The sequence below is a fragment of the Amphiura filiformis genome, chromosome 14, assembly GCF_039555335.1.
Source record: "Amphiura filiformis chromosome 14, Afil_fr2py, whole genome shotgun sequence".
Taxonomy (NCBI): Eukaryota; Metazoa; Echinodermata; class Ophiuroidea; order Amphilepidida; family Amphiuridae; genus Amphiura; species Amphiura filiformis.
Window position 1 is genome coordinate 34682088 of NC_092641.1, and position 128001 is coordinate 34810088.

The 128001-nt window shown below is 37.2% G+C and overlaps 5 protein-coding genes across 5 annotated transcripts; 3 read left to right on the top strand and 2 right to left on the bottom strand.

Moving 5' to 3' along the window:
* The first annotated feature begins 921 nt into the window (after positions 1-921).
* Positions 922-38678, top strand: LOC140170015 (uncharacterized). The gene is made up of 21 exons (XM_072193326.1): positions 922-1380; positions 4527-4655; positions 5040-5168; positions 8212-8328; positions 10606-10719; positions 11137-11403; positions 14166-14279; positions 16510-16638; positions 20523-20651; positions 25133-25249; positions 27055-27168; positions 27841-27957; positions 29357-29583; positions 29958-30162; positions 30854-31015; positions 32316-32506; positions 33357-33479; positions 33881-33992; positions 34413-34508; positions 34661-34760; positions 35480-38678. The coding sequence occupies exons 1-19, from the start codon at positions 1317-1319 to the stop codon at positions 34448-34450; spliced, it is 2598 nt and encodes an 865-aa protein (XP_072049427.1). The 5' UTR covers positions 922-1316; the 3' UTR covers positions 34451-34508; positions 34661-34760; positions 35480-38678.
* Positions 38679-41761: 3083 nt separating this feature from the next.
* Positions 41762-63656, top strand: LOC140170016 (uncharacterized). Its single transcript, XM_072193327.1, has 16 exons — positions 41762-42441; positions 44557-44673; positions 46038-46166; positions 46508-46801; positions 49979-50095; positions 51340-51447; positions 52223-52339; positions 53751-54082; positions 54330-54555; positions 54979-55140; positions 56908-57098; positions 60791-60913; positions 61491-61602; positions 62220-62316; positions 63085-63184; positions 63514-63656. The coding sequence occupies exons 1-16, from the start codon at positions 42384-42386 to the stop codon at positions 63607-63609; spliced, it is 2379 nt and encodes a 792-aa protein (XP_072049428.1). The 5' UTR covers positions 41762-42383; the 3' UTR covers positions 63610-63656.
* Positions 63657-67591: 3935 nt separating this feature from the next.
* On the bottom strand, positions 67592-75721 carry LOC140170011 (uncharacterized). Its single transcript, XM_072193321.1, has 3 exons — positions 75426-75721; positions 71929-72055; positions 67592-69838 (listed from the first exon to the last, which is right to left on the bottom strand). The coding sequence occupies exons 2-3, from the start codon at positions 72012-72014 to the stop codon at positions 68551-68553; spliced, it is 1374 nt and encodes a 457-aa protein (XP_072049422.1). The 5' UTR covers positions 72015-72055; positions 75426-75721; the 3' UTR covers positions 67592-68550.
* A 3521-nt stretch (positions 75722-79242) lies between these two features.
* On the bottom strand, positions 79243-90685 carry LOC140170019 (mitochondrial amidoxime-reducing component 1-like). Its single transcript, XM_072193329.1, has 7 exons — positions 90066-90685; positions 87761-87940; positions 87154-87322; positions 86419-86562; positions 85949-86013; positions 84198-84266; positions 79243-79675 (listed from the first exon to the last, which is right to left on the bottom strand). Exons 1-7 carry the CDS (start codon positions 90329-90331, stop codon positions 79543-79545), a joined length of 1026 nt encoding a protein of 341 aa, XP_072049430.1. The 5' UTR covers positions 90332-90685; the 3' UTR covers positions 79243-79542.
* A 3607-nt stretch (positions 90686-94292) lies between these two features.
* Positions 94293-120005, top strand: LOC140170017 (uncharacterized). Its single transcript, XM_072193328.1, has 16 exons — positions 94293-94505; positions 96914-97039; positions 98716-98826; positions 100162-100275; positions 100747-101013; positions 104016-104129; positions 105533-105787; positions 107377-107496; positions 108111-108298; positions 109276-109561; positions 110738-110937; positions 114579-114701; positions 115233-115344; positions 115583-115679; positions 116921-117020; positions 117371-120005. Exons 1-16 carry the CDS (start codon positions 94442-94444, stop codon positions 117464-117466), a joined length of 2373 nt encoding a protein of 790 aa, XP_072049429.1. The 5' UTR covers positions 94293-94441; the 3' UTR covers positions 117467-120005.
* Positions 120006-128001: the final 7996 nt, after the last annotated feature.

Sequence of the window (128001 nt, forward strand, 5' to 3'; positions counted from 1 at the left end):
GTCAACCATGACAACTTCCTGAAACTTGGGCCCCCGGCTTGGGCCCCGTGCATGGGCTTGAGGAACCGACCCTGGCATCCTTTCCATTGTAATTTTGAGTCTGCATTGGTATCAAGTCTGCACTGGTATCAATTGAACACTTGGCATGAACACCGCCGCTAAACACTGGGCAGTGATCCAGGACTAACTTGCCCCGTAACAATTATTTTGACTTTGATTTATATTGTCATATTTTGAGCGTGTATCACTGGCACAAACAATCCAAAACAATTTACTGTACATAGCTTATCATTGACGTCACAATATCAAACTTCAAACGAAAGTCACGGTTCTTTTCAAATTATTTGTTTTTGATGTTTGGTCAGTCGCACGGCAAACTTTTCACAAATTCGCGTGACCATGCACGAATATATACGACACACTGTTTGCGCGATTACATCATGGCTATTGGTGCTACAATAATAGCTGCTCTGAAATATTTACCAGAGTACCTTTCATTTTATATATTTGAAAAAGTACATTTATCAACTACTCTGTTTTTAAATAATTGTTTGTTTTACTAAGTGTTATCCTGAATATGATACAAAATAATAGTGACAATTACTAGCATAAATAACGGGGATAAATAATTAAAGAGTACAAACGACACAAGAGGCAGCTAGAGCTAGTTGCATATTCAGAACTCACCTTAGTTCTGCACTCATTTTCTCGATGCTATTTCAGAGTTCGATAGGCAAGGAATTATTTAAACCATGGCCTGGACAACTAGAAATGATATTAAGTAATAATTCTAGAAAATGCTTGAGTCAAAAGTCATTACAGTTGGAATTGGGTTATACGACAAATAATACACACACTCTTGCTCTTAAATTAAACTTAAGCGAATAAAATTGCATTGTATTTTCTTGTTTGCGTTGGTGGAATGTTTTATGCCTCATTGGAGTTGGGCTCTGACCGTTCGTCCTGAGATACCAGTGAATTTGATGATGTGTTTCCGACCGGCACTGCAGATTTAGATATTTAGTGCAGTTAATAGTGTTTTACATGTAGTAACATCATTGAATTGGCTTGGGCCAAGGTCGTGGACAATAATCAGATAGATATATCCAAAAGTATTCCACTAAGTGAAAGTGAACGCATTCAACGTATATTTGACATGGAAGGAGTTTGTAACATGAAGAAAAAAGCGAGAGTATTTTGTTAAATCCTGCCAATGGCATGTCAGACATGTTGGATATACACCTGGCTGCATGTGTACTTGTTTATAACTAGGATATTTTACGAGTTCAATTTTTCTTCGGGATTATTAATTAGCAATGGATAAATTTTGGATAAGTATTTGTTTCACACTTTGGACATTACTTCTTCTACATTATACAGGTAAATATATTGTGTATACGATATTTAATACTGAAATCACTTGATAATGAAATAAATTTGTATGTAACCATTTTAAGGGTGATAGGCTTCCTTAGACAATGAACGTAATTAATTCAAGTTTTATTTACGTTTTTTCAGCATTATAAAACTTTGTTTTACCTAGTACCTGCACGAGAACAAAATATTATGTTCACCTATCCTTTAATGCTTAAGCGTCTGAAGGCACAGTTTAATTTGCATTCATGGTGACTCACCGTACTTAACTTTACCACACAATGGTGCTTTCATGTACCACGCACGTATCGCCATGTATTAGGTGGTACATCACGGGTGCAATAATTTAGATGTGCGCCGGTGTCGAGAATTAGGGGGGGTTGGCACAGAAAGTTTGGGCACCATTTCGAAATCACGCCTTAAAAAGGTGTACAAAAACGTTTAGGTATGCAATAATTATCGAAGGCAGTGTGTGGAGGGCTTATGGGGGGGCACTTAACACAAATGACCATACGAGTATGTTCCCCCGGAAAGACCCCCCTTTTTGGATTTCGCAGCTCCGAAAGACCCTATTTGACCAAAATACAGCTCCGAAAGATCCTTGATTTTGATAATTTCAGCTCTAAAAGGCATTTTCAGGCGATTTTCAACCAAGAAAGACGGATTTTGACTGTTCGCAGCTCCAAAGTCCCCATTTTCTCAAGTTTGTTCGCAGCTCCAAAAGACCTCCTTTTACCGGTACGCCGTCAGCTCCTAAAGACCCACCACCTATACCTCAAAATTCCACCAAAATCTTTTGATGTGCCCCCAGGGCAATTGCGGGGGATGGGGATTTTGACCAGGCCAAGGGAGATTTGAAATAAAACGCTCTATAGTTCTTGCCCCCCCACACACACACACATTTTACCCTCCTCCCAGGCTCATAATAATATACACATTATACCGTATGCTAATTGGTTATATTAGAAAATATCAAAAACAACCACATTTAAATGATTCTTTTTGAGAAAAATTAAATATAACATATATTAAATATTTTATAATATTTATCATCACTCAAAGCCCGCAACCAATACCAAGGGTGGTTCGGGAGGAATTTGGGCTGGAGTCAGAAATTGTTTCATCAGTGAGCAGTGAGCACCCAACCCCCCTCCCTTTTCAAGATCCTAGATCGCCCCTGACCAGTACTTCGATCATTCCTTTCTCTGTCTGGCACACATATCTTATCTTCTCTCTTTATATCATTATAAATTCCCAGTAGAGTAGCCAGCGGGGGGGAGGAGAGTGCCCCTGACAAAAAATGACAGAAAAAAGTGCCCCTCTGAAAAAAATAATAAAAGAGAATATCAGGAGGGTAAAGAAAAGAAAAGGGGCAAGGAGCCTCTTTTCTACCAAAATTCAGCCCGATCATTGGCCAAAATAGTGTAAAATACACAATTTTTACGCGCTACTCGCGCACATTGTAAAAATAAAGCCATTTCCATCCTTATAATGGTCGAAAATAGTGTAAAATAGCACTTTTTTGCGCGCTACACGCGCACATCGTCCCAATAAAGCCTTTTGAAGCTCGAAGATCTATGTATTGTATGCAACTTTAAAAAAGCTGGCTACGACCCTGCACATTCGTATCCTACAACCCATATATGTAGGCATGTCACAGTGGCTGCACAATACTTCTACCACACTGTGCATGCAAGCATAACAGTAAATTGAAAAGCGCGCGCATGAAAGTTGTTCAATTTTGCCAAACATCCATGTCGAAAAATTAATTTCCTCATATGTGCTATTTATCACAATTGTTAGAATTTTTGATATATGGTGTGTGAAACCTTTCTGTGACTACCGTACCATCAAAAAAAAAAAAAATAAATATTGCTTCGTTTAAGAGCTACTACCTGTTTTTATGTAGAAGATGCCTCATAAATCAATAAATATAGGCCTTTTGAAAAATCAAGACCTACCACCATTTAGCTGAAATACTAATCTTTCTAAGCATGTAAATTATTTCCGTCGACAACGAATGGCACACTTGAGGAAAACGATTTGAAACAAAACATTTTTTAAATGAGTTTAAAGGGAGTAATATTCCAAACCACAATAGCTCTAAGCCATTGTGTGTGTCCAAGGCCACGCCATTTTTGTATACGCGGTATAGTAGAGTGGCTGTGCCTTTTACCGTTTGTCTTCCCATGTTAATCCAGATAACAAAATGTTAATTTAAAGTCTCATTGCAAATGAATTTTTATTTTTACTTTTCGGATTTGGCTTTGAGCAATGGTGACACATACCATATTTACAGAAAAAATGAAAATTCTATTCCAGACACCGTCAAAATGTGACTGACCAAACATCATAACAGGTTCATACTTGACAAATTTATAATGAATGAAAAGACTTTCATTAAATATTGGCAAAAAACCAAAATTACTCATGCGTAATTTACATAATAATATCATGAATACATAATTAGCTGTAATAAGCTAATTTGCATAATTGATTACTTTTTTGTGTATTTTTTTGTTATCAATTGAAAGAACTTTGTATACATATGTGTGCGAAAAAAACCGCACCCTGATATCGGTTTTTCTTTTGGCATCAATTTCGCATATTAATTAGCTGAACTTAGTCATTTTTTCAACTTTAATTTGTCTGCAGATTGGCCGCAATTGCTAAAATAGTATATTTGGTTAATTTATTATAATTATTCAATGATAGATTTTTTAATTTTGTTTTCTTTGACGAAGTTAGAAAAGATAGGCAATTAACCTGTGATACTTAAATTAACGTTGCTTTTTCAAGCAAGTGTCCAAATAAACCTTCAAAATCTCAATATGTGCCAATTTTGTCATTATAGCAGTTTGTGGCATATTTGCATTCCATTTATGAGCATCTTAAAATTGACACTGCATCACAATGCAATGCCCGATTTCAATTCGGTTTTTTGATTTTTGATGCTTTAATAAAGGTCATTCATGTAGAAACATTAAATAACGCGTTTCTGCTGCCCTTATTTTTGAGGTGATATAGCTAATATATGTCACACGTTTATCATCACTTGAATTGTAATAATCATTCGTTTGATTTCGAACCGTATTTCCTATCCAGTCTATCTACCATTTACTTTCCATCGTTCTTATCTTCTCATAATATAGCAGTAGCACAGGTTTGTAACGAACCGTGTCAAAACGGCGGCATTTGCCAGGATACCAATTCCTGCGGACAGAGCAGTCCACCTTGTTGTGATTGCACGGGTATAGCCTTTGTAGGCATGGTGTGTGAGCGTAAGCATCCAAATCCTCCGTGATTTTTACTTAAATTTTCTATGAAATTAAAAAAAAAGATATAGATATGCATTACATTTAAATATTACAAACTGTATAGTTCTTTTTCAATTATTAGCTTTCCAAACCAAGCAAAATCATGTTACAATGGAAATTACTAATGTAAGAATCTTGGATAATTATTTGTTACGCTACATAAACATGATATAAGTAGATATAAATGAATAAATAAATAATACAGTACGTTATGTCGAGAGAGCAATATTGTTCGTTCCATCGGCATTGCTTCACAGACTTCCACCATCTACTGACAGATTATAGGTGGAATAGGCCTACGTTGGAGTTTAAGTCGTAGTAAATCGGATTGTGATTTTTTTTGTATAGTTCCATTCTCCATGACATGCAACCCGAATCCGTGTTTAAACGGAGGCCAGTGTACCTTAGATCAGTCCGACCCCAAAGGGTATCGGTGTAACTGCGGTGGCACTGGATTTTCGGGACAAATTTGTGAACGTGAGTCTTAAAAGATGTTAATGATAACCACGCTGAAAAGGGCTATGCATTGCTACTAATCTAGCTTTACCGCTATCAAATCTAAAACGCAACTTAACGACCATCTGCGATCATTAATGACGCCTTACGTCACGCGTGTAAGCACGAAATCATCTCTCTCTTACCAATACATGCAGTACAGCGTAATATCAGACATTTCTCTTGAAATACTAATTAGGAACCTTTTTTTGGTTGGCATGCGTAGAGTTTAGCTGCATGCATGTTATGTGTCATTCAAGAGAATTATTTGGTCGCAAATAGGTCAGTAACGTCATAAATACGTCATGCGTACCAGGTCTGCGTAAGTGCGTATCACACACGCGAAAAACTAATGCTCGTACCTATTGTGTTTTAGATTTAAGATCGTGCTATTAATCTAAGTCAATTCTAATTTTTAGATTTTGATTGATGCTTCTGCTTCTGTTTTTTGTTTTTTTTTTTTTGTTTGTTTGTTTGTTTATTTTTTGATAAGCTAACCTAAAGTATTATATAGGAGTATCTATAATAATGTGGTTGGCTTCAACAAGATCGTTCCTGGTATCTTTTCTCTATTTTCCAATGCATATCAATTAGGAGAGAGGCCACAAAGTGATTTTGAGTTTTGTGTGCAACATTTTTGGATAATTATCTACGCACTCTGAATTCTTTTTAATTTAACATAACTTTGGAAGTAATTTCTAAAAGTATGAACTTCATTTTTGTATAATGCATGACATGTATATTTAAAATCTTGATGCAATATTTGTGGAAATGCATTAATTTTGGTGATTTTGTTCAATTTTTACAAAAAGAATTTATACGGTAAATCACAGTAAAATTTGAATATTTATGATATTTAAAATAAAAAGAACACCAACGCATAGATATGAATGTGTACAAAAACATTATCATGGCAACGTCCTGAAGCCAAATGTTTTTGACCTATTACTTAAAGTCGACAAATATGAACGTGTTTGGCATTTTTGCCTAAAAATATGCATTTTTCATCATTTTTATTGTTTTCTTGCTATATAAAAGCTTTTACAACCCACATACCTGAGCTCACGTCACTTTTTAGTAATGGCAACTGGGTAAAAAGATCAGAGTATGCAGATAAAAATTTAACACCATCAGAAGCTGTGTCTAAAAATGTTGCACGAATCGAATATCTGAACATGGTCGTACTGGAGCAGATAGACAGACGTGGCCTTTCAACTAAATATAATGGTTCCTGATTAGCAATTCTGGAACACTCCTAGCAAACACCAAAATTATTTGAAAACGTTTTAAACATGTTATATTTTGGGGTTTGGTTTAGATAAACCATTAACTGTCGGGTTATATTAAGGTCATGGAAACGTTTTCAAACGTTTTGCATGAAAATACATTTTAAAATGTTATTGTAAATGTTATTGTAAAATTTTTAGCAAACATTTTTTGCCAAATATTTTATCAACACTTAAATAACATTATGCTATATTTGCAGTAGCTTATCAACTAATGTTTTTCTAACCTTTTGCGAATGATGTCGAAAACGTTTCGTGTTTGCTGGACTCCTATTATATTCTGTGATTTTCTGCAGATTTTGTTCTTTGATTACCATTATAACCATTGCACTTTCTTTTTGCATCTAACAGCATTTTTTAATAATATTACGATTGGCATGATGGGTCTGAAAGTGTTTGCTACAGTATGATTTATCAGCGGAAAATGACACCATGGAAGTGTCTTTTACTTATGTCGTTTCAAGCTGGCATAGTGTACCATGTGTACGGGTGGGTTTGTTACCCGTATCATGCTTATGGTATTTCTTCTGATGACCGCAATTTTCTTCAGTGCGGACATGTTGCAAGTTTCATAAGATAATGCAATATACATGATATAGTCCGCTATCTACAGGAATTTAATGATGACCCACCACAGGACTCTATCAACCAACTTTTTTAGCTTCCTTTTATGGTCCAATATTAACACATTCAAGATGTTAACAAAAAATAATCCCCTGCAAGGTTAAAAGTCAACACATGGGTCAAATTTCAAAGTTGCTCGAATCTGGTCAACAAGCACACCAAATTATTCCTCTCGTTGCAAGTATTCAGAAAAAGTATAGTTTGACCTACCTGCAACATACCGTTCTTGAATTATAAGAAAAATTGCCATTTTTTTTTGCGGGGTGTGGTCAGGTGGTTTTTTTTGCCATACAGGAAATGGTCTCAAATTGCTCATCATGTAAAAACAAGTCAAATAAGGAACTGTTTGAAATGTCTAAAATGCTTCGTTATTGACAAAATGGGCCAATAAAGGTCAATCCCCATTACAGCCTATTTACCACAACCTATGTTGTGATAGGTAACGAAACATCCTACAACTATTCCGTTTTTGAATCGTTTTATATGACGAGCAATTTTGGCCCCTGTGTGGCCAAAAAAGTGACCACCCCCAAAAAATTTAAATATTTGCTTATAACTCGAGAACGTTATGTCGCAGGGAGGCAGTGGCGGCGCCACGGGGGCATGCGGGCAAATTCCCCCAGTCAGAACTCTTCCCCCCCCCCTGTTTTCCCCTAAAATTACGAAAATTTCCACTTTTTGCGGTAATTTTGCACAAAATTTGTTGAAGTTGCCCCCCCCCCCTGAAATTCACTTTTCCCCCCTAAAAAAAATGTCCTGGCGCCGCCACTGCAGGTAGCTCAAACTATACTTTTTCTGAATCCTTGTCACAAGAGGACTAATTATTTTGGCGTGCTTGTTATTAAACCAAAAATCATGCTCTCACCCAATGACCCCATATTTTTTACTTTTTGCTCTCACCGAATGCTTACTGCGAAAGTGCCAGATACAAAATGTTATAGGACTAGCGCACCTTGACCACCAGAGCATTTAGACCCGTCATTATAGTTTCCTTTAATGTGCTTCAATTTTGTTTAGCACTGCAGATACGGATATATTTAGTCCAAAGAAGTTTAGACATATTTTTGTATCAAAATGTACTTCGTCATGTGTCTTTTCTTCTTCCCAAAATCTAGGTGGAGGTAATGCACAGCAATGTACAACAACCAATGACTGTAATGGAGCTACGTGCACTATAAACGGCAATTGTGATTGTACAAGTATTGGAGACTACTTCGGTCCAACATGTCACGGTAAGCGCAGATAGTATGATTATTTGCGATGATTACTTACCCACTCCCGAAATATTACTTCAGCGGAACAAATGGGCAAGAATGTTCGTGCTAAATTGAACCAAAATTTTGATCTTAAATTAGGCCAAAAGGAAGATGCACATCGGAAATTTTGGTTTATTTTTGTCACGGTATTTCTTTCCATACAGTGAACAACGGTTTTGCTCCCTTTCCCATGCGTATGGCTGGCCGCAACCGTCACAACGTGGAGCTGCTACGCGTAGCTGACTTTTCGTTTCGCGGAGTAAATTGACCAATCATGTTAGATCTTTTCATTACGCGGAGCCAGTGAATGCATCCTCGTTCCAGAGAGAGAAAATTCTTGCCAAAATTAATGTTTACTAATACTATAGGAATTTTAAATGAATCGAATGTAAATAAACCACGATCAGTTGTGACAGGATCAACTTGATACCATTGTTTGATGAGTGTATAGTCAATTGTTTAGTACCTTGCATGCCTATGTCATGTGTGTGGCGTGTTTGTTTGTTTGTTTTAAATGATCTTCCCGTAGGAACTGGACAACAACCCACAATAGGAAAGTGTTACAGCTCGCACTACCCCCTTCCTCGGTCTACTGTGTCAGGCCAGGATCACTGACACCCACGGTACTGATAATGTCATACTATCACGGTGATCATATTGTTGAATGTTTCTGGCTTTAAAATAATATGGCCTACTACTAGTATATAAAGTAAATCCGAACTGGTTTGCAGAAGCTCATGATCGAATTCCCTGTATCAAGCATCCACAGATACATGATACCTGGTCATAACTTTCGTGACCGAGGATACTCTTGCAACTACGTGAAGCTCGTCTAGAAATGAATAAATTCGCTTCACGTAATGAATAAGTCGTATTTGATTGGTCAGTTTTACCTCCGCGTAATGAAAAACTCTAACATGATTGGTCAATTTGGCTCCGCGGAGCAAAAAGTAAGCTACGCGTAGCAGCTCCACGTTGTGACGGTTGCGGCCTACCATACATGAGGTAGGCTTCGAAGTAGGGTGTATTCAAACAGGGATTAAACAATATCTTGTGAGGGACTATTTTTGATCAGAAAGTGATTTTATTAGCCCGGGTTCAGGGTTCATCTTTCCTTTTAATACCTCTATGTGGATACGAACGGGCAAAGCAAACTGACGCATGTGCTTAGTCAAAGCTAGAAGAAACGGGTGTCCGATTTTCCTTCATGAACGACGACAACCGGCCATGCAGTATAGCAGGGACACTGGGATATTGAATGCGAACTACACGGTGATAGTACAGCAGTGGCGTAGCCAGTGCATCCCCCCTCAACATGAACCATCACGACGGTAGGGGGATTTGACATTTGGCCTAATACTATTTGGTCTAATATCCAGTTCGTCTACATCCATTTCGTCTAAACCCATTAGGTCTTTAAACCTCTACGTCCAATAATCATTTGGTCCTTTAACCATTTAATCTAATAACCATTCCTAACCACCGATAACCATTTACTCTAATAATTAATAAGTCTAAAACCATTTAGTCTAACAACCATTTAGTCTAATACCCATTTTGTCTGCAAACCATTTAGTCTTACAAGCATTTAGTTTATTAATAAATATACGAAATGGTATTAGACTAACTGGTTATTAGGCCATGCGAGTATTAGACCTAACGGTTATTAGACCAAACGGTTATTAGACCAAATGGTTATTAAAGAAAATATTAGACCAAATGGTTATTAGACTATATAGTTAGTAGACATACCGGTTATTAGACCAAACAATATTAGACTATAAAAATGGCCATTAGACTATATGATTATTAGACGAAGTGGCAATTAGCCTTTCTGGTAATAGACCAATAATTGAATATAGACTAAACGGGAATTAGACGAAATGGTATTAGACCAACTGGCAATAGACCGACGGTAGGCCCACATTGGGTTACATTGGGGTCAATAATAAACAATTTTGCTTACACTGCTTGTTCATGGTGAAGAAACAAAGAATACGTTGCCCCCAATCTGTGTTCATGGTGAAGGAACAAAGAATACGTTGCCCCCAATCTGTCTGTTTACGTTGCCACATAAATGAATAGTATAAACGTGTGTTGAAATGTTTTGGAAAATTTTGCCCTGCCCCCCCCCCCCCGCCTTTGTCTTTTCATTATAAAAATCGTTGTAATTGTGTATCAAATGGTGTCATAAATTTGTGTAAATTAATATCGCCTCAAAGTCACTGAAACCCACTTAAAATTGCGTTTCAGATAAGAAAGCCTTAGTTGGATTTGAAGAAACAGCGTATGCATTTCGTGAAAATGAAGGCATGGTATCCGCTTACATTACAAGAACTTTCAATACTGACATCACGACTACAGTTAGTAAGTATGCACTACTCGTACTCCTGTTCTTCTTTCGACATCGTCATAAATCATCATCATCATCATCGTCGTCGTTCGTCGTCATCATCATCATCATCATCATCATCATCATCATCATCATCGCCGTTGTCATCATGAACATCATAATCTTTATCTTTTCATTTATAACCTCTTTTCTTTATAGTCTTCACTTAAAAATGCGCCTGTTCTAAATGATGCTGCAACGGGCATTTTGCTGTATAATTAGCAGGTGAACGTTCATGTATCAAAGACAGAAATTAGGCTCAACATGTCTCAGCGTTCAAGAGATATTTGTCAAAATATCACAAGGAGCTGACAAATGGGCGTTACCTGGGGATTGCAGTAGAGAGAAAGTAATGAATTGGTTTCTTTTATATTTTCTCCCGCCTACTTCAGGAGTAACTGCAGTATCAGCAGTCGGAGTAGTGTCAGCTACGGGAAACGCCGACTACACGTTCGATCCAAACCCTATGATCGAGACATTCAATCCAACGGACGACCGTAGAAAAGTAGAGTTCCAAATCATTAATGAGAACGTGCAAGAGGCGGACGAGTATTTTGATTTGGAGTTGTCTATTGATATGGCATCTGGCGCACAAGCCAGAGTCCTCGATGAAGCACGCGTAGCGAGGATCAAGATCGAAGGAGGTGATGGATCAACAGGTTGGTAATTTATTTGTTCAATTAACATTGCGAACCGACATAATTATATTATCAATAAATTCAAATTATATTATGTGTCCCGGAATACTGGTTTCCGGGTTATAGGCTCTTTTCAAAAAAGGGATCATACGTGACTAAGATAATAAGTGTCTTCCTTTCTGTTCATTTCCCTCCTACATTTACTTTTAAGAAACACAAGGTTAACAGTTGATTCTGTGATAAAGCACCACCGTATCCTAACACAAATTCTGTCCACCTTAACACCCCAAAGATATTAAGAGAGAAGCTTTAAGGGTAGACTAGGTATTATTGGTATTATTATCTAAAACAAAATATTATTAAAAAATAACGCTTTGATGTTTTTACAAATCATACTTTGGAAACTTGTTGATTTATTGTTGTTAATGAGTAATGTACATTTTACAAAAGTGTTGTTGTTTCAGCCCTCTTTACAACATAACTCAAGAACCACAGGACCTACAAAAGTATATCTGTGACATTTGAATTCGCTATGAAATGATCAATGCAATTTTTGCCAAAGTTTACTACTACCATTCGTAAGATGCTGTGAACTACCAAACCTTAAAGGCAGACAATTGTATGCACGAGACTGCCTGCCAAAACAGGCCAAAATGACGATCTCAGCTTTATCATGACTTGTATATTGATCAAAGCTATCGCATGCGTACGCGGGGTCTAAAATTAACGGATTGAGTCGCCATAGTAACAAGCCCCATGCCACTTGATCGATAACGCAAAGTATCCTTTAAAAACCCAAGTTATTTTAGAATATTTCCTGAAATTTAGTGAAATATTTACTGATATTTTCTGTTATTTTAGAGAATGTTGTGAATTTTTGTGTTATTTTACAATATTCTTGTGTTTTTAGGATATTTCGTTAGTTTGCATTATTTTACCCGAACTCACACGAATGCACAACACAAATACACTGTTTGATTAAGCTAACAAAATCTTAAGTCTTTAATTGAAAGCACGTTATCATTGGTACAATATATGACAACAAATGCACATACACAATAATCAAATATAATCACTCTTTATCTATTTTGTATTTATCCAGCATTCTTCTTCTTGGCGATCATAAAGTTCTTGCAATGTTCTGGACGACTGATGTAATATATCCTTATTCACGTGTCCTGCGAAAATCAGCGAAGTCCAGTGAACACTTGAGTTTATGAATATCCTTGCGTATGAAATCCTCACACAAAAATGGCGTTGCTTTCTCCTTGCGTTGCTTTCTCCTCCAAACTTAACTCCTTGCGCTGCTTGCTCCAAACTCAACTCCTTGCGCTGCTTTCTCCAAACTTGGTGCTATTTCCACCTTTCAAACAATATCTTCAGGAAGCAGGACTGCGATGCAGTTGTCCCCACTTATTTTGACAGTTGCGTTGAATCAAAATACCAGACTTCAGTAAATTGACAGAAGAATATATTTCCTTTCTTGGAAGAAGTACGTTCTTTGACGCATTCTAGATCTTCTCCGACAACACTGGCGAATAGTAGTACTTTGACTACATAAAATATTTCTGGTTTGCAATTTCCTTTCTTTGAAGGAATTGGACTGTAAGCATTTTAGCTAGCTAGCCCAGATCAACACTATCAACTGTGAAGAAATATGTTTACCTTTTCTTATATGTCAGGCCCTGGGAAATCCCAAGTATTAATACACATGATGAGAACTTGGAAATTCCCAAGCCTTAATTATAACATTAACCTTTCTCATTACATCACTTCCTGAGGGGAAATCCCATTACATCACTTCCTGAGGGGAATCCCATATATGATGTCATCTTTACTTTACAATCTCTAGGGGATTCCCATATGATCCAAAATTAGAAATGATTCAATTTGTTTTTGATCAAGTTGATGCAAGAAAGGGGAATCCCTAAAATGTCTCATAAAATAGATTTTAATTGTAAACAAAGATAATCAAATTAAATTACTCAGGGCACATCACATTATCGATCAGGTGACATAGGGCATCGTCAATAAGCACAAATTAAAAATTGCCCAAATAAGGGGGAGGCATGTTGGGTGGTTTTTTCGGGGGGGGGAGGCAACAATTAATATGTTCGAAATTGGCCATATTTACCCCCCTCCCCTGTATTTCAAAGCACTGAAAATTAAGGAAAGTGACAATTTTAGGCTTCAACTTTTCACACAGGTCAATGGAGAATTAATAATTCACATGCGTTTTTCCGGGAAACTTTCCTTTGTGAAAAAAAAAAATCTTTAATGTTTCAATTTTTGGAACGAGGAACCATATTACTTTCGGATTTGGAGATAGGAAAAAAAAAACCGTTAAAATTCAAAGGGAAGTGAGTTCCTCAATGCAGTGTGTGTGGTCGGTCAATGTACATGTGTAGCTGAATACACAGCGAATAGCTCCCAGCCTGCCAGCCATCTCATTTTACATGAAAATTCACCCGGCATGTCTCAAGCAAGAAGTCCCATGCCACCTGATCGATAACGCAAAGTATCCTTTAAAAAAAAAAGTTATTTTAGAATATTTCCTAACATTCAGTGTTATCTTAGAACATCTACTGATATTTTCTGTTATTTTAGAGAATGTTGTGAATTTTGGTGTTATTTTAGGATGTTTCGTTATTTTGCGTTATCGATCAGGTGACATAGTGCCTAGTCGTAACAATTAAGTCGTCGACACAAAATTAGTGTCTCCAAAAGTCGTGTGTTAGACCTACATTATCATGATGCTGCTTTGTATTGTTCAATTATTTTAGGGTGCAATGCTCCGGGAAGTTCGCCGTCATTTTACGAGTGCATGAATGGTGGAACGTGTAATGTAGACGGAACATGCTCGTGTACCACAGGATATGATGGGCAGACGTGTAATAGTAAGTACTCAAGGTTAAAGATTCATGTCTGTGTTCATCTCTCTTTCGAAGCGTTCAAGGGCCAGAATCCTCGCCGGGACTCCTCTGTGTATAAATGTTGCTATGATGCGCTACTGTACCACAGAACGTAGTATCTTCCCAGCTTTAGCCAGTACTCATTTACATATGGGTTATTAAAGCGAAGCAAACGAGATTAAGTGCCTTGCCCAAGGACGCAACGCGGTGGCCACGAAGTGATTCGAACCCACAACGTTTTAATCACGAGTCTGATCACAAGGCCACCAGGCTCCCTTAGCCGCCACTTGAACCAGAACTTGAAGATACCGGCCTTCAATGACATATATTAGGCATAATTGAGATATCGTCAACACATAGCGCTCCTGAATACACCACAATAATTTTGCCATTCGTGTCACGGAACCTACAAGGTGGTTTGCCTTTTCTTTTACATCTGTACGTGCATTCGGCCCAGGCACTTGTGCTTTCCAAAATTGTTGGTTATGGCTCTCTAAATCTTTATCTTTTCATTTATAACCTCTTTTCTTTATAGTCTTCACTTTTAAACATAATGCGCCTGTTCTAACTAACGATGCTGCAACGGACATTTTGCTGTATAATTAGCAGGTGAAAGTTCGTTTTCAAAAATCACATTATCAGTGTTGAAGTATACTATTCATTCCTTTCTCTGTCTGTTTGTCACACTGTGATGTGCATATAGTGCTGTGCGCCCTTAATTCACATCTTTAATAAAAGTAACACCTGTTTATAATTTATGTAGAATTTATTCTAACATGCAAGACATTACCAAATATGGGAAATTATGTCATGGCGTATTTGTATATTAATAGTGCGGCACGCGCACGTTGACCAATCATATTGCGTTCTAAACGTAAGCTATGTAAAATATCTAAATATGTGGCTTCTTGTATAATATTGAATGTTTATGAGTACAATCGTAAGAATATTTCACCGAATGAAAATATTATTTCCATTGAACGAATCAAAACATTCAATGTTTGTTTTATATAAAATTATAACTCATATAACATTTTTTATCTTCCACTTAATTTTATAAATCACCAGGAAAACAAAATCAATTACAAAAATATTACAAACTGTGTTTATTTTAGAAACGACACCCACACCTATCATTGGCGAGTCGAGGTGGTCACCGTTCGCGTTATACGCCCGCGTCTGTCAGAGTTGCCATGCCCCGGGGCCATGCCCAGCTAACACACTACGTTTTCACGACGTTCCTGACGTTGTGACAACGTTACTTTCGACGTTGGTTTTTGGACGTTGATATAATGTCATTATGACGTGGTAATAACGTTGTTTCGACGTTGATGCAATGTGTTTGACCAGACCTGGTGACAGCGTTTGAATAATACGTTCAGAAAACGTTACACAAATACGTATCTGAAACGACATGGAATAGTTTAGATGTTGACACCATGGAATGTAAATTCTTCCATTCCCAGGAGATTCTGGGCCAGCTAAAATTTCTCCATCGTGTCGTCTGACGATCGCCTTTAGGCGTGAAACTCAGAGTAACGACTTCTATTCCTGAAGTTCTAAACTTTGAATTTTCATACGCTCTCCTTTTTTGGGATTGAACATCATTATTGCCGGATGTTAATATAATGTCATAATCAAGTTATCTCGACGTATAAAGCACGTTGTTAAAACGTGGTTTAAAAGTCATGAACTGACCCAATACAAAGTCCATTACGTTTATACGACTTAATATAACTTTTATACGACGTTGTAACAACACAAATTCGTTAGCTGGGTGGTAGCTGCGCGCCAGTAATGGAAAATGGACTTTTTGCACAGGCGCGAACTGCAATAGTCTATAACATAATAGCAAAAATATTCAATAGTAATTGACCAATCAAAATAATGATAAGAATCTTAGTAAGAGTTATAAAATAAATTGTTTACTATGGATCCAGTAATCATGTTTCTTCGTTTTTCGTCATTTATAGTGATTTTATGTATGTAAAAAGCCTGACCGCTCGTCCTTCGTTTCATCATAAACACACACACGCTGCCTTCTCTTCTAACCAAATAAATTCGTCTCCCATAATATATGTCACACGTTTATCAATATTGAATTGTAACAATTATTCTTTGATTGTGATTTGACTTCGAACCGTGTTTCCTATCTAGTCTATCTAGCCATCTACTATAGTATAGTGCTTGTATCGTTCTTGTCTCCTATATATAGCAGTAGCACAAGTTTGTAACCCACCGTGTCAAAACGGCGGCATTTGCCAGAATACCAATAACTGCGGACCGATGAATCCAACGTGTTGTGATTGCACGGGAATAGCCTTTGTAGGCATGGTGTGTGAGCGTAAGCATCCAATTCCTCTCTCACTCTTTTTAATGGGTGTAAATGGTGATTTTACCGAAATCTTCAATGAAATTTTGTTTTTACAACTATATTATGTTAATCATAATTACACAAAATAATATGGTTTATACACCTAGTGTCACAACACGGTGTTCCATGCACAGCAATCCTCAGGTGACTGAGGTGACTTCTTTTTTTACACTGCCTGATGGTCTGTTACCATGCTTACATTTGCGAATGAACTCACTTCTTCTATTTAACAGGTCCTTTCCTTTGGTACATTTTTCACACAATATAATAAACTTCTCCTCCAAACACAAATTACAAATACCTGATTACAAATCAACCTCATTATCCTTCAATTATTTGTAATTTGTGTTTGGAGGAGAAGTTTACAATATTGTGTGAAAAACGTACCAAAGGGAAGGATCTGTTAAATAGAAGAAGTGAACTCATTTAATAGCAAACGTAGGCATGACAACAGACCATCAAGCCGTGTAAAAAAGTAGTTTGTGCTTGGTAATCAGTCATTTGAGGATTGTTGTGCATGAAACACCGTCATGACCATGTTGTGACACTGGGCAGTAGACTTCGGTTGTATATATAAATGCGCTTTTATAAATGCGACCATTGAAGGAGTGGCTACAGTTGTGACCTTGTTTCGTGGCTAGCACTGGCACGGAACATTGGCTGGAGGTTCGATGCTATAAATTTGCAAGGATAAATCATAGATATCAAAGGATCATGATTATTGCACAGCACCCCCCATGTACAAACATAACTAATGTTTATTTATTTATTTTTATTTATTTATTTATTTATTTATTTATGCGACGAAAAACGAAAACCCTGTTCTATTTTGAACAAATTGGGAAACAAATTTTTCCTGTACAAATGAATGCCGACCTCAAATTTCGGAAATTTCAGGACAATTTTTTTTTGTATTTTCTCAAATTGAAATTTATTTACAGATTTTTGTGATTTTTGGGTTATTTAAATTTTTTTTTAAATACCAACCGACCGACCGACCCTACTTGCAAGGTCCGTTCGCCCGTAGAACAGGGTTTCTCTCTTTCTCGCCTTACTTATAATTTTATAAATATTATTTGCCCCCCCCCCCTTCCCCCAAAACCACCCCCCTTTTACACTCATAAATTATTGTTTTTTTGCTAACTTTCCCCTTCCGTGTAAAGTAAAACTTTATAAGCCGGTTGAATCAAACTGAAGAAAATTGACGTATACAATTACAATATAATACCATGACAATAATGTGTATGACGATTGACGAGATCTAACTTACTAGCTGAATAAACCTCAAACCATGCATCACATACATGATTGTACGTCAAATTATCATATAACGTATGAGCGTGATGTATAGTATACGTGTCTTCCTCAACATCTTCCAGCCGGGATGATTAGATCATGTACAGTCATCTACGCACTACAAATATTACTGTATCCAAATGCTTGTTAAATTACTCGCGCATGCTCCAGCCGCTTGACCAATCACAGTCGACTCAGCGAGTTTCTGCCGATGTTTGCCGAATGACCAGCCGAACTTTTAATCTTCGTGTGTTCGGCACGGGGATTTTAGAAAGGTCTTTGAGGGTGGAATAATGTTTTGAATCTGACAACTTTCTACTCCCATTTAGACAAAATGGCAATCTACACGAAGTTTTTTAAACCTTGAAAATCGGTGAAGAGATAAGGAAAATAATGACATTTTTCAGGGCACATGTTTTTGATCAACGGAATTTTTAGGCAAGTTGACAATTCTGAAACATTTTGATGTATAAATTTCATCGCAAGATTCACAATTTCTTGGATTTTTTCGATGAATACTTTGATTTTTTGCATCATCGGAAAACTACACAGTATAACACTGTGCTAGTTTTAACGTGTTACATTTTCGATTTTTGTGTTACATTTAGGCCAAAGTTGGACCAAATTTGAGTAATATTTCGGATTTTCCCGTTTCTACTGCACGGAAGATCATAAGGCCGAATAAAAATAAAACATGTTTCTCGTCCCCTTCCGCTTCCTTTTTTGAGGCCGCTTCAAATTTATTTTCAGTTTTTTTAATTCAGTCAAAACTTTTGAAGAAAGATGTCTGGGAAGTTGAGATGTTTTCTATAGCCTTGCTAATATGCAAGAAACAATTCTGGATGGTTCTGTGATCACTACCGGGGGCGTACCTACCAGAACAATAAAATAAAAAAAGGGCCTCAAGCCCTCTTCCTCCATTTTTAAACCCGGACGAGAAACATGTTTTTATTTTTACTCGGTTAAATCATCCTCAGACACGCTCCAGATAATATGCAAATGCATGGAGTACAATACCAATCACCTGTTTAACTGGTATTGATCAAAGTAATTCTTTGTACTCCATGCATTAGCATATCTTATGGAGCGTGTCTGGAGGATGATTTGATTCACGGCGGGAAGTGCAGGGCAGCATGAGTGAACACGGGTCACTGAATTAGCATAAAGGTCACACAAAACAGCTTCCGCGCAAGCGTGGTAACCTCACAGTGAAAAGTTTGACCTTACAAAGCTGTCGAGTATTTAGATACAGCAGTATAGTGTGTAAGTTCGTAGTGCTACGTGTTTATACTCTAAATTGTACGTCAAAGGGTGACAAAGGGTGTACAGATTACCGATTTAGCATGGGGGGACACAAAAAGGTGCTTAAAAACACATTTTGAATTTGTTTTTTGTCCATTTGCGAGCGAATGAGTAAGTTAGAGTTGAGGAGGTCGGGCGGGGACATCTAGCATATTAGTTTGAGAGGGTCATTATACCGAAAAGGGATAAAGTTATAGTTTCTTCAATTTACGTTATAATTAGAGTTAAAATTAGGGTCAGAGTTATGTTCATTGGCGGCACTACGGGGGGGAATACTTATCTTGACTCCCAAATAAATAAATCCATGACCCCTTCCTTCCGAAGAAAATGACAGCACCCTAAGTTCCCTACGTGCAAACATTATCAAATAACATCATCGGCAGCTACCCAGTTCTGACCTTAATGCCAGTAAAAATCACATTTCGTCATCAATATGGCCAATTGCCACGCCCATTTAGCACGGAAATAATGAAATATAACTTTTTAAATCAGCTATATCATTAATTTTTTTTCCCGTAATGGAAAATCCAAATAAAGAGTTTATGTTTCGGGTCAAATTATTTTGCCCTTTGCAATCAATGCCACTATTTTGCAAAACCAATTTTCCTTGTAACCTGTCATTTTCGCCTATACTTTTGCGTGTGGAATTTGTGCACATCCGGGTAAGTTACATCGTTGAACACGGTATGGCGACTTGTAGATGTCACGTGCGCATTTATAAAAGCGCATTTATATATATACCCGAAGTCCACTGCTGGGTGTAAAAGTAAAAACCATATTATTTTGTATTACAACTCTACCCATCTGGGTATCGAGCACTCTCAAACTGTTAGTGATACTTTTTACATATGTTTATATTAATCATATATTAAATATTAAAGATCCTTCTGACTACGTGTATATAAATGATGTTAAAGTAATGATTGTCACAATTTGGTTGAAGGTATGCATTACCTTATCGCATACTGGTTCTTTTTCAATTATTAGCTCTCCATATAAACTAAACAAAATCATGTTATTTGGAAATAACTCTACAGATGTAAGAATCTTGGATAATTATGTACACTTCCAATTATTACGCTACATAATATGTAAATTAGTAGTATAAATGGATAAATTAATATATCGAGAGAGAAACGTTGGTCCTTCGACAGTGGTTTTTACGCATTGCTTCACAGACTTCCACCATCTGCTGTATGATAACATAAACGGAGTTTGGGAGTAAATCTAATTATGTGATTGTATTTTTCATATAGTTCCGGTCTCCCTAACATGCGATCCGAATCCGTGTTTAAACGGAGGCTTGTGTACCTTAGATCAGTCCAACCAAAAAGGGTATAGATGTAACTGCGATGACACTGGATATACGGGCGGAATTTGTGAAAGTGAGTCTCGAGTCTTGATGTTAATGATAACAACGTTGAAAAGGGCTATACATTGACTGCTAATTCAGCTTTATTGCTATCAAATCTAAAACACAATTAATGGCCAATCATCTGCGATCATTAAATGACGTCAACATTACGTCATGAGTGTAAGCACGAAATCATCTCTTGCCAGTGCGTAATATCAGACATTTCTCTTGAAATACTAATTAGGAACATTAGATTTTTGTTGGCCTACGTAGAGTTTAGCTGCATGCATGTTTTGTGTCATTTAAGATCATTATTTGGTCGCAAATAGGTGAGTAACATCATAAATACGTCATGCGTACCAGCTCTGCGTAAGCGCGTGTCACACACGCGAGAAACTAATATGCGTACTTATTGTGTTTTAGATTTGTCTGCTTGGTGCCACTAACCATGCTAACTAAAGAACAAAAGATCCACAAAGGCCTTTACAAGTACATTATGCACATTTATAAACTCCGAGTTCGTGTTTCTTTGTAAACATGGTCATTGGTCAATGCAAAAACAAACGTTTTGTGCGAAACCCTTTAATTATTGTCTAATTTTTGAGCCTATTAATTTGTAGGTTATAATATCCCCAATATCGTTTTTGAACACCATAATGCAAATTGTGATCTCAAATAATATTATTTAGGTGTGGAGCTCCATCATTACCATGTTTACAACCCATGTTACTGTCACTCAATTTCCATGGAAAATAAAAATGTTCAAGTACTCATGGTAGTGGCTTTAGGATCTATCTTGTGAGAGCGTTTATACTTGTAGTCTCAGGTGTTCCTGTCGGATCGCATCGCATCCACGTGGGGTGGGGAAGATTTGTTTCTGTATAGTGATCATGAAGTCATCACTTCCAAGTATATATGTTCCTTTTTAAAGATACATTTGAATATAATGCATTAAATTCCCCAATTATTCTCTTGCGTGATAAAAACAAAACAAAAACAAAACAAACATGGCATAAAACATGGCATAATACACTACCGTGATAGTGAAGAATGTACCACATGCAAGTTGTCTTCAATAATTTACTTACAAACTTTTGTCGTCCGTCAGTCTACAAACTATCGACAAATGAAAGCTTTACAAGTAGCCATTAGCTATAAAAGCCGTTATTAATCAGCATGTGCTATTATTCCCTTTGTTTTTACCATTGCAAAAACAAATACAAGCATTTTTTGCATGCTAAGATGTGGTATTTAATTTTGAGCTTGCATTAATGTCTTGTGAATGTGCGTTTTATTGATATTTATACCCAACCCATGCGTAATTACACTCTAACGAGACGAGGCAAATACACATATTAAAATACCTTAAGGGGGTACTACACCCCTGCCCAATTTTGTGCATATTTTTGCATTTTTCTCAAAAATTATAGCGCATTGGTGACAAGTAAGATATGTATATTATAGGGGCAAGGACTACAACTACTGCACTGGAAATTTTATTTCAGCACAGACAACAGTTGTGGAGTTACAGTCAAAAATGAGGGAAACCCAATATTTGATCAATAAATCAATAACTACTTGCCTTGAGTTGCTGAATTTTCAGTGCAGTAGTTGTAGTCTTTGCCCCTATAACATACATATCTTACCTGTAACCAATGTGCTATAATTTTTGAGAAAAATGCAAAAATAGGCACAAAATTGGCCAGGGGTGTAGTACCCCCTTAAGCATGTTTAGCATTCAACCAATTCATCCACCTGACATTTTTGTTGTGTTAATGATGCATGTTTCCTCCAGACAAGAGAGGGCGAGAGAATTCTAGAGGAGGGAGACGGAGGCAAAAAAAAGACTATTTTTACACCTGATTTATGTTCGAAGGACATTTAATAATTCATTACACGCTTTTACCATGTTTACAATGATTACACATGTCATTGGTGAATTAGAACAGTGTCAAATAGTCATTACAGAAGTCATTCAGGACCCTTATTTGCAAAATATAACATACTAACTGTAAAAGATATGTACTCACTCGAACTGGGCGTATTTATGTATAGATATTCTATGAATGATTTGCCTGATTTATTTAATGGTTATTTTACAAAGCGCTCTGACATACACGGCTACCAGACAAGACATGTAAATGATCTCAACTTGACAAATAATAAAAAAGCATTCTCTGATCATTCCATCCGAGCTACTGGACCCACTTTTTGGAACAGTATAAATAAAAAAGCAAAGACTTGCAAATCCGTTAAACATTCGTAATCAGCTTAAACGAAATATGATTTCAGTTTACGAATAACTTTTTTTCTTTTATTTTTTTCTGGACACTGTCTGTCTTGTCTTATTGGCCTTGCATGTTAGGTCTCATGTGATTTTGTTCTTATTATTTTGCAACGAATTTTGTTTAGGGGTTGGTTTATTCAGGCCTCATTGGCCTTCCGGTCAACTCCTCTATATTGTCTTTTTTGTTTGCTGTTTGTTTTTGATGTACAATTTTTTAGATATGTATGATGTATATGGAAATAAATAAATTTGATTTTATTTGATTTGATTTGATAAATACTTTGGTGGGGGGGCTGGAAAATATATTTTTTAACCCCCCCTCTTCATGAACCCAAAACTTTTTGACCCCCCCTCTTAAAGGACCTAAAACTTTTTTGACCCCCCCTCATATTAGGTTCAAAACTTTTTTGTCCCCCCCCCCCCTCATTTTAATGTACCATTCTACATCAAAGGACAGAGGAAATATATTAATGATACTAAAATTTGTATTGATGTGCAATGAAATTGTACGTCCATATCATTTTGTAAAGTAGCTCAGAAGTATGTTTTATGCAACCCAGTATTATAAAAAAACATCCATTTATGATTGGAATCAGTGGCATAGCATTGGACTTGGGGGACGAGTATATTTTGCTCTGGTTTTACTGGAACTTGGGGAGGGGGCAAAATAAAATTTCGGGGGCACAGTTGACAAAAAATTGCAGTTGCAAATACATACCGGTTTTGTTTTTTAGAGAGACTGTATTTGAGCATTACATGTATTTGAGCTTCCAAAAAAGGCTTTTTGGGACGATGTGTGCGCGTAGCGCGCAAAATTTTTGTATTTTACATTATTTTCGCCCATGATGGGGATGAAAATGCCTTTATTGTGACAATGTGCACATACAGCGAGCAAACGTTTTGTAGTTTACACTATTTTGGCCCGGGATTTTGGCCCATGATCGGGGTGAATTTGGGTGGAAAAGGGGCTCCTTGTTGCCCCTTCTCCTCTGCCCTCCAGATTTTATCTTTCATTTTTTGTCAGGGGAACTTTTTCTTTCATCTTTGTCATGGGTGCACTTTCCCCCCTTGCCCCTGGCTACGCTACTGCCAAAATGGTGTGTTTTGCTATTTGATGGGCCAGTTTGTGTGATCGCGAAGCGCAAAATTTTACCCTATTTGGGCCCAAAACACTGTGCTTTTCGATGTGCTAAAAAAAGTTGCATAGGGCAATTATTGTTTTTTTTTTTCTCCTACTAGGATTTTTAGGGGGATGTCCCCCATGGAAAAATTAGGGGGTGGAAACTAGTACCCCGGTTCTCCAAGCTTCCTCTGCCTTTAAAGCAACATATGATTTAGTTGCATCAGTGATAATAAATTAATAATCTATACTGCATGAAACATTATTGTAAAAATTGTCAACACTAAAGAAGAACAAAGATATTGCACCATTTTAGTGATTTAAAGAGCAGCCAAGAAGGAACTGACACAAACCTCAAAATTAAGTTATAGCCAACAAGACAATTTTTAACACTTCATACTTATATATCTTTGACTATTGAATGACTTGTCAAAATACATAAAGGACCTGATCAAATACCCTTATCCGGAATGACACTTTTGTTCTGGTTAAAGTGGAACATTTGCGCGCGCGAAAAAATTTCAGGCTATTTCATATTTTTTGCTTCAGGACTAATGTTGCTAAAGTTTTTACACCCCCCTCTACGTGACCAAAAAATTTTACCCCCCCTGTTCATACACCCAAAACTTTTTTAACACCCCCTATCAGAACTCCTAAAATTTTATGGCCCCCCCTACATATTTTCCAGCCCCCCCTACCAAAGTATTTATGAACACTCCCTTATGCTGAAGGTATGGGTAAAGGATATAATTCTCGCTATTCACAATAAGGGCGCCGCCAACGGTATTAAACGCAAATCGATAGAGAAAAAATTAATTGTGCACATTTCAAATCACATTATTAAGTATTATTGAGTATCGATTCGCGTGTAACACCTTTATTTTGACAAACTAAAAAATATTGTCACGTGTTCCTATGTAATAGCATGGTAATATTCGTATTGCGCGGACTTGATGTCGACCTTTTCCCATGATACATCACGATTACATCGCAAAATCGCTGGCGGCGCCCTTATTGTGAATAGCGAGAATTGCAATGGTTTTAACCATAGATTATGTTGTAAGATGAGTCCCAAATAATTGATAATTTTGTTGTCCTGTTACAGATATTATTGCAGGTCCGTGTACTCCTAGCCCATGTTTAAATGGTGGTCAATGTTCTATAAATGGTAATCAGTTCACATGTAGCTGCGCAACGGGATATACAGGAACCGTGTGTGAAGGTATTTTGATCTTTATTTTTCCGTTTCAGGATCTATGGTTTGTCGTAAATCTGTACTGACACCGTTCATAGCAAATAACGGCCTTCGGCCTCGATATAAAGTTTTTAACCTCACCCGAGAGTCATTCTTGACGGATATGTTGGGCAATGGGGCATTGTGAAAAATCTTTACATTTTGCTTTGGACTTCGGAAGATGTTCCTCAGTTCCAAAGGCAAACTGTTTAGATTTTTCACAATGCCTCCAAATAACGGATGTGCTCTAATTCATAATGCTATAACGCCGTAATGGGCCAATAGCAGCCAATCTTTTGATGCGTTTCACAGTCGGAGATCCATCATGTGCGTTTTCCGATAAAGGTGAAATTATTAACGTACGCGACCTTTGCAGAAATGACCGTCGCACTCTTGGGTATGCTTAATATCTCTCCCGTGGTAAACGTGGATTCGAAATGTGTCGTATCATGTGTAGCCAATCATCATGAACAATTTATCAATAAAATACAATTGAAGTCCATACATTGGCCACTCTTGTCAATAGAATCCATGATTTCCACGTTTAACAAACCTTCACATTTGTTTTGATTTAATTCGCATATTTTCTGTCTTAACGGTTCATACATTCTCATTTTTACTCTTGAAACAGATTTATCAGGATCAATAAAGTAGAAAAGGTTCTTTTTCAGATCCAATTATTCTGGTACTTACTCAGAAATATTTCAATTCCTATCAGAATCTTGATCACTCTGTTGATCAAGTAGGGAGCATAACACCATGAACAAAGACGAGGGGCTTACAAACTAGACAAGATCTACGATCAACTCATCAATAAGTTTGGAAACGTCATCAAGACCAAACAGTACCAGAATAATTGGATCTGAAAAAGAACCTTTTCTGCATTATTCTAATATTTAGTCAGATAAGTAATTTCAACCTTTATCTATCGATTAGACGTTGTCCCAAATAGTGGCATTAAGATTCAAAGCTTTATTAATGGTTTTAAAATGGTGACCCAGAGTCGGCCCATCGACGTGACAACATCAACGAGTAAATACTCGCAACTTTGAGCGTAGTAAATACTCGCAACTTTGAGCGTGCCGTTCAACTGCATTCGGTGCAAAACGTGCAGTTTAACAATGGCTCGTACGAACCTTCTCACAGTTGTCGTCGCATGGCCTACTGTTTGCTGGTAGTTTTGTAAAAAACACTTTTCATCCCGGCAAGTTTTTGTCATAACCAAACAAAAATCTCGATTTTGTAATATGAGGATAACTTAACCAAGCCATGTTTCTAATCATATGCAAATTCCTGATTTATGGCATCGCACCAGTTTTAAAATAGTGTAGCATTTGTGCCTCTTTTAATCTCAATTCATGACAAAAATTAATGGCTATGTGCTCTATGTGTTTTATAGATACTTATACCCATACATACCTATACTCTAACGAGGCAAATACACCTTTAGCATTCCACCAATTCATCCATCTGACTTCTTTTGTTGATGGATGTTTTTATCTAAACAGAACAGGGGAGGAGGGCGAGAAAATTCTCTGGAAGAGGGAGACAGAAGCAAACTATATTTACACCTGATTTATATATAATTTTTACACCTGATTTATATTTAATTAATAATAATTCATTATATTACACGCTATTACAATGATTACACATGTTCAGTGTTTTGTCATGAGCCTTTGAATGATGCTGAGGTATGCTGGGTAAAGGACATAATTGCAATGGTTTTAACCACAGATTATGTTGTAAGTTAAGTTCCAAATAACCTTGATGTTATTGTTGTCCTGTTTTAGATCTTGAAGGTCCGTGTAGTCCTAGCCCATGTTTAAACGGCGGCCAATGTTCTATAAATGGTAATCAGTTCACATGTAGCTGCGCAACGGGATATACAGGAAGCGTATGTGAAGGTATTATGGTCTTTATTTGTCCATTTTAGGGTCTATGGTTTGTCGTAAATATGAACTGACATCATTCCATCATTCCTAACAACTAACGGCCTTCGCCTCGCTATATAGGTTTCAACCTCCGCCGAGAGTCATTCTTGAAGGACTACTTTGCTTGGGAATTGTGGAAATCCACAATTTATACATTTTGCTTATTTGGAGGGCATTGTGAAAAATCTAAACAGTTTGCCCGTGGAACCGAGGAATATCTTGTGACTTCGAAACATATTTCTCGGAAAAAGGCAACTCTTTAGATTTTTCACAATGCCTCCAAATAACGGATGTCCAAACAAACACAAAACGTTATTGACATCATTCGCAAAAGGTTAGAAACGGTTGCCAAAAACATATAAATGTCGGATTATTTAAAGGGTATATAAAAGGTTTAAAACGTTTTCATAACATTCAATAACATTTTGTTAATAACTTACTGCAAATAGTCTTACATAATAATTATTTAAGGGTTAACAAAATATTTAGCAATCAAATTCATTTTCCCACAAAATGACAAAACATAGTATTGGCACTTCACGTCATTTGAGTTATTGTGTTTTTTATACATTTTTAACACTGCATTTTTTGCATTGCTTATTGGTTCAATTAACAAGCATGTTTAGTAACAATCTAACATTTCAGTTGCTGATTCCGATCCATGCAACCCGAACCCATGCAATGGTGGTATATGTTACATAGAAGGAGGTATCCAACTATGTGATTGCACTCAGACAGAATTTGAGGGTGCAACATGTACAGGTAATTTTAGCTCAGTGTCGTTATCTTTTAACTTTCCTTTAAGATTCCTGAACATGTTGAAGGGGTCGTCAGTTTCATCGCCAACCCACACTTTTTCCAACCATTCATCATGTTCATAGCTTTATGAATCATACCTCATTTACCCTCTTCGCGTGTTTGCAGAGCCCTGAGCCAGACTAAAATATAGGGTCCCGGACTATATCGGGAACCACGTGGTACGCCCCAACCACCCCACCCCACCCAATCCATCCCATCCATGTAATCTATTTTTCATTTCAAACTACTGCTTCACTAAATTTTCACACTTTCCTTTACTGGCCCGTGTTAAACCCGGTGCTGGACGAGGGACCCAGCAAGCACAAAACGTTTTCGACATCATCTGCAAAAGGTTAGAAAAGGTTGCCAGAAAATGTTATACATAAAGGGGTTAAAACGTTTTAATAACATTAAAAAATATTTTTTGATTACTTGGCAAAATTGTTTGCAAAAATATTTTACAATAACATTTAGAAAACATTTTTAAAAACATTGTTGTAGTGTATCTTCAAACCAAACGTTTTTGTGTTTGTTGATGATAATTTCAATTATTAAGGTCCCGATTTGCCCTGAAAGTATTTACCGAGGAGGCAATCTGTCCCCTGTCACTCCCTGGTTACGCTTTATGTATAAACCCACAACATTAATTATTAAGCCAAACTTTCTCTTTATCGGGGCATTAATTAAAACTAAATCTCCCTTCTTTCATCCTTCTTTCCTTCCTTATAGGCAAAGGGACAGAAAGGGAGTTAGGGTTAATGGTGTCTTCAAGTATGGTTTATTCATAGTCATACTATCAGGACATATCATTACGTTATATCAGCCTTCATCAAAGTGTTCATTTTCACTTCACAAATTAAGCTTCCCTGAGGCTTTCTATATGTCACTACAGTGACCACACAATAGGTTGTCATATAGCAACAGATCAGTGCATAACTCCGATGGGTCAACGAGTTACATATGTGATGCGATCAAGCCAAATCGGAAATATTGATTTTGAGATACAGTCAAACAAAGGCAATATTTCCTTTTGTTTTGGAAACTCTTGAATTGCTCTTATATCTTTGGAACTGGTTGTTCAAATTTAATGGGGTTTTCTGCAAAATTCAGCTTTGCAAATGCTTTTTACTATCCTATAAGAAACTGAAAATTTAATATTTCCGAGTTCCGACTGATTTTGCTTGATCGCATCACATATAAGTTAAAAGGACGTGACCTTCACCTGAGACATGTGGTTGTAAAATGTTGACAGTCAATGTACCATACATTGACTAACTGAGTTATTACCATCGAGTTGCTTGAAAAGGGCAATGACATACCACTTGTAACATAATGTAAAACTTATTTCTAACTTGTTATACAGATGGAGGCAGAGGTGGTCAATCAGGTGGCCTGAGTACTACAGCCACAATAATTATCGCTGCAATCGTAGCCGTCTTTGTTGTGGTCATCATTATCGTTGTTTTGGTGGTTTTTCTGAAAAGACGCAGCAACAGGAATAAAGAGCAACCGAGGGCAGCTAGAGAAACCAGGGACAACACTTATGCACAGAGGGTAGTCTATAGAAACGATCATGGAAATAATACACCGGTAAGATGACTGTTTTAGATCAGTTATGAATAATTGACATCTATTACAAATTTGCCGTATTCCCGTAATCCATAACACTGTCGGACTTATCATCTGTCCTATCTATCATGTCAAATAAATACAACATACCTCCAGAATGAGAATGGTACCTGAGTACAGGTGTTAAACTTTTGGAAACGGTTGTGAAGATATATTTAAACTTTCGGAATGATAAACCAGCAAGATGCAAAATTTTACTTAGCTATAAGGTTATGTGTTTCACAAAAAAAACAATTTAGACCTACCATTTGTTTGTTTGTTTGTTTGTTTGTTACTACATCATTAAGCATAATAAAGTGTAAAAGTGGTTAACTTTGTAAATTGGTATTTTAAAGGATCTAAAAAGGCAGAAACAGCCGACAGGGCAAAAAGAACAAAGACAGACAGGACAAAAAGGACAGAGAGGACATCAAAGACACGGCACCGTTTATGATAAAGCTGAGAGGAAGATTGGTGACGAATTCCCCCGACAGAAACTCAAACTACATGAGCATCTTGGCAGCGGGGCCTTTGCTAATGTTGTTCGTGCAGATGCAATGGGTAAAAAATAAATAAAACGAATAAATATTTTATCGCAAAAAAATATTGAAAAAAGCACGGAACAGAACTGCCTTATTGAGAGTGGCACATTACATTTTCACATCCTGTCCTGGATGCATCGTCAGCCCAAAAGTAGATCAGATTATAGTTTGAAAAATTCATAATTATTACTACCTTGATGAATGATAATAATACAAAGAATGGAAGAGATCATGAATGATCAAGTAAAATCGTTTGCTGGTATTTAATGATCCATTATGAAACGAGTTAACAAATGGAGACTGATTAACTTTGATTTCATTTTGACTTTCATTACCATTGGAGTGTGTGTTACCATATGTGATGCGATCAAGCAAAATCAGTCGGAACTCGGAAATATTTTGAGATATAGCCAAACAAAGGAAATATTTCCTTTTGTTTCCTGTTGTTTTGGACACTATTTAATTGCCCATATCTTTGGAACTGGTTGTTCAATTTCGATGAGGCTTTCGGCAAAATTCGGCCTTGTAAATGTTATTGACTCTCCTATAAGAAACTGAAAATGTAATATTTCCGAGTTCCAACTGATTTTGCTTGATTGGATCACATATATCGTAGAATCTTGGAGAGACTGTTGAACATGATTACATGACGAACAATACATATTTTCTAATCATTAATTGATCGATTGATAATCATTATTTTCCTTCAGGTGTGGTGAAGAGACGAGTGAACACAATTGTAGCAGTCAAAATGTTAAAGGACACGGCAACTGAGTCAGATCGTAGCGACTTCATGAAGGAGTTAAAAGTGTATCGAATGCTGGAGCCTCATCCTAACATTATTGTTATGCTAGGATGTTGTACTGATGAAGGTAATATCATGATACAGACATTCTGATTTGCACATTGGGTAACTATAGATAGCTTTACAATTGATAATGAATCGAAATTACATTTGGTATTGAGTGCAGTCAGTAATTCATATTGATCATCATAATCTGGTTACTATTTCCCATATCAGTTTATATTTATTGCGAAATTAAAGTGCATGGATAATTGCAGGAAGTAAACTTCGCAATTACGCACAACGACATCAAACAATTTGTGCAAGTTTCCACTTCCCATGCCTGTTTATAAATGCATATGCGCCAAGTTGTTTGGGGAATAAGCGGAACGCCCATACTGCAGTTACTGTCCGTTTTCCTATACACAATACACAGTGCTCTCACCATTGACGCGCGACCTTTACAAATAGTGTATGTTAGAAGTATAGGCATTTGCCTAGTTAACATCACTGTGTGAAAAATAACCGGCCAATATTTAAAGTATTCTCCAAACTTCTAGCAAATATATTTCTAACATGACCTAAAATTACAGCTAGGTTAGATGTTCAGAAATATTTGCACTTTGGTAAAATATGAGTGAGGGCAAGGCATAGCTAGCCAACTCCCCGTGTTAATTGAATGGAGATTTGACCGAAAATATTGGTAACGGACCGCTCACTTCTGAAGGATGCCACAAAAAACGGTACAAGCTACATTTACAGTATTCTCTGAAATTCTAGAAAATATAGTTTTGTAACGTGTCCTAAATTTTTAGCTTATTTAGGTGTTTGTAAGTATTCGCACTTTTGTGTTTTAGGAAGGATATGTAAACGACAGATAACACCAAAAAATGTCAAGAAATTATTTCCAAACCGTGTGAAGTCAACAATCATTATGTTGCTCATTTTCAAGAATGCTGGTTAACAATAAGCAGACTATTGTCTCATTTCGTGAACAAAGGCCCACATACCATTGTTACCTTGCGTTTCCTTTATAATCGGTTACCCAACTGAAACTATAATACCAGCCCATTGCGATACCGCACAGGTAAAACAGAAACATGTGTACAACCAGAGAAGATCTGATTTAATCAGTTGAGCTGTTTTCAATGAGTTTTATCTTGATTTAATAGCTTTTAATGGGGTTTAAGTCCTGCAAAGGTCGTGGTGAATTCTACTGTAGACATGACTGCATCATGCTCGAATATTTTGCCTGATTGGCAATTTCGTCAGGTATGTCAACTTTTTTTGGCGGTTGAAATGGTACTTTTATTTGTCAAAATTCATATTTTTTAGTATTTGATATGTAATAATTAAAACCCTTTGTATTTCCAATGCTTTAAATACAGAACCATATTATCTCATCATGGAATATGCACCCCATGGAAACTTACAGTCGCATTTACGTGCAATACGCAATGCTCCAGAGAGTCCCTACAATAACATAGAAGGCCAACGACGGGAATTTTTGACGCCCAATGAAATACTGGAGTTTGGCAGTCAGATTGCAAATGGCATGAAATACTTGTCTTCTAAACAGGTTAGTTTATTATACACGTTAAAAAGTTCTGATATCGGTTGAGGGATGTTCTGCCTCCTCAAACACGACAAGGTTCACTGCCTCCTGACAAGCAGACTGATTGAGCAATATTGCAAGACTTCCCATAAAACGCAGCAATTAGGCTCAACTTTGGTTGGAAGGTGATCATTTTCATTGAAAGAAAGACCACTTGCGACCAAAGTCAAAATTACTTTACCATTTGCATGTAAGAGGATGGTTGATTCTCAAAATGGTCTACCAAAAATGGTCACCAGTCCTTTAGCCGTCGTGCAAAAAATATTCCGAGCATTAAATTACACATATCAGAACGTTTTCATGACGTTTTCTTCACATTTTTGTTATACAGTATTATTTTTGATGGAAGTTAGTTGAATAATGGCATTATATGACCCACGTGGTAGTCGGTTACATCAGATCACCTTTGTTCAGTCCAGCTTTCCAGTAAGTGACCCTCGCAATTAGTTGTCAAATGTTGACAGCTGGTAATGACAGGTCATACAAGCAATTTGTGTATTAGTTATGGTGTGGACTATTGAATTCTTATACCTCATGTTCAGCTAAAACGTTGGTCAAATAAGATAAACTATCAAGGGCTTTGTAACGTAATGCAGCTTTACTTTAGATTGTTTACATTTATAATACTATAATGTTACTATTGGGAGGAAAAAATCACTTCAAAAGAACATGCTGCATTTTGATTAGCACATGTTTGTTTAGATGTTAATGGCACTGCCATTTGCTACATAAACACATCAAGTCAACTATCTTTTACGTATAAAGGAAACAACTAACCGTTTTTCACATCAATGGTTTTGTTTAATTTTCTCAGTGCATACACCGTGACCTGGCAACCCGGAATGTTCTCTTGGGTGATGGTCTTGTTTGCAAATTGAGTGATTTTGGTTTAGCTCGGGATATATCAGAACAGAACTCCTATGAAATGCAATCTCGTGTAAGTCATTTGTTTGCTTGCTTATTCCTTCATACTTATGTTGCTCCCAACGGGAATCATTAAAACTCACCGGTCGTGGTGCAGCTTCATCTGCAAATTACAAAATCATGTTTAATACAATGTTAGAAGATGGCTGTTTTTTAAACACTGTCGCGATAAGTGGGCTTTACAGGGATGACTGTAGGAAAATACTTAATTAACAGTTTCTGATAAGCAACCTAAACAGGTAAAAAATTGTGTCAAAACAAGAAATTACCGACATGTCTGTCTCTTTAAAACACCTGATATTTAAGATGACTAGGTTGGGCAGTTGCATGCATCTAATTGGACGTGGAAATTTATTGTTTTATAAGCTTTTAAAATTCCGCAATAACGATTTTTAATTGTTTTATTGCTTTCTAGGACGAGTTCCAGTTCGCTGGATGGCGATAGAATCTCTTTTAGAGAATAGTTACACGAGTAAAAGTGACGTATGGTCATTTGGTGTAACAATGTGGGAATTGGTAACAGTAGGTAAGAAATGGGACTAATATCTTACAAGGGTATGGAATGGAATAACTGCAATGTTAGGTCCCGGGGTTAGGTAGGATGTGTATGAGTTACAACATTAATCATAATTATGTAAAAGGTACGAGGACGAATCTGAGTTCACAATTTCAATCCAATTTCAACACCTTTTCTTGCTGTTTGAAAAAGGTGATTAAGCTAAAATACCAGAATATCTGGAATAGCAAGACATTCCAATACCCCATACAGCTGTTTTATAGATGTTAAGAACCCGAAGTCTGAAATTCTCCATTTAATACAATGTGTTGATGTTTTCTTCATTGGGAAACAAACCAAAAGTTCAATGACGTCCTAGCCTTATAGGATCGAACTGTTTGTTTGTTCCCTTACGCAACCAACATTTCAAATAAACTTGTACTTTTGCAGGTTCTCACCCCTACCCGGGTATGTCTTCAAAAAAGTGATCGATGAATTACAGAAAGGGTACCGGCTTCCTAAGCCCGAGCATTGTAGTCAGGACATGTAAGTTATTCACAATTCTGTGTTTTGTTTTGTTTTTGAAAAACGAGTCAACTCTTGAAAAAACCGGTATGCTTTTAAATCTGTAGACATTCATGAAACATTTGTACGTTTTGTGATGGCAGAATATTATAATTTGGTATGTTTGTCCATAGATTCTCATTGATGCAAGAGTGTTGGCAAGAGCGACCTGAGAAGAGACCGAGTTTCGGTCAAATCTACCGAAAGTTTGATCAGATGCTTGAAGATGCAAATGTGAGTAACAATATAAGAAATATGTGGTTAATGACATACGGGATTTAGTTGGCCGTTATTATTATAGCATATTCTGTAGTCAATTTCGCTTGGAGATTTTGGAAGTCTTGACACTCTACTCGCCCTCGACTCAAGACTTTAATTACTAGGTGCATTTTATTTTACAATATTTACATTTCTGCGGCTGTTTTTATCCAATTCACCCAAAGCATGATGCGAATATGCTTACATCTCCTCCTCCAATGCTAACATTTTGAATACTTTTGTATTTCTTGTTTGACTCTACTTATTACTGGATTACTGTGATGACAATGTGATCGTTTTACAAAGAAATTTATTTATAAAATTGTATGTATCAAAAGATGCTTCCATTCGAGTCAACTTGATTGTTTAAAAAACTTAACTCGACTCGTCTCGACTTTCACCACAAAGACTTCACTCGAGTGACTTCACTTGAGACTCGAGTTTCCCAATGACTCGGACTGGACTCGAGAGTTGAGGTGACCCGACTACAAGGCCGGAGATTTTGGTCAGCGTATGCTACGATTTTTAAAATTCTGAATACTTTTCCTTCTTTTTTCCTTTCTTTCTTATATCGTCTATAATCATCTTTACTTTCGTCTCTCTTTCTTACCTTTTCCTTTTTCATTTCTGCCCGTCCATTTCTTTTGAAACCTTTAAATTAATAGAGTGTCATTATTTACGTTCCATTTTCACAGGGTTACTTAACAATGACCGACTTCAATGCTTCGAGTTATGTATATTTGGATCCGAACGCAGCGAACAGTGATAGCTCCGTTGAGAATGATGAGCATGCAGCCAACGGGACAGTGTAGGCCGTATACTTAATGAAGCCATCGGGAGAGTATAGGCTGTATGCCTAATGGAGCCATTTGGGATACATTATAGTATAGTAGCTAAATGAGCCACCTGGATAGTATGAGCTTGTCCCAGGGAGATACATGTTGTATGGGTTGTACATACTTAATGGAACCACCGGGGACGGTGTAGGCACTGTAGACCTTTTTCGACTTCCCATCATGAACTATTCATATATCTAGGGGTATTACCGCTGTATCACCGCCTTTCGAGTGTCGCAAAGGGCAAAACAGAATTCTGTTCATTATATTAATTTGATAGAATACAGACATTTCAGCTGGTGCTTTCATCTGAAAAAAGGAATCACGAATAATGGCGCTGATATTACTAATGCCTTTCGGAGACGTTTTATAGAATCGAAGATGAAAACCAACGACGGCTCACGCAATGCCATACTGTCGGCGTCCGTTTCAGCTCGAGTTTAAGAAATTAAACTTTACATAAACAGCAATCTCGTACAGATGTTCTACATTGGTTCTACATCTGCCAATGTGACGCACAGATGGTCCCTGAAAGAACTGTATCGTCGAGAACTGATTTTTTATTTTTGGTATTTTAACGTATAAAATAAACATAACTAGATAACCGATGTGGTTGAGAAAAATATTAACTATCACATACTTTTTGAACTTTGACAATTGACCGCTCCGTGTTTGAAAGAAAAGGAGTTTGCGAAACTACCTCATTTTCAATACGTTTTGTTCCACGGAGTCAATAGACGCCTCATGCGCTGACGATGCGCAGTGATTAGCACTCCGAATACAGATCATCGATTGATATTTGAATCCGTGGAAAGGTTTGGAAATGAGAGAGTTTCATAAAATTCTTATGTTATTTCAAGAATGGTGTGGTCAATTGTCAAAATTCAAAAAGTATGTAATGGCTGATTTATTCCTCAACTTCACCAGATAGTTAGGTATGTTTAGTTGACGTGTTGAAATACCCAAACAATTAAGTTTCCGATGATACATTTCTTTCAGGGACACCCTGTAGAGCATAAGTTACACACGATCATGATGGAAAGAAGGAAAAGGTCTAGACCTATACCTAATAGCCATGGGTACTCCACTGGGAGGTTTAGGCTTTAAACAATTTCAGGAATTTAACAAAATAATATTCGCACGGAATTCAAATATTGTCTTCACAACAAGAGCCAGTTTGGTTGGTAATATGCTTAAAGCCGAAGTGTCAAATTTGTGCGTACCTGGGAAAAAATATTAAAAGGATCGGATACTAATACAATATATAGTGTTACATCTATTGATTTGCCCATAAGCAATTAAAAATCGGTATACATGTAGAATTACTTTGGTAACCTATAATTTAATCAACCAATTATTATTTCAAAGGTGTATTTCAAAGGGATTAAATGACATCAAATTATCTCTATATTTTTATTAGCTTTTATTCTGTAAATAAATGTTTTCCGTTCATGCTTCTTTATTATACAGTCCCAGCAAACACACAAATATTTCAAAACATTATAGGCATGTTATAAACTCGGTTTACAAAACGTTTTAATAATATTTAAATGTCGGATTATATAAGGATCATTAAAACAGAAACAACACTGCGACAATGTGTCGAAAATGTTGTCAAAATGTTATTGCAAAGATATATTTTGGCAAACATTTTTATAAAACATTCCGCAAAACGTTATGTTAGAATGTTTGGAATCAGGTTTTCACATATAATTTTTAATGTTACCAAAACGTTTTTACCCTTTATATAAACCGGCATTGAAACGTTTTGTGTTTGCTTGGTACCATAATAATAAAAGTGTAAGTTTTTAATACCTGTTTTTATTAAAGACCATGCCAGGTAAACCAGTACTCTAAGATGTTTTTTCTCACTGGCGGAAGTAATTGAGGTTTTGATCGGAAAATTAGGCGCTCTTAACCAATGTCAACTCTTTGAGACATATTAATAAATCATACACATTCTCTCTAATAAACACTACCAGCTAGTCAGCAGCCAATCATCACGTCGTGCTTTTGCCCTGACGTCAGACACAAACTAATCTTTTTAATTCGGTCTTCATTCATATTATAGTACCGCGAACCGTCTGGCGGTGCCCCACAAACAATAAGGAGTTTCTACAAACACGATCGATAACAATGGGCGCGTAAATAGATATCATGAAATCAGTAGTCACATGAAATTTATGGTATAAAAATACGCGAAATTTATGGTATTTTCAGCATTTATGGAACAATAGTGGGGCGTTTATTAGACCTAACAGGACCACATTTCATCTAAACATCATGAAATACAGAATAGCATTTCCTAAAGTGTGTCTTGTAAAATTTCGAACAATGTCGAAAAATAGTAACATGTTTTTCACCAAAAAAAAATTATGGCATTTTTAATAGATCTTTGATGTTAAATGTTATATGTCATAGTCTTGTGTATATAATAGTAAAATAATAATGACTTTGTATATAACTTTATTGTACATAATTATGAATTAAGAAAACTATTGTTCAAATTTTATACTGTTCATGTAAAATGTACCAAATAGTATATCAACAACTACATGTATAAGGCTCGTGTTATACAATTCTCCAATAAAAACTCACGTTAAGAATTAACAGGCAAATCACATGTTTAAGAAAGGGTAAGAGGACGGGTAACATCCGTTTATTTACTACTTCAGTAACACGTTACGTTATAATAATTGCCCAGAATCGCATGTTTAAGACGTTCAATCAAATAGAAATAAATTGCTCAACTTGTTAGCAATATCTAGCATTTTGATTTCAAATTGAAAATAAATAGATGTAAATTTTTTTTTTAAATTATAGGTTTATTTATATTTCTCTTAATTATAAGTCTCGTCGTGTCCGGATAACCATATTTCCATGCAATGAGTCTGGGGCCGATTTTAACCGGTTCTCATGCTCCACACCCTTGGTATTAATATCCCCGGTATACTCTACATTCATTTTCTACATTCAAAGGAGATAAAGAAATAAATGCTCAAAATTCCATATTAAATTTTGGTTTGTGTTATTTATTGTAGTATACCAAATATGTCGACATATTATTACCACCAAAGCAACTAACATTTGTTGTTCTACAGATTGCACATAAAATATCGCAGCTGTTATAAAAAATAAATACGCCCTATAGCTTTAGAACTATAACCGTATTCACAATATTGTATCATAGAAGAAGAGTGGTTTATTTACGCGCATTTTCATGCATACATCCAATATCGTTCAATATTAATAACTCGGTGTCTTTAACGAAAAAAAAACACGAATTCAAAAGTTGCAGGTATTGATTTGAATTCAGCGCGAAGGTATTGGTAATAGCAGGTGGCGCTATGGAGCGCTGATGTGCTGATGTGGTCTTCACAAGAGTACGCCATCTCATTCGATGTGGCGCCAACTGCACCGGGCAAAAAAACAAGCTTCACGTCATTAAGGGAAGATACACTGGAACATAATATAGAAGCATTCAATCATTACAAACTAGCGCATGAGATCAAATTAATGATGCTTAAGTCGCATCGCACACTAGCACAATTCTACATGAAATTACAATGGAAACATAACATGCCTTGTATAGGCAGATAAACCTGAACCCCAGACCTTTCGCTTGCTTGGCGAAAGTTCTTACATGTATAACCACCGAGCTACACTGTCTCTGATAAACAGGGCTCAAATGTGGTATTTATGGATATGAGCAGTCAGGGTAAAGAGTCATGTCACACAACATACTATAGCGTACGAGATTAACTAAATTCGAGGGTTCAGAACCAGAAAACTGTAACTCACTATGACCAGCTCTTATAGATTTGGTACGTCGGAAAAGGTTTGAAAAGAAAGGCTAATTTTGACTTTAAAAGGTTGTCTTTATAGAAATCATGTCAGATTTCTTTCTGAAAATGATTAAATTGCTTTATTTTTGTTCAAATAATATAATCAATATCTAATACTTGCAGGTAGTACAGTTTAATACTGGGAATCGTGTCTTTTGCACACCAAAGCCAATATATGTCCAGAATAGCCTTAAATAGGAACAAAATATTTATCTTGAGTAAGCAGTTGGACCACCGCATCTTAAAAATATTTTATAGAGATTATCCAAAGTACAATATGATACTTACTAAACGTTTGGCTTCAGTTTTTAACCGCTTCCGACGTACCAAATCTGTATTCGCACTAAGCAACATATCTAAACAACCAAAAATCACATTTTAATCAAATAATTTTGATTTTGATTTAGTAGCAGAGATTTACGAGTATAATCATGGGTAATTTCAATATACTGACATGTAAGATAACAGAGATGTGATGATGGAGGTAAAACTTTTTGAATGACCCTCGTACATTTCTCAACGTATACCTATCTTACCAGGATCCAAGAATTTGTTTTCTTGCCTTTCTATGTCAATTGCAGAAGCTTCATTTAGCACCACATATCAACAGCATCAACTCTCTTCTCAATTGCCATTATTGGTCGTAGCCCAAGACTCAATGGAAATCATATGCTTATCATGCCCTGCACAATAGACCTTGCAATATCCAATCAATTATTTTCAGTTGTGCTATGACCGATGTTAATCATTTTACCCAAGCATTCAAATTGTTTTATTTAATTCCTCAGTCTGCTGTCCATTTACCCACTTCAATTTTCGCTACCTCTCTGAAACCATAATATGTTTATCTTCTTTGAGTTCAGGAGAAGGCATTTTTCTTTACTGGCCTCTTTGATGGGCTTCAAAAGATCAATCAGCTCTTCTCTACTGCTACAAATGAAGAGCTTTATTTCCAAACCGTGTTAAGTCCACTATCCCATGTTTCTGATTTCCCTGTGCGATATTGCAATGTGTTGTGATGCTAGGTATTATAATCAGTTGGATGCACCATTACAAAGCAAACAGTGGATGAACGCAGAGTAACAATACTGTGTGAGGCCTTTGTTTTCCAAGTGAGAACAATAGTCTGCATATTGTTATGCAGCATTGTTATGGTAAATAATAGCTTGTTGATGGTACAACTCATTCTTGTTAATGTGATTGTATCTCACAAGTAAATGAGACACATGGGGTTGTGGACTTCACTTAACACGGTTTGGAAATAAGCTCTTCAAATATAAAGAGTGGTATCCTCAGCTCCACCTTCAGAATAGATGTTAAACAAGTTTGATGATAATACGCAGCCCTGGTACCTCTTCCGAACCAATCTGTATCCCCACTACTTGACCCAACTGGTGATTCTTGATATTTATTCAACTTTTACAAATGGTCCAATTGGTTTCACGTCCTAGCAGATATTCCCGGGTTATTCAACAAGCTACCATGAATATCGCCACCACTCTAAACATGTTCACTGAACAGTAACTAAACTAGGCGACTTGACAATGATTTTGACTCTTGTCAAGTTCTGACCTAAATCAGAAGCTCGGCGCGTAACCACAGAGTGATGAGTCATCGGCACACACAATCCCCACAATACCACTCATATTGACGTCACTAGTGACGATCAACACCAAGTACAGACGGAATTTGTTCAATCAAATTCTTTTGCACGCAAGTTATTTTCAATGTCAATAGATTGATATTACTTGTATTAAAATAAAATTGTAATGCTTGATCGGTCGCTCGGCAAGCTTTCACAAGACTACCATGTGTACTATGACATTGACACGTCATTTGCTTTGTAGGTGGAATGAAGGCTGATGTAACAATAGCTGCTCTCAGGATTTTGCATTAATCATGCAAACATTTTGTTCCATAAAACTTTTACTGTCAGATATGCCCCCTTTTAATTTTGAGCCGAACAATTGAGCTAACACAAAGAAAATGGGATTTTACTATCAGCCCAGATGATAAATAAATATTGAGGGCGTCCTCCTCAGCAAATGTTACAATGTGGCTTTATACAATAGTCAGATAGCTGTGCAAATACATGAAATAAGTAAACTAATTCTGCAGTTGTTTTTACAAGAACATCTAGATACCATGAATAATAACAATAATTAGAAAATGGTTGCGATTTCAAAATAGAACTGAACCATGTGGCAGCTATTGGAGATCTGAACTTGACATAGAATCACAACACTATTGTCACAGTGGGTTGTGAATATTTGGGCACAATGTATGTATGAAGTAGGTAAACCCAGAGAAATTGATCAATCCCATCGCAATAATTCAAAGATTTTATATGAGTTTGGCTGAATTTGTGATTTTGTGATTTGTCACGGTGATTGTAAATTTAGTGTATGTGAAAAGTTCGTGCATAAATATACATGTACATCAAATTTTGTGTACATGTATAGTGACAAGTATTTGCATTGGTGAATATAATTGTTTCATGCATCGTTGAAGATCAGATATTGCGTGCCTAAACCTTGAGTAACTTTGTGTGTTTCCGTTTAACTTGTTAAGTGTGTGTACGTTTGTTTTTGTTAATGCACCAAAAAGGAAATATTTGCGCTAATTCGATCAGTGGGACATTTTACTCCTCAATTTTACAGTGGAAATGAGACACTTAGATGAGAGTGAATACATTCATTGATGTGTGCTAACTTTGAAATGGAAGGTCGTCAAATAAGGAAGCAACTAAAGAGCGATGACTTGTCAGCCTTACAATATCTAATCTGAAAAGACACTGAAAGGCTTACATTTTCTCGAAATGCGTACTGTGACTGTATGTGGACGCTATATATTTTCCAGCGAGGAGAGAAATACTAGTATACTACATTATATAATACTACGAATTAACTTCAGCAATCATGGATAAGTCTTGGAACTGGATTTATTTCACCCTTTGGATACTACTACATTATACAGGTAAATACCCGTATACATACTGTAAAATCAAATATTTTTGGAAGGAGTCCCAATTGGTGATATCACAGAATTATCAAAGGGGTTGGTGACTAAATATCATTTAAAATATTGGTAAAATTGCTACAATCAAAATGTTCTCCATATAAACCAAGGAAGTTTTAAACACATTTGCTGACCTTGTTGGGTATTATATTTTAACTGAACATCATGGTAAAAATCCCAAGGACAATACATTTTACGTACTTCTTTTGTTTATGTAGTCTGTGTCATTGTATTTGAGCTTGCATTATTTACAGTTCACTGCCTTAGGTTTGTGTATTTTCACTCACATATGTACAAGGTTTGAAGTTAACTCATGACATCATAATATAAAGTTCGTGCATTGGTGTACCAAGTACAAAAGTATGATTAAGGAGCATGTGAAAACTACTCAGATCATTTGTTTTACCTGTAATTATGGTTATTAGGCTAACATGTTTTTAGGTTCCTTTTATTAATTTTGGTTTATCCTTCGTGTACGACAGCACAAAATAATAATAGGGTTAGTATTCGGGTTATGGTTTAGGGTTAGGGTTAGGATTATGGTCAGAATTAGTATTGCTTGTTAGGATATGCTTGTTACAAATCAATTAAAGTCATCATAAGTGATTTGCTCCAGAGCGACGCCCTCAATTTTTATCGAATTTCTACTAACTTGTTTATGATTGTAATGCCCAATTGTGTACTAAAATACCACGTGAAAGACGAATCCTGACGTGCTTCAATTAGAGTAAAATTCAAGTATTCTTATTAAATCCAGATTTGCGGTTTCATTATGAGTTCACCAAGCGAATGATGGCTAAACACGTCTCCTGCATGCGTGTGAGCTCATGTCTACGTGAAGCTCCTCTGAATAATACATGTAATACGATCGGCGAGCTAATACACGCATTGTGGCCGCTGGAATGAAATAACATTTAAATAGGAATATATTTTTTATGCAAATCACTTATTATTGCTTTAAATGTATTCTAAAAATCTATTTGACCAATGTGACGTCACATAATAGGCTGACCATTCATGGCAGTACATATATGTAATGGCCATGATCATGTAAATTTACCTGACAGTGTTTGAAAATGGCGCCTCCCATAGGTGATAATTTGTAATAATTTGTGTACTAAAACAAGACATACCAGAAATTTATGTTGAATTTTAGCATATATACAGCCTGTCTATAAAAAGTGCAAGTGGAAAGGGCCATCTTTGGGAATTAGAAAATACTGTTGTGACGTGATGCTTACATCAACGTCAACAGTCCTGGCTATTAAATACCGTTTGTTTCATTCATTTTGATTTTGGCAATCCAAAGACCTGCTTCACTAAACATCAATAGAAAACCCTTTTGTGCCAATTTTTAGAAAATTTAATAGAATGTTATATCCAAGTACCTGTACAGTACAGTTAATAAAAGAACATTCATTTGTAGGATTAGAAATGACATATGTATCAATTGTTCAATAAAATATCAAACGTATACGATATTCAATATTTCGTTGACATAATTTTTATTTTACAACAGAGTGTGCAATAGTCTTGAGTGAAAAAGACAGCAGCATTTACCATGATAAATTTATTGATATGTATATGGATTTAATTTTACAGCAGAACATGAAATATTAAATTATCTTTTTATCTGTTTCAAGAGGAAAAAGAGAATCATTATACCTGTATCCTGATTAAACAGTAAAGACGATTTTATATTGTTGTGTAATCGATGCATTATTTTGATTTCACGAAGGAACTCTTGATAAACTTGATGCTATCATTGATTTACATGTACAGCCCTCTTCCCTAGTAAAAGTGGCACAATTGTGATTTTACCCTGCGTAGTTAACTAAACATATCTCGAGATTAAAACAAGCAAATGGAACAGAAAAAACGGTATTTGAAAACTAAGACTATGCCCTTGACGTTGAAGTAAGCATCATGTCGCAACACTATTTTCTAATTACCAAAGAGGGCGCTTTTCACTTACAATCTTTTTTAGACAGGCTGTATAAGCATATCTTTTACATTGTAGGCCTGTGTCATGCTAACTCATGTTGTTTTTCTTTATCGTTTTATAAAATTTAGTTCAAAGCAGTGCTCAGTGTACGACAGACAATGAATGTAATAGTGTGGATAATAGGGCAATGTGCAATAATGACTTATGTGTTTGCTCATTAGACTACTTCGGCTCAACATGTAGCAGTAAGTATTTGTAGTGAATTGATTGATCAATTGATTGATCAATTGATTGATTGATTGGTTGATTGACTTATCCCTTATAAAAAGTCAAAACGATTAATAATACTTGTAGTCTGTAGTCTGGTATAAAAAAGATAATAGGTCCTACGTGTTACGGTGTTATTCATAATCACGTGATATCCTCGGTATCGTTTTTCATAATCACGTGATTATCGATTTTAAGGCTATCTACGGCTGAATTCATGAACTAAAATAAATCTTATAGGACATGTACGAGTACAAGTCTTTGGAGTTGATTATTCTTGCATATAAGCAGAGAATGAACACTGTTATGATTATTGGTGGGTTTTTAGCGGGTTCGCCGTCGGACAAGTTTAACACATCTGAGAGAGCAAAGATATATAGTCGAAGCACACTGGTTATAATACTAGTTGTCCTACTGCAACCTCAACGCCTGGGAGCTGGTCCTGACTGCAATGATTGATAGTGATATATTGGTGTGAACTTCTTCATGTTCGAAGCGGTATTATTATTAACTAGGCGGTTACCCGTATTAGTTTTCGGCTGCACCCATCAAGTTTCATGCCCATCCGACAGTTTTTACTACTTTGACCTCAGATGACCTCTGGTGACCGCGAAATGACCTTCCAAAAATTTGGCTCCAAATGTTGACTGTACCCACCAAGTTTCATGCCCATACGATAGTTTCTAATAATTTGACCTCAGCTGACCCCTTAATGACCTCGGATGACCCCGAAATGACCTTCCAAAATTTGGCTCTAAATGTTGCCTGTACCCATTAAGTTTCATGCCCATGCGACAGTTTATAGTAATTTGACCTCGGATGACCACTGGGTGACCCCGAAATGATCTTTTAAAAATATTGATGCCCATACGACAGTTTTTAGTCATTTGACCTCAGATAACCTCTTTTGACCTCAGATCACCCTGGATGATCTCAGGTGACCTTGACCCACTAACCAATACAAACTTGTTCTGTCTGGGGTCACGATGCACCCACCCACCAAGTTTGAGGAACGTGCGGCCCCTAGTCTCCGAGAAAATGGGCGGTGTTAATAAGAGAAACTGGCCATGGCAATATATGGGGAGTAAGACAGAAGACCCCAGGATGGGGTCCCGGGGGTAGTAATCCACTAACCAATGCAAACTTTTCTGCCTGGTGTCAAGATGCACCTCATGCGACCTGTCAGTTCCAAGAATAAGGGCGGACACACAGACAGACAGAAACCCACCCACCCAGACAGACAGAGTCACAGACAGACTACCAGTATTATTATATAGATCACTAAATTTAAAGGTTTATTCCTGTGTTGGGTTAATACACTTGTTGAAAATTCCGTCTGCAGGTATGAAAGCATTGGTTGGATTTGAAGAAACAAATTATTCGTTCCGTGAAAATGAGGGTCAAGGACCCGATGATGAAGTATCCGTATATATTACACGGGAAGGCAACATTAACATGAGAACTGACACTAGTAAGTATTCAACCTCTTTCTTACCCTCCTTCTCTTCTTCTGTATCAGTTTCTTCTTAATTTTTTCCGTTTCTTTTCTTTTCTTTTTTCTTCTCCTCCTTCTTCAACTTTTGGTTTGCTTTTCCTCTTCCTTTTTCTTCTCCTCCTACGTATTCATATTACTTTTCCTTCAAGCGTTCGTATAATTATACGTATATTGATGTAAATATTCTTATTTAAGACTTTAATCACTCGATGTTCATAAGCAAATTCATTCAACGGGAGTGTAATCGTAGCTGCCTGTTTCACGAATAAAGAAAATGAAAAGAATTAAAGGTGTGTTACTGTTCTCCTGTAAATCAGAAATAACTGCTATGGCATCTGCCGGTCGAGCACAAGAAGCCCAAGCAATAGAAGGAAACGACTACACGTTCAACCCCAACCCTATGACCGAGGAATTCAATGATGCCCGGGATGGTCCGATGGGGACCACGAGAAGAAAAGTAGATTTTCAACTTATCAATGACAATGATCAGGAAGGAGACGAGTATTTTGAATTGGTTTTGAGCATTGCTCCTGAACATGCTGAACAATCCAGAGTACTCGCTGATAAACGTGTGGCAATAATTAAGATCAAAGGAGGTGACGGAGTACAAGGTTAGTATGGATGGTTTATGTATCAAGGTTTGTTCCAGAGGTCACTAAAATGACCCAGGCCAAAATCACCTGCTTCCGAGTTCACGCAACAGCAAACACACAAACACATTGTTTATTACATAGAACAACTTAAATATTATTTATTAATTAGTGCAGTATGACTGTCAATCAAATAACAATGCAATATCATACAAGAATCAATCTTAAAATTACTACAAATTTCTTTAGCTATGTTTTACTTAAGGGGTGGGGTATGAACGTTTGGACAGTAGGCTATTTATTGTGGGACATTAGAGCACATCAGACATATCGAATTGCATTCTGAATACGACGAATGTCATTCTGATATCAAATAATTTTCATTTTTGAAATTCGCAATTTAATACACATTTTATGGCAAATCATTAAAATTGATATTTTGATATTTAACAGTACTTGAAGTAAACTTTATAAATCTAATGATTTATGGTCCTGTGTCACAACCTGGGGTACCTTTGTGTTACATAGTAAAAAAATGAAATGGTTCATACATTTTACCTACACATCTCATTTGAAGTGGTTCATCCTTCTGAGCATTTTGACACCTTTTTTATGGAAATCGGTTAAAAAATGAGAGAGTGCGGGCAAAAACAATCACAAAGTAGGGAGGATGTAACCCCACCTCTTTTTTCCACATTTACAATCATTCTGAGCAAGTATTGGTCTTTTAAATAAACTTTTGTATTTATTCACTTGGTTTAGATGTCTGGGAGTTCATTTAGACATTTTTTTACTAGATTCAAATTTTAAAGGGGGTTTTAAATCAAATTTACAATATGAATCCCTCCCCCTAATCCTCCTCCACCTAATCCTCAGCCACCCTTGGCACATTTCATGCCAAACGTCATAAGAAAATAATTGAAAAATATTTTAAAACTGGATAAAAACATGAGTAATATAGAATAAATTAGCCTCAATTTAAGACCTAATTGAATCTTCTAAGTGAAGGAATACTCAAGAGACAGTGTTTTGAAATCCAAACTGCACATCAAAATGTAACAAAGCCACCTTTTTGTGTACCCCAGTATATGGCACAGGATCTTATACTTAAAGTGTATGTAGGTGGGATGAAAAGCCGACGATCAATTGACAATTTTGACCTTTCGTATTGAAGATATGGATTTTTTTCCCAAAACACCAAAAAAAATTAGGTCTTTTTGGGAAAAAATCCATATCTTCAATATGAAAGGTCAAAATTTTCAATTGACCGTCGGCTTTTCCTACCTGCTACATACGCTTTAAGAATATATCATTAGATTTATATAATTTACTTCGAGGACTGTTATATATCAAAAATTTGAAAAATATCAAATTTTTATAATTTGTCATAAAATTTGTATTATATTGTGATTTTCAAAAAATGAAAATTATTTGATATCAGAAAGACATGCTTCGTATTCAGAATGCAATTCGATAGGTCTGAGGTGCTCTCATGTCCCACAAAAATACTGTCGAAACGCAATAAACGCTCATTTTAGATCCCTTAACTAAGCCTGGAAATCTTGATTGGATGACTACTTTCTGATGAGATTCCGTTGATGGTCTCAGTTCTTGATCCAAGATCCGGCAATGTCCAATATCCTGTCTATCCAAGGTAAACCCCTGGTTTACCACAGTCTTAGTCCAAAGTCCTGATGACTATATTTTCACTATCCTAGCTGCTATACTTGTGTACTCCGAATGATCGTTAAGAGTAACTCGCAAGAGAAATGTCATCCCACACACATACACAATGATGGGTACAGAGCTGACTCAGATGGAACACCATCCCTATCTTGGAGTCGAGTTGTCATCTTCACTGGATTGGAAACATCATGGCACATTGGTCAGCGGGAAGGCTCGTAGGAACATCAACTTCCTCCAGAGAAATCTGTACAAATGTCCACCAGATGTGAAGAAACAAGCCTATACAGCACTCATTAGACCTACCCTGGAATATGCGGCAACCTGCTGGGATCCATACCATCAACAAGATAAGAAGGCACTGGAAAATGTCCAGAGGAAAGCTGCGCGCTTCATCACCAACAACTACCGCAGAAAAACCAGTGTAACCGCCCTGTTATCAGACCTCAATCTACCATCTTTGGAACAGAGGCGAGAATCTGCCAGGCTATCCATGATGTACAAAATCCACCACCAAGAAGTACAGATGGAAGTGCCCAGTCACTACACTCAACCTAGCAGAATAGTTGTCAAAACCAGAAGCCACCACAGTGACCAGTACACCATAATCACACCCAGGACTGATGTTTACAAATACAGTTTCTACCCAAGAACAATACCAAAATGGAACAGTCTACCTATCACAACCATACAATCACCAACAGTCAAGAGCTTCAATGCATGCACCAACCAAGCTGAAACCAGTGGGATACCAGAGCTGTATATTGGCCAGGTCTCCTCAGCAGCTGGTCCAGCCTCCTTCTAGACCTCATCTGTATTTTCTGCACTTTTTAATCACCGTTATCTTTGCCATGCACATATGGTGGTGGGCCGTGTATTTGTGTTTTGTTATTACTGCACCGGATGTGATACTGCACCACTGGGTGCGATACCAGTCTTGATTGGTCTACCCAGAAATCCTGTAGATGTAGATGATCGTCTAGATGTTATGAGCTCCTCTCTCGGAGATGCTCTCTGCTCTACTTGAGAGACAAATAACACACTATAGTCCAGCAAAATACCACAGTTCGTTGATGGAGATACATGGTGTCCCAGAATAATCTATACCGGGAAAGTTGAATTTTTTTAGGTATGAAGAGCATTGCTATTGGAAGTATTGTTTTAAATTCTAAAATTTACATATATTTAGCTCTCTGTGGAATTTTAGATTTTAGAAATTGGCGTTTCTAATAGAAGTTAAAGGATATTGCGTAGAAATTGTGAATTCAAAGTTTTGACCAAACTACCTATTAACCTGTAAAATTACTAACCGTTCAGCACAAAGTTATTCGGAAAATATTATGCAGTATATTTTTTTGTGTCCTGTACTTACTTCTACTAAATAGTCGATATCAATCGATTATTTATGATGTTACGAAGCAATCTTTGTATGGAATAAAGGGATTGTTTTACACTCTCGCTGGGCTCACTGAACATGCTGAATAAGTGCTTTGCTGTTTTACTCAATCCTTTCAGGTTGTAATGCCATGACAAATTCGCCATCATTCACGGGAGAGTGTTCAAACGGCGGAACGTGTCACGTAAACGGAACATGCTTATGTACTCCAGGATATTCTGGGCTGACATGTGAATGTAAGTGCTCTTATTTACCTTGATGGATTAATAACTATTTCAACCCTATATAGCATCCTAACGTTCTTATGGACCCTCTAACTCTAAGAGCTTGATTGAAGCTGCTTTCAGAGTGGAAAAGAAGAGATATTTTTAGATGTACGGCCCTAACGTGTAACAAATCTCTTTATGTTTTGGTCCAATGGTACCTTTTCGGAAAATATTAAAGATATGATTAGGTTGTGTTAACAATTTAATTAATCGATTTTATTACTATAATAATTAATCTCATACGTGATTGTACATAGGCCGACCCATTACTTCAGAACGCCACAAAGGACCAACAGTCCGACATTTTAGGAGGCAACGTCCGTTTAATTCTTTTCTGTATAATTATAGAGTCCATCGCGATTTCGGTTCTCCGAAGTGACTTTCGGTTGTCCAGTACGACCATCTGTTCTTTCCGCTCAAACGAGCAGCGTTGTCTGGGGCTTTGTTCGCCTTATTGCTTCTGCACTAAGCCCCGAACAACGCTATCATTTGACCAGAATGAACAGACGGTCTCCTGGGACAACCAAAAATCACTGCGAAGAACCGAAAACACGACGTCTATCTCAACGGAAAAACAACCGCAAAAACGGCGGGTATGTCTTGGCCTTTATCTTACGAGAGTGATCAGTACCCCCGTACCCCTATACCTCGGCAATAAATGCCACTCTTGATGGCACCAAAATGACCAAGTTAACATACGCGAATAGCCGGTCGTGGAGGTATTAGAATACACCCCCACCCCCGGGAGAATACAATATAATAGGCATATTTTAATGATATAATATGGGTTCTTGACATGCCAAGTAGAGCGCAACATTCAGCGCGTAAATTTGGTGCAGAATTCCCCCGGCAGAATTCATCAAGGCCGTATCTTTAGCTATCTTTGACTCACGACACGACACATTTTGCGAATCTGTCACCGATATATGCAGTAATATACAGTTTGTGGCTTCGGATGGTCACGGGTTCGGCACCACGCGAATATTATTATAAATTCCTAGTGACTAACCTTTCAACATTATCGTCCTATGAACTCTCATACTCCTGCAATATGACGTCTATTGTCTAGAGTTGTGATAATGATACAATTGAAAGCGAGGCTATTCCACTCATCCTTCCCATAATGCATCACAGTTTCCTGATTCACTGCTATGATATTCACAATCAAGATTGAAATCAATTTAGCACATGTTGCTGTTACTTTATCATTTCAGTGGGTCCGTGTAATCCCAACCCATGTTTAAATGATGGCGTATGCTCTTCAAGTGGTTCTACATTCACATGCGCTTGTACGACTGGACATATTGGTGCCACATGCACAGGTATTTGAATACATATTTTACCTTGGAGTTCGCCCAATTGGGTTTTAAAAATTATTCTCAATTTGAGGAGAATATCAGGGGTTCATCAGGGGTCAAACAGTGCTGGTGCTCTCACAGCTACTGTAGTAGCCTTGGTAGTTTAAAACATGTAGTGTCCCACAAATTTTGGCCTTCGTGTTTTTTAGTTTTATCTTGAGACTGCATTCAAAGGACAGATGTTTATTTTTTGGGATATGGGTGCTTTTTTAAAGAATTATTCATCAAGATGACTTTTTGACTAAAGTAATTTTTAGTAAAAAAATGCTTCATTTAAAAAGAAAAGGCCCGATATCCACAAAATGAAAAAAATCCAGTCCCTGCAATAGAGTCTCAAGATTTAAACAAAGAATACAAAGATCAAAGTACCTTTTTCAATTGTTTTCCCAAAAATCACGTCAAAACGTATAGACGTGACGTCTTGGTCTTTATTTATTCCTTGACTCTTTAGGGTTAAAAAGAAATGTAGATACGTTTGTATGTCAGGCTTTAATATTTAAGGTACGGCACTTTTACTTTCACCTTTTTTTTTTTTTTCCTTTCTACTTTTAAGGCACTTTTACTTGTTTGTGAGAGCTATACGTATCCCTACTCGCTGGATCTTTTTTACAGGCTTGAAACCGAAACCGTTGTTCTTCAATTTTCACTTTTTCATTCTTTGATAATTTCATGTTCCAAATCAAAATCAACGTTTAACAGCATATTTTTGCTTTCATCATTTTCCATCATATCACTGCAGTGAACCCGTGTAATTCTGGTCCGTGCATGAATAATGGGTCATGTTTTATTAGTGAGACTGGAACAGACTTCATATGTGATTGCACTGGAACAGGTTTTGAAGGGAGCACGTGTGCAGGTAGGTTGTGCTTGTATTAATCTTTTCTTAATCTTTTTTAAAAATACCACTTGTACTTCTAGTACGACGTTTTTGTGGGCGTTTATTCCGTCGCCACTAACATCGCGTTTTCGGCTGTCTACTGCGATTTTAGGTTATCCGATGCGACCTTTCATCTCAAACGGTTAGCTTTGTTCGGGCATTTTTCGCTTTATCGACGTCTGCTGCAGGCACGGAAGACGCCGCGGATAATTTACCTGCTGTGGAATTGCGACCGTAGGTTGTAGCAAGAGCCTCGGGGCCATGGACACGGATCTTTTAACATCTCCTTTATCAGCCTTATTTCATTTTCGCTTTTGCTCGGGACCCCTGAACCTTCGAGGCTTCATCCGCTCTTGCTAGCCCCTGCCGGTCTATACGGTGGCCTTTATGACACCAACATAGACATCATATATATAAATTATAAGACCAATCAAATTCGATTGGTTTTTACATTCGTGACTCATTTGAAATTTTCAATTTGTCAAAATTATTTGTACCGTACCGAAACATGACGAACATTTACACTTTTCTTCACTTTACTGTTATATTGTGAAGATAGCTGAGGTGTTATTCTAATATAAAGTGATAATGTAAAAATAAATATTTCTGCTGATGACCCCATGTTGATATTGGCTAAATAAGCCGCATTTTCGCTAGGAAGTGTACAAATTGGGGTGTTGCTTCATTCAATATGCCTCAACATGCCAATGAGGTAACCCAAATGCAGTATTTGTGCCCCAACCCTAACCGCAACCAGTAACTCTAATGCTGGTTTCATACTTTCCTGCCGCTTGCCGCTTTGAAGATGATTTTGCTTCACTGCGCAGTCGCACCAGAAACGCTAGCGGTGACCAGCGGCAAGCCGAAATATCGATCACTCCACCACTTTGCCCAAGCGGCAGCATCGCTGGGAGTTGAATTCAAGTTAACTCGGGCGGTGCCGCTCTGACGCTCTGAGAACAAAATACAATTTTGGAGCGGTGCTGAGCGGAAAGAGTGGCTTTCAGAGTCATGCCGATGCCGCTCAGCGGTATGCCACTCCGCTAACGCTGCTCAGCGTCAAGCGGCAGAAAGTATGAAACCAGCATTACCCGCACTGGTAAATTAGGAAATATTAAAGGAAAATTGGTGACTCCTTGTCGGCCATTTTTATTTTCTCAGACGACCTGACCTTTTGAGGCAGACTTACGTTTTTGTTATCCTAATTAAAGATTGATTTTTTTTGCGATACCCATGATTTTCTGATTGCTGGTTTAGCAGCGTTTCATTATTTATTCCTTTTTAAAGTTATTTCATTGTTGTTTAGCTACATTCACTAATCTGAACGTATTCAAACACAGTTGTGCTTTTATTAATTATTGATTTGTATTTCTTCTATATGCACATGAAGTGGCTAGTAGTACCAACAACGGCGGAGGTGGCGACTCTAACAATCAATCAGGTGGCCCAGGTGGCCTAAGTAGTACGACCATAATCATTATCGTAGTAGTCGCAGCCGTTTTTATCGTGATCATCATTATCGTCGTCCTGGTGTTTTTTCTGAAAAGACGAAGCGACAAGAAAAAATCCCAATCGAGGGGACCTGGCGAAAGAAGAGATAATACTTATGCGGAGAGAGTAGTATACAGAAACGAAAGGAGTCAAGCGAGAAATGGAAACGAAAGGAGTCAACCAAGAAATGGAAACGAAAGGAGTCAACCGAGAAGTGGAAATAATACACCGGTAAGCTTAGGTCGGATCCCGGGTAAATGTTTTTATCATAAAATGATCTTCAAGACGACAAAAGCTTGAAAGTAATTTGGTGGCCCAGTGGACAAGTTTCCTGTGGCTCTCTTCCTTTATTCTTCCCCACCAAAAATGCCGAGTATAGAAATTACTTGGAAAACTTTCAATGTAAAACACTATCGTACTGCAACATGATTAAGTATTGTTGTGTGGAAATGTAACATAGTACATTGATATTCTACAGAACCAGAAAAGGCAGAAGGAACCGACAGGGCAACAGAAGCAGAGACACACAGGACAAAGGGGACCGAAACAGACAGGACAGAAAGGACATCTTAGACAACGGCAAGGCACCGTATATGATAAAGCTGAGAGGAAGATTGGTGCAGAATTCCCCCGGCAGAAACTCAAGCTACATGAGCATCTTGGCAGCGGTGCCTTTGCTAATGTTGTTCGTGCAGATGCAATGGGTAAATTGTTTATTCCGTATAGTTTGGATGTTGGAATGATGACAAATTGAATTTCCTTATCACAAAAACATTGCAACATATCATATATTAAACAGATCATTGATACCTTGTTCCGTGTTACCATTTGCTGGTATTTAAGTAGAGAACAAAATTGTAAACACAATCCTCTGTGATTCTCGCATGTTTAATTCGTCGGCAGATCCGCCATGCGCTGTTGTGGCGTATGGTAATGAACGCAACGACATGTAATCGTGAGTGCGCACAGGTTCGAATCCAAAAGGTTCTGTTTTTCTCTTCTCTGCCCGAGCTTCACTTCTTAAAATAAATATTATTACTTATGGTGTACAATTGAATTTTTGTTTTTCAAGTATTGACACTCTTATTGTTGATCGCTCGTATGACGGTTCGCTTGCTTGCTTTCAGGCATTTTACGAAGACGAGTGAACACAATTGTAGCAGTCAAAATGTTAAAAGAGATGGCAACTGAGTCAGATCGTAGTGATTTTCTGAAGGAGTTAAAAGTGTTTCGAATGCTGGAGCCTCATCCTAACATTATTGTTATGCTAGGATGTTGTACTGATAAAGGTAATGTCATTTTTATTGGCATATTGATTAGTTTAACTACACTTACGTATTTTTGTATGCAGGGAAATTCGTCGGCTGTATTCCATAGTGGCGTATAGTGATTTTTGGTCATTTTTTTTTAAATTGGCACATATGTTTTTAATGATGTTCTCTTTCATTTTTTCTAAGTCTTATCAGTCATAATTAGCTAATTAATTAGTAATTAATTAATTAAATATGTCGTATAGTTACAAAGTGACATTTTTCGTATTCCATAGTGGCGTATCGACCATACGCCACTTTTTATACACATTTTATAATTATGAAATATCGGCAAAAATGAAAAACATCGTATGTCATAGTGGCGTACGCGTATCGGAACTATACGCCACTATGGAATACGAACGACGAAAAGTAACGCCATAGGGATTACACGACGACCGAGGTGGCGTACGGTTAACGTAAGGTTAGGGTATTGCGTTTTGTTCGTTTTCCATAGTGACGTATAGTTTTATTGTCAGTTTGCCAGCAATAGTATGTATTTATTTCTTTTGAAAATATATAACAATAAAATCTATTTAGTTTACTACAGAAATTTCACATCATTTACAAAATATAATGAATGTCTGATTTACACAACTCGATTTTAAATTGGCATTTCTTCAAACCCGATTTTCTCGAAAAGTTGTTTATTCGCGGCGCCCCACTATACGCCACTATGGAATACGGACGACGAATTGATGTTTCGTACGGAAGATAAGTGTATCTACAGGTCTTTTACCAGTGGTATCGCGTATCTTACTATATTACTAAACATCTCAAAAAAAGTAACTGACCCCCTTAAATAATGACCATTATTCAAAAACGGGTGATTGTATTACAAATCTGTAAAATGCGTTGGAAGCAAAATTTATTTCTGCAGATTTTGACACCTCATTTGTAGCAATTGACTAAATATTGACGTCACAGCCTACATTTGAATCAATGTAGCCCACGATTTGAAAGTTGCAGTAAATTCTATTGATTTTGCATTCAGGGTAATGGAAGGAAATCTGTGTAATGATATTTGAATGTTTTTGTATTGTAAAAATTTGTATGTAAGTGCAACTTTCAAATCTGGACCTCACTACATTAAATTGACCGATGTTTTACTGTTTTCTGGACTATCGTATCAAATGAGGTGTCAAAATGCGCAGAAATAAATTCTGCTTCCAACGCATTTTACAGATTTGTAATACAATCACCCGTTCTTGAATAATGGTCATTATTTAAGGGGGGTCAGTTACTTTTTTTGAGATGTTTACTACCAGGTGTAAACATATTCACAATGAGACACATATTCACAGCGAAAGTCACATCAAACAATTTGCGGATATTGTACATTGTATTCTTTGTATATTTTGTTTATGGTGTACCGTAAACATGTACTATAATAGTTGTACCAACCAGGTAAATGTACTAAAAATATGGTAGGTCGATTTCTTATTTTTCATCCCAATTATAATTTTCGGGAAGAAACCGACCACAACTTTTTATGGTATTTTACTTTATGCCTATTTAAAAAGGGTACAAACTTTCCTTTTTTCGTATTTCGTCCGTTTGCTTTATTTGCTACGGTAAATCTCACTTGCGAAATGGGTTCTAGCTCGTATTTGAGACGACTCACAAAGGTTTCTCCTTTGAAATGTCGCCCGGTATACCACTAGAGTCTCTGCAAACACCTTTATTCATTTAATAACTGATATACAATGATTGCATATCTTTCTATTTTCTTTCCTTTTCCTTTAGAACCATATTATCTTATTATGGAATATGCACCACATGGAAGCCTCCAATCGCATTTGCGCGGAATACGTAATGCTCCAGAGAGTCCTTACTCTAACGTAGAAGGCCAAAGAAGGGAATTCTTAACGCCCAGTGAAATACTACAATTTGGCAGTCAGATTGCAAATGGCATGAAATATTTGTCTTCTAAACAGGTTAGAATGATTGTTTAAAATTTCTTGCTTTGAATGTTTGTTATATTGAAATTGAATTATAATCAGGCCTTAATTTTATATTTTTAAGTATGAACAAAAGTTCACAAACTCGGGGAAATATTGAAAGAATACCAAGTATAGTTTTCTGTTTGTCAGTGTTTGTTGAAGGCAAATTCGTTATATTTGCCATTTTTTATAGTTAGACCTATTACTTAGACTTGATGTCATCGACTAGCGACTACCGAAACAACAATCATGTGCTCTACAGGTCAAAATAATTATGATAAGATCAATTGATCAGTCTCCATAAACTTGAAGAAATTATACAATGAAGAGGTAAATATAAGTATTGATAATGATGTTGAAGTTCTATTCACTGAAATTAATTTACCTTGTACTAAACCAATTTTGCTTGGTACTGTTTATAGACAGCCTAATTCAAATGCTGAGTATTTAACTAAAATTGATCTTGTGTTACAGAATGCTGTCGCTAATTATAATGAGGTTATAGTTGTTGGAGATTTTAACCTTGATTTATTTAAAATTAACTATTCTAAAAAGGTTAAAAACTTGGCTAAAAATTCAAACTTTACTCAATTGATCACTGAAGCTACAAGAATTACTCATAAAACAAGATCTTGTTTAGATCTTGCTTTTGTAACACATCCTGACATGATCACTGCTCATGGAGTACATCATCTTGGCTTGAGTGATCACTCATTGATTTTTGTCGTACGTAAAAGTAAGAAAATTAAAAACCCTCCTAAATTAATTAAATCTCGCTCATATAAAAATTTCAATGATGTTGATTTTATTAACTCACTTAAAACTAAAGACTGGGATATAGTTACTAGTTACTCAGATGTTGACTCTGCCTGGGCAGTTTGGTTTGATATGTTCAACGAGGCATGTGATAATCATGCCCCAATTAGGGAAAAGAAGATTAGAGGATACCTCCCTGAATGGGTAACTACTGACTTCCTGAAGCTCACTAAAGATAAAGAATTCTATTATGATAAAGCTCATAAAACTAATGACCCCCTTGATTGGGATAAAGCCAAAACTCTTCGCAATAAAGTCAATAACCTAAGTAAAAGTCTTAAGAAAAATTACTACAACACAGAGATTGAAAATAACTTGCACAATTCTAAGAAATTATGGAAAACCATTAGGAAGGTTATTCCTGGTAAAAAATAAGAGTTCAGTAGCTAAAATTAAAGTTAATGATAAAGTAACTACTAATGACAAAGATACTGCCAATGTTTTTAATGATTACTTTACTACTATTGGCTCTAACCTAGCTAGTAAATTTAATTCTCATGATGAAGATGATAATAATATTCAAGTCAATAATTTGTGTGTAAATCATGATTATAATGCTGCCAATAATGATTGTAAATTTAATTTCTATTGCATCTCTGCTGAGTATGTTTTTGATCAAATTTGGAATTTCTCAAATAATAAGTCTCCTGGACTTGATGATATTGATGTCAAGTTATTCAAAACTGCCGCTCCTATTATTTGTAAATCACTTGCGTATATATGTAATCTTTCCTTAGCTACTGGTGTTTTTCCTTCTGATTGGAAAAATGCAAAAGTTGTTCCTATTTACAAAAATGGTTGTAAATCTAATGTTGAAAATTATCGTCCAATTTCTGTGCTAAGTATTGTTTCTAAAATAATCGAGCGTGCAGTTCATGATCAAATGTACTCTTATTTGTCTGTAATAATTTTCTAAACCCATCGCAATCTGGGTTTCGTTCTCAATATTCAACTGCAACAACAGTTATTGATGTTGAAGATTTTATTCTTATGAACATGGATGAGGGAAAGGTAACTGGTGCCATATTTCTTGACCTTAAGAAGGCTTTTGACACTGTCAATCACAGTCTTCTTCTTAATAAGCTCAAGAAATTTGGCATCAGGGACTTTGAACTCAACTGGTTCAAATCCTATCTCAAAAATAGAATGCAGTCAGTAAAAGTAGGTAGTTCCTTATCAGATTTAAAACCAATTAACATTGGAATTCCACAAGGGTCTATATTAGGTCCTTTATTATTTATTATTTTTGTAAATGATCTTCCTGATAGTGTTATATGTAAAACAGTAATGTATGCTGATGATACGTCATTACTTGTTAGCTCATCAGATCCTTTGTGTCTTCAAAACAGCCTCAATCTTAACATGTGTAAAATTGCCAGTTGGTTTAAAAAGAACCACCTCACTCTGAATATCAGCAAAACAAAATTGATGCTTTTTGGTACCCCACAAAATCTTAGTAAGTACCAAAATATTTCTTTAATTTATGATGATGAGACTATTGAGAGAGTTGACAATTTCAAATATCTCGGTATTATTTTCGATAGTCACATGACTTGGTCACATCATATTGATTCAATTGCTTCCAACGTTTCTAAACGTTGTGGTGTTATTCGTCGTGTTAAATATTATCTTCCAAATTATATTCTCAAAAACTTGCTGATTCTCTTGTCATGCCTCATTTTGATTATTGCAGTCAAGTTTGGTCCAACTGCTCTCTTACTCTGTCAAGCAAGTTACAAATTCTCTTGAACAACCTTGCCAGAATTATTCTTTCTGCTGATATCAGAACTAATATTGATTCAATGATGTCTTCTCTCAAGTGGCTCAAACTAGATAATAGGTGGAATAATCACATTCTTATTATGTTATATAAGTGCCTTACTGGTAGAGCTCCTGATTATCTTTGTTCCAAATTTTCATTTACCAAATTCACTCATGATCATAACACAAGAGGTACTTCCTCCAATTCACTTGTTGTTCCTCAATTTAACAATAACTCTGGTAAGAGATTGTTTCAGGTGAGAGCAGCAAATTTGTGGAATAGTTCTGTTGATGTTGACACTCGCAATAATTATATTTCCTTGAGCCTAAGTGAATTTAAATCAAGAGCTCTCACAAACCCCACTGTTCATTGATTTTCACTTTTATATAATTTTTCATGATTGTTGTAATTTCTTTATAATGGTTTTGTATGTTTTCTTGTAATATTGTGTAATATTTAATTAAATTACACCCTGTATGTCACAGGGCCTCCAAGAATAACAGTGCTCTTACACTGAAGGAGCTACCCTGTATAAAGAAAGTTGAAATAAATAAAAATAAATAAATATACTTTATAGCTCTTTAGAAGGATGTAAAATTTGTATACGAGTAAACCAACAACAAAAAAACAAAATGAGCATCCCAAAGGACAACTTATTTCCGTAGTTTCCTACGAGTATACTGGCGAAATTGTTGAACAAGGTTTTAAAGGGTAGATGTCTCATTTTAAGACAAACCATCACGATATCTTAATTAAATTTACCCTTGTAAGGCCCATTCAGTGCTGTGTACAAAAATAAAATTGATAAAACTTGGCGATAGGTATTTTTCAAAATGAAAAGGAAAAAAAGAGGAAAATCGAAGTATTGACAAAGTTTAATTAAGCCCGTGTAATAGCTAATTTCTCTAAGCAGAGATGTTATAGTTTTTGTTTAAAATGTCCTATTTTGTTTGTATGTTAGCACATCTATGTTACTAACAAAAGCGCAAAAAATAATTTTGAGTGATTTATACGATTTTCCGAATGAGCAAGCCACTGAATGGGCCTTTAATGAGTATTATTACGTATTCAATTAATAGTTTAGTTTTCATTCTTTTTCAATTTCTAGTGTATACACCGTGACCTGGCAACCCGAAATATTCTTTTAGGTGATGGCCTTGTTTGCAAATTGAGTGATTTTGGTTTAGCTCGGGATATATCAGAACAGAACTCCTATGAAATGCAATCTCGTGTAAGTTACTCTGTTTGTTTATTAGTTCATGATATGTTAAGTAAATGTGGCAGATGTTTACAATCAAAGGTTTACTGTTTTAGTTTGATATACGCTAGATACACACAATACACTTATGATGTCATTACCGTAAAGGTTCGTCTAATGGGGCTATGGCTCCCTTGATATAAATGTAATTTTAGGCACAACCTAAAAGTGCCCTCCTGTAAAATTCTCACCAGCAAATGAGGGCACGGAACCTTAGCACTTGTTGGAATAATTTCAAGATCGAAATGAAAATCATTGATTTTACTGTATACCAATGGTGGGCTTCACCAACACCAACCCCTCCCCCTCTATGGTCATCTTTGATGGCCGATCCTATCCCCGGGTAAGGTGTTGGGTAAAATTGTTATCGCTAAAATGAGCACAAAGGATGGATCAATGTTTAGCTAAGGACGTTTGGGCGTAAACGCGTGCGTTTTTTTATGACGGATAAAAAGATCTTAGGGTGATAATTTAAAAGACTTTAAGGATTTGTTAATTTAAAATTGCTGTTTTTCATTTTTATGAAATGTCTTTCCATACTTTCCTGCAGGGCCGAGTTCCAATCCGCTGGATGGCAATAGAATCTCTGTTAGAGAATAGCTACACGAGTAAAAGTGACGTGTGGTCATTTGGGGTAACAATGTGGGAATTGGTCACATTAGGTAAGAACTGGAACTAAGATCTTAAAGATCTTTCTGAGATAGGCAGAGTTTAAGAATTTGCCAGTAGTAGTGCTGATGGAGCTAAGCCACTGCTGGGATCACTGATCACTACTAACACTGAAAAAATGACATCTTGATAAAATTGACGTTATACGTTTACAAACGCTGAATATGCAAATTAGTCGTGCAAATTGAATCGCAATAAATGGCTTAACTGTTTGCAATAATTAAAGATATAAGGCAATTGTCCTTAATAAAATACATAAGTTTAATATTTAGTATAGGAAATTTGTTTCAATTTTACATTATCTTGTCCACGTCTTCGAATCCTAAAATGAGAACCGCGTGCCCCATTATTTCTTGATTGAAGATGAAATTTCAAAGAAATTAATAATATCAGAGAATGTTAGAATGACTTAAATACTTTATGTATTTATTTGACCATTTTACATCTTGAGGGTCCCCTTAAAGGCTTGGTTGGAATAAGATTCGAGATATCAGTCCTAGATGCGGTGACCTGGGTAGGGTCCGGGTGGGGACTGGACTAAACTGACCAGTGCTACTTGGACATCATAGACGTTCAATAAATAATTTCCCATATATTTATAATTACACAGGTTCTCACCCCTACCCGGGCATGTCTTCAAAGAGAGTTCTGCAGGAACTACAGAAAGGATATCGGCTTGCCAAGCCTGAGCATTGTAGCCAGGACATGTAAGTTATTATTTTACATGTTCTCTTCAATATTTTGTTTAAGGATTGATTTGGATTATAACTATCATGACAATCACAGTACTACCAGACTCTCATGACTACCAGGAAATCGGTAGCAGAAATACACCGTAGCAAACGATAGCAAAACATATGCATTTTTCTTGGGGAAAAATGTATATCTTCAATATGAAAGGTCAAAATGTTCAATTGATCATCATCCCAGCTACATACACTTTATTTACATATCATTAGATTTAGGTTACTTCGAGGATTGCTAAAAATCAAGAATTTAAAAAACATCAAATTTTAATTATATTTCATAAAATTTGTATTATATCGCGAATTTAAAAAAAATCAAAATTATTTGATATCATTATAATAAGGATATTCCTCGTATTCAGAATCCGATTCGATATGTCTGGTGTGCTCTCATGTCCCAAAAAATATTGTCCAAACGTTCATACCAGAGCCCTTAAATCAGTCAACAGCAGTGGTTTTTTGTCTTCATCAGTGTACTTCGACTATATTTATAAATACGCATTTTATATGCCCCGACATACCAATACCAACACTTCGTGCCATTGACCACTATACAGCAAAGGATAGGAACTCTTTAGATAAATATATAATTTAAGTATTAATTGAATAGCAATATTATTACACATGGAGGATTCCGAATTTGTAGCAACGTTATCATTCCATCACATGTGTTAATTGCTTATTAAAATCGGAGCAGATTTTTTAAGGTTCCTTTTTGTTCTTACACAGATATTCAATGATGAAGGAATGCTGGCAAGAGCGACCTGAGAAGAGACCAGGTTTCGGGCAAATCCATCGCAAGCTTGATCAGATGCTTGAAGATGCCCAGGTGAGTAAAAACAATAACATCCCGGTTGAAACCTTAATCCAGTTATTATATTGGGCATTTAGATTTTCTTAGATTGTGCTACCTTTACAACATGTTCAACAACTAAGTTTTTACTCTACTTACGAAATACTTTTATACAGTATACATAAGTGTACTGCATAATAAAACTAAGGAGGAAAATCTTTCTCTCTATTTCTTTCTCTTTTGCTTTCTTTCTTGTTTTAAATTTTTTAAATTTATTTCTACTTCTATCTTTCTGACCTTTCCTTTTCCTCCCGTTTCTATTAAAACCTTATATAAAAGTTAAAATTCGTATTTTTTTCCTTTAGGGCTACTTAGCAATGACTGACTTCGACGCTTCGGGTTATGTTTACTTGGATCCAGACGCCAATAGTGATAGCTCCTTTGACAATGATGAACATTGATGCTATGAAGCCAACGATATACCGAATCTGCTCTACAGGTTAAACCAGTCTCAAAAATTCAGCCAACCTAATAATAATGTTGTATTACCGTGTTTAATAACACCACATTATGACTTAGAAACAAAATTGCTGGATCTAAATAAACTAGGAACATTGTAAAGCTAATGGAAATAATTCCAATTTTGAAATAAATTACTGTATTAAAGTAATTGTACTCCATTTGATTATTTACAATTGGAAATTGAACTCGACATTTCACATTTACTTCCACTTTTTGAGAAAATTCCTTAAAGCAATTTCGAAACATGTTTATTTCCGTTGCAAGGTATATTGAAGAAGGGGATCTTTCAAACAATTTTGTACGGGGATGTGGCACGCAGACTCTGGGATTCCAACTTTATCTAGACCTATTAGAAGTGAAATAATGTTACGAACCATTTAAACAATAATGTGTGATTTGCATAAAAATAGATTCCTATTTAAATGCTAGTTTTCACTGAAAGCTACTGATCGCATTGTCTCCTTTTAATTTCGAGCCAAACAAATGAGGTAAAACGAAGAAAATTGCTATTTCATTCCAGCGCCTACAATGCGGGTATAATCTCACCGATCGTACTACTATCAGCTACACGCAGCTGATGGGATGTACAAACAAAAAGACGTACTGCGAATAGCGATATGCATACAGTTTATACGGTACGTCACTTGTCAATGATTCAATGATACACACGCACCCGATATGGTTATATAGTACTCGATCGGTGAGCTCAGAATAAACAGTGGACTTCGGGTATATTTATAAATGCGCTTTTATAAATGCGCACGTGACATCTACAAGTCGCCATACCGTGTTCAACGATGTAAGGTACCCGGATGTGCACAAATTCCACACGCAAAAGTATAGGCGAAAATGACAGATTACAAGGAAAATTGGTTTTGCAAAATAGTGGCATTGATTGCAAAGGGCAAAATAATTTGATCCGAAACATAAACTCTTTATTTGGATTTTCCATTACGGAAAAAAAAATATGACGGAAAAGCTAGATATAGCTCATTTAAAAGTTATATTTCATTATTTCCGTGCTAAATGGGCGTGGCAATTGGCCATATTGATGACGAAATGTGATTCTTACTGGCATTAAGGTCAGAACTGGGTAGCTGCCGATGATGTTATTTGATAATGTTTGTACGTAGGGAACTTGGGGGCTGTCATTTTCTTCGGAAGGAAGGGGTCATGGATTTATTTATTTGGGAGGCAAGATAAGTATACCCCCCCCTAGTGCCGCCAACGAACATAACTCTGACCCTAATTTTAACTCTAATTATAACGTAAATTGAGGAAACTATAACTTAAACCCTTTTCGGTATAATGACCCTCTCAAACTAATAGGCTAGATGTCCCCGCCTGACCTCCTCAACTCTAACTTACTCATTCGCTCGCAAATGGACAAAAAAACAAATTCAAAATGTGTTTTTAAGCACCTTTTGTGTCCCCAAGCTAAATCGGTAATCTGTACACCCTTTGTCATCCTTTGACGTACAATTTAGAGTATAAACACGTAGATGACTGTACATGATCTAATCATCCCGGCTGGAAGATGTTGAGGAAGACTCGTATACTATACATCACGCTCATACGTTATATGACAATTTGACGTACAATCACGTATGTGATTCATGGTTTGAGGTTTATTCAGCTAGGAAGTTAGATCTCGTCATACACATTATTGTCATGGTATTATATTGTAATTGTATACGTCAATTTTGTTCAGTTTGATTCAACCGGCTTAAAAAGTTTTACATTACAGGGAGGGGAAAAGTTAGAAAAAAAAAAATTATTTTATGAGTGAAAAAGGGGGGAGGGGTGTTTTGGGGGGAAGGGGGGACAAATAATATTTATAATATTATAAGTAAGGCGAGAAAGAGAGAAACCCTGTTCTACGGGCGAACGGACCTTTCAAGTAGGGTCGGTCGGTCGGTTGGTATTTAAAAAAAAAAATTTAAATAACCCAAAAAATCACAAAAATCTATAAATAAATTTCAATTTGAGAAAATACAAAAAAAAAATTGTCCTGAAGTTTCCGAAATTTGGGGTCGGCATTCATTTGTACAGGAAAAATTTGTTTCCCAGTTTGTTCAAAATAGAACAGGGTTTTCGTTTTTCGTCGCATAAATAAATAAATAAATAAATAGATAAATAGATAAATAAATAAATAAATAAATAAATAAATAAATAAATAAATAAATAAATAAATAAATAAATATAAATAAATAAATAAACATGTTTTAGTTATGTTTGTACATGGGGGGTGCTGTGTAAAAATCATGATCCTTTGATATCCATGATTTATCCTTGCAAATTTATAGCATCGAACCTCCAGCCAATGTTCCTTGCCAGTGCTAGCCACGAAACAGGGTCACAACTGTAGCCACTCCTTCAATGGTCGCCATTTCAGTAATTGACAGCGATGTAATGCAAATATGGCGCTAGCCATCTGGTCACATGCGCATTTATAAAAGCGCATTTATATATACAACCGAAGTCTACTGATAAAACCGGTCTCCGGTTTTATTATAAATGTTAATTTTACTGTAATTAAAGCGCTTCAGGCTTAGTCTTTCACATGGCATTTATGTACACCAATGGCCATTTGAGAAAATTTATTGGAATCAGCCAACTAATATTTATTGATTTATGGTCAACTTTTTCGCTCGCAGTAATTACGCGACCGAGCCTCCCAAACAACTACTTCGAAAGCCAGTTGTGCCTATAAACCAAAAGTTCCCTTAACACACAGTGAACTATTTCGCCAGAACTAGATACTGGTGATGCACTAACGATAGAGAAAATATAAAGACTACATCTAACGATTTAAAAATTACGTCCACTCAGAATGCTCGACTGACATAGAATGAGTCCTTAGCGACAAATAGCGCTAAGGCCTGTCCGCAAACATATCACTTGACTTCACTACGGAAGGTAATTTCAATCGCAGGGATAATTTTATGTTTTATTTGACGAGCAAATTAAACTGCATTACCATACTTACAGTGGTGCAAAAAGTAGAAATTCGAAAAAAAATGAGGGCGCTGCTGTGGAGCAAATCATACATTATGGCTTTAATATACCTGTACGGGTATGTGCCCCGGTTTTGAGATGCGTTGTCAGTAATTTTGGTATAGTGATTCCTGTTGACATGTTCGTTGGGTTTCGGCAGAGTCTGAATGCGCCCAAATTAAATAAACTGGGCGCATTTACCCTCATATCAAAAGCGCCCAATTTTGACGAAATTGGCTGCCTTCAGTGAATAGTATACAATGTAATATAGAAAACATCCGGTTTGCATTGTTCAGTTTCGTCAAATTAATGTTTTTTAATCAAATGAAAGTTATGCAGCTGTTGTGCATTGATCGCATATTTTTCTCAAACCTGTTAGTAGAATTTTCCGTTAATGTTACATCATTACAGTACTATTGAACATGTTATTTAGCGTATAAGTATTGCGAAAACAATGGATATTGCAGCATAATTTTTCTGTATACAGCCACTAAAAACACGCTCATAGTGAAAACAAATCTTGGTATTATTTTTTAAATAATGAAGCCAATCAAAACAGTAAATATGGTAAAAACTTAAGGGATCTGATATGAACGTTTAGCGACGTTTTCACGTATTTTTTGTGGGAGCTGAGAGTACACCAGAACTATCGAATTGCATTCTGAATACGAAGAATATCCTTCTGATATCAAATAATTTTGATTTTTTGAGATTCGCGATATAATACAAATTTTATAACAAATTATTCAAATTTTATATTTTTAAAATTTTTGATATTTAACAGTCCTCGAAGTTAACTTTATAAATCTAATGATTTATACTTAAAGTGTATGTAGGTAGGATGAAAAGCCGACGATCAATTGAAAATTTTGACCATTCATATTGGAGATATTTTTCCCAAAAAGACCTAAATTTTTTGGGTGTTTTGGGAAAAAAATCCATATCTTTAATACGAAAGGTCAAAATTGTCAATTGATCGTCGGCTTTTCAATCCTTCCTCAATTAGGAAAGGCTACAAATCTGGCACAGATATAGAGTTTGATATGATAAATACTCTGGATACTGGTACCAAGTGCGTTTAAAAAAACAATTGAATTGAGTTCAGATAGTTTGGTTGAGAAACGCATTTTTTTTTCGTGACTTTTACCAGGCTCTGTGCTTTTACCCAAATGTTACCCCAAAATGTCCATATTACAGCTTGTCAATTCACGTGAATTGGATGCATATTGTGATAAAGTAAAAAAGATGAGGCATCTTCTGTATCATTACAATACTTATTCGATTGACCGAAGAGTCACTCCGAGGAGGATTGACTTTTCACTCTTTAGAATTTAGAGAGTACCGTTGTAGGGCACTCAAGGTGGACAAATCCTTAATTTTAACACAAGGATTACCTTTTAAACACTATAAACAATCCAAAGACGTCGATATTCTAATTAGTGGAAATTGGGAAACACACGTCGACAAAATGCAAATACCTATACAATATTTTGTGTTGGACATAGTCAGTGGTTTTACAGATTTTCAAATCAGATATCGTTTGTGCCAAACTTAGAAAGCATAAACCGTTGCAAATTTTTAAAATTTTAAATTCATAAAAGCCAAAACTACGTAGAATTTAGATCTAAAGGTATAATATACAAATATTGACTGCTATGAAAGGCATGGTTAACATTATAGGCCCAAGGTGATCTCAAAACCATGCTATGACCTGAGGCGCAGCCGAGGGTCATAGCATGGTTTTGAGATCACCGCGGGCCTATAATGTTAACCATGACCCGAATAAAGCAGTCAATTTTTGTTTTATTGTAGCTGAATTGAAAACAGGACTAATTACACTATGACATAGCGTATTGAAATACAGTCATGATAAATTGCCATCTTCATGCGGTTGTATCAATTGGTTGACCCATAACAGTTCTCTTCCATGTTTCTTGAATTTTGGCGTCAACGTGATTAACTACTCCGAGAGCACGATGATTAAACCTTTCATTCCCGAGATCCACTATCTCAATCTCTGTGGATTCAACAATGGGGAATACCTGATGGTTGTATAAATTATGCACATTGTGTCCTGTAAGTTTAACATAGTTGATGTTTACCAGAGTACCTATTACTTCATATATAGCATGTATGGTATGGACCGAAAGCGAAGAATTTCCAGAATACCAGAGTGTTTCTAAACAGGGGTGATGGCACAATGACCGGAGGCTTTCGCAGCTTATGCTTCGCAATCCCTCTGTCAAATCTAGAAATTTAAGTTCCTTCAGATACTTTCCAACAAGGGACACAACAGGTGATGTTACTCTATCTAGTACCAATGAGTGAAGATGTGATAGTCTCGATACCATCATCTCAAATGTTTGTTCTGAATACCAAACGTCCTTGAGACATAGGTCTTGAAGATGCTCCCAACCCCCAATTGACACCATGAGATTATCAATTTTGGAATGCTGGCCTGACAGGCGAAAACGTGACATTGATGTTATAGAGCCAACTGAATCGGTCAAAATATCATCCAGGTGCATTGAACGAAAATCAAAATTAACAATCAAATCATCACGATCGACCTGATTACAGCTACAATGAAGCAATTGAATTTCTCGTAAATGTGAGTGTGTTGATAGCTGTTGTAAGCCAGATGACGACAGATTAAAACCTTGGAGGGTCACACTGCGCAAATTGGAACATTGGGCAAGTAGAATTAATATTTGTTCATGTTCGAGAATTAGGTTTGGATTCATATTTCGGTGGCATGATATTCGACATTCCACGAGGATTTGCTGTAAATAACACACTTTCTCTTGATCTCTACAGATAGCATTCATTTCATTGTCGGTTATAGAAAAGTAAATTTGCTTCAGATTTGGACATTTAATGTGCAAAATATCAACAACCGAGCAACTCATTCCGAAAATATGCAACTCTTGTAAGACCAAACCGGCATAAAGTTTTACAAATCTCAGTACATTGTCGTGATGTGAAGCTGGAAACCTCCAGTGTGTGTGAATTTGCCTGAAATCAAAGACGTGTTTCCCATCTTTAGAAGTAAAACGCTTGTATTTCTTCTTCCCATCATCAATCTCTTCAAGGACAGGACCTTCTTCTTCCAGGTTGATGACTTTCCAAGCATGAGTATCCTGGATGATGTTGTACCACTTTTTACACACTCTAGAGTAAATAATAGTAACAAGGAATGCCATCTTTTAAAATATTTTAAAATATAATGTGTTATTAAAAACGACAGCTAGGAACAGTACAAGGCTAAGCACAGATTTTTGTGAAAATGGTATATAACAAATGTTCGTCTAGTAAATACAGTTTGGCAAATAAATAGGACATGTTTTTACTATAAATAGTTTGCCCTATCTAGGACATGTTTTTACTATAGGTAGCACAAACTATTTCTTCTTTGAATTATCACTACAGGACGAACATAATAGATTTTTGGTTATCAAAATATTCTGTTCCTGTTTGACGAGTATGTAAACTTTAACCTTGAAATTCTGAGATTGTGCATTTGCAACATGAAACAGAATGTTAGTCGTACCAAACTTAACAGATTATATATTTAAGTTGTACCAGAAGCATGATCTATAGAAGTGATGCGACTGAATAAGTGATGCAATATAAAAAGTGGGTAATGGTGAATCCATGTACGAGGACACAAAACACATCAAGAATCAATAAATGATACAAGAGGATACCTTGAATATGAACAACAGGAAAGAAAAAAAAAGCAAGATGTGAGGAAACAAGTAAAATGCAGACTAGACAGTACGTAGGGGGACAAAAACAGCAAATGTAGGCATAAGAAGTAGGCAAAGTTCGATAGCCAAAAATTACCAGTTTCAAGGCCGACAGAAGTGCTGAACCTGCGAAAACAACAAGGATCAATGGTAATACAAAAGTGCACTAGAACGAGTGATGAAAATCACTGTGCATATAAACAGAGACGCTAAACCAAACATCCAGAGTAGGCACAAAAACAGGCAAAGTTCGATGGCCAAAAATGGCCATTTCCAGAGCCCACAAAAGTGTCAGGAAAACAGTACACTGGGAGTGATGAAAATCACTGTGCACATAGCAGTCGAACAACACCAAACAGACAAAAAAATACCGACGTTTCCAGCAGATAAACTGCTCTTCTTCAGGGACAGACAACAAAATATAAAGCAAACAACAATAACTACATGCTGTAGTTTAAAAACAAATTCAGGTCAAAAATTGAAGGCAAGTTCAAATTGAACTAAGTGGCAAACAAGAAGGCAAACTCAGAGCAAAATAAGCTGTGTTTTCACTCAGTATATGCAATATACATGATATAGGTACAGTTTGCATTTTCGATAGCATCGTGACCAAACGTTTTTCTGCACAAGGAACGACTTGCAGCCTCCCAGCAAACACAAAAACGTTTTAAAAACGTTTTAAATAAGTTATATTTTGGCTTTTGGTTTAGGTAAAAACGCTTTAATAACAATGTCGGGTTATATAAAGGTCATGATAACATTTTAAAACGTTTTGTATGAAAACACACTACAACAATATTTTTAAATGTTTTCAAAAAATGTTATTATAAACTATTTTGGCAAACATTTTTGCCAAATATTGTGTCAATACTTAAATAACATTATGTTAAAATATTTGAACCCAGTAAACACAGAAATGTTCTTAAAATGTTTTTTTTTTCCAAAACCTTTTAATAACATTTAAATGTCGGGTTATATAAAAACCTTTTAATAACATTTAAATGTCGGGTTATATAAAGGTCATGAAAACGTTTTTAAAACGTTATTGAAAATATTTTGGGCAAACATTTTTCGCAAAATATTTTTTCAACCTCAAAATAACATTCTGTTTAGAATGTTGTATCAAGTTTTCAAGAATGTTTTTGGAATTTTATTAAAACGTTTTTATACCCTTTATATAACCCGACATTTAAACGTTTTCTGTAAAACATTTTTGTTTGCTGAGCAGTAGATTATCAAAAATGTTTTTAAGGTTATGAAAACGTTTTATACTCTTAATATACCCTTTATATAACCCGACATTTAAACGTTTTCTGACAACCTTTTATAACCTTTTGCGAATGATGTCAAAAACGTTTTGTGTTTGCTGGGCATTGCACATTAATTTTTTCGAGCAGTGGCGTAGCGTATGTCATCCTGTTTGGAGGAACGTCCCCACGTGCCCCTAAACGCCATTGGTTTACATTGCATACAAAAAATGTTGGGGAACATATTAATTTGAATCAAGTATACCTTAACGTCATAAGCTTGTCAAAGAGCGATAGCAGGTTGAATATGATCAGTAATTCATCCACATTTAGCAGGTCAATTGCAGCCATGGTCTCCACATTGACTTTTCGTTCTATAGTCCCTTTCGTGTCTGAAAAAAAAGAAGCCATCATGAAAACAAAGATTCGTTAATCCGTCCATTACCAGGGGTCCATTAAGGGTGGGTGGTCCGATTAACAGCCTCATCCCCCCCCCCGCCACCCCAGTGAGGTTTTGGTGTCAAGAAAGCTCATTAAGCTAATAGCTCAGGCCCAGTAACGCATGACAAGGTATAACATCAGAAAAGATTTATAAGCGATCCCATGATACTAGTGAAACATCCGGGTACTTGAGAACCAGTCTACGTTGAAGTTTCAACCTAACCTGATTTCAACCTGATTGAAATCAGGTTGATCTCCATCAGGTTGAAGTCCATTTGCAAATACAACGTGATTTCAACCTGATTTCAACGTCGCAATTCAGTATTGAAGTTACGTAATGTTACTATGTCAACGGGATCACGCGCTAGAGTAATGAACCACGATCGAAATGATCACCACATAAAGTATATGGCACTCGAAGGCATACCAAAGTAGCGTGATCCGGTAACCAAGAGAATTACGTAACCACTTCGATGCTGAATTGATTTTGACGTCGAAATTTCAACGTGATTTCAACGTCAGGTGTGCCCACTGGGTGCTCTATCTGCCTGTCCTCTGCACATCTCATTTAGTATCAGGTGGCGTTCTCTCTGCTCTAGTTCCTTCTGACTTGCTTTGCCTTCTTTTGGAGACAGTCTTCGTGAGCAAGTTTTTGGGAAGAGATATGACTTCAGTAATTTCTTGAAGACTGGTAATGAGTTTGCAGTATACGAATGATGATGGGTAAATTGTCCTACAGTCCAGTAGCAGCCAGAGAAAAAGCTTTATTTGCGGCAGAGTGCAGATTTGGCATTTAATGTATATACAGTAAGCCGGGTTGTATCTGAAGCACAGCGAAGTCCGGTACGTGATTGACGGTATTAACCATCATGGTAAGGTGTGAAACAAGAAGCTATAGATAACCTGAAGCATATATCCATTGCTTAAAAGCATTTAAACACATTATAGAGAGAGATTGCGATTTCCAAACGTAGGTATCGGACGTACGTTGATGTATTCAAAACCACTCTCCTGTATCGAAGCGAGGTCGCGTATTTAGCCAGTTTTGAAGATTTTCCACGTGCGAAATAAAAGTAGATACATCGTTGAAAATGTACAAAATTTGTCAATTTCACAATAATGTTAAATACAGTCAATGATAATGAACATACCCGAAGGAAAGTCTAATTATTATTATGATCCTTTTTGTTTGTAACAAATCATTATAATAAAGGTACAGCGATGTGATGAAAATCGACTAAATTTATACGCGATGTCTATACGCAGAGATTGCCCATTGAAATGTGTGTGATACTTTGCGTACAAAAAATGACATTGCATGCGATTTCCCATTTTGGATTCCAACGTAGTATAAAACGCATATGCTACGTTGAAATATGCTGATTTTACCTCATGTCGAAGTTCATGCAACGCGCCCAATTTTCAGGACGAGAAAGTCTCACTTTGAAAGTTACTTAAAAGTCATGATATATGGATGTAGTGATCTTTAATCTACCAAAATATATATTTTTGGGCAACTATAATATTTGGGGAGCACAAAAATACAATTAAGTTTAAGCAGCATGTTAAGTCAAAATTTAAGTCAAAATCAAAAGCTGTTTGAATCAGGCAGAGACTCAGTAGCCTGCATTACTGTTAATTTTTCAATCACTATGCCCTCTATCGACCTAGATTAGATTAAATCAGATTTATAGTCTTTATTCCAGCCGACTTGTTCTCCTTCATGACGAAAGAGCACAATCCAGTTTGGAACCGAGACTAGCGATATTTAACACCGTACATAGTGCAGTTACGTCCACGGTAAATTCACCGTGACCTTTCCAGCCATAAACCCGCTTAGTCAAATTAAACCAATATATGCAGTACTAAACCATAATAGTAATCGATTGTCCAATGCAAATTTATTACCACGTGATAATATTAATCCAATGAACGATCGAATTGCACGGTACTGTCGACTAATCCAATCGATAATGACGCGCTATTGACATGTAGTACGGGCGGAGCTACACTGTGAGTTTTGGGGTATATTTCACTGGTTTGCTATCATTTACTCATCAAGGCGGTCCCCCGTTATTATAAGGACTATGCTAATAATTTAAAAAGATTGATATGTAGAAAATAAACCATACTTGATTGACAGAAAGTACTAAATTTGTATCTCAGTTTTACGGTTTCGTGGCACCCCTCTTCCAAACGCGACCAAGTCAGGGCGGCCTGGTGAAGCAAAATGTGCATTGGATTAACACGGGAGTTTGGATAAGATGTAGATTTCCTTTCTCATACAAATGTATGGTCCCCCGTTATTAAAGCTTATACCGGGTTAAAAATTCAGATATTTTGAAAAGAATAAGTAATTGAAACATAGAGCAAGTACTAAAATCATAGCTTTTATACTTTTTGAAATATGATGCTAACTAGTTCATCTCCTATACCTACAACACATCGCTACCAGTACGGGTCAATTATCTATTGTGAGTGCCCCTGTGTTGTGTGCATACATGTAGTTAACAATAACTGCATGATGATTAACGTACGTAAAAACGTACGTGAAAACGTACAGTCCACGTGCTGCATTTGGAACATCGCAATCTCTCTATTATAGAAATCGGGGGATAAAACAAGTGATCTTACAATACTACTGCAGGTGTCAAAATCCAAGAAACGTCTGATGCGAGTGATGTTACGCAAGTGGCATGAAACAGAACTGGTAAGAGATGTTATTTGCGGAGCCATAGACATTACATCATCAAAGATGATGCCTAGATTCATTCAGACTGCTTAAACAGTGTTAGTGTACTTCGTTTGAAATTTATAAATGCGCTTTTTATACGCACGTGACCAACTCCACACTGCCATAACAGCTTGTAGGCAGTAAGTCTCGAAGTGACCCTCTACATAGCGGGTGGTCTTCCTATACATTTGAATGCAAAAGCGGAACAACATGAGACTATTGTGCAGCAAAATTATCTATTTTGTTCAACTTTGTGATTATATTGTAAACCATGTAAACGTTTCCGTCGTTGAATAGGTTTTTCCGTCGTCAAATACTTTCAAAATGTTGTTTTTGATAACATATTACAAATTCGGAATCCCACCATGTGTAATAATTTTGCTATTCAATTAATACTTACATTTGATGATATTTATCTATAGCGTTCCTTTCTGTATAGTGGTCAATGCAATGAGGATTTGGTCACGCTTGCTGGTCTTGGTATGTCGTGCCCATAAGTCACGTCACTCACGTGCGTATTTATAAAAGCGCATTTATAAACATAACCGAAGTACACTGTTAAATATAAATCAAAGTTAATAACTTACCAATTGACGAGTACAATACGTTCTATAACGACTGTTGAAATTGTCTGTACCTGGAACAGAAACAACAAGTAGTGAAATCTGCTGGCAGTGTGAACACGAACAATGGAAACTGACTGCATGAGTACAACCACGCAATGAATGCTGTGCCATGGTCACGGTCGAATCTCTTCCAATCATCGTTAGAGGGAATTCACAGACAAAACAATGACATTTGGAATACAGTTGACACGTATATATTATCGTCATCATGTGGCTGATGTGAAATTATCAAAAACACATATGTAATTCCTGTCAAAAATGTGGAGGGCAGTGGCGGCGCCAGGGGCAAATTCCCCCAGTCAGAACTCTTGCCCCCCTCCCCAGTTTCGCCCCCAGAAAAAACCCAAAATTACGAAAATTTCCACTTTTTGCGATAATTTTGCGCAAATCCCCCCCCCCCCTGAAATTCACTTTCCCCTAATCCCCCACCCCCGAAAAAATTACTGGCGCCGCCGCTGGTGGAGGGGGTCTCTCAAGAATTTTCTGGGTACTGCCACATGCTAGATCCCGGGTTCCTGTATTTAACCCCTACCGAAACTAGTTTTAAGTACAAATCGGACCAAACGCCCTATCAGATTTCCCCTCGTGTGACATATTTCTATAAAAAATATTAAACAGGACTAGTTTTCACCGCACCGGAAGTTTCGGTGAATATAATAAGACCAAGTACATTGTACCAAAAAATGATTTTTGAAAATCAAAAGGTAAATTAATGTTCTATTTTTTATCAAAAATACCAAAAATAAGATACGTGTCACGGAATCGGAGAATTTGATACCTCTTTGGAAACTAGAAGAGGTATGATATCCCTAGCGGAATTAGAAGAAACTTTTTGAGTCATTTTTTGGGGGGATTGGGAGTCTCGAGACTAGCGTTAGTCTCGCTTTTTTCGGATCGAGCATGGGTACCCGGCAATCGATGGACCACATTTTTGGGCTACAATTTAACAATTCATTTTCCTGACAAGTTTGTGCAGGTTGAATATTAAGCATAATAATTATGGGAAACAAGAACAGTTTTCAATAGGAAGTTGATTTTGCTGCTTGGATGATCATCACAAATAATTTGTGATTATTAGCAGATAAGTTCAAGGTTTTTTCCGCACAGTACACTCTGTTATTTTCATGACCTATACGCCCCACCACACAGGTAAATAAACTGTTAACTGTTAAGGGACCATTCAATATTTACGCAAGTGGGAGTGGGAGTTTTGAAAAAAATTACGCTTTCTCCCTCGTGTCTGCTCAAAATATTCGAATTCCCCAATTGACCCCCCCCCTTTTCTGCATTTAAACTTACCGTTTCCCCTCAATGTTCAAGTAATAAATGCCACCCCCCCCCCCTAAATATTTGGATTCCCCCATAATAAAAAAAAACTCCACCTGGCGTAAATACCCGGGGGCACTCCCATTTTGGAGGTGACGCGTATGTAGGGCTGTTAAGACCCATTTTCAGCGTTGCTGTCACCCAAAGACCCCATATTTGTTTACGAACACATGCTCTGTCACCCAAAGACCCCCCATTTGATCTGTCACCCAAAGACCCTTGTTTTTCAATTTGAATAGCAACTTTTATTTATCACTGATTTTGTTACTTATTTTGAAAAAACAAAGAAATGTGAAGCCATTTAAATAGAACTAGAAATTCAATATTTGAGGTTTCTCATGTGGCACTGTTTCGGCTCTCACCCAAAGTTTTCATTTAAGAAAAAGGTCATGTTCTCACCCAATGACCCCATATTTTTTACATTTTGCTCTCACTTTGTAAGTGTAACCCCTACATTTATATCCATTTCATATTGAAGTGCCCCCCCCCGCGTAAATATTGAACGATCCATAATAATAGTTTGGCAACCTCACACATTTCAATGGACGATATCTGTGCATGAATATTGCGTAGTTAAATGAAGTCCAATTGAAACAAATTACATTTCATATTGAAGATATACATTTCCTAAAAAACATTTTTTAATGTTTTGAGAAATCTATATCTTCAATACGAGAGTCAAAATTTTCATATGATCGACGGCTTTTCAGACCAGCTACACAGACTATTTATAATCATTTGCCATAAAATGTGTAATTATGTCGCGAATTTCAAAAAATCAAAATTAGGGCCTATTTGATATCAGAAGGACATTTCTCGTTTTCAAAATGCAGTTATGTGTGATGTTCTGTGAAGTCCCATAATACATACGTGAAAACCTCGCTATCCCAGCCCTTAACAAATAAAATTCATGCTGTATGTAATCTCCAGTCAGGTGGGGTTGGGTGTTGGGGTTGGGGGTTGGGGTGGGGTGTGTGTGGGGTGGATGTGGACGTGGGGGTATGAGAGGATGGCGTGGTTAAGAGTGAGTATTATATTGTGGTGTCTTGAGGGAGTGAGTAGGGTGTTATCGGTAAGGTAGGCCTATAAGGTATAAAGAGGTGTGATTTGAAATCTCACTGCACACTTTAAAGGAAGCATTTCACACTTATAATTTCATAGAATTGTTTTATTTCAAGTGCAAATTACATAATGTTTTAGGTAAGAGTACTATATTACTATATGCACCATGTTTTAATATAAAATTATATTATTAATATATTACATGACGTTTAATGAAGGAAATGACGGCGATAATTAGTATCACTAGTATTAATTATTATTTTAGGCTCTATCACTGCTACTACTGGTATCAAGCCATCATCATCATCATCATCATCATCATCATCATCATCATCATCATCATCATCATCATCACACCACCATCACTATCATCATCACCATCATCGTTAAATATCATCACTACCAATTTGCGAAAAGTTGACATTGAAATATAGATAGATCTATTCGCATATTCCATTTGATCGGTATCCGATATAAATAAGAGCATGCAACCCTGTGACAATGATCAATATTCATTTTTTTATCAATTCCACTCCTTTGGAAATGATCCCTTAGATTACACCTGCGATTTTCATTCTTTTCCATTTAGCGATTTACTCAAAGTGCATAGTAAATATCATTATCTAATATCGCCAAGAAAATGGCAATATAGTCAACAAAATATTGTGCAATGAATATTACAAAGAATTGTAATTTCATATCAATTTAAAACGTGTCTGTGATTGCTTTTAACATTAGGTGCAAACGTTATAAAAGGAAAGATCCGTTCTAGTAGGTGTCCCTTTCCTATATTGAAGATTTGGTGGCTCTGAAAATAGCTGCCGTTCAACTGCCTTGTCCACTGATAGGGTTTTTTATTTTGTTGTTCTGATAAGAAAAGTTCATTGGAACGGCTCACATCGGAGCCACCAAAAACTCTTGGTGGATATTGGGTAGTTCATTTGGCCGGCTCTTTTCAGAGCCACCAAATCTTCACCTATACTATAGTCTATATATCTACCTCAAGTCACCGGCACTAGCTTTGAAGTATAGCGTGTTCTGCGTTAGCTTAGCGTTACTTGGTGCGTGTACATACTTTTACTCACGCGATCAACATGCCGCATATGTACACGCAAGAAACCACGCTAAGCCAACGCAGCACACGCTGAACTTCAAAGCTGGTGCCGGTGACTCGAGGTAGATATGAAGAGCTTTGTTTCAAAACTCCTTAGATCCACTTGCCCAATTTTGAGAACACATCAAAAAATCATCAAAATAATCACTGATATAAGGCGTTTTTCAACAAAAGCAGTTTTTGGCGGGATGCTCATCCTACCCAAGCATCCCGCCAAATTCTGCTTTTGTTGCAAACCCCCATATATCAGTGATTTTTTTGATGATTATTTGCTGTGTTCTCAAAAATGGGCAAGTGGATGTAAGGGGTTTTGAAACAAAGCTCTTCATATACAGACTATATAGTCCGTATGCCTTCCACGAGGCTGTAAAGTAAAATCAAATTTTGTAATTGTCTCACAAACTGCTCATTTGTGCAGGAATCTGTTGTGCTAGATTGAATTCCCTGCGTCATTTCCTTTCTGAAAATGTATACTATTATACTTACTTGTAGAAATACTATAACTTAATTTATTATAACCTCATTCATTGTATGCCGAGTGTACTAAGTGTATTGGAGTATTGAAACGTGTAGGCTTCAGGATGAAGCATAGATAGTGTCTCCTACCGCTATAGTATCAGAACGACTTTGTAGGTTTAGCTTGATTCCGAATACAGGTGCGCCATTTAACCCTTTATAATCCAGATGCGATGGTTCCATACAACGATACCTAAAACACAAAATTGGTATACCACTTAGCTAAGTTGAATGTGAGTAACAATAACATATTAATACGATTCTTATGATTCATACAATTTTATTTCAGCAAAACTAAAATATAATATAAGAGAGTTTTTAAACAATTTTGTTTGTTAAAACAAACAAAATTGATGCTGGGGCCGTGGGGGAAAACCCATAAATGCTTGGCGAACCCCTTACATGAAATATAATTATTTAAGGGGCAGACAGGGTCATTAAAGATATGGGTAAAAAGGTTCAAAATTAAGTTGGTTTTTTTTTTCACTTTTGACCAAAATCTTGCGTATTTTAAGGTACCGGTATATAGTTTAGGGTCTTAAGGGAAAAATCAGAACACTTTAATTATAGTTTTGTTGACAAATTAGTTGAATAAACAATACATGTTAATTACTCAAGTAAGATTCTCCTGTGTAATGGTATGAGTGACCCAATATCAGACCAGACATAGGATTTGCAGGTGTTCATGTTAAACAGCATGACTGTATTGTAGTGTATTGTGACTGTTTACTCAGTGTTTACTCAGTGCTTAGCACGCAGGGGGCTTGAAACAAAAACAAAATTCTTCATTTCATTTTTGCGTGGTCAATGTACTACTAATCCAGTAATAATGGCGATTTGGTGTACGCCAAAGTGCGCATCATTCCCAAAAAGGGGATTTACTCTTCTGTCGACTTGCTGAAGTATAGCGTATGGAACAACAACGTCTGTCAATATAGGTGGAACAGAGTGAATACCTGTTCCTGAAGGAAGTGAATAAGTAAAAGTATTTTACCTGCCTAAAGTGATCTTCACGAGGCATAACTTTGGATAATACTTCGGAGACACTAATCGGCAACAAGAACCTTTGGTTGAGTACCATAAAGATTGTATATAGTAATTTGGATCCTAAAGCAGTGATTGTTATCCTATATATAATGTTTGTCCAATCATAAAAATTTATCCACTATATTTTGGTATGTAAAATTTTTTTTAATCGTTATCTTTAATAAACCAAAAACAAGTATTTCAATAGGCTTACAACTTTGAAAGATATTCTCTTTTAAAGAAATGTACCCGTTTTCCACTTTGTCCAGGATAGCAAACAGAGTGGATGGGATAGATCATGCTTTGGAGTGGCCTGCAAGATCACCAGACCTCACACCAGTTGATTTCTTCCTTTGGGGAAAATCCAAAGCGACGTCTATGAGAGATGACCACCAGCTAACCGCCAAGATCTTCGCAAACGTACTACTGCTCATTCGCAAGTGTCCGGCGCACAAGGACGATACGCAACGTAATTGATGCAATGAGGACCAAGGTTGAGCACGAAACCTGTATATACCAAGGAGGCAACCAGGTAGACATGGTAGAGGGCAGAGCAACACAGTAAACATGGTAAACTTACTTGAAGAACCAAACACAAACCAAACAGCCCTTTTCAGGGCTACCTTTTATCCCCAAAAGAATAATGATTTATGTCGTAAATAAAAAGTAAGAAACAACAAAGTAAGAAAGTAGGAAACATAATAATTATCGCAAGTAAAGCAAAAGAAGTCCCATCCCACACCCACAAATTAATGACACTTAACAAAATACATAGCCCATAAGTCCACCGGTAAAGCCCATTCTCCAAATAAAGTTATTTAATAAAGTTATCATTGAGGAATGTTTGATATTCATGCACGGTACGTGTACTTTTTTTCAATCTATGAAGTAGCCAAACCTCCGTGGGCATAGTGAAAACCGAGTAAATTTTTAAAAAGAATATATATTCAAAAGTTGTGAGACGATTGAAATATATTTTCGGTTTATTAAACCTAATGATCCAGGCTTTCTTTACATACAAAATATTTGTTATCAACTTGTCTGAAATCGGAAAAAAGGAGGGCGCAATGAGGGTTCTGGTTTTCTTTTTTTTTTCTTCTTCTTCTTTTTCTTTTTGGTTTTCTTTTGGGGGCACCCTTTTAATTTTCTTATGTATAATTTCCGCAAATTTTAGGAAAGAATATGGAAAAATTAGGTGCTTCTTAAATCAATCTGTAAGTACGTGCTTAAGGTAAGAGTTTATGTTGACTGCATGCATTAGAGCGAATAAAAGAAAATTTATCCTGGTTAGTATTAGGAAAAAGGTGCATGGTGAAACTGATCTTCCACATGTTCGAGCAGGTAAACCAGAGTGAGGTGAATCATCAGTATGATAAGGGGTGTGTGTGTTTATGTCAATCTGTGAAAAGTTAGTGAGGAGTAGTTTGAAAATAAAGTTGTTAGGTGAAGGAGAAGTCAAGGAGAGCCGTATACAAAATCGTCATCGCAAAGGAATTGGTTGAAAGGGAAAAGTATTGTCCAAACAGAAAGAGTAAAGTCAATCAATGAGAAAAAAACCAACCAAACATATATTATTTGCACATGAATATCTAACACAATAATTATCATACAGATTTATAGGCTATGAGGAAGCAATTTAGAAACCAAGCATCAAAACCAATGAATCCAAACAAGACTTATGTGATTAATACAAGATTAGAGGAAACACATGGTGAAAGTGAAGTATAAGCTGTGGCTTCATAGTGCATCATTCCCACACCTGTAAGCTTCAGTGTGAAGCATAAACAGTATCTCCTACTGCTACTGTACTAGGACGGCTTTGAAGGTTTAGATTGATTCCGAATACACGAGATCCATTTAAGCCTGTATAATCTGGATGCGATGGTTCCAAACAACGATACCTGCAAACGCAAGACTGATACACTTATTGTATGAGGCAACAGTTATCAACCATTATTATAAATAGAACCTATAGCCGATGTGTATTGAAACCAACCATTAATCCAGGCCCGTATGCAGGATTTCATTTGGGGGGGTGCTGATTTTGAAAAAGTGGACTTTTTTTCAAGGGCGGCGATTTTGTGAAAAGTGGGCTTTCTTCCCAAAATTTTGACCTTTTCTTATCTAAAAAAAGCGTAAAAAACCTGATTATTTATTCTGAAATTTTGGGACTTTTTGTATACTTTTCCCAATTTGGGAGGGTGTGTTGCATCCCCGCACCGCCACCCACTACCCTGCGTACGGGCCTGCATTAATCATTTAGCAAAGTTCGCGAAAACCGAAAGTGATGCTGAATAGTGCAGAGTGGAAGAGTCTGCCTATAGTACGATGTCAGTTTCAGCGGAAGGAGAGGTTCCTTGCAACTAACACTGCAAGATTCTCATCTGTGTGACGGCGGTAGTGACTTCAGAGTTCCAGTGCGATGTAGTCACTCTGCCGCCAGGAATTTTGCAGTGTACATTAACATCAGCATATCTATTTGGGCTCATATGATCAGAGGAAGAATTTGAGTTACATTGCAAACATGATTGGGAAATTTGCATCTTTTACCCTTAAAATGGGGGCGCGGCCAATGACGTCATTACCGTGGTAACGTTTTTGGGTTCCCTTCTCATTTCTACTTGGTATAATTTACCTCCTAACAAAAGCTTACACTGAGTTTGGTGCTTCTATCCAGAAGAGCACGGCGATTATTTGGGTCATTGGCACCACTACCATGACTACGTAGTCTGGCATGTTGTGCCGACCATTCGTCCCAGCATATTTTATTAAATAAGGTGCCCATGGCAAGCGATATAAACTTCCTGGGTTCTGGTGTAAACCCTGTAGCATCTGACGAGCATCTTTTGTAATGATTCGTTATACATAATCACGTGTATAATATAATAATACGAAAATGGCGTGTTTGGGGCTCGAGCAAACTGGCATATGAAAATATTGAGAGAGAAAAAATCAGGATTCAGCGGGGATTGAACCCCGGTCGCTGGATTACCGGTCAAGAGTCTTACCACTGTACTACCTGAGTTCACAGTCGGTACTCGGGCAATCTCAAAATAACACCTGGGCAACCTAGTGTTGAACAACAAACTTCGCCGCCTTGGAAAATAAAACCTACCAATGGGGAAATGGCTAATTTCGGGTGTAATTTTTTCATATTCAGAACTCTCACAGTTAAACGCCACCAACATCAGGTAAAACAGGATGATTTAGATGCCAAATGATCAAAAACTCAACATAGGTTGACCTGAGACTTTTCTTGTTTTAACGCACTGAACCGTAAACACCTTAAAATGGCAGTGTGCCCTCGAAGCTGAAAGTTACAATTAGGTACCTAAAGGGCGAATATTTATTACAAACCGATGCCGCGTGGAGGAATTTTGGTCATATTACAACAAAAATGTCATATTATGAGAGGAAATATACCATTTCGAAGCATCAAACCCCAAAATGTACAATTTTGGCTATATAACTTGGTCAATTTCAGTGATTTTAAAGCTGTCTTTTCAGATGCCACAAACAAAATAGTTCATCGTCGTATTTCCGTGCATCGCCCAGGCCTAAATATAACCATGTATAACCATATAGGCTAGGCGACATACTGTCGCCCTCTATAGTAGTTACAAATAGATGGTTTATCATAAGTTATGTTGCGTTCCGATGAGAAAACCATAATGATAGAAGTCACTTACGTTTTAAGCGTCTTGAGAGGTTCATCGCCTACTACACCCGTTTCTGGATCTACTGTCGTTTGTTTGCATCTTAAACATTAAAGAAATCAAAAACGAGTAACCATGACAATTATTTGTTCCAGTTCCAGTGATTTCACTGGACTTTTGGATGCATTATTGTAACTTATAGGTAAGACGTATTAGCATTTTACTTTGAAAAGTCAATAGAACATGGACGTTGTTTTTTTCATGCCCTTTCAGTGATCATACAGCCTGTTTCAAAAAAAAATTGTGCAAGTGAAAAGCGCCCTCTATGGCAATTAGAAAATACCGTTGCGAAATATTGCTTACATCAACGTCAAGGGAGTAGTCTTAGCTCTCAAATGCCGTTTGTTCTGTTCAATTTGCTTGTTTTAATCTCGAGATATGTTTAGTTAAAGACGAAAGGGTAAAATCACAATTGTGCCACTTTTACTAGGTAAGAGGGCTTTACATGCAATAGCGATAGCATCAAGTTTATCAAGAGTTCCTTCGTGAAATTAAAAGAATGCATCAATTACACAATACAAAAATTTTTGACTGTTTTTACTGTTTTATCATGATGCAGGAATGATGATTCTCTTTTTCCACTTAAAAGAGATTAAAAGATAAATAAATATTTCACATTCTGCTGTAAAAATTGATTTCACATTCTGCTGTTCTGCATGTGCGTGTCAATGATTTTATCATGGTAAATACTGTTCTCTTAGTCACTAAAGACATGTTAAAAGACAAACAAATATTGCGCACTTATACATGTTATAGATTAATGAACGCGTATTACTTGTTGGGAGAGATATTAGCCAAAATAATGCACGCGTGCTGGTGTTGATGCGCCTAATGCATGCGCCCCGAAAGGGGAAGGGCATTAGACGCATCAACATCAGCTATCATTGATTTACATGTACAGCTCTCTTCCGTAGTAAAAGTGACACAATTGTGATTTTACCCTTTCGTTGTTAAATAAACATATCTCGAAATTGGAACAAGCAAATTGAACAGAACAAACGGCATTTGAGAGCTAAGATTGCGCCCGTGACGTTGATGTAAGCATTATGTCACAACGGTTTTTTTAAATTGCCAAAGAGGGCGCTTTTCACTTGCACAATTTGTTTTGAGACAGGCTGTAGGTCTAAGCCAACCCATGAAGTGTCAATGGAGTTGGAGAAGATATTAACAGTCTAACATGCTCAAAACAAGTTGTGCGTGGTACACTCCAGCGAGCTCAAACATAATTTAAAAAGACTAGTGTTGGTTGCTGAGCTGCATGCGCAGTACGGCATTTTGTGTCTGGTTGACAGGACGTCATGCGCAAACTAGTCTCTTTAATTTTGTCTTTACACCTATACACAGAAATTTGAAAATAAGTGATTTTAATCCAAAATTACATACATTGTGTTATATATACATTTTCAGATCAGCACGTCCTGGAGTCAGTCTGCTCTCGAAACGGCAAAAAGCCCTTGTTTGAACTCTTTATTATATGCCGTAGATAATAATCTATACCATTGAAATGAGCATGTGTACTATTTAAACTTCACTCCTTCTAAGGCGAAAGGTCCGATAGCATTCATTCGTGTGCCCAAGTAATGCACATATCTTCCAAATTAAGTAAGAACCGTATAATAGACATTATTTAAGTAACAGTAGTATTTTAAAGTAATCTTACAGATTAGATATATTGAAATAATAATGTTATGTCTTGTTTGTGAATAGTCAATCAATATACTCACCTTCCACACAAATGCGTCTTGCGAAGAATTACGTTTTCTCCAATACGCACATATTTCCAATCATCCTGCAATTTAAAAAGAGCGTCGCGTAATGGGTGTACGTGCAATAATGGTCCCGGGTTCAATTAATTCCCGGCGGTGAAGATTTACTGACTGGCAACACTTCAGACTTCCGCTGTCGCATGGTACATTTAGAATTGGGGAAATCGAACCATGAAAGTACTCCGTCTTTCGACTTTGCGTTTGCCTTGTCTGATTTATTTTTCATTTACTGATTTTACTTTAATATCATTAGCATGCGCAGTCACCACTGTGTATCATAGCCATCTCATAATTTGTCGCCAGCGCTAATAGTGCTCAATACGGGGCTCAATGGTATTAAACAGAGCAACGTCTTTCAAAATGATAACACAGCTTTAATTCATAGACTCTGTATAAAAAAATAGAATTATCACCAATACCATACTCACTTCAATCCACGCCTCTTTGACTCCTTCTACAACAAGATTCGGACGGAATGGTCTCATTGTGACCGGATTCTCTAATTTACTGTTAAGGTCATTCAAAGATGCTACAGTACATAAGTGAAAGTGAGAGATGTCCTGGAAAACACTCTAGAAGTCAAACAAATCACATTATTAATATATTATAATATAAGAATGACAAATGCATATGTCCGTATGCACAAAATAATTTAGTCCTATCAGGAATGGACTTTACTCTTATTTCCTTCCTAGAGTAGCTAGCAAATTCAAAAGATTTTAGTGCAATGTTCAAAAATAATACAAAATAACTTAAGCAAATGTGAAGGAAAATGTCCTTTCTCCTGAGACTAAATTCCACTTAGACCAGGTTTATAATCTTATCTGCACCTGACAAATTATCGAATTGTTGGCACAAAAAAAAGGAATAATCATGCCCTTTTAAAGACTACACGATTCACCCCAAAACCTAATCCCCGTAATTATTTGCAAATACCTTTTCCAACTTGAAAATTGAACAAAAGATGCAATGTGCGCCTATCTGCCCGGTGTTATAAAGCCACAATATTGTTCAAATTTGAGCTAATTTGCACCCAATTTTTTTTGCGCGCTTCGCTCCCGGGGCTTCGCTTGCATTTGTCCCGATAAAGTTAGTCAGGAGTGGTTGGTGTTGGTGATTTTTGTGTGGTGGAATGGTTTGTTTGCTGAGTGTATATACATTACCTTATCATGGACCATCCTTTTGCCCCATTTAGGATCATCAATGTTTCTTTTGGCTTGTAAATCTGGAGTATAACACACGAGTTTATTGCCACTACTCTCTAGATATCTATCCAACCAACAGGTTACTGATACGCCGCAATCATAACCCTCCACTTCCAATCCCCATAACCTGCAAACAGATGGAAATATGCAATATGATGTATACAAGAGTTTGAGCTCTCACCTTCTCTCAGGCTGTCTATCCATGCTATCTGGTCTCCACCTATAGTTACCTATGGGTAGGGTATTTTTCCGAAAAAGACCTACAAATTTAGGTCTTTTTAGGAAAAACATGTATATCTTCAATACGAAAGGTCAAATTTTTCAAATGATCGTCGGCTTTTCCTCCCAGCTACATACACTACATATCAGTAGATTTATCAAGTTTACTTCGAGGACTGTTTTAACTGCTTTTTGTATTTTTGATATTTAAAAATATTAAAAATACAAAAAATATCGAACTGATTTTAATAGTTTCATTTCAGTATTGACTAATTAGTAAAATAATATTGAGTACTTGCCAATTGCCAACTCTGCTATAGTTATTGTGTCATGTCTTCTTGCTTACCTGAATTGAATGACGTCATTTGTGACCGGTACATTTAGTGGCACTCTCAAAGTTGGCATATGAGGAGCATCTAATAGTAGATATTTGCCGTCATCTGATTGGCTGGTGCGTAGTAACGCCAGACCGCTTTTTTGTCGCATAGTGACGAATCGGTTTTCTCCATCTACGATTATGTAATGTCTTTAAAAACATGAAAAACCTTAAAATTAACTACAATTAACTATTGGCCAAATCTCTGGGTCATCGGGTAGGACTTTAGGGTCATGGTCGGGTATTGACTTCAAAACAGGTGTCTATTGACAGGCATCTACCGGTAACTTCAAAAGTGATGTTTCCAAAAACTTACCATATGGGATCAGGATTAGAGGAGACTGGGGTAATTATGGCCACCTTTTTGCCTTTTTACAATCATTTCTGCATGAGTGGTTAGAGCAATGGGTACTATATGATATGTGTTTAAAATAATTTGAGTTTTAGGGGCCGTAGTTCCCCCCATGCGTCGGAGTATTTGTGGCCCCACATGCCCCTTGACAAAATAATGAATTTAAAGAGTAGGCCCCTATTGTGAATCAAGTTCTTCCTGGTATCAATTTCTGACATGTTTTATTGTCATTGCAATAATTTCAGGCCATTTGAACTGGTGAAAAGGGTATTTTAAGGCATTTTGTACAAAACGTGTAAAAATTGTCTAAATTCAGGCCCCTACGCAGGGGGTGCGGGGAAATTTCAGAATTTGCGAGCGTAGCGATCAAAAAAAAAGTTTTTTTACGCTTTTTTGGACAAAAAAGTCCAAATTTTGGGTAAAAAGTCCACTTTCAAAATCAGCACTACCCCCCCCCCCTCCCCAAATGAAATCCTGCGTACGGGCCTGTCTAAATTTGTTACCGTCAAGTGAAAACGGGCTTTATTTTGAAGTCAAAGGGCATACAATTACATCTAGTTATGATGTTCTTTATTTTATGTTTAAAACATTTTTGAATTATACTCTATTCACTCAAAGGTGGTAGAACTATACTTTTGCCCCATTTTTAATCTATACGTATGGCTTAGGCCTATGTATTTGCGAACAATATTAATTTTTAAATTGTTACCTCAAGTTCAAATGCTGTGGTTATTTTACAATTTTAAGTCTATATATTTGCTATGATAGATGCCTAATATTCATATTTATTCTTGAACTTTTTTTATACATTTAATAATCCACAAATTCCCTTTTTTTGTGGGATTATGTTAAATTTTATTATTAGGGTCATTTTTGCATGCCGAAACTGCGGACGAATCTGATAGCTACTTCTCTGTTGTTTCAATTATGACCCAATCGGGCTAATTTTGATCTAACTATAACAGGTTAATAAATAATTGCTTTTTATTGGGTCAGATACAAATAATTTGCATAATACACGAACAGGGGCCATACTTTACCCCAAGCCGGAATGATATTACATACTAGTAATATGCAAATTTAGCTCATTAAATAAACATTTTTTAAGCTATTTGTATGCGATGTCGCTTCACTAAATAGATCCCTCTCATAAAAATTGTACATGAAATGCTATTTGAAGAATTTTTTCACCAAACAGTAGCATAAAGACTACTCTTCCATACAGTACAGAGTAAGTCCCGTTCCGGTGTCACCTTGACCGAAGCTTAGTAAAGACACCTTGATAAAGACAAAGGGCCACAACTTACCCCGGGCCACAATTACCTCCGTCTCCCCTACAATAATTATTTTCTACCTGTACGATGACGTACACATGGTACATTACCCATGTGGAAAACTTTAGTGCATCTGCTCATGCCATTTTTAAAAGGTCTTTTCAACACAGGAAATTTTATTAAAATGTTGACTTTTCTACCTCTCTTCAACCACTACAGGAAAATAAAAAATGGTGTTTTTTTAAATTTCTTTACTCGGTATTGTCTACTTTCAAATACCATAAATAATAATTCTAGTATTACTTTTGGGAAAATGGGGCACTTTTTGCTTTAAAAGTTGTACGTTTTTCAATTATGAATGGGAAATGAGGCATTTTCAAGTTTTTTGAACAGATTAATTGATAAATAATTTCAAACATTTCACTGGTAGGCCTACATGCTAAATTTTTCTTGGCATTGCAATTTAGAGAAATTTATCTTTATGATATTATTTATAGAATTCATGTTTATTAGTGGATAGTAAAAGGTGGCACTTTTTATTACTGCACGATCTTGCATGGGAAAACACGTTGTGCTCCCCATTGTTCACAGAGGCAAGAGCCAGGGCAATGCCCCCCCCCCACCCCAACAATACACGTACATAACTCACCTGTCAAATAATCCGTCACTGCTTTTCATCCCCAAAGCAGTGCATTCTGCTTCTCTCACTTCAAGTCCTCTACACGCTTTCACCGGGTGTATCATGATGCGTGACAACTTGCCGACTTCTTGCCAATCATATCGTGGGGAACTCTTCCACCTGAAAAGACTGTATGCAGCTAGGCCTAGGCCGCACACAGATAGCGTACTGATCGCTGCGATTTTTGCCTCCCGAGTTAGATTGCCAGACCATGCTGCTGACCAAACCTCCGCCATTTTGTTAAAAGCCAAGTTGTTGGAACCCCTGAGAAACTTGGTTGAGCTTAAGCTCGAAATTGAATAAATTCGAAGTATTCCAACATAGGCTATAGCCTATGGAATCAACAGGTCAGTTCATTGCAAAATTTGCAAGACTTGTATACGGATAAGCCCGAACTAACCGGCTAATTTGTTGCACTACTAATTTACTAGGCCTAGGCCCTGCTACTAGAAATATGATTACGCCAAGCCTCAGACTCAGAGAATCATATAGCAGACCTACTTAACATTACTACGATAAAGCGCATACATTTAGTGCTGCATGTATAATATTGTTTACATGATGATAAAGTTACTGTATATCAATAATCAAGCATGCATCAACGCAACGTTCCTTTATCTTGTTTACATAACATGGTCATTGGTCAATAGGTCATAGGCCCTACTTTCTATACGTTCTGCCAAGCATACGAAATCGGTTCTGCTTCTCACACGTGCCTTCCGCATATTAATACATGTACTTCTATGATAAAAACCGGGGATAAAAATCCATAATATATGTGACGTGTCATGTTAAAAGGAGACACTTTTGGCCGTTTTCCCCAATGAAATCGGACATTCCTAAGCAAAGATATTGAGCTTGTCAGTTATGGTATTATAAAATTGGAAATTGAGATATCGGCCCTTAAAAATATTATTGACAATGTTGAGAGTAGGAATTACCTTGAAAAATGTCTCAAAAAATACACGATGCCAGTTATATTCCGGTCTGAAACTATCAGACAATATTTTAAACATTAATAACATCACAAATTTGCAACAAACCCAAATTGTGAAAAAATTACCCCTGACCGATTTTTGGCTATATCTCCATTTACGATCCTGCCCAAAAGTGTCTCCTTTTGACATGACACGTCACATATTAACATGCCGTATATTTTACTACAGCCTCAAAATGGCAGAGACTTTAAGAATAAAGGTATTGTTTTTAGCCGATGTATCGTCTCATATATAACATGGACGATATCATTATTTTAAATAAAACGAGGCGAAGCCGAGTTGTTTTACGCCAAAAATAATGATGCCGCGTGTTATAAGACGTTAGATGCACGACAGCGGCTAAAAACAATACCTTTATTCTCATTCTGCAACACTTAATTCAAATAAATATATTAATCATAAATATACCAAATTTTAATCAAATTAAATCCTACATTTTACAAGGAATTACCTAAAGTGTGTGATATCGTGTCTAATCGTGTCATTCTCAAATGTTTAAAGGAGTATTTCGTGATCCTATCATCCTCTCTTTATGACATTATTCAGTAGATATCCACGAAAAAAGATTATTCCCAAAATTTCAGTTGATTCCGATTTTGCGTTTGCGAGTTATGCACGAATATGTGTATTACACTGCTCCATAGACAATGTGTTGTAATTTCGTTCTGGTGCACCAGAACGAAATTAAAATTTCACGATATCTTTGCTAAACGAATTAATCTGCAAGAAATATTTTGTAAATAAACATTATGTAGCCAGAGGTTTCCAGTGATCATAAAAATCTCAACTTTTTTGTGAAAAGTGGGGGGATGATGCTGTGGAACACGAAATGCCCTTTTAAGAATTGAGATTGGACAATTAAGTTTCTTTTTCACTTGACCCAGTAGAGGCTTATAGTAAATTGTTCACTTGATTGTTGGGAGTAGGACGGAGGACCCAATTGTGTCTCCGCACCGAGCGTTAAACGAACAGACAAACAAAATGACAAACAAACATGTATGGACACCTTAGGATACGCGCCATCCTTCTATCAAATTGTTATCCCGTATCAAAATGTTTAGTGATGCATGGGGAAAGACCTTCTGGTCATTTCAACCTTGAATCTATTGTTACTCACATTATAATAACAATTGATTATTTGAGGACATGACGCATGTTAACGCCCAGGTTTAATGCATGTGTGTGCAACTAAGTAGGCCTTGTTATATATCTAATGTTATGATCAGAAAAGATATTTGTCTCTCAGTAATATTTATGATACATATAATAACTGCATGTAAAGTTTGCAAACTTCCGTGTCATCATGATAGCTATATTTAAATGTCAGGGAGTAGAATCACTGTAGTTTACAATAAAACTGATGATATAATGCACATATCAAATGCAACCCCGGCCCCTGGGGACCCGGGGATGGTCCGGGACTTGACATCATGTGACCCGGGATTTGACTCAAAATGTGTCCCGGGGGGAGCCGGGTGTTGGCCGGGACTGGTATAAGACTTGACGTCGGCCAAAACCCCGGGAAAGTGGCCGGGACTTTACCCGAGCCGGGCCGGGATTATGTCGTAACTTACCCGGGGTTTTCCAACCAGTAAAATGGGCCGTGGTTTGCTAGTAAGGATGTCCACATTTATGGGTCAGGGAATCCTATCACTTGGCCGTACTTGAGCCATGGATGTAGGCCTATATTAATAATCCACTGAGTGGCCACATTAATGTTACTGTTCATATAAATCCATTCCAAAAACAAAATCTTGGCTGTTGTTTCCTAATTTTGCCATAGTAGTTTATGTATCTGCTATTTAGCGGGGCTCTAAAGTTAACATGTTTAACCAGACCACACTGGCTTCTTATCATGCACGGAATGTATTGTTTTTAACCACCCGCCGAGAGTAAAGTTTTAAATTATTAGGTCTACACTCAAAAACAAAACTGACCGTGATAATAAAAAAATCCATGATACTTTTGTGACATCTGCGATCGACTGCTACATGGCCATAATACTTAATAGAAGACTAGATACTATAGGTAGTGTGCATGTTCTTTATAAACTCTCCAGCTGTATTTTTCTTCTTTAAAAAAAATAATTATGGGTGTATGATATAAAAATTGAATTCAATGTCTTGTGTTAATATAATACAGATATCAAAACTATAATTATATTTTCATGTTCATGATGTTGGAGCGTCAACAATATCATTAATCACAAATCGTTGAAAGGATGTTTTCAATATTACCCAAAATGACAACCTCGTGAGCAAACAAAATATTAATAACTAGTGCGCCAAATATTTGATAGATGGTCATTTGATTTTAAACAAGATACAAGGTAGGCCTATTTGGATGGGGTATGGGCCTTTACAGAATAGCCTCATTATAATTATTGAAGTTGCATTTTGGATTGACATAAAAAAATCATAGGCCTATAATATTATGTGCTTAAAATGTTCATGCAAAGATCGAACATTCGCCACTCCCGTATAATCGTGCACAGATGTAAATGCAGTGACATGTTTCTTTCATATCTTTGATGTTTTAATCATACCTACTTGTCCCGTTCCCCTGCCAATGTAAAGCATGCAAAAAGTGGGAAAGTCGGGTGACTGGGGTCCGACATTGATACATGTAACGTAAAATTCCTTCGACGGTGTGCTCGTCCGAAAAAGGGTCATTAGACATAATAGACGTTAGTCCGAATGTGGAAACAGTAGGCCTATATCTGAGAATTACACTGCTCTGCACTAGTGACGAGAATCTAGGTAGCCTAATTTCGTTATCGTTTTTAATTGTTCCGCAACAATGTGAGTAACTGACGTATTTGCAATGGAACACACATGTTGGCCTATATTTGAAGCGTTTGAATCCTCCCAGCATGTCCAGAGCTCGGCAGTCCATTTAGTGAAGACATACCTGAATACCGAATTTTGAGCCCGCGATATTAAAACCATATGTAGATCCAGGCCTATATCCGATGCTCAGGGCCGGGAACTTGGGCCGAGGAATACCCGGGGTTTGCATCGGTTTGCATCGGATATTCGCCCCGGGGGGCCGGGGAGTGGCTGAGCGTTGTGCCCGGGTGGGTCCGGGACTGGCCAGGTGTTTACCCGGGACTTGAACTTTTAAACCCAAAATCCACGGCCCACGACCCGGCCATCCCCGGGTCCCCAGGGGCCGGGGATGCATTTGATATGTGCATAAAATGAAGAGCTCTTCTGTGTATGGTCAGTGACATGCGTATGGGATGTTATAGTGTCCAACTCGAAGATTACACTTTTTTAGTACTGAAAGGACTTTGAATTTTGTGAGAAATTCCAGTGGAACTTGAGTAGTACTCCTGTAGCCTCATCTATGGACAGCATCATGACGCTGGCATGCTATCTTTACATAAGCCTTGTACTATTACCTACTCTGGGTAAGTATCTCTTTAGTTGTTCGAAATATTCTCTAACGTGAGGCATCCGTGAGCAAATGCTTTGCTAGTGTTTCTCAAGTAACTCTTTAGTTTAACCGCGCGTCCATCTTTAGTCTTCCAAAAGAACTTAAAGGTGTGTACAGGTGTACATCATGCCGCGGTGTGTATTATAATTTGTATTGTATTGTATCATTGATTTGAGTTCTGCAATGTAGGTCTACATGTCGTATTTAATTAACTTCATCATGTTCATCCAGAGGAGATGAGAATTATATATTTCTAGTGTTTTATTCACAATTCAAAACCTATCAACCCTTTAAAATTGGCCAACTTATAAATAGTATACAAAATTATTGATCATTTTTGGACACCACGATTAAACCGTATATCCCCTATGCAAAATGCAGCATGAGAAGTTTTGGGTAAGTACACAATATTCTTGTTCATGTTGCCCATTTTTACATGGATGCTGACACTTGCCTCTCATTTAACATGTTTCAAATGTATCAGTAACACAGCCTTTATTTTAGTATCCGTGGTTCTGATAAACTATAGGGAACTAATGTGGGTGGATCTTTTCTGCCCGCGACCTTTATGGTCAGTATAAGACATCGCAAATAACGGATAAAAGAGCTCATAAATAGAAATCAGTAAAGCACGAACATTAAGGGTACATGTACACTAGGAATTGAATATATGAATACAAAACGCACCCAAATCCATACTTTGGCCAAATTGAGTTAAGCATGGGAAATTGTTGCTATACATAGGCCTGTCATATGTATGAAAGAACAACTCAAATTCATCCTCTGTGTCTATTGAGCATGTGAAAAATAGCATGTATGAAAGAACCACCAAAGTCCATGATTTGAGTTTTGTAACACATTGATTGAAATCCAGTATGTATAAAAGTCCACTTGTAACATATTCATTACTGGAGAGTGATTTTGAAGAAAAAATGGGTTTAATCAAGGAAAGTGTGTGGTTTATATTGGCAGAATGATTATCAACATTATACATACCTGTGTGCTTTATTTTGTATTATCTTAATAGTGGTAATCTTATTCCAACATTATTGTCTTTGTATATGATTCAAACAACTACCCAAGTCCAGCATTTAAAATGAACCCCACAAAGTTCCTGAAATGCTAATCGTCATACCTAATACAGTTTAACCTACTCATTTGCACGTAAAACTTACCATATTGACCAGGTAAAGCTAAGAATTAAAATGATACACAGGTTTTTTTTTCTCAAAATCACTTCTCATGGACTTGGGTGCATGGGTTTTGAATTCATGTATTCAATTGGTGGTCGAAGCAGCCAAAAAATCAATTTTAATTATCAAATCAATATATTGAAAAATAACACTTTGATGTTTTGCAAAAGTTCGTTCTACAAATTACATACTTTGATATTTGAATTCTTCTACACGCTCGCTATGAAATGATCAATGCAATTAAATGCCAAAGCTCACTACCATTCGCAAGATCCTAACAACCAAATTGCAATTTGAAATAGTTGCTAACCTTAAGATTAACAATGGGTCATTTACTTTCCAAGCGGAAACGCTTTTCAGAAATATATCATTGATTTCAGGCAATCGGGCAAAGCTAATTATAGAATTCGAGGCCATCTGTAAAAAGAGCGTGAGCATAAAATGAACTTGGGACTTCACACCATTGGCTTAGGTGGGCCATCGTTGGGGGTGCCCGAGGGGGGCCGGAGTCAGAAAAGTTTGCAACATAGGTCGCAAACACCCATTTCACCTCTATTTTATCACAATATTTTAAACTTCACCTAGGATTATTGGGAGGGGCCGGGGGGCTGAATGGTATTCAAGCCCCCGCACCAAATTATTGAGCCCCAAGCCCCACGTTCCTACGCCTATGACAACACTTGTTTCAATTTCAGACCTATTTATATAATGATACGATAATCACCCCCACACACACACACACCCCCACACACACACACACAATAATGGCTTTCATTAACCGTTATTTTATTGCTCCCATCCCATCCCTTAAAGGTCCATTCAGTGATTTGTGATTTGCTCATCCGGACGATCGTAAAAATCATCAACATTCAGATTTAGGTACCTTTGTCATTACATTAGACATGCAGGAATCTGAAAACACAATGGAGTGGTGCACGAATGTTAAGAAAGCCTGGTGGGTGTAAAATGGCACACATCAAAAACAGGATTTTATCATTTGCAAAATATTTTGTTTAGAAAACAATCAAGATGTTACTTGATAGGCCTATTACTAACTGTGACTAATTGTACACTAATTCCCAAATCATTTGTCTGTGTGAGTGGATGATACTGATAGTTTAAAAAGTTATAATTGAGAGTTTTGAGACTAATCTTAAGTTATATAATTTCCTTTTCTTTGTTGTTTCAGTCATATCTCAAGCCTGTCCTCCTGATTTTTGTTCTAACGATGGCACCTGTTATATTGATAGTGACGATGGAAACCCGGTTTGTGTTTGCAAACCAGGTTATAGAGGAATGATGTGTGAACTAATAGGTAAGCAATTGGAAATCAGTGTTATAAAATAGAGCTCTGAGTCGGAAATTAAGCAAAATCCTACAATGGGAATTAATGAAGGCCAACAGACAACTAGTGCTTTAAATAATCCTATATTTCTTCAAATAATACATTTATTCATCAAAAATTGACAAATGATAATAATAATTAATATTAATCTTCTAAAGAGGCTTTTATCTCAAAATGAGTTCACTCGCGTGTTCCTGCTTTTATACTAGAGCTTGATAGCTTTTTATCGGAACGGGTCAGATTTTTACAATAATATGTGGATAGTCAATATTTTGGTAAGTAATCCGTACATCTTTGTATACCAATATATGGACAGCGGTGGGAAGATGGTGCGTACAGGGGACTTTAAAACACCCCACCCTATTCACACTTATATGCATAAAATATTATTTAAAACATCGCGACTTTAGGTTACAGAAAACAATTCTTGATAATTATAATTGGGAAGGAATGATGGTACTATATAAATAAAACTCAATTTACATTGTATCGATGAAACCAGTTGAAATAAGAACAAATTAAAGTTGAGGTTAGGCAGTCCCACTCGATTTGTGATACGGTCGCGAACCCTTTTGGTGGACCCAAGTAACTGCCTATGTTGAGGCAAAATTTAAAGACCCATTCAGTGATCCCAGCACAAGTGTAAAAAAATTAAAACTGTTTATAAATTGCTCAAAAGTGAAGGATAAGTCATTCAAATTGTCATTTGGTATTTTTGAAATGACAAATTTGGCAAAACACGAAGAAAACAGCAGTAGGGCCTACTGACGAAGTTGAAGCCCCATTCAAATACATGTAAGTAGCTAGTTTAGATACTGTCAGTATCTAAATTACAGATGCGTGTCAAATGTCTTATTTTGTTTTAAATACACTGCTTTCGGCTGAACCACTCGCAAGCTATGTTAGCACATCTATGACAATGACAAAGGTACCAAAATCTACATTTTGATGATTTTTACGATCGTCTCCCCCGGGGGTCACTCCCATTGTGGCCTGTACACCATCCGCGATAATGAAAACGCGTAAAAGGGTAGTTTTTCGTGGGTAGGCACGATACGCGAGTAACGCGTTTAGGGTGTCGAAAACATGAAATATTGGAAAAAAAGGGTACTAAAATGCAATTGCTAATACGCGAAAATGAAATTTAGGGTATGAAATTTGATGCAAGGAATAAAATCCCTGTTTAGGGTGTGAAAATACCTGTTTAGGGTATTGTTTTAGCCAAGGGTTAAATCCTTGCCTAGGGTGCTTTTCAAAAGTTGATTATCGCGGATGGTGTACATGCCACAATGGGAGTGACCCCGGGGATCGTCCGGATGAGAAAATCACTGAATGGGCCTCTAACTTTGGAATTTGAAAAGTATTATAAATTCCGTTGGGCTGTGCTAACACTTTTCGTTTTTCTTTTTTTTTCTTTTTTCAAATATCTTTAAAAAACCACTATTCTAAGCTAATTGAACAGACAGTAGCGGACCTTTAGGATCTAATCAGAGCATTATAGACCCGCCTTAGTTTCTCATAATTTGCTTTATATCTGTGGATATTTAGTCCAAAGAAGTTTTATTAATGTATTTTTTATGATCAAAAAAGTAATTCTTCATTGTATTTTTTTCGTGTTTTTTATTCTTCTAAAAATGTAAATTCAGATAATACACAGCAATGTACGACAAACAGTGACTGCAATGGAGCTACGTGCACTATAAATGGCTATTGTGATTGTACAAGTATTGGAGACTACTTCGGTCCAACATGTCAAGGTAAGCACAAAAAGAATGATTATTTCCGATTGGTTAATTCTATACTGGAGATGACTATGTTGTACGCCCTGCACGATACCAACATTAGTAGTAAACATCCAAGGACAAGCGATGAATAACTTACGATTTGCAGATGACATTGCACTCATTGCTAACAGTGGAGAAGACCTCCAGACACTGGTCAACCTCGTCCATCAGAGCAGCTCTGCTTTTGGACTCAAAATAAATATTGCTAAAACAGAAGTCAAGGCCATAAAGCAAAGAGGACACCCATCTGAACATCACTTGACAATACCAAGCTTCTGCAGGAGGAAGAGTTTACACTGGGAGGAGAGATCACCCAAAAAGGATCCTGTACAGAGGATATTAAACTTCGAATAGGCAAAGCCCTAGGAGCTGTGCAGAAACTACAGAGTATCTGGAGCGCTGAGGACATCCAAACCAACACCGGGGGGAGGGGGGGCACTCCCACTTTGGAGGTGACGCGTATGTAGGGCTGTTTTAAGACCCCCTTTTTCAGCGTCGCTGTCACACAAAGACCCCACTGATTTTGTTTTGTTACTTATATTGAAAAAAAAAAAAAAAAGAAATTTGAAGCCATTTCGGACTAGAACCGTGATGTTCGAGGTTTTGTGGCGCTGTTTCGGCTCTCACCCAAAGGTTCCATTAAAAAAAGGTCATGTTCTCACCCAATGGCCCCATATTTTTTACATTTTGTTCTCACCGAATGCCAAATATCATGCTCTCATCATCCATTGACCCCATATTTTTTACATTTTGCTCTCACCGAATGCCCGGCCCCTTACTGCGAAAGTGCAAGCCCTACACCTGTATCCATTTCATATTGAAGTGCCCCCCACCCCCCGATGCCAGCCGCACAGCGGAAGACAGGACTGTTTGGCGGGACTGTGATGCGGATGCCACCACTCAACCCCCAGTTGGAGTGAACGGTTAACGGCATAGGTCATGTCAATTGATTGATTGTTTGATTGATTATCGATCGATCGATCTCGATATTATGTATTATATTGACCGGAAAATTAACAAGTGATGCTATGGAGTTTCTTGATAAATAAAAATGGGGTGTACCTGACGAAATGGGGGGGGGGGGTGAAAGTCAGCGGTTAACCCGCTCACGAAATATTACTTTACCGGAACAAATGGGCGAGAAGCACGCACATTTTAAATGTTAGCTAAACTTCGATCTATTTTTGTCACGGTATGTCGATGCAGCCAGTGAACAACGCAACAGTTTTGCTTTGGGGCGCGAGCCCCAGGTAAAAGTTGGGGGTGGCAAAAAATGTAATAAATTTGTGTAAATTAATTTCATTTCAGATAAGAAAGCCTTGGTTGGATTTGAGGACACAGCGTATGTATTTCGTGAAGGTGAAGGCATGGTATCCGCTTACATTACAAGAACGTTCAATACTGACATCATGACTACAGTTAGTAAGTATGCACTCCTCAAATTCTTTTGTCATCATAATTATCATCTTTATCATCATCATCATCATCATCATCATCATCGCCATCATCACGTCATCATCCTCATCATGATCATGAACATCATCATTACCTTTTTCTCATTTATAACCTTTTTTTCTTCATTTTTTAAAAACAATGTACGCACCCTCACCCTGTTCTAACTAGTAACGAATGATGCTGCAACGGGCATTTGCTGTACTATAATTAGCAGGTGAAAGATCAGTCGTTTTCAAAAATTATCGGTGTATAATAATTAATATTCATGGTTTAAAGACTTAACTAAGAAATCAAGCTCAACATGTCTTAGCGTTCTCGAGATATGTGTCAAAATATCTCAAGGAGCTGACAAAGGGGCGTTACCATGGTTACCTCGGGACTGCAGTAGAGAGAAAGAAATTAATAAGTTTCTTTTATATTTTCTCCCGCCTACTTCAGGAGTAACTGCATTATCAGCAGTCGGAGTAGTGCAAGCTACAGTATACGACGACTACACGTTCGAACCAAACCCCATGACCGAGCAATTCAATCAAGGGGACGACCGTAGAAGAGTAGATTTCCTACTCATTAATGACAACGCACAAGAGGCGGACGAGTATTTTGATTTGGAGCTGTCTATTGATACGGCATCTGGCGTAGAAGCCAGAGTCCTCGATGAAGCGCGCGTAGCAAGAATCAAGATCAAAGCAGGTGATGGATCAACAGGTTGGTAATAGCTATTATTTGTTCAATTAACATTGCGAACCGGCATTTTTTTATCGATATATTCCAATTTTAAATGTTAAAACCAATAGATGCTTTACTCACTACAATATTTCGTCCGTTTTGGCATCTATTCCTCTGTCCCGGAAAACTATTTTCCGGGTTAAGTGCAGTCTCCTTTCCAGTCTTCAAAAAAGGAATCAAATATATGACTCAGATAATAAGTGCCTTCCTCTCTGTTCATTTCCCTCCTATAATTATGTACTTTTAAGAAACACAGGGTTAACAGTTGACACTGTGATAAAACACCACCGCATCCTAAAACTAATTCTGTCAACCTCAACACCCCCAAAGAACTGTAAATTTTGTTCATTTTGAACAATTCCTAAGAAAAAACGAAGTTTTTGACTCACGTTTTAGTGACGTTTCACCAATACACTAGTGGCTTCATCAGACTGGCAACTCATCACATCTGACTGTTTCCTTTTATGGGTAACAGTAGGCACCGTAGAGGGCGTGATGAGTTGGTCAAAGATGTTGTTGAGTGCGTAGGCCCCTCGTCCTTGTTTAGAGTGCCATGTCCTTTTCTGCGGATCCAAATGGCTTCCTTGAGCCACCTGGTAGTCTTATCAGCTTCACGATCAATGACTTTGGATTCCTCCCAATTGATTGAGTGATTTGTGGAGGCAACATGGTCAGTGATGGCAGATTTGTGAATCTCTGTGACAGAGGATTTGCACGTGTGAATGGTCTGGCTTCAAATTTCTCAACCTCTTATTGGAAGCTTGCCAAACCGGAAGCGGCACAATTACGTGCTGAGATTGTTGGCACTTTAAAATCGGCAAAAATGCCCCCCTCAAACATCAGTAAAGATGAGCGCATCGTAATTAAACAACTCCAAAAAGAGGAGTCTATCATGGTTCTGGGGGCCGACAAAGGCAGGGCCACGGTTGTTATGGACAAAACGGAATATCAGGAAAAAATGGATGCCCTCCTTAGCGACCCTAAGACTTGTAAAAATTAGACAGGGATCCGACGGCAAAACATAAAAGAGAGTTAGTTTCCATCTTGCAGAGACTTGAAAAAGAGGATAAAATCAAGAAGACAGACAAGCAATTCCTGTATCCCACGTCTGAAAATGTTCCAAGAATTTATGGCAGTCCCAAAATTCACAAAGATGGAACCCCGTTGCGACCCATCGTAGATTTAACTGGCTCTATCGGTTATAATGTGGCCAAGTCCCTAGCCGATATTCTGAGCCCCATTGCTGGTCAATCCGAACATCATGTTCTGAACTCCAAAAGTCTTGGGGAAGACTTGAAAGACATTGTCCTCACAGAAGATGAGATACTTAATTCGCATGATGTGGTGGCGCTTTTCACCAGTACCCCCATCGATCTCACTCTCCATGTGCTCCGTGAAAGACTGAGTGAGGATAAAGACCTCAAAAACAGAACCCTCCTCTCAATTAATGACATCATCGAACTTACGAAATTTTGTCTTGCTACTGTCGGCTACTTTAGCTACTCTGGTGAAATCTACCGCCAACTGTTCGGCATGGCTATGGGAAGTCCCCTCAGCCCCCTCGCGTGTAATATATTCATGGAGTGGCTGGAGCAGAAAGCCATTTCCACGGCCCCGGTAGCCTGTCGCCCGCGTCTCTGGAAAAGATACGTAGATGACGTGTTGGAAATAGTACGCAAAGGAGAGGTAGACAACCTTACAGATCACCTTAATTCTATTGACCCCACCAACAGTGTCAAGTTCACATTATGAGCAAGAACAAGAAGGTTCGATCCCCTTCCTCGACACCCTAATCACCAGAAAATCGGATGGATCAGTAAAACTCTGCATCTACCGTAAGAAAACTCACACTGATCAATATCTTCAGTTCTCCTCCCACCACCCCTTACATCAAAAGCTGGGAGTCGTTAGAACGCTGTTAGACAGGAGTGACGCGTTGGTAACAGAGGAAGCGGACAAACAAACTGAGGAGAACAAAATTCGCGATGCATTGACCACTTGCGGCTATCCATATTGGTCTATTAAAAAGGTCCAAAAACAGATCCACTCCTAAGACAAAACCTACGACAAAGCGAAAAGATGACAGTGAGAAAACCAAAGGCATGGTCGTGGTTCCCTACATAGAGGGCGTTTCTGAGCGAGTCTCCCGTGTGTTCAAAAAGCATGGATTCTCTACTGCCATGAAACCTCATCGCACCATTCGCAGTATGCTCGTCCACCCTAAGGACAAACTTCTCCCCCAGCAAAAAGCGGAGGCCATTTATGAGATTCCCTATGGTGACTGCCCCAGTGCCTATATTGGCGAAACTGGCCGTCCCTTTGGCACCCGACTTAAAGAGCACCAAAAAGAGGTTGAGAAATTTGAAGCCAGACCATTCACACGTGCGAATCGCAAATCCTCTGTCACAGAGATTCACAAATCTGCCATCACTGACCATGTTGCCTCCACAAATCACTCAATCAATTGGGAGGAATCCAAAGTCATTGATCGTGAAGCTGATAAGACTACCAGGTGACTCAAGGAAGCCATTTGGATCCGCAGAAAAGGACATGACACTCTAAACAAGGACGAGGGGGCCTACGCACTCAACAACATCTTTGACCAACTCATCACGCCCTCTACGATGCCTACTGTTACCCATAAAAGGAAACAGTCAGATGTTATGAGTTGCCAGTCTGATGAAGCCACTAGTGTAGTGGTGAAACGTCACTAAAACGTGAGTCAAAAACTTCGTTTTTTCTTAGGAATTGTTCAAAATGAACAAAATTTACAGTTGAAATCTACATTCCTAATGAACTTGTTCAAAGACCCCCAAAGAAGCTTTAAAGACACTAATTGTATGCATGAGACTGACTGCCAAAACATTGCTTTAAAAAAATACCAACATGTATAAATTCAACGGATCGAGTCGCTATCTCCGAAAGTCGTGTATTAGCCCTACATTATCATGATGCTGTTTTGTATTGTTCAATTATTTTAGGGTGCAATGCTCCGGGAAGTTCGCCGTCATTTTACGAGTGCATGAATGGTGGAACGTGTAATATCGACGGAACATGCTCGTGTACCACAGGATATGATGGGCAGACGTGTAATAGTAAGTACCCACTGAAGGTAAAATATTCATGTCTGTGTTCACACTCTCAGGCCGAGTACCCATCTCTCTTTCGAAGTGTTCTGGGCCAGACTCCTCCTCGGGTCCGGCATCGGGGACTCCTCTGTGTATAATATTGCTATGATTGATCACATATAATTGGAAAATATCCGCTAACGCAATCTGTAATACCTTCCCAACTAAGCAGGTACTCATGTACACATGGGATGAGTGAAGCAAACGAGATTAAATGCCTTACTACAACATTATGTATTTTTATTTAATATGGATGCTAATCGTGCCATAATTTAAAAAAATAGATACGACATATCGCTGCATGACATAACCTATGAAGACAAAGTATCCACTTCTATTGACTGATTTGCAGAAATTCCGGGAGTAAGAAACTACAGTAGTAAGCTTATTGTAAAACGATAACCATAATAACAATAATCAGATCATAGTGGTGCACATACTGCTTACCTACTACCAATACCATTTTACATCATTCTATGCTATAATTGCATTCTTTCTACACGCGTGCTTCAACTTACGGAGGTACTTGTGAACGTATTGAATATGCAGACAAAGCAGAAAATGTACAAAAGTGTCCGTTTTACAGTGATATCTGGATACGGATTACACGAAGGAAAGTCCAACCATTAATATGACCCGTTTGCTTTGTAAACAAGAATTTGTCTTTAAAAAGACAAAGTTCACGTATCAGGTGTATAGTACTCTACTATGCTCTAACTTTCAGTATTATTATACTAACCCACAGATAATAAGCTACTCTGCACTGATTGAACAATAAATAAGTGATTTGAGGCATACATGATACTTGCATCTTGACTCTGGAAAATAATTTTCAAAAAACCTCATTTTGCATAAATTAGGTTTTTAAGCTACCTACAGGAAACAAACTTACATCAAAATGTCAACTGTACAGACGGTATCAAAATGATCGATTGATAATGGTTTCAATATTCACTGGCGTGAACAAAAAATCATATTATTAAAGCTATAGTGAGGCATGAAAATTTGACAAAATTCATACGTACTGTACATACGCATTGATTTGTTTTTGAGATATCCCCGTATACATGTATAATAAAGGAAGTTGCGATTTGTTTCTTTGACACAAACTTCCTTGCCGAACGCCTGCGCGAATGTTGAAATGATCGTTTTACACAGCAGCATCACGCGCTGTTTATGCAATGTCACTATATTTCCCAATGAATAAGTGTAATTTTGATAATAACGTCATTATATGTGCACGAAGTGTTCCGCACTTTGGAAGCACAGAGGTACAATTGAATCAAGTCGCAGCATGAGCAAAATGCACCCAATATCTTTGACATTATTTTGACTATTATCTTTGTGTTCGTTTTATTTATTCCATCTAGATCCAGTGGATACTATCCCTCCAGTAATCTCTTGCATCCACAATATCTCTCAGACAGTCAACAATGGAGTCGGTGGAACCACAGTCAACTGGACTGAGCCAACTGCCACTGACAATTCTGGCACAGTCACTCTGGCAACAAGAAGCCATAATCCAGGATCTTTCTTCCCAGTTGGCACCACAAACGTCACTTACAAATTTGTTGATGGTTCTAACAACAGTGCAAATTGTACTTTCAACGTTTCTGTTATTGAACGTAAGGAAAGAATTCACTCAAATATTTGTCTGGTAAACATGGTAAATGATCTTGTCTACCAAGTTGACATAGTTTTTAGGGACGCACCATTTGACTTCCGAGGGATGCAAGTTGGGGTCGGGCGGCGAATATTTCTTTTGCACTAGGTATTGGCCAAGATTTTCATGTTTTTATACACAGTTAGGTGGGGACTCGGGGTGGGAAAGGTTTTTTGTTAAGAGTGTGAAGTCGAATGCATGAATGGTGTGTCCCTATAACCATAGAACTACGAAGGGGGTTGTACCCTAGAGTTTTTTATCTGTCATAAAAAATTTTGCGCCCAAACGACATAAGTTAATCATAGAACCATCCTTTGCGCTCACTTTAGTGATAAAATTTTATCACAGGACCTACCTTAGGACCGGCTATCAAATATTACCATAGGGGGTGTTGATGAGGCCCACCATTGGTTTCTTAATAGGGTGGGCCAAAAAACACTTTTTTTCTCGGATCAACTTGGAACTCTCGGAGAACTGATTTTACTGGGGTACATACTAGTATTGTGCTGAAATATCAGTAATATCGGGGCATATTTCGCCCAGGCAGTAGATTTTCACAAAATCCCTACTTTTTTGCTATTTCTTACTGTATAACTATATATAGAGAAATCAGTAGAAACAATCTGGGAAAAGTAGGCATTCAGATGCCATCCTAACCAATATTAAACACTTTGGGTAGTTTGTTTGGACCCTCTAGAACATCACTAAATAGCAAGCCGTCTCCAATTGGTTACCATTATTTTTGCTAAAGACACGCATGTAAGTCAAATATTAATGATATTTGAGTTGCTATATTAAGGGGTAGGGGTAGCATTATGGAGAATTTCCCCAGTTCTACTCAGTCAAATTTACCAAATGTGGTATTATTGTATAGATATGAACTGCAGCATTGCCAAAAAATAAATGCTATATGATTTTCGGTTGTCCATGTTTTGACCAGAGGTCAAAAGGTCACACAGCCTTGAAAATTACTACAAATCAGGCGTCACATGACCCTTTAACCCCTGGTCATGTCAGAGCTGCTCTAAATTCATATCTCATGTATTGTTTGTACTTTTGCAGTTAATATCTACCCAACAAGACCAAGATTGTGAAATTTGACTCAGTAGAACTGGGGAAATGCTCCATAATGCTACCCCTACCCCTTAATTTAGCAACTCAAATATCATCAATATTTAACTAAATTCAGGTCAAAAAATAATGATAACCAATTGGAGACTGCATGCTATTTGATGATGTTCTGGAGGGTCTAAACAAACTACCAAAATTGTTTAATATTGGCTATGATGTCATCTCAATGCCTACTTTTCCCAGGTTGTTTCTACTGATTTCTCTATATAGAGTTATACAGTAAGAAATGGTGAATAAGTAGGGATTTTGTAAAAATCTACTGCCTGGGCGAAACATGCTCCGATCTTACTGATATTTTAGCACAATAGTAGTATGTACCCTAGTAAAATTCTCCGAGAGTTCCAAGTCGATCCGAGAAGAAAAGTGTTTTTCGGCCCACCCTATTTCTTAATTTATTGATTGATTGTTTTTATTTCGCAGAAAAGCACACGTTTTCTTGTGAACATCAATGCATGAACGGAGGCTTTTGTGAAGAAACATCAGACGGGTCGTTTATTTGTAATTGCTTAGGCACAGGATATTTTGGAGAAGCATGCACAGGTTTGTTTTCCCTGGATTTGTTTCGTTTTCTATTCCCTATATAATAAGCAATTGCCATTGCACTTCTTACTGGAATCATGCTGCTGGATCTCGTGCAAAGTTACTAGTTCTGTTACTTGCAAACGAATATATGGAAAGCGGTGGAATTAAGGGGGTACTACACCCCTGTGGTAAATTTGTGACTATTTTTGCATTTATCTCAGAAACTAATACTACACTGGTAACAAAAGTTATGTATATTATTGGGGCAAGGAATCCAATTACTACACTGAAATTTCAGTGAATCAAGACAAGCGGTTCAGTAAATATGATAGGAAATGAGATACATTCTAGTGGTACCTCATTTTCTATCACAAGTGTCGAACTGCTTGTCTTGGGTCACTGAAATTCCAGTGTAGTAATCAGATTCCTTGCCCCTATAATATACATAACCTTTATTACCAGGGTGTTATTAGTTTTTGAGAAAAATGCAAAAATAGTCACAAATTTATTGAGGGGTGTAGTACCCTCTTAAAGTGTTCGATTTCGTAATGTTGAGGGTGCATTTTATATGTTATTGTTAGATGTCTGATTTATATGCTTGTTCTTTTTTTTTCTTCTTTTTTTTTCTTCAGATCCCCCACCTGGTAGTGAATCTTCCGTGGTACTTACAGACGCCACAATAATCATTATAGCCGTGTTTGGAGCAACCGTTGTTTTCCTTGTCGTCGTTCTATGTGTAATTGTGTGTTGCTGGTATCAAAGGAGACAACGCCACAGAGAGAGAAGTAAACAACGAGACGAACTTACCCTACGAAAACAGGTTGGTGTTATGCCCGGGGTACACTAGATTTTGGAAGTGACGGGGTTGTGCGGCCTTGGGGTCTTTTGGTGAGAGACGAGACACCAAAATCAAGGGTCTTTCGGTGAGAAGGCTCTTAAAAAGGGGGTCTTTCCTTGAGACTGGACGAAATTTTACCAAAAATGGGGTCTTTCGGTGAGACTGGGGAAAATTTTGGGTCAGAATATAAAAGTTTATATAAAATATCAAGAAGTCATCAAATTTTGATTAATGAATTGAAAAATGGGGGGTCAATGTGGCCGCACATCTCCGTCACCCATATGTCATGTATGTAGTGAGTGCACTCCCCGGGGTTTTATGCAGAAATGGTCAATTTGCAGACCAAAATGTCCTACGAAGCAAAACAACCTCATGTCTTGCTGTGCACTTTTCAAACTGGACGGTATCATTACTGAACATGTTCATCAGGACTGTAATGAAACATAATAGTAGAATTTTCTTATTTCTAGTCCAATAAATAGTACTCACTGTGGACGTTTCGATGTCTATCAGACATCTTTTTCGCTATTGTTGTTGTGACGAACTTCTGTGTACCACTGATGCTGATGGTTGCTTAGCAATGTGGTTGCCAGTTCTCTTTCCAAGAAGATCGTCAAACACGTGACTGAGAATGTATTGCCCCTCGTCCCTGTTCATCATGGTCTCCTGTTTTCTGATCTCTATCAGATCAGAAAACAGGAGACCATCATGTGTGGGGAAAGTTCTTTTTTGCTCATGTAGTGGGTGAAGTTTTTTTTTTCAAACTTCCTCCCCACCCCCTTGAAGTCTAATGGTGCGTCCCTAATGGATACAAATTGAAGTAGTGGGAACGTGACGCAGTTAATATCATCATAGTGACAAATAAGGTAACGATATTTTACTTTGATTATAATCAAGCATAATAGTACTCCGTATAATTTCGTGTACCCACGCCAAAACTTCTATTATTTTTTTTTTAGTTCGAGTACGAGCCTAGTCCAATAACCAGAAGAAGAACGGGCGCGTTCGACAGAAACAAGTTGACGTTTTACGAGCAACTGGGAAGCGGGGCTTTTGCTGTGGTATATCGTGCAAAAGCAAAAGGCATCGTGACAAAAGGTGTTGAAGCAGTGGTAGCGGTTAAAATGCTAAAGGAAACGTCTACGGAAGATGATAAAATGAATTTTCTGAAAGAAGTTGAGATGTACAAGAGTTTAAAGCATCATCCAAATATTATTGGTATGCTGGGCACATGTATTGATAAAGGTAAGGATATCTCGCTAGCATGTAAATCCTGTCATGGGTCTGTAGACAATTGGTTAGAGTAGACGACCGTTGATTTGGTCTCAGATCGAGTATAGCTAGTCAGACTAGGGTCTATGCTCAGACTCAGTTTCTAGTCACATATGCGACTGGGCCAGAACGGGCCGCAAACTAAGCCAGTTAGGCCTAGCACTATGACATCTCAACTTTACATGGAGACTTGGCGTAGCCAGGATATTTGCCGGAGGAAAGCAACAGGGAGAGGGACAAGGTGACTTTATGGGGCGGGGGGGGGGGGGGCGGGGGACCTAAAATCTAAAATACCACGGGCGGGGCAAAAATGTTCTCCTTGCCCCTTTGTTACGATAGCCTACTGCATTGTGAACCATCTGAATAGCACTGTGCACGGAGCGTAACCTCGATAATGTGACTGCGTACTACGCATTGCGTAGCTATGCGTGTCATGTAAGTACATAATTAACTTGCTGCAGACAGGGACACACACGAACCTTCCAACTGGGGACATAAATCTAACCCGTCGACGATCTCCAGTCTAAAAGTAGACGCAACGGATTGCAAAAAGAAACCATTGTACAATATTAGACCTATCCTATCGCAATATTTAAAAAAGTCCAGTTTGATAAAGTGTAGGCCAACAATTTATAATGTTGGGAGGACAAAATCATGGTGAAAAAGGTCAATGTTTTGTTGTGTAGTCAATGACGGTAACTAGTTGACATCAGTTGACATGCAGGGGGGGTGTGCGAGGGTGCGGTCGCACCCCCCCCCCAAAAAAATATTTGCAAAAGTATACAAAAAAACCAAAATATCACAATTTGCGAGCGTAGCGAGCCAAAAAATCAGGGTTTTTTACGCTTTTTTTGGTCAAAAAAGTCCACATTTTGGGAAGAAAGTCCACTTTTCTCAAAATCGCCCCCTCTTGAAAAAGTCTACTTTTTCAAAATCAGCACCCCCAAAAAAAAACGAATCCTGCGTACGGGCCTGATTGACATGGTTGACGGTGATTAGATATGTGTGTGGGGGTTTTGCTAAAGTGGTGTGCTTGTAGAGCTGTAATTACAATGTGCTCTTGTTCTTTTTTGTAAAAAAAGTCGAAATTTCTACTCCTCAATATTATATCAATAACTAATAAGTGGCTATGAAAACTATATTTTACAGAGCCGCATTACATCATCATGGAGTACGCAAGCGAAGGAAATCTTCAATCTCATCTGAAAAAGATTCGTAAAGATGCCAACCCGCCTTATATGAATTTGCAATCAGCCAATAATAGTACTCATCAGTTTCTCACGCCCAATGAGATTATGACTTTTGCGGTACAGATAGCCCGTGGTATGGTATATTTAGCTTCTCAAAAGGTAAGCATAACAAATAGACGACGCAAAATACCTTTATCTCTATCTTAAATTTGCCAACAATATCATTTTTAGAACCAGTAGTAATAAATCACTGGGAGGAAGGCCCAATTTGCGGCGGGAGGGGTGGGGTGTTGTCCATTGTCTCCATGGCACTGCCACTTCCTATGCTTGACGCCTAACAGAGTCCTTGACTGCCTCCACTAACTCAACCACCTCCATTTGTATATCCCTGCTACCAACTTGTTCTTTGTCTGTACCAACCTGTTCTCTGAAGTGCAACTTCAATGCATAAAATGCTGCTCTATAGCATTTGCATTGAATTAAACCTTGCACTGTCAAAATGATTCGCTCTCAATGCCGAGATACCTTGCGTTGTGGTTGAAACACTGCGTCTCTGCATTATGAAAAATAAACATATGTACATATAGATATCAATCTCCCCTCCCATACCTTTGTTGTCAGTAAACACCTTTACATTCATTCCTCTTAACTTCGGTTCAAATGCCTGTATTGCCAGTGCAACAGCCTTCAATTATTTCTATGTGGAGCCTCTTACCTACCATGCCTACTTCATTACCTGACACATACTCTGATGTTCCTGACCTCCACACTGAGCGGTCCAGGCTCCACAGCCGATGTCACTCGCATCAGAATACACCAACACCTGTGGCATAGAATATTTAAAAAACTCGTATGTCCATAATCAATAAATTGAACTTCCAGAACATTATTTCCGGGATTATTTCCTCAATCACTTTACTACTATGTAAAGAACTTATCCCAATGCTTACGATCACATAATTTGCATACAAGAGAATTTGGTTCTCAATTGTGCTACTGGCCACAAGGAAATAATCTTAACCGACAAAGGCTGCCAAACGCTTGGTTGTTATCGTGGCCAGGTTGATATTAATCTCTCAATACAACATAATACACTTCGTTCTACGACCTGCAACGTACCTTGTGTTGTGTTGCATCCCATGCCAGGCCCAGCCACTAAAGTGTCCATAATGATTTCTCTATAGGTACTAAGCGTACCTGTAATAAATGCTCTTTGACTGACTCATAATACTGCATTCCTGCAAAGATGACGTTCTACATCACCCATCATGTAAAAACACTACTAAAAACAGACCTTTCTCTATCCAGTGCTTCACCAATGGTCTGATACGCTTTATAAATATGTATGGAGCACTCGATAAACCAAATGAAATGAAAAATACCTGACTTCTCCCTGAATTTCCCATCATAAAAAATGAACTAAGCAATTTGCAATGATCTGAAACAAGAAATGTCTTTAAAAAGACAATGCCATGGATGAAGATCATGTTTCATAATTTTGCATTGTATTGCAAGTACTTGGAATGCTAGTAAATTTGAATGTTTGGCACAACTAACCGGGTGCAAAATATTGGCATTTATTAGTAAATACCACCAATGACATACTGGGAAATACTCAAAAATTTTCATGTTGAAAGCTGAATTGAAAAATGTGTGTTAAATAGGTCTACATTTAATTCATACTTGTAACAAACGGCTCAATTGAAATCACATCCTCCGAGATTTACAACAATCCAACAATCTATATTTAGACAACCTTAAGAATGTTTGCTGCTTAAGGGATTTCATATCAACCAAGTTTCATGACAATCTAACTATCTATTATCAGTAACTGTTAACCTTGATAAGACCTTGATGGTTTTGACGCTTAGGGCCTAATTGTGATTACATGCACCACGTTTTATGAAAATCTGACAATCAATGCTCAGTTGACATCAAATGCGCTTGACACCACTTTGAACATTCTGACAATCCAATACAATATATACTTACGCGACCTCAAATGACCTTTAACAATTTTGGGCAGAATTGTTATCCACAATCTGACAATCTATACTCAATTCACCTCGGATGACCTTAAAAAATATCAATGTGCTGATACCCTGATTTCATGGATTTGAAGAACATATAATCCCCATGATGAAAGTAATCTAAAACAACCCTCCAATACTCAAACTAAACTCCCTCCTTCCATAAATACTGATTGATATAACGCAGATCTAAAATTAAAAGCAGACAGTGGGTTCAGAATGTCCGGAATATCTGTTTTCTCTACAATAAGATCTTCCACAGGAAGATCAGCAATAGCATCTTCCACAAAATCTGAATGTTTTATTACCGATTTATTGTTTTGGAATCTTATTGGAGTGTTCCCACGAAAGGTATTCTATACTCCTTTTCTTTTACCTGCAGAACATCTTGATTAGCCCCAATCTTTTTCCAAAATCCAATGTTAGCTTTTATCCTACCTCGCACAATGATTTTTGCTAGTTCTGTAATGCCTTGCTCGTAATCAAAAAAAGTTTGATAAATACCATTCATCAACATAGTTCTCAGCACTTGTACTCGGGAAACCTACCCGGACATCCTTGCATCCCTATTCTTCTCCACACTTCTCCACAAATCCTTGGTTCTCAAATAATCTCATCCAGTGACAGTGGCCATATGTTATAGTTCCCTTCTTTGTCTGGTATCTAATAAAATCAATTGTGATATAAACATGCAATCATAATTAGTCACAAATTTCAACTTCTCAGTAATCTCCTTAATTCCTACTATTACATACCAATTTTTCTTCCGCTCCTTCACCATGGTGTGGGTCCATTGGATGTGCCTCCGCACTGTATTAGCATAATCAACAGTGTATTTCGCTTATATTTATAAATGCGCTTTTATAAATACGCACGTGACCCATGGGCACGACATACCAAGACCAGCAAGCGTGACCAAATCCTCATGCATCGACCACTATACAGAAAGGGATAGGACTCTGTAGATAGATTTCATCAAATTATTACACATTTTGCAATTCCGAATTTGAAATATGATATCAAAAACAACATTTTGAAAGTATTTGACGACGGCAAAAAATATTTAACGACGGAAACGTTCACAACAGAATCACAAAGTTGAATAAAATAGACAATTTCGCTGCACAACAGTCTCATGTTGTTCCGCCTTTGCATTCAAATGTATAGGAAGACCACTCGTCATGTAGAAGGTCACTTCGAGACTTGCTGTCTATAAGCTGTTATGGCAGCGCGGAGATGGTCACATGCGTATTTATAAAAGCGCATTTATAAATATAACCGAAGTACACTGATCAATACGCAAATGAGCCTTATTATGGTAAATGAAATAAAATTTCTCTCAATTTGTCCATAATTCTCAGCAAAGATTTCAAATATTTGGTAATAAATAAGTATAATTCCTCAAAGTTGGCCGCCACATCAAGGTAGTGTTGGTCTCAAGCATCTCCCACAGCTCAAATACCAATATTGAGCAGTGAAATTATAACATACATATTTGAAATGGGGTAAGTCACCATTCGGTATCGTATTTGGTGGATTTAGTGCTGCAATGAGGATGTAATATAGTAAATGTCCCACTTACCCCACTGTCCCACTTATCCCATCTTACCCCTATACACTGATTTGACACCTATACTACCATACATCCCGACTCGCATTTCGCATTTTGGCTTTCAAGCTAAGAGCAATCTACGCGTTCGTTTTTCATACCAATTGTCCCATCCCTTAAAAATGTATAATATATTATAAAATGATTTTCTTTACTTCCAGTGTGTCCATCGAGACTTAGCAACTCGTAACATTCTTCTAGGAGAAGGGCTTGTATGTAAAGTCAGTGACTTCGGGTTAGCTAGAGATATGGCCGAAGAAAATGCATATGAAATGAAGTCACGGGTAAGATGTTGAAAATGGAAATTGGAAATTGCTATGTTGTCCCCATAATCAAAATACCCAACAAACACAACAAATGTTCGTTAAACGCTTATTCAAAACGTTTTAATAAGATTTAGATATCGGGTTATATAAAGATCATGAATACGTTTTTAAAACATCATGGTTATTGTAAAATATTTTGGGCAAACATTTTTGCAAAATATTTTGTCAACAGTTATAAGATTCTGCATTCTGTTAGAATATTTTGCATCACGTTTTCAATGTTTTATGAATCTAATAAAACGTTTCTATACCATTTATATAACCCGACATTTAAACCTTTTCTGTAAAACGTGTTTGCTGGTTATAAGTAAAAACCTGTAAAATATGACTCAGATACAAATAGCGTATCATGGCGGGGAAAGTTTTGTTAACTCGACGTTATGACGAGATGTCCCTATACTACATGTGCTTGAAATTACGCGGTAACACCCTTGTGGTTGTCAAAAATAGTAATACAAAATACCCATTATTATTTTCACTTTTGCATAGGGTCGAGTACCACTTCGTTGGATGGCGTTAGAATCTCTGTTAGACAAAGTGTATTCATCCAAGAGTGACGTATGGTCGTATGGTGTACTGCTATGGGAATTGGTTACTCTAGGTAGGTTTTATGTTAAACGATTTTAAACAATATAGAACAGATCAGACAGGGGTCATTCATGCATGACCCAGAGGTGTTTAGGCTAAATTTGGGGGAAATCTGGAAGAATTGGGTACAGGGCGTTAGTCGCACACGGCGCACCGTTAGTCCGACACTCCGGTAATCAAGTAACCTTCTATATCCAGGCATGACAAGCAGTCATATCTGACGTGTTTTATTTGATTGGATTATTACACAGGTTCGCATCCATATCCAGGCATGACAGGCGGTCAAGTTATATCTGAGTTGAAGAAAGGATATAGATTACCTAAGCCAGAACATTGCAGCGAGCAAATGTAAGGTTACAAAAGTATAAAATATTCAAATCAGTTTCCTCTAGATTCGGCCTTTATTATAGTGCGTACTTATAGCAAAGGAGACATATGCAAGTTCATATACTCCCTATAAGAACAGAAAATCATTGCTATGCAGTCATTCCTATATCGATTTTTCTTGCACATTTGGTTAATTCAACTTGCTACCAGCCAATTCAGAATTAGGTTCCAGTTGTTGTATGGCTACCCGGTAGCTTCACATGCCTTACTATATAGATTAAGAATTGTGCATTCACTCAGATGAAAATACAGTGGATTTTGAAGTCAACCTCATCACACTTATACATGTTCTACATGTGTTTTATAAGTTTCCTAATATAGATAAGTAATGATGTCCTCATTGTTTATCCACAAAGGCAAGGGACTGGTGTATCGATATACTTGAGTGAGCCCCATGCAACCACTACACTGTTCAATACCCTTATTGTGATATGGCGGGAGTTTTAAAAACACGAGCCTTGAATAAAATATGATGCGCGCGCATACTGCCAGGCAAAAACAATAGAAAATTGTGATGATGCCTGCACATACTGCCAGGTATTGACGTCAGAAGTCAACTCATCTATACGGTTGCCACCGTTGCCTCACATCTAATCAATCTAAACATTCAATGGCTAACCGAGCTTTGAATTTGTATTAGGAAATCAGTCTCAAAACATAATCTGAAAGTAAATTCATGCATTACCTGATTCTAACAAACAGCGTTTTTGTAATTTCGGTGTGAAAATATTTTGGGGAGAGACTTTGATACTTAGTACATTTGCGCAATATCCTAACATAACTTTTCATATTTCCATTTTGGTATAGTGTGTCTGTACCATGCATCATCATGGTCATACAAACAATCTTATTATATTTAATATCACACATTATGTTCCGGATGTTCAGTTGATGTCTGCACACCTTATCTGCAAAAAAGTTTGTCCTATAAAGTGGATATTCATGCCCCACTGTGGACCATTAGAGCTTACTGTTTCAGCATGTCACAGCACTTGTATAACTGGATACCTGCACTCCTCTATTACTCTTCATTATGCATAAGCCTGTGAATTACAGAAATTCGGAAGTATATGCATTACTTAATATATCGACTACCATAAATATGGGATAGCTTCGATTACTTGGGGTATTAATTGAAGTTTTAAAGTTTCGCTCACGTCTTTCCAATTCATATTTAATTCCTTTTATTTTCATGGCATCAGATATGATGTAATGTGCACATGTTGGCAAGAGAACCCGGAAGAAAGACCTACATTTATGCAAATTCAAAAGAAGGTGGAAAATATGCTGGAAGATGCCCAGGTAAGATCTTTATCTTGTTATTATTAGATTATAAATGCAGTTACCTTAAAATATATTTATTATGTCATGGCATTTTGAGCCAAATTGGTGGTATAATTATAATAGCTTATTTAGTCACAGTGAGTTCGCCTGCCGGTTATCATGGTTATAGCATATTTTGATGAAGGGTTTAAGGAGACTTTCTTCTTATTGTCGCCATGTCCTTTCCTAAAACACTTAGTTTGTCTCTTATATATAGATAATATAATGTTAACCTAAAGGAGTTTATTTTGGTTTTTCCAATCAATACTTGTTAAGACAGGAATGAAAGCAATGTAAATTCTTTATTTCTTGTTTGTTTCCCCCACCAGGGCTATCTATGTATGCGCTCATTCAAAAAGAGTGACTATGTGTACCTCCAAGCGGACCAAAACAGCCTGGATTCACGACCGGGTCTTGATGATTAACGACTACGGGGCTCGGACGTTGGCCATGTTAGCAAGTTCAAAGGAGCTTCTTGAGAACTACAAACACATGATCCGGGCACATGATATCCAATCATATCACTGTCAGTGGTTTCTCTAGTACCCATCAGGGAATCGGGGTTGGTGCCGATTGGTCACAGACAAGTGGTGACGTCATATTGACGTCATGCGCGGTGCGCGTTAATCTAATCCATTGCGGCAATTTCCGAAATCCCTTGTGGAGAAACCCAAACTACTCAACCGCATAGATATCATATATAAATACCTAGACCAATCACCGATCAAGGATTTATACGAGCTGGGTGGAGGAATGGTAGCTCTATGCAAATTAGGAGATTGGTGTTTACGTCCGTGACTCAAATTATTTGTGGCAAAAAATGACGAGCATTTGCACTTTCTTTCCATTACTGTTATACTATGAAGTACCATATAGCTGTGGTGTTAGTCCAATGATGTTGGGAAAATATTTTACCTGATAACCCATTGGCTAAATAAGCTGAAAGAGTGACCATTCTAGGTTATTTAGTAGACTTTCTTACCGGTCGTTTTTGTTTTCCTAACTACAGTACGTTCGACCTATGAAAAAAAAAACTTCGGCTCACGTGGTGCGAAAATTCTTGCCACCAGCGACGATCGGTTTCTGATTGTGTGGCTTGGCGATGTCTGAGAACCGGGGAAGTAATGACAGGGGGCGCTAGCTTAACTGCCTCGCTTCATCGCCTTTCTTGTGTACATCGCGTTATCGTTCATTCTTATGCTCGTCCATTTGGACGTGCACATTGACGATGTGTGCGTTGACGTACTCATGGTAGTTGCCGTGGATTTCGGAAATTACCGACGGTCGTTTTTTTTAATTTTTAATCACATCGCCATCGTCGTCATCGTCGTTGTTGTTGTTGTTGTTGTTTTTGTTGTTGTTGTTATTGTTGTTGTTGTTTCAGTAGGTGTTTATAAATTATTTTTTGATATGTATATAACGTCAACTCACTTTTTGTGGCGCCCTCTACGGAGGCGCCACAATATAGGCATGACTTTGTGAAAAGCTTCTTCTAATTTCACTCTTGCTAGATTGACTTCGCAATTGTTTTGCTAAAATTATGCCCAGCTCAGAAATAAAACCACAATTTGCTTGGATTTTATTTTATTATTGTTTTCTGATATGCACGGGATAAAATGGTGAGCGTATATTCTTTGTTTAAAATACAAAATTAGGATTTATAAAACACCAAATAAATCCTGACCTTTGTATGCGTTCAACCAGTTTACCGTGTGCCTTAGAACCCGATAGACGGTGACATTTGACCATACACTATGATCCACAACATGCTCATCTATCATGGGAACAGTTCTTAAACACTAATACATTTGTACCGTCATCCTTTGAAAATTTGGGTACACAAACTCATACTCTGCAACTTGAGGTCAAATTTTGCACTATGATTATATAATTGAGGTTATTGGACTATGCCATTGGGATGAGACTCTTGTGGTCCATAGTGATAAGATCAATTAACGAGGCCTCTTAAACTGATGGCTTTTGTTTGCTAATTACCATAGAATCTATATAGCGGTTAACTAAATCCTGTTATCTACCCAGCAATGTTTGCTTATCTTAATAATTGTAACAAACTGTACTAAATGGTACAAGACAGAAAAGGCAAACAGACAGAAATTTAGAGTTTTAAATTAGAGAGTTGACAGGAAGTTGTAAGAGTTAAATTGTTATGGATATGATTGGTGTAAGCACGAAAATGTTGAATGTCAGATCAAAGTCATCCGAGTTGAATTAAGTAATGTCAATCACAAATTGTTACAGGTCATTTGAGGTGGACTAAGTTTATATTTGGATTGTCAGAACACCTTCCCCAATCAAACACATTTCTCTTGCATTTGATCATCTTCTACTCTTCCCTAGAAAAATCATTATAATACCAAATCTACACACCATGGAATTCACCATATCACGTCCAAGTTCACATTGGGCGCCACATTCCTTTTTTAAAGGAATTTTTATTATCAATTATCATACAACAAATTAATAGACCTATACGTGCAAAATGGGTATGCTATAATTGACTGCCTTACCGAAGAATCTTAAAACAACTTCCGAATTAAAGTACCTTTATATCAACATCATTTGCAATACGTACACAATAAAACAAGGGTCACACAGAGCATAATAGAGCATTTCCATGAATAGAGCACAACAACATTCGATTTTATTCTATACCATTATTTTTACTTTTATATGCTTCCATCTAAAACTTAAATTTTATATGCTCAATTTGTTTCTGTACGTTCATTATAATTGGTAGTAGTAGTAGTATTATAATTTCACTTTTTTATAGAAATAATGTGAGTTGTGTTCGGGTTGTGTTTTAAAGATGTTTTAAAACGACTGGGCTTTGAGCACAAATTATTTGTTATGCTTTTTTTTTTGCAACTGGTGCAATTAATTCTATATTCTATTACAAGAAAAGAACAGGCAAATAAGTATGAAATGCATGGTGAAAATACAAGGGATATGATAAGGATAATGAACTGAGTGCAATGCATTCGTCAAGATAATCGCACGCGCCGTGGAGTTATTGCATTTAGCTTGAGAGCCGATAGGCTCGAAAGCTAAATGCAATAACTCCATGGCAAGTGCAATTATCTTGACGAATGCATTTGCACGAGTACATTATCCGTCATACACTTTGAGTGTAGGCCTATTAAAACAATAAGCAATATTAATTGCTGCATTCATTATATTAGTTTTAATATTAGGGAAAATATCTTACATTTTAAAAACACCGTCAGGACATTGACCAGCTACGTAGCATTTAACTGGTAAAGAAAATCAATCCCTGTAATCAATGGTATCGATTGCGCCATACGTCATACTTAGGTAACTTATTCACGCATGGTTTAATTGACTTGACTTTATGTTGTGATCATTTAATATCGTGGTTTCGAACACAGAGAGCACTGAACCAGTTGGAAACGATCGATTTAGATGTCAGACTAGTACTACGGTGAATATCAACTGGACTTTATAGCTCTATAATTTGAACTACTTATATTAAAACACACGACATTGGGATTTAACAATTTGTTCAGTATTATCATAGGCCTTCAAACACATGTGTTTGAAGGCCTATGGTATTATAAAGCATGATCATGATATTATGCGCTAGTGTGTGTTTCCCAGGCCCGGCTATGTTATTTTAGATATAGGCCTACATGTATTTCATTTGTAAAATGCTGAATATTTTGCAATGGTGTCATCTTGTATAATTATGATCCACCTGTTTTTGGCCCTTTTTAATTAATAGAAGCTCGATTATTCTCATTTGATGTTTGATTTATTTGAGGTCATTAACAGGGCTGTCAACTTTTTGGAATTGCTTGGCGTGAGACAGATGCGTACCGGGATTTGCCGACTCCAATGTTCATTTTGAACAATGATTATTTGAGCCACGGCGCTTGAGAAATTGAAAAGCGGGGTGGGAGGGGTGGGGGTTGGTAGAAACAACAAATTATTCATGACGATGCGTTAGATTTTACTCATTTTCCAGCTTTTTGCGTGCGATTTACTACTAGGCGTGAGATTATACTAGGCCCTATCTTGGCGTGAGACCGTGAGAAAGTGACCCAATGCGTGAGACTCACGGCCAATGCGTGAGAGTTGACAGCCCTGTCATTAATCATAATTTATGACAATGATATTTGCAAGGGTGCAACTCTACTAGTCTTATTACAAGACTGCCCTATCCCAACCCTAAACCCTAATCCTAAACTCCGTAAACGAGGACTGGACTCAAGTCTAGCGAGTTGCACCTTATTCGGTAATTGTACACTATTATAGAACACCGTTTGTAACTATACCATTTTAACACCACAGAATGTATATTCGTACTTTTTTGTTGGTATATATATCGAACAGACAATTATATAGTTATGTGATCTCTGTGTCTAAAGCGCCACCTAACTCTACTTTATGGTTATGTGAAAGTAGTATTTCTAGTATTTGAGCGTGCACGTATTATCTAGAATCTATTGTTTAGCGTGCAGGTTTTAGATAATGCATTGTTTAGCGTGCAGGTTTATATAATTTGGGCTGTGAAGGGTAGTTCGCGAAAATAATGCACGGGAGAAGAATACATAACGATGAATAGAAACGGTCACTAGAAGTGTATGCGTACATATTCATTAGTCTGTACTTAGTGCACAATGCTCTGTTTCGGTACCGAAATATGACCACGATACCATCCATTTGCTAAAAACCATAATTTGCTGTACCTATACCTCATTTCGTCAAAATTTGGGTAGATGTCTCATTCAAGACAGACCATTACGGTATGCTAATTAGGGTCAGGGCTAATGAGGGTTAGGGTAATTGTTAGGGTTGGTGACCCCTGACCCTAATTAGCATATCATGATGTGTCTTAAATGAGACATTTACCAATCCTACTACTTAAAGTCATAATGTACGATCTTTTTTCAGAATTTACCTTTATTTTTTTCAAAACAGATTTTTTGGCATATTTGTAATACTTACACATGTTCTAACTTAAATCTATGAGCAAACTGTCAAATTCGTCCTATTTGTAGTAAAACGAGACGATTTTCTGTTGGTCCGACATAAAGTCATAATTTTTTAAGATTATGACTTTTATGTCGGCCACGATCGCAAACCGTAGTCTCGTACAAAACTAGCTTGATTACGCTCCCTCCACATGTGGAGGGAGCGTAACCAAACTGGCCGCGTAGGAGACTAACTCTGAGGGCGCACTCGCTGTCCTAATCCAAATAGTGCGAGATGTTTCGAGTGATAGAGGTGAAGTTTATGATGTTGTTTCTTTGCAAATTTCCAATGTTTTTCGCGTCCAAATGTATTGGGAACTTTCATAATGATTGCATATTATCATTTTAGAAGAAAAAAAGAAAAATCTAAAAATTTAAAAAGATCGTACATTAAGGCTTTAAAGTGTATGTATTTTGTAACGTGTGTATGACCAGAGTTCCGAAGATTTTTTTTCCTTTCTCTGCGCAATTTCATTTGCTCCGCGAAATTCGTGTTTTTCCGCACAAATCATTATGAAATGTGAACAAAAATGGTCTTTTGTTTGTCTGTATTGCAATGTCAGCCTTGTTTGAAGCGTCACAGTAATATAACCATAGATTAATAAACGCATGAAAGTAACCATTTGCTAATCTGTCTCGTACTTGTATTGCTTACTTTCGCGTAATGGGGATGTAATTCTGTGGGATGTATAGTAGGGGTGAAAATAGTGATTCCGTCACCAAATCACATCGAATATGATTTGAAAGGGTTTTTGGTGGTGTTTTGTTAATTTTTTGTACTTTGAAGTTTGTAAAAAGTATGAAATGGTCAAATGGTGGGAAAGTCCAGATAAAGGGCGCTTTTTGAAGCAGCGCCCGCAGGCGATGCTTCCCTATTTAATTTCACCGAAATGACTTGCATACGATAGGTGATATGCATCATCTTTTGTTGATACACCATACATACATACGATAAGCGAGCTCAAATGAGATCGAAAATTGCAGGTTAAGCGCATGCACATTCTGTATTTATAATGAGTTTTGTATGGCAGTACATGACTGAGAAAGAGATTAAACATAGCTTGGTCTTTTTAACAATCATTTGTCATGGGTTTATTTTACATATGTCAGTAACTGACTGAGAAAGAGATTACATGAGAGTGAAACCCCCATAATACATTGCGAGTCAAGCATACCCAACGACTGAGCTGTTACGTCATCATATTTATGTTGATCGTCTGACACAGCATGGTCAGTTGATATAAATAGTCTTATCTCTCACAACTCCCGTATTTTGCGTGTGCGTATAGGCCTAGATCATGTAGATGTAGTTCACACAGTATTCGCTACTTGCACGGTTCCGCCATTATGCACTATGTGCGGGAGAGCCTCGAACTGGCAGCATACATGAAAGGAAGAATTATGTAACCTTGGACAGAGCGTTATGACTAGTTCAATTCCCATTCATGTATGCTGCCAGTTCGAGGCTCACCCCGCACATAGTGCATAATGGCGGAACCGTGCAAGTAGCGAATTCAGTGGAATAAACGAATTGAAGTCGGACAATAATGTGGTCATGATGTTAGCTATTGAGCGCCAAATAAACTTGTTCTACATAAAATGTTGTCAATTAGACCTATAAACAAATGCCTTGGATATCGATTGGCAACTGAGACTAGTATACCTAATCGGCAAAGCATTCTTCAATCTTCGGATGATTGATGTACCCGTTGATGTATAAGGGTGCTCATGACGGCTTTTGACTAACACACGCGTCGCGTCACGTCACGTCACGTCACGTCACGTCGCGTCACGTCACGTCACGTTGATATCTTCATGAGCGAACGAACTTGCACCCGCTGGGCCTGTTGAAATCAAAACAAATCTTTGCCGGGGGTCCACTCTTGCAGTAATGTTCATGTCAAATCCGACCCCATTTAATGGGTTCTCTGGGTTCAAAAATCCCACTCAATCAGGCCCAGGAAACTCCACAAATTACCCTCACGGAGGCTCCCAATACCGTCTAAAAAGAACCCCAAGTGCCCCATCTACTGCAAGAGTGGACCCCCGGCAAAGATTTGTTTTGATTTCAACAGGCCCAGCGGGTGCAAGTTCGTTCGCTGTCGATATCAGCATGTGTGTATCATATGCAATAGAGCAGGCCATGGAAAACACGTGTGCAACAACGTGACCAAGTAAAACAAACACAGCTGTATGGAATTTTCCATTGAAAACTCTGAGGTCGTATTCTTGAAGACGGGTCAACCTTAGGCCTGGGAGGCTCTTTGGCCATGTCAAGTGGGGTGGGCTGGGTCATGTTATTGCGCGGTTGTGTTGTTCATTTTTGCGTGGCGTCTGCGGGTTTTTCTGCCTCCGCAGGAGGTAGTTTTTCTGCCTCCGCAGGAGGTAGTTTGCTTTGAAATTGACACCTAAAGTGCCGCACATTGCGCGGCATGTAGGCCGATTATACAAATTTATATTCTGACAAGTACTCTAATTTCTGCCTAATATTGAGAGCCCAATATATATCCCCCACCTCTCTGCGCCATACATAAATTCGCCTATCGCCATTTCCGAATGTTCAAAAAGGTAATCACGCTTCCTCAGCATGTGCAATAAATTAGCATTAAAATTAATCTTATTCTATAGGGATTCTAGAAACACATAGCACGTGGTGCCAATGGCGTGGGTCTATCAAGTTAATGAATTATGCATTAGAATATTTTCAAACTCATATGTTGTATAATTGAAGACCGAATTAAAAAGACTAGCTTGCGTATGCCGTCCTGTAAACCAAACCAAAATGCCATACTGCGCAGGTCAGCAACCAATCACGGCGCGCCTTTGTCATGACGTCAGACGCAAACTAGTCTTTTTTAAAATTCGGTCTTTAATTATAGGTTGTAGCCTCAGCGCTCATCAGCAGCCACACCACCTCAATGCCTTCGGTGTGATCAGCAGCTTTATCGTTGAAGACAAGTTGGAAAACCGTTATGCTGTGGCAATGGGAATACACATCAAACAAGGTTTAATTTCATGATTACATGAAACCTGATTATTAATGCAAAAACTTTGGCTGGAGAAGTTGAAGCTGACGTTCATGGCGACACTTTGGATATGATAATTTGACATCATGGATTGTTTTGTGCAAAATTTGAGGTATTTTTGTGCCGCGGCGAGTCAGCAGACCGACTGGCATGCATGCTAGGCTCGACTAGGCCACAATCATGATCCGATGCATTTGAACTGCAATGTATGGTATGATACGCCTAGCCGCGCCTATGGCCGGCTTCATTGCTGCCCGGGCATTGCTGTTCAAATACATGTACTAACGTATTGCAATTTTATTGCGTTGATATAATTCGGAATAATTCGTTTTAAAGTATTTGCTTCCCCAAATTCCCATGCGTGGTTGTGTTTTATGTTCTACTGAGTACTGTTGCAATATTTTTGCATGCATACCCATGACCGTTTCAAGACTTTGACTGAGAAATTTGCTTTTTGTTTGTTAAGATAAAAATAAAAATAAAATAATCATCTTTCCCCACACAATACTTCTTACAAACAAGGTGTTGATATTGGCCCCTTCGATGCAAGACAAAGCACAAATGAAGGAAACAAAACAAAACAATAATGTTTTTAATTTTTATTCAATTACACATACAAAAGAGTAATGGCCTATAAAAAGACCCCCCTAAATATAATAATATTAATATTATTTTAGTCCTGAATACAAAATATAATAAACAAGCATGAAAAAAATCTGATACGAAAATTTGTTACTCTGAAACGTTACAATCGTAATTTTCAGTCAAAAAATCCACGAGAAATGACTCTTGATACAACTTGGGCATATATGCATTTAAAAAACAGAAACGGCTGCCTGCATCTGGAACTCTTCATATCTGAAAGTTTGAAGGTCTTATTTCATACATCAGAATTATCTGCAAGATTGCAAGATGGCTTTAGGTGACCGTGGTCCTATTGGCTAATGCACAAATTTAGATTTTCTTGCTATTTAAATAATATGTTAAAGCTTATGCCCTGTAGATTACATTCGGTTCTTGAGATATGGCCTGCCAAAATGGTGCGAACCCAAAACAAAAAATTGGCAACAACTTTCTTTTTATTTTCTATATTTTTGACAAGTCCAGTTGCCAGATGATTTTCTAATTACATGTATGAATTATGCAAAGTAAAGATTTCAGATAGGCCTACAATTAAAGAGCTATAGTAGGCCTACTGAGGCATGGTACATGGGTAGAACACACACTGTAGACCTACTACAAAATTACGGTTGCGTTTTGGCAAATTTCAATTTGCATAATTAATTTGGGCCACTTAGGCCTATTAGAAAAGTTGATTAGGGCCCTAATTAATTATGCAAATGGAAATTTGCATGGAAAAAGGCATTCATGGGTTTTATATCTTATTTTGTAGCCGATCTGAACATTCTACTTTGTACAGTTTTTGCATATATAATTAGAAAATAAGGCCTACCTGACATCATTGCATAACAAAAATAAAAGAAATTTGTTGCCAACTTCTTGGTTTCGCGCCATTTTGACAGGCCATATATTTTGGTAACCGAATATCCGATTAAAATAAAATTTTCAGTCTTGTAATCAGGAGAGAATGGACTCACATATTTCAATCAGACAAAAATCTATATCCAATAGCGTTACCTTAAAGCTAGCATTATAAGTGTCTCCTTAACTAATAACAAAAGGTGCCCACTGGTATCTTGGAGGCATTGTCTTTTTTAAAGACATTTCTTGTTCTGCGGGGCCGGGGTGTGTCCTGGGACGGGTGTTAGCCCCTTTGCGAGAATACGGCCCGGGGTATTTTCCACAGTTTAAAAATAGCCACGCGTATCCCATGCATTCATATCGGGTCTTTTCAATGGAAGTTCCTAGTGCATGTTCATGGTATGTGCTAAGCGAAACATTGATTGGGGTGCAAACAAGGGTCATGTTGAGTTCTGGCTTGTTTTGGGTGATTGGATCGGGTTGTCAAAAAGGCAGTAAATACAGGTGGTTGTCAAGCATTCTCAATTGGCAAAAGAAATACAAACTAAGTGGCGAAAGGAAAAAAGTTTCCGGGAAAGTTTTTATCAAATAAAAATAAAATAGGAAAATAGGAGTTGAAAACAGAGAATTGAGGGACCCAACGGTACCCAGTTCGTTGGGCGGGGTGTTATGTGGCCCACCTCGGGGGCATTGGGCATCAGCTTGATAGAGGTCAAGGTTTGTTTGTAACTTTTAAGAAGATATCAACGTGACGTGACGTGACGCGACGTGACGCGACGTGACGTGACGCGACGTGACGTGACGTGACGCGACGCGTGTGTTAGTCAAAAGCCCTCATGACGGGGCTCATGAACTAGGTTGAAAATGTTATTTTATCGTGCCGCCAGTTCACGTCATAGTCATGATTATACTTTGATAGAGGACGGGAATAAAAAACTTTGATTACAAAGTGTTATAAACACAAGGAAAAGCAATGCTATCGGAAATATTCAATTATTCTCATGATCATACACGATACGTGGGGGGGGGTCTACCTGGTTGGAGGTATGTATACGGGGATATGCCACGGTTTTAGGGTACCGTACCTTTTCAGCGATTTTGGTATATGATTATGATTATTGGACCAAAACTAGGCCCCTACACACTTAAAACTACGGGGTCAAAAAATGACCCAAACGGGGTCATTTTTGACCCCAGCATAGTTATCAACTAAACACCATACCACTAACGGGGTCATTTTGACCCCATTGGTCGGGGTCATTGCAATGACTACGTATTTGGGTCAAATAGTAACCCCATTGGGGTCAAAATATTACCACATTTCGGGGTCAAATGAAATGACCCCTTCAAAAGGGTTGCCTTATTGGGTTACTTAATGACCTCATTTCGGGGTCAAATGAAATGACCCATTTGAAAGGGTTGTTTTATAGGGTTACTCAA

Coding starts and splice junctions, on each gene's coding strand:
- LOC140170015 (XM_072193326.1), top strand. CDS start 1,317: ATGGATAAATTTTGGATAAGTATTTGTTTCACACTTTGGACATTACTT. Junction 14,280..16,509: donor TGATGGGCAGACGTGTAATA/GTAAGTACTCAA, acceptor TCCTATATATAG/CAGTAGCACAAGTTTGTAAC. Junction 20,652..25,132: donor TACGGGCGGAATTTGTGAAA/GTGAGTCTCGAG, acceptor GTCCTGTTACAG/ATATTATTGCAGGTCCGTGT.
- LOC140170016 (XM_072193327.1), top strand. CDS start 42,384: ATGGATAAGTCTTGGAACTGGATTTATTTCACCCTTTGGATACTACTA. Junction 54,556..54,978: donor TGTTCGTGCAGATGCAATGG/GTAAATTGTTTA, acceptor GCTTGCTTTCAG/GCATTTTACGAAGACGAGTG. Junction 60,914..61,490: donor CCTATGAAATGCAATCTCGT/GTAAGTTACTCT, acceptor ACTTTCCTGCAG/GGCCGAGTTCCAATCCGCTG.
- LOC140170011 (XM_072193321.1), bottom strand. CDS start 72,014: ATGGCTGCAATTGACCTGCTAAATGTGGATGAATTACTGATCATATTC. Junction 69,839..71,928: donor GACAAGCTTATGACGTTAAG/GTATACTTGATT, acceptor TATTTACTCTAG/AGTGTGTAAAAAGTGGTACA.
- LOC140170019 (XM_072193329.1), bottom strand. CDS start 90,331: ATGGCGGAGGTTTGGTCAGCAGCATGGTCTGGCAATCTAACTCGGGAG. Junction 87,941..90,065: donor AGTGACGGATTATTTGACAG/GTGAGTTATGTA, acceptor ATGTTTTTAAAG/ACATTACATAATCGTAGATG. Junction 86,014..86,418: donor TCAAAGAGGCGTGGATTGAA/GTGAGTATGGTA, acceptor TTTAAATTGCAG/GATGATTGGAAATATGTGCG.
- LOC140170017 (XM_072193328.1), top strand. CDS start 94,442: ATGGACAGCATCATGACGCTGGCATGCTATCTTTACATAAGCCTTGTA. Junction 94,506..96,913: donor TGTACTATTACCTACTCTGG/GTAAGTATCTCT, acceptor TTGTTGTTTCAG/TCATATCTCAAGCCTGTCCT. Junction 104,130..105,532: donor TGATGGGCAGACGTGTAATA/GTAAGTACCCAC, acceptor TATTCCATCTAG/ATCCAGTGGATACTATCCCT.